This window comes from Podarcis cretensis, assembly GCF_951804945.1.
Source record: "Podarcis cretensis genome assembly, chromosome: 5".
NCBI classification, from domain to species: domain Eukaryota; kingdom Metazoa; phylum Chordata; class Lepidosauria; order Squamata; family Lacertidae; genus Podarcis; species Podarcis cretensis.
The window spans coordinates 71,420,308-71,544,527 of record NC_137174.1 but is presented as its reverse complement, the minus strand read 5'-3'; the positions used below and the strand labels follow the sequence as shown (position 1 = coordinate 71,544,527).

General features: G+C 43.5%; 4 protein-coding genes and 1 long non-coding RNA gene across 5 annotated transcripts; 3 read left to right on the top strand and 2 right to left on the bottom strand.

The window, feature by feature from the left end:
• The first annotated feature begins 5,891 nt into the window (after positions 1-5,891).
• Positions 5,892-34,073, top strand: FARSB (phenylalanyl-tRNA synthetase subunit beta). The gene is made up of 17 exons (XM_079975885.1): positions 5,892-6,042; positions 7,344-7,399; positions 8,054-8,208; positions 9,078-9,150; positions 9,690-9,805; positions 10,745-10,895; positions 12,280-12,388; positions 12,885-12,955; positions 13,459-13,520; positions 14,422-14,473; positions 15,045-15,106; positions 18,719-18,926; positions 19,326-19,406; positions 20,575-20,667; positions 21,479-21,596; positions 23,261-23,413; positions 33,302-34,073. The coding sequence occupies exons 1-17, from the start codon at positions 5,985-5,987 to the stop codon at positions 33,451-33,453; spliced, it is 1,770 nt and encodes a 589-aa protein (XP_079832011.1). The 5' UTR covers positions 5,892-5,984; the 3' UTR covers positions 33,454-34,073.
• Positions 25,910-33,295, bottom strand: LOC307216100. Its single transcript, XR_013838914.1, has 2 exons — positions 29,989-33,295; positions 25,910-26,406 (listed from the first exon to the last, which is right to left on the bottom strand). It is a non-coding gene; the product is annotated as an uncharacterized lncRNA (long non-coding RNA).
• A 6,492-nt stretch (positions 34,074-40,565) lies between the features above and the next one.
• On the bottom strand, positions 40,566-71,991 carry SGPP2 (sphingosine-1-phosphate phosphatase 2). The gene is made up of 5 exons (XM_079975911.1): positions 71,682-71,991; positions 62,361-62,519; positions 47,830-48,009; positions 46,667-46,756; positions 40,566-41,185 (listed from the first exon to the last, which is right to left on the bottom strand). The coding sequence occupies exons 1-5, from the start codon at positions 71,892-71,894 to the stop codon at positions 40,643-40,645; spliced, it is 1,185 nt and encodes a 394-aa protein (XP_079832037.1). The 5' UTR covers positions 71,895-71,991; the 3' UTR covers positions 40,566-40,642.
• Positions 71,992-88,718: 16,727 nt separating this feature from the next.
• Positions 88,719-94,548, top strand: LOC307217501 (uncharacterized protein). Its single transcript, XM_079978689.1, has 2 exons — positions 88,719-92,417; positions 92,451-94,548. The coding sequence occupies exon 1, from the start codon at positions 89,100-89,102 to the stop codon at positions 89,898-89,900; it is 801 nt and encodes a 266-aa protein (XP_079834815.1). The 5' UTR covers positions 88,719-89,099; the 3' UTR covers positions 89,901-92,417; positions 92,451-94,548.
• Positions 94,549-98,026: 3,478 nt separating this feature from the next.
• Positions 98,027-101,476, top strand: RNF228 (ring finger protein 228). Its single transcript, XM_079975928.1, has one exon. It carries the CDS (start codon positions 98,386-98,388, stop codon positions 99,331-99,333), a length of 948 nt encoding a protein of 315 aa, XP_079832054.1. The 5' UTR covers positions 98,027-98,385; the 3' UTR covers positions 99,334-101,476.
• Positions 101,477-124,220: the final 22,744 nt, after the last annotated feature.

Genomic DNA, 124,220 nt, shown 5'->3' with positions numbered 1-124,220 from the left:
TGCAGAGCGGAGCTTATTTAATAAATACTAAGAAAGAAAGAAAGAAAGAAAGAAAGAAAGAATAAATAACAACCCAGGTGGTTAAGAAAGCCCAACAGAGACTCCAACTCCTCAGAGTATTGTGAAAGAATGATGTCAATCAACATTTGATTATCTCCTTCTACTGGTCAACAAAAGAAAGTGCATCATACTGCATCATGGTGTGGTACGCTGGTTTGTCATCAACTGATAGGAACTGCCTACAGAGGGTGGTGTATACAGCACAAGATATTATGGGCTGTCCCGTGAATCTGCTGGATGAAATAGCAGAAGAACGTTGCCTCGGGAGAGTGAGGAAAATTCTCAGGGATGAGTCACATCCTGGCTGGCAATTTCTTGATCTCCTGCCCTCAGACATAAGTTATAGAGGCATGATTAGTCGCACCAACAGGGTAAAGAACAGCTTCTATCCATGGGCTGTTAGGCTGCTGAATGAAAAGATAACAACAGGGCAACTGACTTTCGGGTTTAGTGGGTGTGCGTCAGTAAACAAGGGAATTAAGACTAAGAGAGCTGAGGGGGTGTGTGCTTGTGTAATCTCACTGTATACAAGTTGTACAAGTGACAATAAAGTATTTCACTTTCAATTATTTGGCCTCCACCCAATATTTTATTCAAGTTGGCACCCATATACAGGCTCCTCTGCACTCATGCATGATCAGAATGCGCTCGACTGCTGACATGTGCCATTTGTGGCACCCAAAGGGGGCTGTTTGGAGGCAGACTAGATGGCACATACACTCATCCCACTGACGTGGGTGGTAGCCAGTAACGGAACCCTCACGTAAGTGGGTATTCCCCTGTACACAAACAGTTGAGGAGAATAAATCCATATATAAGTTCATGAAGGCTAGCCATAGTGTCTGCATAGCAACGGATTCCAGGTGATATTACAAGTTGGCTCAGTTTGCCTACTGATGGAATTCCCATTCTCCTGATTTAGTTATCTTGACTTCCCTCCCTTTGGGTTAATAGGAGATTAGGGAAGACATGAGGTTTTGCAAGTTAGTTGCATTTTCCTTTGTGAACATTCTAAAAAGAAATATACATACGTAGCATTGAAACTATGTATTTACACTTCCAAAATTGAAACAAAAAACTTCTTTATCTTGATCCTTGACTAATTTTATCAGTAGCAACTCAGTATACCTTAAACAATCTTCATCTGCACGATTCAGCTTACTTGCTTAAATGCTTTGCATGATGACCTACGTTGGGTTCTTCCTGCTTCCACTCATTGTCACTTACGCAAGGACTCATGCTCACACACTTCCCCTCTGCTACTGATCCACAAACTGTCCACAGCCAGGGTAGGGAATTACATTTGCTTCTTCCCCATTTTGACTCCTGACTTCTCCTCTGCACCTTCCCTTATGTGGGGTTAGTAGACGTGGAATCTGGGGGGAATCTAGTTTGTGCATTTTTTAAAAAACCCAATTCTTGTCTTGTTATGCTCTAAAAATGTCTTTTTGCATCAAGTGCCAGAATGTATGTGGGAATGCAAATTTATATGTGCATCAAATTGAAAGCAATAGAATGCAAATCAATAACAAAATATTGTGGCACCTTAAAGACTTAAGAAATTGATTATAGCAGACGTGTTCATGGACTGGAGTCCATCAGATGTAACTGATGGAGTGGACTGGAGTCCACAGAAGCTTATTATGACATAATAAATTGAGTTACAATGTCACCTGGTTGTGTTTGCTGCACCAGACGAACACCTCTGCCTCTACAGAAGTTTCTGCAATGTGGTAATGATATCCAGACTCAATATATTCATTATGTGTCCAGTTCCTACAGTAATCTGACATGTGCAGTCCAACGCAGATCTCTCTAGGTCGCTGGGGAACCTATGGTCTTCCAGATATAACTGGACTACATTTCTCTTACATGTTGGGAACTGAAATACAGTAACCCCCAACTTACATGCATTTAACTTGTGTGCATTCAGCTTAACACACTTGGCAAAAAATGTTTTGTTTTTTTTTAAAAGGGGGTGCAGAAACGGGGCAGGCATCCATTGGAAAAAAACACCTTGGCAATTCCACATGCCATTGAACCCAATGTGTTTTTACTTTTTTGTGATTATGGCTTTAGGCGTGACCCCTGGAGTGTAACCCCCACATAAATTGTGAGCTTATGGTGCAACAGAATTGGGGGGGACTGACCGCAATTTCACCATCGCTCCTTTAGGACTGGGGCAGATAACAGTGAAATCTAAAGCCAAAAAATGGCAATCCTACTTTATGTTTTCAGGGCACTCCTCAACAGGCTTACTCAGAAAACTGTTGCTGAGTTCAAGTAGATTCCCTAGTAAATGTGTTTAGAATTGCAGCAGTACTGCGGGGCAGGGGGGAGTAACAGGCTACAGTTCAGTGGTAGAGCACCTGCGTTGCATGCATGTGGTCATAGGCTCAGTCCCCAGCAACTTCCCGAAAGGCTGAAGTTCCCTGATTGAAATTGTAGAAATGTGCTGTCAGCATAGGCAATACTGAACCAGATGGAGCAATAGTATTACTTACTCCATGAAATCAATAGGGCTGTAGACTCAGCTGCAGAGCATCTGCTTTGTGTGCAGAAGGTTCCAGGTTCAATCTCTGGTGTCTTCAGGTAGAGCTGGGATTGTTATCTTTGGAACCCTGGGGAGCTATTGTCAGTGTTGACAGTACTGAGCTGGTTGGATCAATGTTCTGACTTGGTATATGGCAGATTCCCATGTTCCTTACAAACAAATCAAAATACTATCATGTTATAGCTTTGGGAATTCTGTTTCTTACAGTGATTCTGTTCCCCCAAATTAGAGAATTGGGGACCATCCTGCTCAATGTGGAAAAATCAGAACGAGAGTGTCCCCAACAGAGGGCTGTTCACTCTCTGCTTGAAGATCCCCAGTGAGGGAGTTAGTCCAATTTTTCTACAGAAAAGTTTTACATAGGAAAGAAAGAAAGATGTGTGTGTGTGTGTGTGTGTGTGTGTGTGTGTTGCAGCATGGTAAACCAGCACAGACATAACAATTAAGACTTGTTATTTGGGCTATGGATGAGATTTCTTGGTTATTTGACACTGTGGCTCTCATTGTTAGGAGATCAATCAAGGATGGAATAAGGAACAGAAAATGCTGAGACATGTTTCAGTCTTATGACTTTAATGCTACACTGATTGGTACCATTACAAACATATCCATCTCACAAAATAGTAGAAGCAAAGACCAAAGTTTGCACTCGTCCATCAAACTTGTTCTAATGCATTTTAAAGATTTGAATTTTCTGTGCCCAGCAGTTGTCTGACAAATGCTTCCTGCTGCAGGAGAGGAGAAATAAACTCTTCAGTGCTGTTGTCTCCATACATGGTGTGAAATGGGTGTAATGTGAAAGAGAGGCTGAGAGATATGCTGGTATTTTTTTGGGGGGGGGGCGGGGAGCAGCAAGCATGGTAAGAGAAGCAGACTGGCTTATGAGGGTTGTTATCTTGACATTGCAGGCTGGGCTGGAACTGAAGCTGAGTGGCATATGACGACCGTATAAAAGGTAAAGGTAAAGGTACCCCTGCCCGTAAGGGCCAGTCTTGACAGACTCTGGGGTTGTGCGCCCATCTCACTTAAGAGGCCAGGGGCCAGCGCTGTCCGGAGACACTTCCGGGTCACGTGGCCAGCGTGACATCGCTGCTCTGGCGAGCCAGAGCCGCACACGGAAACGCCGTTTACCTTCCCGCTGGTAAGCGGTCCCCATTTATCTACTTGCACCTGGAGGTGCTTTCGAACTGCTAGGTTGGCAGGCGCTGGGACCGAGCAGCGGGAGCGCACCCCGCCGCAGGGATTCGAACCGCCGACCTTTCGATCGGCAAGTCCTAGGCGCTGAGGCTTTAACCCACAGCGCCACCTGCGTCCCGTCATGACGACCGTATAATGCAAGGTAAATGCAATGTCACCTGCTGTTAATATCCTCATGTGGCAGGTTGGAAGAACATTTAAAACCACTTTCTATTAAAGAGCCAGGGCTAGCCCTACCTTTAAGAGGAGTAGCTGGTGATTTGGGGGTGGGTGAGAGAGTGGTGGCAAGTGGCTGGCCCTGTGCTTTCTAAGCTATCTTGCTGTCCTCAGGAGCCTGCTGCCCTGTCACCAATGCCGACATAAGCATCAAATGCCAGTTCAATCAGTTTCTATATGTAGAAATACGTCTGTGCGCAAGTGCACCTTCTCGTTCTTCACTTTGAACATCAAATTGTACAGTGGTAAAGGTAAAGGTAAAGGTACCCCTGCCCGTACGGGCCAGTCTTGACAGACTCTGGGGTTGTGCGCCCATCTCACTTAAGAGGCCAGGGGCCAGCGCTGTCCAGAGACACTTCCAGGTCACGTGGCCAGCGTGACATCGCTGCTCTGGCGAGCCAGAGCCACACACGGAAACGCCGTTTACCTTCCCGCTGGTAAGCGGTCCCTATTTATCTACTTGCACCCGGAGGTGCTTTCGAACTGCTAGGTTGGCAGGCGCTGGGACCGAGCAGCGGGAGCGCACCCCGCCGCAGGGATTCGAACCGCCGACCTTTCGATCGGCAAGTCCTAGGCGCTGAGGCTTTAACCCACAGCGCCACCTGCGTCACGAGGTACAGTGGTACCTCGGGTTAAGAACTTAATTCGTTCTGGAGGTCTGTTCTTAACCTGAAACTGTTCTTAACCTGAAGCAACACTTTAGCTAATGGGGCCTCCTGCTGCCGCTGCTGCACAATTTCTGCTCTAATCCTGAAGCAAAGTTCTTAACCTGAAGTAATATTTCTGGGATAGTGGAGTCTGTAACCTGAAGTGTATGTAACCCGAGGTACCACTGTATTGATTTGGCCCTGGGGCTGAGACTGAAGGTGGCTGACAGCAGCTGTCATATAAAAGTTTTTAAAACTGTTGCTGGTTGAAAGAGAACATTTCAGGTGCAGGATTCTGCTGCAAATTCCAGCAGGACATAGACACTAGAACAAAAAAATAAAAAGTTGTCTAGTAGCACCTTAGAGACCAACTAAGTTTGTTCTGGATAGAAGCTTTTGTGTGCATGCACACTTCTTCAGATACGAAAGCTTATACCCAGAACGAACTTAGTTGATCTCTAAAGTGCTACTGGACCATTTTTTAATTTATTTTGACTGCGTCAGACCAACAAGGCTACCTGCCTGAAATCAGAACAAATATAACAGGATATAGAGACGTTTCACTTGAATTCAGTTTGCTAACTGTATCCATATGCTCAGGCTGCACACCTGTGGCCACTTGCCTGGGAGTTAAGCCCCGCTGAACTCGATGGGGCTTCCTTCCTAACAGACATGCCTAGGACCGCACGCTGTCAGTCATCTGTACCCATCCCACAACCACGATGAAAACACACTGGGGTACAAAGGCAGTTAATGCATAAAGTTCAGCCAAAAGCAAAACACAGCAAAGTTAAATTAACAACTCCCTCGCAGCTCTCTGCTCCGCAGCCAGCACGCAGCTAAATGCAGATCCGGTTCGCTCTATACATTTGCACGCAGAGACAGACACGTTGCCTCACTTGCAGGCGGAGGAACTAAATGAGTCCGGAAGCCGAAGTGGGGGGGGGCTGCCAATTCACTTCCAACCCTACATAGGTCTATGGGCAGAGCGTGTCGCTGATGCAAACGTTATTTAGTTGTCTGCATCTTGCCTGATCAAAGGTCACCCAAACAGCAGGCGAATTCCCATCTGCTGATGGAGGTGTCGCGATAATGATCTAGCCCCTCGACTATCTTCATGACAGCCCATGTATGCGCTTGGATGAGCCGGGCGAGCTGGGAGGAATCGGAGCGCCGCGGAGCGGATCAGGCACTGATTTAGACAGCGCTCGTTAAAGAAGGCCCGACCCGGCGAAAGGGCTTTGCTTGCAGGGGCGCGCTTGGCGCACGCGCAGTGAGGTGCTCTTGCCCCGTCGTCTCTTCTGCCGACCATGCCGACTGTCAGCGTGAAGCGGGATTTGCTTTTCCAAGCGCTGGGCAGGAGCTACAGTAAGTGCGGAACGGCGGGGGCCGAGGGTGGCGGTGGTGGTTCTCGCGCCAGCGGGGTTTGGGCATCCCTCGATGCCGAGGGAATCTAGGGAGACGAGTTGGGGGAAATGTGTCCAGGATCAGGCCTTGAGAGGCTGCTGGGGGTCCCTGGCAGGGAAAGGGAAAGCAGGGAAAGGACAGACTCCTGCAGGTCTGTCGGTTGGTGTGGGGTCTGGAGAAGGGAGAGGCTGGGTCCTGGTGGGTGGGTGGTGCGTGTGCCCCAGTCAGCTGCCCAGAGTGGCTGGGGCAACCCAGCCAGATGGGTGGGGTGTAAATAATATATTTATTATTATTATTATTATTATTATTATTATTTATTTGTTAAGATGCCTTTAGCTTCGGGTCAGACTGAAATCGCAGGCGTGCCTCTACCTTTCGTAGAAGGAATGAAAGAGATTTGGTTCATTCATTCCACAGCCAAAGGAAGGAAGCATTGAATTCCTGGACTGGATCTGTTCCATAGCTGTCAACGTTTCCCTTTTTTTAAGGGAAATTCCCTTATTCCGAATAGGATTCCTCTCAAGAAAAGGGAAAAGTTGACAGCTATGATCTGTTCATGCAACTGTAGGAGTTGGGAAAAGCAAAAGGTGTCTTGCCCAGCCCTTGTTCTCGTAGAATCATAGAACTATAGAGTTGGAATGGTCCCTGAGGGTCATCCAGTCCAGCGCCTTGCATTGCAAGCAGGCTCAACACCAGGGGTACTTTCCCTATCTTCTTATTTTGAGGTACCAGTGGTTGAAAATCACAGCTGTACATACTTGGAAGTAGGTCGTAGCTTCATGTGCCTTTTGTTGTTGTTTTAGATTCAGATTTGTTTATGGTAGCTGTGGGCTTTCCCATTCTATAATAGAAACTGCACAGGTAGTAAATGTAATTAGCACAATGAAGAGGGAAAGAGGTATAATATAGAGTGTGAAAAGGGCTAGATGAGGAACACAAATGGGAGGTTATATGTAGCTGATAAGCATACTTGTCAACTGGCAATTAGTAACCATATGTTAAATTACTATGCTAGGAAGCACAAAGAGAGATACTATACCAAGTTGCAAAATGATATGTATGGATTACGTATAGATACCTTCGATGTTTTAAGGTAGGAGTGGGAAGTTAGATACTTTGCAGAACTGGAGTTATTAATATACTTTCTGGCCCCTTCTGCAACCGAGCAGGTGAAATCAGTTACCCTTTTCAAGGACTGAACCATTTTGACTTAGTGTAAATATTAGCACATGCCAGAATTAATGAAATAAATTCCTTTCCAGCGGATGAAGAATTTGATGAACTATGCTTTGAGTTTGGATTGGAACTTGATGAAATTGTAAGTAATTATTTTTATTAACATATCTACTTGCAAAGACATTAAATTTATGGCATTTGTTGTGTAATCTATCCTACAAAACTTTATTCCTGAATATTTAGGACCCTCTTCAATGAACAGCCTACTAGTATAGTGAAACTATACTTTTAGTACTTTTTATTCCATATAATATTTCCTAAGTTCAGGCTGTAGTTGAACTTGATTATAGTAAGTTAATGACTAAAGGTTCCTCCAAATGGTGAGGTCTGAAAAACCAGTCTGTACAGTATTATTCTTTTGCTGTCAAACTTAATAGTGTGTTAATGAGTAATGACTGCAATTAGTTGTCAGTAGAATTTATAGACTTCTTTTTTAAAAAACGTCTTTGGCTTCTCACTGTTATGTAGTTGCTTCACTATACAATTTTTGCTAAAAATATAGTTGTAACATATTTGGTATTCTGAGTAAAAGTAGTTAGGGTTGTGCTGTCAAACATTTGTATGTCTCTGGCTGGTATAGACAACCATTTCTTTTTAAAACTTCAATACAACTGTGTTTTATTAGTGATCTGCATGTTTGTATGAAAGTCACATTAACCAAACTCATTTTATTTTTCCATATATGTATTACTGATTTCAAAACAGTTTCCTGTGAAGTATGCTTGTTTCATTTCAGACTTCTGAGAAGGAAATAATAAGCAAAGAGAAAGGTGGTGAAAAGGCTGAGGGTGCATCAGAAATCATTCTCTATAAAATTGATGTTCCTGCTAACCGATATGACCTTCTTTGCTTGGAAGGTCTCGTCAGAGGACTTCAGGTGTTTAAAGAAAGGTACCTTAGTATTTGGAGATGTTGCAAACCTGTTTTATTGGTTTACTAATAAGGGCTGAGGTAAAACACTTCCATTTGTTCTATTCCTGAACAGCATTTGTGTAACTAGGCTGTAGATGCTGAAGTTTCTAAAGCAAGTAAAGCATATCTACAGAGCACTTCAAATGCACTGCAATGCGTTAGGAAGCAAGAGTATTGACTTGCACACATACTCTTAAGTCCAACTTACACTATTTTCTAATGCTTTCAAGGAAAAGTTGAGTATTATTAGAAACTTGGTGATTTTACTCTGTTCTATTTGTTTTATGTAACTTGTGTTTGCATTCATTAGATATCTGTTTATATTTGAGCAACATTTTCCTGCAAAATAATGTGTTGATAGTAGCACCCATTATATCTTACACACATTTCCTCAGCCACTTATCGAATCCAGTATGACTTACTCTCTAATCATAGAATGATAGAATTGTAGAGCTGGAAAAGACCCCAGGGGTCATCTAGTTCAATCCCCTGAAATGTAGGAATCTCAACTAAAGCATCCAAGATGGATGGGCACCCAACCTCTGCACTTTAATACTTTCTAGCAAAAAAAGGTACCAACTGTTTCCAGTTGTGTTTAGATGCTTTAAAATATTGAATAACGCTTAAAGTTTGGTTCTATTTATAATATTTAAGGCACAGACTGGTTCTTGTCCTATGCGCATGTGTATGCATAGCTGACTAGAAGGTGGCAGAAGGGAGTTCCGTATTTAGGAGTTGCATATGTTGTTTGGAGAACAACATGGATCCATGGTTCAGTGCTGTTACTTTTTTTTTGCATATGTGTAAAAATTGTTCTTGAATGTTAATCTCAATGCTTAATATTTTAGAATTAGGGCTCCAAGATACAAGAAGATCACACCACCTAATGGTGAAATTCAAAAGCTGACCATCACTGAAGAGGTAAATAAAACACAACTACATCTCAACATAACACTTCAATGAATATTTGTCGTAAGTGATGATGATGGGGCCTCTCTTTAGGAATTCTGAAGTCTATGCTTTATTGGATTTAAAGTAAAATTTGGTGTTAGCCGTACTAAGGCTTTTGGTCACCATGTGTGTCTTCAGGAATATATGCATGTGAGAGGACAAATTAATCTGGATTCATTTACTGTGAATATTGGCACAGTTTAAACCCCAAGCAAGGAGTCTGTACTGTCTCAGTGAAATGTTCCCTTGATAAAAAGCAAATGTAAAGCATCCTTGAGGGATCCCAGAACTCATTCCGTGGTTCTTTGGATTCTGGTCAATCTTTTCTTGCTCCTAGGTAGAGTTTCATGGTAGAATATGGTAATTTTTTCTTTGTGGAGTCCACCCCCCAAAGTGAAAATTAATTGCAAGATATTCTGTGTTTTGGGATTGCTTTCTAGTGGCACAATAGAACCCACCCCGCTTTGTCAAATTCCCTAATCTTCGTAATGCACCCTTACACATTGCAGACTACTCAAGTCCGTCCTTATGCTGTGGCTGCAGTGCTTCGTAATATAACTCTTGACAAGAACCGCTATGATAGCCTTATTGATCTGCAAGAAAAATTACATCAAAATATATGCAGGTTAGTTGGCAATAATGCATACAGTTGAACAAATTACATGGTTGTTGTTGTTTTAAATGGCAGCATTCACACATTTTGTAAAACCATATTTAAGCTTCACAAAAAGGTAAAGGAGGACACACAGCAATCTTGTGTACAGTGTGCAAATCACTGCTGCTTCACTCCTCCCTTGCCATGTTTCTGGGAGCTACATCATGGCTTGGTTTGACATTAACACCCAATCCTGACCTCACAATTTGTTTTCCTCAAGCAAGCCAGGAGCAGTAAGCCAAGAACAAATGGTTGCTACTGCTTATGGTTTGGTCAGAGAGAGAGAAAAAAGCCATGAGCCTGGGTTCAGATACAGTGCTGCCTCACAGCTGCAAGAGTGTGGGACGAGCAACTGAATCAATCTCTTTTCCAAGTTCTGATTGAAGAAGAAGGTGGTATTTTATGTTTTCATTATATTTTAAAGCAATTAGCTATTTTTTTAAAAAAATCAAGGCTAATTGGAGAAGCTTTTTGGATAAATCTTTTTTTTAATGGTCTCTTTTGATATGCATATTATTGTGTAACATTGAAGGCTGTTTAAGACAGCTGGACCACTGAGCAGAAGTGATTTAATATTTCTATAAAGATGATTTATTTATTTATTTATAACCCGCCCATCTGGCTGGGTTTCCCCAGCCACTCTGGGCGGTTCCCAACCGAATATTAAAAACACAATACAGCATTAAACATTAAAAACTTCTCCAAACAGGGCTGCCTTCAGATGTCTTTTAAAAGTCAGATAGTTGCTTATTTCCTTGACATATGCTGGGAGGGCATTCCAAAGGGCAGGTGCCACTACTGAGAAGGCCCTCTGCCTGGTTCCCCTCTGTGGTATCTGTATATTTTAATGAGCAATTTCAGGAGTGGGTGGAATCTTCATTGCTAATTTGTCTTGTTTTCATTTTATAGGAAAAGATCATTGGTAGCAATTGGTACCCATGATCTTGACACAATCTCTGGCCCATTTACATACACAGCTAAGCCACCATCTGAAATTAAATTCAAACCTTTGAATCAGGACAAGGAATACAATGCTTCTGAAATCATGGATCTGTACAGGGTAGGTGACTACAAATCTATAAGATGTATCTTTAGGAAAAATGCAGGTCTAGAGGCACATTGTTCACAGTCTAGAACAGGGTGGTCTGCGAGGCCTTTTTTGGCAGCACTCAGCGGCATTCAAGAAAAAAAATCTTAAAGCCTTTAAAATATATTTTTGTGTCATTCATGAAAGCACATTTATTTGTGTATTAAATTTGTTTAATAAATTAACTATATTGTTACATGTGCATGTGTGTACACACACACAATATTATTTATGTATATTAATATTACATATATTGTGAGCTTTTTCATTTATGATATGGAAATTTAATCCAGTGTGTGTTGAACTACTCTTGTGGCCCACTTGGTATGAAAATTTGGACTGCCCTAATTTGGAAGATCATGCAACTAGTTCTCTGTGTACAATGAGATTTCATCCCCCCCCCCCCAATTAGCTCCCCATACTACATAGGAAACCAGTTTTGGAACTGATAGGGAGTTTAAGAAAAATATGACTGAAGCAAAATACATGGAAGCACGTTACATTGGTGAACCAAACATCATAATGATGCTCAATTCACATTTTTTTTCTCTGGAGAAACTTAAGCAGATGTTTTTTTCTTTTTTTTTGTCCTAGGAATGAAACACATCTGTTAGAAGCAGCAGTGTTATGTTTTACGTTTGTTTAAATAATATCATGCTGCTACAACCGCAGGATGATACTGTGGGAATGTTCAGGGATGCAGGAGAGGATATATTGTTTGATTATATCCTTATCCAACTTGTGTTAACAAGTTCCACAATTTCAGCAGAATAACATTCCCCTCTTTTAAATTTGCAGCGGGTGCGTTTTGCTCAGGCTCGCTAAAGCCTCTATAATAACTGTTCTGGTATTTTCCCCTTATTCCCTCATAAAATATAAGACACGACAGTCTTCTATAAAAGTATAAAAAGAGTTTACTTCCATTCTGTTCACAATCAGATCCCAGAAGGCAGACTTAGCTTAGAAAAGTAACATACACTTGGAAACTATTCCATAAGAAGACAGTCCCTTTGTCCTCTCTTGGCTGGAAGCCAAAAGGGCATCTTTGGCTAAGCAGTTGTTGCTTCTTTGATGCATGTGGTGAAAGAGAGAGAGATGGCTGCCCTGCCCTGTGGTTTTGTCATTACCTGCACAGGTGAGGCCACACCCACCTCTAGTCACATGCAGAGGAAGTCTGTCCCAGCCCAGAAGGAAACAGGAAGTTTACCTGCTGGCTGGACAATCATTCCTCCCCATGCGCAAACATGTTCACTCTAGGAATATTGTACTTGACTGCTCCTGTGTTTCACATCCCACAGATACCTTGCAGTAACTGTTTAGGAAAGAAATGTAAATATTTCTGCTTTATTTGTTTTAGACGGATAGTCATCTGAGGCATTATCTACACATTATTGAAAATGAACCCCTTTACCCAGTTATCTATGATAGGAATGGTGTTGTGCTTTCAATGCCACCGATAATTAATGGTAAGATTGTGCTTTTCTTATTTTGTGTTTATTTAGTATTGTCTATCTGCTACCTCATGACTTTCTTCTTCTGTTAGGGTCTGGTGAAGTTCATTATTTTGCTTATACCAATACAGTTATGATATTACCTCTTTGCTGAAACCTGTGTTGCATAGTAACCTTTTCTGTTTTTGAGAGTGTTTTTAATCTATTCTCACGGTCTGATTCTCTCAAATCTATATTAAAAGAAGAATATTAGCTCTATTTTAAAAGTGTAGAAATCTGAGTAAATGAAATGTAGATTGTAAATGTAACAAAGTGTTGTTCAGAAATGTACATATTACCTCAGTATGCCTGTCAGGACCAAATTGTAACTCTAATTTCAGTGTTCAGTTGAGGTGAAGTCTTTGTTGTATGGGGGAAGAAATTGGCAAGGTCTAGAAGTCTGCCCATATTTTAAATAAAAGCACTCCTGCAGCATCAAACAACTTCAAATGTCTGTATCTGTCTTTTCCAGGGGACCATACAAAAATAAGTCTTAACACCAGAAATGTGTTCATTGAATGTACAGCCACAGATCTTACCAAGGTAAATAAGCTTGATAAAGCAGCAAGATGCTGAACAGTATAATTCTGCTGAAAGTATAATTCTGATTTGCAAAGTAAATTGGAAATGGTTCATCTTTGAAGCTGACCTAAGCTGCTAGCATACATTAATCTCTAGAAATATATATTCGGCAAAGTCCATATGAGAGTTTAGGATGGTGTTTTACAGAGTCACCAGATCCTACAATCTCATAGTTGTTGGGCTGATTGTTCCTCTGGACATTTAATTTTAGAGCGATAATCCACTTGATGCTCTCGTCTGCCAGCCACAGGCATCTACTCACTTCATCTTCAGGAAAATCTGTTGACTTCAACCAATGGGATTGGGTTGGGTAATTCTTTATTGCCTCACTTTTTGGGGTTGAGGGGAGCAGTTAGTTTTAAAAGGCGATACACTGCTTTAGTATCTTATTGTGAGCTAACATTGTAGTCTTGTATTTTAAATATGTACATGAAACTAAACTATATATATAATCTTTCTTAAAGGCGAAGATTGTCCTTGACATCCTTGTCACAATGTTCAGTGAATACTGTCAGAAGCCATTCACGTGAGTTAACCTTTTTTAATATATATATATATATATATAAAGTTTCTTTTCTCATAACAAATAACCAATAACATTATTAAACAAACATTTTCCAATTTTCTCCCTCCCTGTTGACTTCCCTCAACTACCATTTCTGGTTTGTTACATCAAGTGATACATTCTGCTGTTTGTATACTATAATATGTTTATTTAAATCCAGCCAACGAGACCATTTCTTCTTCTTGTTTTTGCAAATATATTGTAAAAGGTTCCCGTTCTTTTTCAAAGTCACTATTGTCCTTTTCACGCAATTTGTCTGTTAACTTGGCTAGTTCAGCATAGTTCATCAACTTTTCTTGCCATTGTGCTTTTGATGGTACTTCTCCAGTCTTCCAGTTTTGAGGTATTAAGATTCTTGCCGTTGTTGTCACGTACATAAATAGATTCCGTTTTTCTTTCAGCAATTCTTGTCCTAAAATACCTAAGAGAAAAGCTTCTGGTTTTTTAACAAATGTAATCTTAAACATTTTTAAAATTCATTATATATCATTTCCCAAAAGTTTTTAATGATTCTGCAATCCCACCAAATACGATAAAATGTACCTTCCCCTTCCTTACATCTCTGACAGTTTTTTTTGTTCTGTTCTATACATTTTTGTCAGTTTTACTGGTGTAATGTACCATCTATACACCAGTTTCATGTAATTCTCTTTCAACAATATACAATTCGTAAATTTCAAATTCACTTTCCAATGTCTTATCCAGTCTTCAGATTGTATATCATGACCTAAATCCTGTGCCCATTTAATCATTACTGATTTGACTTCACATGAGTTAACCTTAGCACTTAAAACCAAAACCGAAAATGTTCATGTCTTCTGTATCCCGCATGTTGAACATGGTTTGCTTTCCCCTCCTCCAGTGTTGAAGCAGCAGAAGTAACTTACCCTAATGGAAAAAGCTACAATTTTCCAGTGAGTATTGCAGAAGTGCTGTAACCGGAGCTCTGTTTTCATAAATGCAAACTAAGAAATACACATTGATGGACCCACTTTTTGAAAGGAGTCATAAGACAGGGCGTATTTTCTCTTTCCTGGCTTGCATGTCTGCTGCAGAGCACTTTGGGTATCAACCCTTGTTTGTTCCCTTGCACTTCATAGAGTTCTTTTACTGGGTAATGTTCCAACTATTTCCCCAAAACTGTCCCACTTACCATCTTCAAGTGCAGTGCCAGCCCAAGACGCTTTGCTACCTGAAGTGGAGCCTAAATATTTCCCTACAAGGGCCAGTACTTTAAAATGACCTGTTGCACCAGCCTGTGTATTCTGCCACTCCCACCCCTACCTTCATCCTGCCACCACAAGCAGCTTGCTTCACTCTGTCCAGGTAGGCTTTCTGGTCTTCCGCCAACATGCTCTGGATTGTTCTTCTGGGTGCTGAGTGGCACATAACTGCCCTGTAGGTTTTTAATTACGTATGTAGGAGAGTGATACACTTAGAGAGAAAATTGATTTCTATACTTAAAACTCCCTCTCTTCTTTGCAGGAGCTGGCTTATCGTCGGGAAAAGATAAAGCCTGAAATACTGAATAAGAAAATTGGAATTAGGTATGCTAAATCTCTTGGCTCTCTTTGAAGGGTGCACATAGTTCCATTGACAGCATTTGTGTCACATTTTTAATGCTTGTTAGGTTTATACATTTTCAGGATCTGGTGAGAATACAGAGAGGTGCTTAAACCCTAGAGATCCATATTTTATTATGATATATAACCCACTTTTTGGATATACAGTTTAATATCAAAATACTACAAAAAATCCAACTAAAATAAAATAGTAGCAGAATGAAAATTTGTTTGGTAGAGCCACGAATGCCGTAGATACCATTTTATTTAAACTTCAGGTCTGTTGTACATATTAATGAACTCAGTGTGTGATGCTACAGGCTAGAGAACTATCATGATGATGTTACAAAATACCACAGTGCCAACTAGTGCTCTGAATAAATGTTGCACCCACCATTCAGTAATCGTTCTCCTTGGATAGTTCTGAATGGATGTGTACTGTTGCTCCAAAGCTGTACCTTTTTATTTATTGTTGTTGCTGCTTTATTTACATATCACCCTTTGTTAAAACAAAGGAGTGGTTGAACAACATGCATAACCTTAAAATGAGAAACACAGTCTTGATGCATTACTGAAACACAACCATACCAAACCTATATGTTGTTGTTGTTGTTTAGTCGTTCAGTCGTGTTCGACTCTTCGTGACCCCATGGACCAGAGCACGCCAAGCACTCCTGTCTTCCACTGCCTCCCACAGTTTGGTCAGACTCATGTTTGTAGCTTCAAGATCACTGTCCAACCATCTCGTCCTCTGTCGTCCCCTTCTCCTTGTGCCCTCAATCTTTCCCAACATCAGGGTCTTTTCCAGGGAGTCTTCTCTTCTCATGAGGTGGCCAAAGTATTGGAGCCTCAGCTTCACGATCTGTCCTTCCAGTGAACACTCAGGGCTAATTTCCTTAAGAATGGATGCGTTTGATCTTCTTGCAGTCCATGGGACTCTCAAGAGTCTCCTCCAGCACCATAATTCAAAAGCATCAATTCTTCGGCGATCAGCCTTCTTTATGGTCCAGCTCTCACTTCCATACATCACTACCGGGAAAACCATGGCTTTAACTATACGGACTTTTGTTGGCAAGGTGATGTCTCTGCTTTTTAAGATGCTGTCTAAGTTTGCCATCACCTTTCTCCCAAGGAGCAGGCCCAAACCTATATAGCATCCCGTAAAAACATTCTAAGGTGCCATGTACCATATCATGATATTCCAAAGCACTTGCCATGTGTCATGTTAGTGGAACTCATTTGGGGACAGAAATGCAAGGTATAGTTTTCCTCATCAGGAGGAGCAAAGACAAACACTTGACAATGAAGTCAAGTATGGACCCATCCTGTTGGAATCGGGGTCAAAAGGCCAGCTGGCTCGGCCCCAGCTGGAGCATCTCCCCTCAGCCTTGCCGATGCGGAGATTCATTGACCTCTGCTCCGATGTACATCAGTGACTCAAGCTTGCAGACTTGAGCACACTTTACTCAGTGTGAACTGTGCAACAGAAGAGGCTTGAGGCTGTAGGCACATACTAAACTACACATTTATTATACATAAATCAGGACAAAGAAAACATGGTATTTCTCCTTGCTGTCTTCTCGGAGAGAGACTAAAAACAAAAGCAATACAGAGCGGAAGTTCCACTCACACAAGCAATCTGCGCTGGAATGTAAACAGACATGTGACAGGTAAAAAACCCATGTCTGCATCAATGGGTGGAATGGAATCCCAACACATCCAACATTCTCTACTTGTATTACTGTTCCACTGAAATACTTCTTTAGCTATAGCATTGCTACCAGGAAATCTGTCACTCAGTAGTGGCTCTATTTGTGGAAGGCTTTCCCCACCCTGGCACCTTCATTATACACCTTCAGGTGCCAGGCAAAAACGTTTCTCTTCAACCAGGCCTTTGGCTGATTAACATCCTATACCCTTTTAAATGTGTTTGTGGAAGGAGGTGAGGAAGCAGGGGTATTCTTTTTTGGGCTGGGTTTGTTCTTGTTTCTATTATGTATTTTGTATTTTTATATTGTATTTTTATGTTGTGAACTACCCTGAGATCTATGGATGAAGGGCAATATTCAAATTAAATAAACAAATTAAAGGCCAATCATCTCCCATATGTCAGTGCTTGGATTCAGGGGCACATGATCTCATCCAGCTATGCCGCACCTGAAATCTTAATCTGTACAACAGGAGCTGGGAATTGGATCTGGCTATTGGGCCATGTCCTTCCTTCCATTTCATTTGCAGGTCAAATTAGTCAACCACCTGGTGTCGCAAGGAGTCCGGCACGGCGCTTTGAAGTCCTGCTGATCAGCTGGTTGATAGTACTGAGCAGGGCTCTTGGCAGATCCCTTTAAAGACTGTCTATGGAGCTCCCCATGGGATTCCAGGGAGCTTGAAGTTGCCACCAGGATCTGCTTTCTTCTGGGATCAGCTGCACTGCTGTGTTCCCCTGACTGACAGTGAGAGCAAACCTCTCTTGTTAAAGCACAATCAGGAAAACACTTTAAGGCTCGTCGTTTGGATTGGCAGCTGGCATCAGATGTGGGTTTGGTTTGGGGGAAATGGCCTTATGGGCAAAATTGGGACCCATGCTAAGGTGTATGTCTCTGTTCTACTGAACTTCTAAAACCTTTTTGCTCCTGCGACGGCTCTCTTCCATTTTGATGACAGTGCGACGAAATTTTGAGCTGTTGGAAATACTTAGGTGTCCAGTTCTAAGGTACTTGGGAGATTGGAGATGTTATGTTGTTTTGTATCACAACATTGGTTTAGATATGGAGGGGACAACCGTGTTGCCATTTGAGCCTTTAGTCATCAGATGCCGTGTGCCTTTACTGCCCTTTATTCCTGGGGCTGATGGGAGCTGTTGTCCAAAATCAATGAGAAGACACCAGGATAGGGAATGCTCATTAATTGTATCCAAATATGTGCTGTCTGTCGCAAAGCAGCCTATTCCTATTTTAGGCTGGTTGACCATCTGTCAGGGACATTGAAGTTGCATAGTACCTTTCAACACTGAAAGTACCGTACAACACCATAATTATACACTGCTGCACTGCACCATACAACCCCTGATCTCTTGCCTTCAAGAAGTAAAAAGAAAATATATACCAGATAATGTAATTCTAGCAGGAGCTTCAGTCAGGAACAGGCACTAGTCATCTTTTACTTAGGCTTCACTTTATTGGATGAAACCAGTCTGTTTGAGATCTGGGACATTTTAATTACTTCACACTTTTGGGTGCAACTTTTCAAACTCCTATTTGTGTACTTCCTCTCATAAGTGTGAGAGGATAAGTGTTGGTGCAAGTTGAGGGGGTAACAATATTTGCTTGAAATGCCAATGCAGGTGTTTGAAAATTATAAGCCAGGTTTTTTTATTTTATTTTTTTAAAGAAAATTGAAAGGTCTTAAGGACTTGTTCAACACCAAGTATCATAAGGTTTGCTATTGTGCAGCAAAATACTACTATTTTATCTCCTGGATTGATTTGTGAGTCTTGGCATTTTTTTTAGCTTGATCACTGTGAAAATGAAAGGCAGTGGCTTCAGAATGAAACCATGTGATATTTTCCTTTAAAAATTACTCTTGCTTATGTTTTAGTGAGACTCCATCAAACCTTGCAAAGCTGCTCACCAGGATGTGTTTGAAGTCACACGTCATAGCGAATGGGAACAATATAGAGGTTGAAATCCCTCCTACCAGAGCTGACATTATCCATGCATGTGATATCATAGAAGACGCAGCAATAGCGTATGGCTATAATAACATTCAGATGACTATTCCGAAAACATACACCATAGCTAATCAAGTAAGATTGCACCCTTAAGTAAACAGTCTGTATTGTCAGTTTAAAGGCTAGAAGTATGCCAGAAGGGTTCTTAGAAGAAAACTGCGCCTAAGAATTAAAACAATATTCTGTCATGTCTTCTAGCAATGGGAGTTTACTGTAGCAGGGATACAAAACAGATGCCCAACTGATCTGAGAAACTCCAAAGACCTGCAGTGGATGAGCTTGGGGAGGGGGAGGGCAACGTTTAAACCTGGAGGCCATATTAAATCTGTAACTGGGAACTGCATTTCCTCAGTCAAGGCCAGATGTAGCTGTTTGGGATCACCTTTTTTGAAAAGCCGTTCTCGCAGTCATCTCCATGATTTTATGATATTCGTTGAGCTGAAAGATGAAAAAATTATTTTCTGTTCCCTCTAGCTTCCTCTCAATAAGCTCACAGAACTTCTGAGACAAGATTTGGCAGCGGCAGGCTTTACTGAAGTGCTCACTTTTTCTCTGGTGCGTGTTAAAGAACTATTTAAGACTGCTATAATCTCATTGAGGATTCAGGCAGCAGCAGTGGTATATGATCATTTTGTCAGGCTCCGATTTGCTAATGTTTCAGTGTAAACAAATTTCACAGCAGTGAAAAAGGAATAGTTGCTCTGGTTTTTTGAGTTCTAAGACCCTGCCTGACTTGCCTTAGCCTTCTTAGTCTGCCTCTCTTTCATATCTGCCTGGGCTTATCAGCAGAATGAAGAGAGAAAATGAAGAATAAAGAGCCTTCCTTTTTGGAAGGTTGTGGCCAGGAAGAGAGCAAGCTGGCTACGGCACAAGGATGTTAAGAGTGGTTCTGCAGAACTGAGGCCCTGTTGGAAACATCTTTTCTGGAGGGGCAGTAAGTTATGCTGGTCCTGTCCTTCTACATCAAAGAGAGTGGAGCTTGACTGATAGATCTGCTAATACCTGCTCCTCAGGCCCAGTCCAATAACGTCTGGAGGACCATGCGTTCCACACCCCAGTCTTACAGAGAACACCTTGCCAGCTCTTAAAACAGCTGCAATGTCCATTTTTAGGCACAGTTCACTGTTAAATATGTTAACTATTGAAACTGTAAGCAACTTGAGACCTGGCTTTCTGAAGGATCAGCCTTTGTCCTAAAAATCTGTCCAAAGCTATATATTCTTCATCAGAGGTTCTCCTTTGAGTTCTGCCACTATTTGAGGGGAGGTAGTTGGTGACCCAAGGGAGGACTTGGTGTGCTGCATTTGGCATGCTTTGTCAGTGAAGCTCACTGGACAAGAAGTTTGATGAATTTCTGGTTCCAGGCAAATGCTGCTTCTATTTTTCCAGTATCTTGAATAACTAGTTTCCATTGTTGTTTTATGGTTTGGCTGGATTATATTCAGATTACTTGTGTTTTTAAGATTGCACCGTCTCAGGAGCTTATGCCGGAAAATGGCTAACAAATGTTTTAAATTAATAGATAACATAACTAGTGTTTAAATTCAACACTACATGTTCAAATTTAAAAAGTTAAACACAGACCTGCTCAGTTAGATTTAGTGTTGCCAGCCTTCATATCCTGACCATTCCTAGATATTTATTTTTTGCTATTAGTAATTTTTGAAATTGAGTTATATTTAACTTGGCTGGGTTTAAGTTAATTTGTTTCTTTTCATATCAGTGTTCCCAAGAAGACATTGCTAATAAACTGGGAGTTGACATCTCTACAACGAAAGCTGTGCATATAGCAAATCCCAAAACAGCAGAATTTCAGGTGAGAATTATAAAGTGAGTTTTAGGCTAGAATACAAAACTGCTTGTTGCCTGTAACTCTAAATGAGTTATGGCCAATGAAAAACTTTGATTTACTGTGGCATATAAGTATGAAATATGTCAATCAGAAGCCGTTCAGAGGCCATGTTTTATAGCTTGCATTGTTTATGGTCAGTCCTGAGTATCTTTTGCAATATTTAATTTCAGTCTTGTATTCTCCAGTTTAATAGTATTGCTTTTTTTCACAGACACTTTGTTTTAGATAATTACTACATAGACAGTCCTGCAAATGTTGGTCTGTGTTGGCAGATTGTAAGCGGCTGGGAATTGCTGAAGTGTAGGGGAGAAATAAGGGAGAAATAAATATATTTCCTATTAATGCTGATACTTGACTCTTGTGTATGTTGCCACGTCTTGCTCTCAGTTGGAGATGTTCTTAGCCATGGGTAGGCAAACTAAGGTGCGGGGGCCAGATCCGGCCCAATCGCCTTCTCAATCCGGCCCTCAGACGGTCCAGGAATCAGTGTGTTTTTACATGAGTAGAATGTGTCCTTTTATTTAAAATGCATCTCTGGGTTACTTGTGGGGCCTGCCTGGTGTTTTTAACATGAGTAGAATGTGTGCTTTTATTTAAAATGCATCTCTGGGTTATTTGTGGGGCATAGGAATTCGTTCACCCCCCAAAAATATAGTCCGGCCCCCCACAAGGTCTGAGGGACAGTGGACCGGCCCCCTGCTGAAAAAGTTTGCTGACCCCTGTTCTTACCTATAGAGACATGTTTAATATATAAAGTTCCGTATGTGCCCTACAGGTGGCGCGCACTACTCTCTTGCCTGGTCTTCTGAAAACTATTGCCGCTAACAGGAAAATGCCTTTACCTCTGAAACTCTTTGAAATCTCTGACATTGTAGTGAAAGATTCCACCATAGGTAAGATAATCTCAGTAAATACTAATGTCTTCAGAAATCAAGGGCATGATAGAGTCCCATCCTGAGCGTACTGCCCACATGTGATAGATCTCCTGTTTTCCCTCTGCCATGGGTTCATACATGGGTGTGCTCAGCCAGTGCATCAGGGGGAATGAGATGTACCATATCCCTGTTCAGCCTTTCCCCTCCGCTTGCTACAGCATAGAGGTATGCATTGGAAGGCATGAATAGACTTGCCGTGGCCTGTTGCACTAGCTGAGTGCTCTCATGCATCCACATAGGTGCAGAAGGAGAAGCAGGGCTCTGTTGAATGTCAGGGAATCCCCTTGCAGGTGGCCACTGTGCTTTTGTGCTAGACTGGATCATACCTCAGTTTTGAAATGTTTTTAGCATATACTTACTCAGTGGGTAAAGTTGATGATTATACAGTAGCTCTCTGTTTTTATTGAAATGTCTCTCTTTTGAATTGATATTTTAAAACATGCGTCCTTTTACTTATTCTATCCGTCATGTTTCAGGAGCCCTATGTAGAGCTTTGCAATTAGATCATTCATGGGTCTTAACTAATCATTTGGAGACCTTGTATAATAACATGGTAAAAAAAAAAGATGTACATCACCCAAATGCAAGTGTCCTATGAAATTTTGTTGCTAGAGGGCAGCGTTTACCAATTTTATTTCTCATTGCGTTTTCTTGGCTCGCAAATTGTATTAAACAGGTTTTTCAGACAGTGCTTTGAAGTCACTACAATACATATGAAATTTATGTTAATATATTTGGCTGGTCCATTTTTTAAAACACAGCAGAATTGTTTTGTGGAATGACGCCATAGTTTTCGAGTTAGTTAGAATGAACTGAGAAAGCTTAGCTTAGATTTGGCAGCAAACACTCTATTTGGTCTGTAATGAATGAACTTCATAATCAAGTACAATATTTCAAATCTGGATGTCATGAGTGTGTGTGTGTGTGTGAGAGAGAGAGAGAGAGAGGGAGAGACATCTAGACATCTAGAGCTGTTAGTACTGCCTGGATATGACTCAGACTTTGGCCGAGTTCTCCCTGTGTTAATAAAGCTCTGCCTGGACTGTGTCATTTCAGACTGCAGGTGGAGGTTTAAATTTGTTGTTGTTACAGTATATGCTAGTTGTGTTTTTCATTTTATTGCATTTTATATGCTTCGTTCTTCCATTGATGAGGATGAGCCTGAGGCCCTTTGAGGCCTTGTTCAGATCACACAAAACTGTGTATAATTGTGGTGTTTATACACTATAGCAAAAATCAGCATGCCAAGGAGAAGGCTAGGCTAAAATGCTTTTTCTTGACATGCTAGATTTCTGTGAGTTGGAATGTTCTTTTTTTTAAAAAAAAAAAAGTCAAAGATTCAGTATTGACAACACTCGCAACTAGTCTGAAGTGGTACAATTCAAGCACAGTTTTGTACTGCAAAAGAACTAAGCCTCAGAAAAGACCTGTTATTTTTGCTTGTTCTTAATTATTTACTTTTATTTAATAAGTTACTACATTCTGTATTTTTCTTTTGATCTACAGATGGTCAGTGTGTAACTGTAAATAAACACTGATACAAAATTGGATTAAAGCAGACAAGAGCTATAAAATGCAGTCTGTGTAAAGCCAATAATTTTGGTTTCCTCTTTCTTCTCCAGATGTCGGTACAAAAAACCATAGGCATCTTTGTGCTGTCTATTATAACAAAAACCCTGGTTTCGAGATAATTCATGGATTGCTGGATAGAGTCATGCAGCTGCTGGATATCCCACCAAGTAAAGAGAAGGGATATTATATTAAAGCAACTGAAGGTAAGGGAAGCACAGAAAATGCCAGGGACCCTACCTGCATGTAGTTGCTGAACAGGTGGATCAGAGCCTTATATACTGCCTATCTAGTAAAGCAATTATTTGGAGGCAATGACTTGTCTTGTAGTGCAAGCAGAAGGAAGCAGCAATGAATTTCCCACCCCCTCTAGCCCCTTCACCTCCCAAAAGACTCTTCAGAAGTTTGGGGGAACTCTCCTGAACAGAGAGAGGTGGGGCCACATGGCCATTGAAGAGAGGTAAAATCCCAAAATTGGGGTAAGGAGGCAATGTTCCTTCTGGTCGCTCTGTAGTTCTTCAGTGCAGTGAAGTGATCTTTCTAACAATACAGATGGTAGGTATTTTATCACAAAGGTTGATACAGTGTCACACCACAGTTTTCCTTGTGGAACCTCAGGTGTTTGTGAAGTACAGTGGGGGTTTTTTACTTCATACCATGTGAATGAAACATCAGGAGTTGAATGTCCAATGGACAGTAGCATGAGGCTATCCTTTTTTATCCATAAGAATGAGAGTCCCTAATGCACTTTTTAAAATGAGCTGTAAATAGCTCTCTGAGGTGTGTTTATATTTAAACTGGGGGGGAGGGGATGACGAAGTGCCTGTGTATTTCAGAGTTATGTTGAGCTACAAATTTCTAGTAGCTTTTATAAAAGAGGGAGGGAGATGAAGCTTAGCTGTGTAGTTGTCAACCAGTCATTAAAATTGCACTATAAATTGCAATAAGGATGCTCTTTTGTTTAATTGTACTTCATTCAGTGTGTGTGTTGCAAGTATGTGACTTCAGTTAAAACTTTGTACATTTTTAATATAAAAGCCTTGCTAAGATCTGTGTAATGATCTGACTCATTTCATAATTTAGAAAAGGTGTCTGTTTACTGTATATGTTTGTTCTTGTTCCATATGTGCACATCACGGTTATTAGATCACCTTCTGTTCCCCTAATACCTAAATATCCATTAAGTTAATCTCAGGGTCACAACCTTTTTGCCCTTGCAGCAACACCTGTGCAACAATTACAGATGCTTGAAAATATGGGTGAAATTGTGATGTTCCCCAGGCCTTCACACTGATGTTTAGTGTAACTGGAGCCCTGCAGTATATTGGGAGAGAATTTTAGCCTTGAGTGATCAAGTTTTATTAAAGATGAAACCATACTCCTTTATGAAAGGACTCTGGGAAAATCCCAAATATTTACCATCTGACACTTATTAAGAATCATAAATACATCTCCGAAATTTAGCATCCCTTTCAAAAACTTAATTGCAATTTTCTAAATTAATTTTTAAAGCGATATGAAACAAGCTTTCCGTTGAAATTAGCAGACCGTTACTGTAAACTACATTTTGCGTAGCTTAGAGACTGTCACATGCTGTCTTTACATTCAGTGCTCCTTGATTGATCCATAAATAGATTAAATAGATGTTTACGGGCACACATGGACGAGAAGCTTTCCCTTCCCCGTACTTGCTTTTTCTGTCTAAAGGCCTGAATTGTTAAATTTTTAGAATATCAACCTTGAAATCTTAGTATTCAGGGTTCAAGTCCCTTTTCGGGCATGTACTTTCTTCTGCCAGGTATATGCATGAGGCTTGCCGCTTTAGAAATCCTAAGAACTGCCCAAAGGTCCATGATACAGCTCTAACACAGAATCAAAGCATGTCTGGTCCTGTAAGCTGCTTGGATAGAAAGCTGTCTGGGAACCATATCTAAGCATCATTGAACTCTTCAGAGGAAGAGCAGGGTTAGGTAGGGTTAAATGGAAGAAATACGTTTTAAAAATCCTCCCATGATTTTCAAAAAGAAGGGATCTTTGCTCAAAACAGAAGGTGCTCCCCCATCCTCTCCAGTTAAAAGGATCTCTCATAGCTAGAAAGAATCGCAGTATAAGGTTTAGAGACAGTTGCTGGCAGAGTAGATGATATCTACTCTTTTCATTGCACAAGCAGAGCTCCTTGGTTATGTAAGGTTCCTTCATCAGGTTTCATTTGATTCTGTCACAAGCAGTCATGTACGGCAGACCCTGCAGTTCAAGAGGGCCTCTTAGTGTTCTGGAGAGCATTTTGAGGGTTGCAGGTGGGCAGGAGAAAAATATCAGGCCTGCAGACTCTGCTATCTTGTAGGATCTGCTTTGCATGAACATCAGGTTCCATGTGTGGCCCTAATAATGTAGATACGCTTGGAAGCCTGGCAGCTGAGATGTAAATGCCTCATTTTAAAGTCTTGGACCTTCCTTCAGTGCTCATTGGGAAAGTTGTGCAATAATGCTGGTGATGCATCTCAACAGTGTTCCACTTCTTTCTATTTCTGGGCTCCATTTGTTTAATTGAAGGTGTGGCGCAGTGTGGAAAATGCTAATGACAGTAATTCACAATGACAGCTTTTCATTTAAGGTTTGGCTGGCAGTAAGACAGTTATTTACAATTTTTGAAATATGCGCTGCACATTTGTATTACCATAAAATGGAAAACAACTCTCATGACTACAATATGACCTTTGTTGTAATGTTCCAAGAATCTCAATGTCATTTTGAGACGTCCACCTGGCCAGACCCATTGATCATGCTGCACTTAGCACTTGATGAAAATGTTAAATAGTAGTCTCAGAAGCAACCAGTCTCAATGCTGCTTGAGACCTTTCACAATAGGATACATTCTCAGTTTACTCCATTGATTATTATACTGGGGGACAGTTGGTAATTTGAAAGGGATCCCCCACCCCTTCCTCTCGTGTTCCCAGAGCAGGGATTACACCTCAGTGGTTGTTTTTTCCATTTCTGAGCCTATGGCCATTTTCCGTATAATCTCCCACAGGTCATGCTGGGGCTCCAGGCAGTGGTGGCAGTTAAATTATTGCCAGGTCCACAACTAGTTCTTTGATTGGCCACAAGGCAGTTTGCTGGGGAATAATTTCTGCATCCTGCCATTTTTCCTTGGAGTCTTGGAGATTGGTAAGATGTGTCAGAAGTTAAGCTGCAACTTTTTTTTTAGGAAAAAAAATAAAAGCATGCTGTTAGTAATAAACTCCTAACAAAGAAACCAAAATATGAAACATTTGTATTTGATTTGTCACACTATAATCTATAGTTTGTAATGGTTTTTGCGTTACAAATGTGTTGCAGGCTGTTTTAGTCAGGCATTATGCAAACCTAATAAGCTAGTTTTCTGCCATATATATATATATATATATATATATATATATTTAAAGAACTGCAGCACAAATATCTTATATTTCTTAAAGCCTGAAAAATGAACTACTGAACCTTATAAATCCTACAGTAACTTGAGTTATAGGAGCAACTGCAAGCTGGTGAACCAGCTTAAATGTTTATGTAATGGCAAGTGTTTTAGGGTGATACAAAGGGAGAGAACCTCCCACCTACTGCTGCATATAATCTCTCCTATCCTGTTATGAATTGGTTCTAACTGGTCCCAGGACATTGTCAGAAGGCACAAGATGAGGCAACCTTGCTTAAACTAAACAGTTCTGAGACTGGATGTGAGGGTATCTAGAAAGTTTCTATATACTGTATTGAGTTCCATTATGGAAGAGATGCAGGACATAGTTCATTTATTATTATTAATTTTAAAAAATATTCATCTGTGGAAAGGGTAAATGTAGAGACTGTTAGAAAGAGGTAGGATTTCAAGTCCATGAAAAGACTGCTTCTAGGTTGTGTTTCTTCCTGAAATTGTATTGAGGTTCTGCAGTTTACTTAGTTCTCTCACTAGAGGTCATTTGAAATGTTTCACAGCTATAGGGGAAAGCTCTAGACACTCTGCCATGAGATCAAACACTTTATTGTGTTGAGATCAAAATCCGTCACTCTGTTCCCTTTATTGGGATCTGTGAGAGGGAGCATAATGTACTGTAATTCTCCCTACATAATGTGCAAGTTAGTGACCTCCCAGGACAGGGGTTTCCAAACTGTGGAGCGTGAACTGCCAGTGGTCCTTCACAAGCTTCATCCAGGTGGTCCGCAGAATGTCTGTAAACATATGGTTAAAATCTGTACCACATCTAACCTATTGCATTACAAGTGCTAGAACAGGCAAAAAAACCCACAGGACCTTCAGTAATTTTTCAAGTGGTCCATGGGGATAAAGTTTGGGGAACCACTGCCCATGGGGATTGGCGTTCTCATGGAAGATAAGTGGCTGCTGGCCAGTGTGAAAACAGGATGCTGGACTAGATGGGTCCAGAAGGGCTCTTCTTTTGTTTATTTATATCCTGCTTTTCTCCAAGGAGCTTAAGATGATGTACGTAGTTTTCCCTCTCCTCCCTGCCACCTCCAATATTAAGCTCCCAACAACCCTATGAGGTGGGTAAAGCTAAGAGCTAGGAGCGTCTCCACCCCCATCGTTCAGCCCGGACACTGAGGTCCAGCTCCGAGGGTCTTCTGGCAGTTCTCTCACTGCGAGAGGTGAGGTTGCAGGGAACCAGGCAGAGGGCCTTCTTGGTAGTGGCGCCTACCCTGTAGGAACACCCTCCCATCAGATGCCAAGGAATAAACAACTATCTGACTTTTAGAAGACATCTGAAGGCAGCCCTGTTTAGGGAAGTTTTTAATGTTTGATGTTTTATCATGTTTTTAATATTCTGTTGGGAGCTGCCCAGAGTGCCTGGGGAGGCCCGGCCAGACTGGCGGGGTATAAGTAATAAATTATTATTATTATAAGAGATGGTGACTGACCCAAAGCCACCCAGTGAGCTTCATGGTTGAGTGGGGATTTGAACCCTGGTCTCCCAGGTCCCGGCCCAACATGGCTCATGTTCATATCTTGATTTGATTTGTCATATTTTTGTCATTCTCAGACAGTCATACCTGTGAAGTGTGCTCACAAGAAATCAGTGGAAAGCTAGCACAGTGTTTGTGAGGCTTTGTCTGTCCCTGAAGCCACTGAAAAAAGACTAGCATAGTTCTTGCTAAATATGTTAGTGTGTCAAAATTCTGACCCTAAAATATAATCTCCATGCCAATCTAGGCAAGTCACACAGTGCTGAAGCCATCAGCAAAATCCATCAATACAGTGGTGCCTCGCAAGACGAAAAGAATCCGTTCCGCGATTCTCTTCGTCTAGTGGTTTTTCGTCTTGCGAAGCAAGCCCATTGACGGCTTAGCGGATTAGCACTATTAGCGGCTTAGCGGCTTTTAGCGGCTTATCAGCTTAGTGGATAAGCAGATAAGCGGCTTAGCGGCTTAGAAAAAGGGGGGGGGGAAGGAAAAAAAGTCGGAAAAACTCGCAAGACATTTCGTCTTGCGAAGCAAGCCCATAGGGAAATTCGTTTTGCGAAGCGCAACCAAAACGGAAAACCCTTTCGTCTAGCGGGTTTCCCGTCTTGCGAGGCATTCGTCTTGCGGGGCACCACTGTATACTGAGACATCTTCCCACACAAGCCCCAGTTGTGTTTTGAGAAGTTCCCATTAAAGTATCAGCATTACCTTGAAGATATTCCAGACAAATTCTACCCTAGCATTTGGATCTAATGGACCAGATGAACTTCCTTAGAATGAATAATTATTCCAGTATCACTTAGGGTCTACGCATGGGGTCATTTCTTGCTGAGGCTGACAGTATACTATTTGAGCAATTTTGACACCTCTGTTCAAATTGTTTGTAGATAGGCACCAAAATTTAGTGCTCTTCAGACAGTGATGGTGAAGCAGTTATCTTCACATGCTAATATGCCTGTAGTGGAGAACACTATCTTGTTCATTTCTTTCTAATCATATGAAAAGTCTTGTGCATTCAAAGTAACTAGGAAGTGTTTCTGCATCCATGGAGTACATCTTGTCTTAGGGATCACAAGGGTAGAGAACTTCAGACATACTTAAGTCTGTAGGAAGAACAAACCAACCTCTGAAATACTGTCTGTTTACTCTCCACAGAGAAGTAAGCCTGCCTATAATATAAGCACCCATTTGACACCCAGCAGCTCTGTGTATAAGGTATGATTTATGGGTGGAAATTGTGGGTGCGTTCTGTTGCCTCAGACCCCCTCCCACTCTTTCCACATGTTGGCTTTGTACAAAGTTTTCAGTCATCTGCCCAGAACTACAGTGATATGTTTTCCTTCAATAAGTTCATTGCAGTAAGTAAAGAAGTGTGTAGGATTCTGCATTTGAAGAACGCAACTCTAGTATTTTGCCTGGAAAAACCAAGTCTGTGGGCAGTTTATTTTTACTATCTCCGTAAACCATGGCGGCTTTTAGGTGTGTTTGATCGACTGTGTGATCTATTGTTGATAAGCTAAATTCTTTTACGTGGAGTTAACACTGGGAAAGTGCAGAAGGTAGTGAACTTCAGGTGTTGAGAAATAATGAAAACTTAGGCATGTGTTCAACAACAAACTTCCTTATAGATGTTACAGAACAGTTATTTATTATTATATATTGAACTTATATACCGCCCTATACCTGGAGGTCTCAGGGCAGTTCACAGAATACTTATTCAAAGAACTGCAGCACAAACCTCTTGCTTCTTGAAGACAGTTCAGGTCCCCAAACTCCAGAATGGACAGACTAGATAATTATTTCTTTTCACTTTGTATCTTCTTACCTGTTCAGGCTACCACACCTGTCCCACTGATTCAGATGTATAGTAAAATATTTTTCTTTTTGATGTTCCTTAAAGAGATGAAAAGAGATGAGAGGCTGCTCTTGAATTGAGGGATTAGGCTTGCATTTATTAAGAACTTTGGGGGCTATTAACTGTTTCACTTCCAGCATAAGCCATTTACTCAGATCAGATTTCCTGTTCTGCAAGCGGTAATTTTTTTTATTTCTCCTTTTTTATGACAGTGTGTAACTAATGCCAGTTTGGGAATATTTGAGTGCGCAGAGTATAGTGTTTTCTCTTGCAAAACCATATTTAATCATGGACAAGATTTATTTGCTGTATAGAATGACCAGTAAAAGTATTGCTTTTGTGCGGCAGAGAATACGTAACTTCTGTTTATGCATGGGCTCCTTTGGGAAGAAGGGCAGGATAAAAATCAAACAATAATTTACATAGTAAAATTTAGGAAAGCTTATGAAATGAAATGAGCAACAAATAAAGATTCCATTTTAATCCCTGATAGATTGAAGACATTTTATGTATTTAGTAACATATTTTTTTCTAATGTGAACTGACATTTCAAAGTTTTGACCGTCACATTTTGGTCAAAATATTTGGGTGTACAAAATATTTGTGTGTAAACTCTTCCAAATCTAAGCTTTATGGATGTAACTTGCATGGTTAGAGTTTGCTAAACTTCTGGAACAGGAGCAGCCATGGAGGATTTCTATAGGCTTTCCGGAGAACCACCAGAGAATAAGTTATTTGCTGGCATGACTATCGCTGTTTCTTTGTGTGCACCATATTTCAGTCATCTGGTTTGTTCCAGTTATGTTCAGGAAATAACCATTTATCCGAGGGAAAATGTGACCAGGACTTCAGTAGTCATGCTGAATAACATGTCTCCTGCCTCTCAGTTACTTAAGTGTTGACTTCTGATACTCTCCCCCATCCCCTGATAAGAATATAATAGTTATGATCGCTAAAGCTTTTCCCAACTCTGACCCAATATCATCCCTTTAATCTTCTTCTCCCAAACATGGGAAGAAGGGAAGGAATTGGGAAGAGAAGAAAAGCCATGCAAGGTGTTTGACCGGCAAGCACACAGAGAATTCAACAAGCCCTTTGAAGGTCAATTAGCCAGAAAATGTGCTAAAGACTAGGTACTTGATTGGATTAGTGGCCAAAGAATTATGCCCTGAATAATCAAAGCGGTCCTGCAGTCTAAACACACAGGCAATTATTGGTTCTTAGGGGCATAGTGTAAAAGCTTTAATAACAGATTCTTTGAACTTCAAAGCATTTTAGAAGCGACAATCTTACTATGAACTGTGATTTTTGTCTCTTGCTTGCATGTAGTGTTCCTACGACAAGGCTAGTTTTAGCATTTCTGTTCCCACAATGTGTGTGTGTGTGTGTGTGTGTGTGTGTGTGTGTATGTATCTGAAATAATTACAAACTACTTGGTGCCTTGCCCATTTTTAGTTACAGATCATAGAGATGGTATACCTTCATGCCTCAACCTTTGGGATGCCCTGGGACACTTTAAATATTCTCTGCCTGTGGCAATAAGAACTTGATTTTGTGGGCATCAAAGTAAAATGCAAACATCTGAATATTCTTACGATGGAAATTGGTCAAGGCCATAAAGAAACGAAGGGAAAGTGACTCGGCTGTGGTAAATTCAGAGCCTCACCTAACATTTCTCAGTTACTACATCAGCTGAAAGGCTGCTCTTGGGGGAAGCAGGGGGAATGGAGGACAGGAAGCAGTGGCGGTGCTAGGAGGGAGGGCCAGGTGGCAACATCCTCATAGGGGAGTCTCATTGCACAAAGTAACCACCAGCACTGTTGGCCGACTGGGGAGGGAGGGCCACAGGGCTGTAGTGACAGCCCACGGCAGTGTCCAGATTTTTCTGGTGAGGCGCCGAGAGGGGTGCACCCCGCCCCTCACCTGCGCCCTTAGCAGGGGCCAACCTACCCAACCCCTAGATACACCTCTGGCGATCTCTCATCTTCAGAGATTGTGAAGGTCGTGGTTTGGACACAGTGCCCATCCCCAAGTTTCTGCTCTCTTTAACACAGTAAAGTCTTTGATGGATGACTATTGATACAGTTTTTGTTTGACAATAGATTCCTGTGAAACATCCACCACAATTTTTTGGGGGGTGAGGAAAGATTTTGAAAAATGACCTCATCTAGCGTTCTTCCCATGTGGGGGCTGTGTTGCATGAACATTTCACTGCATTAGAATTACATGGTAAAGTTACTGTGTGACTTTACCGTGAGAAAAAGAATGCATGGATTGGTCATTTAGTTTTATTAGTTTCAGAGGATTTGAATGAGTTACAGGAGATTTTGATTACACATGGGGGTGCAGCAAGAGACAAAATCACTTCAACTGCAAGAGGGTAAGCCTTTATTGGTGCCATTTTGTCTGCTTATTTGGTGCCATTAGTAGTTCCATTTCACTAATCATCATTGGCACACAGAACGTTGCCCACGTATATGTGAATGACCCCTTTATCGCACCTACTTCCTTCCTTATTTTGTGGGAATTGGTGAATCAAGCCAGGAATCACAGTTAACTATAGCAGCCTGTTAACATGTGCATTTGGGAAACTACGGTTAATGGCTTCCAAACAAGCTGGGGTAATTCATGATATGAAGTTGTCTTCATATCCTTGTTTGCTTGGAAGCCATTAACCATAGTTTCCGTGCTTTGAATGTAACAGCCATTCAGCATTAAGTCTGGCTCCATGGCTTGTTTCTCCTCTTGCATGAAGAGAAGGTCAAGCAGCTGTGTACAGGGGCTCATTCATAAGTCTTATTTAATTGAATTATGATTTGTCCAAGCATTGACATATTTTGTTTCACGATACATGAAGCAGCTTTGGTGGATTCATCATTCTTACTCACTCTGTGCAAAAGCTTGTAACCTGTACACTGAATGTAGAATCGAAGAACTGTAGAGTTGGAAGGATCCCCTAGGCATCATCCAACCCCTTACACTTCGCCCTGGAAATGTGAAGCATGTCTACTTAAGGGTTCATCCCCCACCCCCAAAAAAATATTTCTTCTCTAGCATTAATAAAATTGGGCTATGATAAGAGAAGCAATCTTTCATTGTTTTAGCAAAAATTATTCTCGTGTAACACACCCTTCTGCTCTTGATGTTTACTTGAGGTTCAGTGCCCAGAATGGCTGGGGCAACCCAGCCAGATGGATGGGGTACAAATAATAAAATAATAGTTATTTATTAATATTATTATTATGAGAAACATTCATTTCTCTCCCCCCCCCTTTTCTTTCAGACCCTGCTTTTTTCCCTGGACGCTGTGCTGAGATCTTTGCAAAAGGGCAGATTATTGGGAAGCTAGGAGTACTCCACCCTGATGTCGTCACCCAATTTGAGCTCACCATGCCCTGCTCTGCCCTAGAAATCACAATTGAGCCTTTTGTGTGAAATCCTGACAACAGCATGCTTCTTCAGTCCACATAGTTCTGTTTCCTCCCCCCGTCCCCCCCAAAAGTCCACATAGTTCTGTTTCCAAGAGGGTCTGTTTCTACCATCGGGACCGTCCCTAATTTTAATAAATTAGGCAATGAAATAGACAAGTCTTATTTTGCTCTTTGCTAAATGTTCCTTCAGTGCAATAATACTGCCTTCAGGGTTTTTTTAGGGCTTTTTTTAACAGATTGAGCCATCAGTCAGATGTAAAAAATAAAAAAGTTCAATATATTACCATGAATATATATGGGCAAAGAACATGATCTGTTCTCCAGAATGTTCCAGAGGCTGAATCTCAAACTGTAACAGATTATAGCTGCATAACAGGAATCACATTCTTTTATTGCATGAAATAACATAATTGATTATAGCAAATGTTGAACAAATGTGAACAGAACTGAGGAATTAAGCTTTCTTTGTATAGGGTTGATATGAACTCTTCAGGGTTGAGAAATGTGCATTTCTTGTAAAGTACAGCAGTTTTAAAGCAAGATTTCTATAATAGATACTGTTGTATGTTAACCTGTTTTATTGTAAAGAAGGGATCAAAATAAAACTTGAAGGTTCTGTATTTATATACACCTAAGTTCCCTTGAGAAAGACTGGTGTGGTGAGCACTGCTTCTGTCATAGGGCTGAGATTGCTCAAACTAGACCTGTAGAACACCATCTTATCACCCTCCTGACTTCTCATGTGCTGGCAGAGAAACTGCCACTGGAATATGAAATGAGAAAGCCCCAGTGCATTTTTGGAAGCTATCACATCTATCTAAAGGAACTCTTTGGGTTGCCATGTTGAAAAGGAGGAGACCAAACAGGAGGGGAGGAGAAGTAGCATTATATGTAAACAATATGTATACTATAGACCTCCAAGCCAGACTGATGACTTGGATGATGCCTTCCTACGGCAGATTACCAAACATTCAAAAAAGAGAGAGAAGGCAGTAATGGGAGATTTCTTAAAAAAAACACCAATGTTTATTACTTTTAAACACTACAAAAAAAGAAAGAAAAAAGAAAAAAGACAAGAAAAAACACACAACACAATACAATATAAAAACATTACACAGCACTAACACCATAAACTAAACTAAACAAAACAAAAACACTTTAACACACATCATACAATTTCTTTGTCATATCTTTCATTTACTTGTTTCAACGACCTCCTCACACCTCCCTTTTTGTATTCCACTTCTGTTGATTGTTTCAGCAATTCCTTTCCATCTTCCTCTGTTTTCTATCCTATAATTATCTTAACATATTCTAACCTTATTTTTCCCTAATACTCTAATAATCTATTTATACTTAATTCCTTGTAACATTTCTACTAAAGCCATATAACTTCATTCCAACATTTCTCTAACATTCATTAATTTTACAATATTTCTATAAATAGTCTTTAAACTTTTTCCAGTCTTCTTCCACCGACTCTTCTCCCTGGTCTCGGATTCTGCCAGTCATTTCCGCCAGTTTCATATAGTCCATCAACCTGGTGATCTTCTGTCCGATGCTCTTAGCTCTTTTCCAAGTCCCTTCTGCAGATCTTCTTTGTATTTATACAAAAACTTTACTTTGTCGTCTACTGATCTTATTTTTATTTTCCTTCCTTTGAAGCTGAAGAGTAGACCTTGGGGAAACTCCCACCTGAAGATGATTTTATTCCTTCTCAGCAAGGCAGCCAAATCTCTGTAGTTGAACCTAAGATCCAAAAGGTATTTCGGGGCGTCTTTAAAAATTTCCACTCTTGGCTGTTGTACTTCTAGGTTCTTCAGGTAGTGCCAACAGTCTCTTATTCTGTTCTTCTCTTTTTTCCCTCCTCTTCCAAGTCTGAAGGCCCTCACAGTTTTAATCTCTTCTTGACCCAAGTCCAAGTCCCAAAAATCAGCAAATTCCTGTGTGAGGAAATCTATCATACTTTCCTTCTCCAATTCAGGCAGGGCTCTGATCCTCAAATTCGTTTGTTTTTCTTTGAGCTCAATCATAGCAAGCATCGACTTATGGTCATCCAGTTGCCTCTGTAAGGCTGGGACTCTCTCTCTCTCCAATTGTGTTACATTACGTTCAGCAGCAACAGCTTTCTCCCTAGCTTCCTCTGCAGTCTGCCATGTCAAAGTAGATTCCTGTATCAATTTCTGGATGGTTTCTGTATTGATATTCACCTTTTGTCCCAAATTATTTATACTTTCTGTATTTAAATTGATTTTAATAGTTGCAGCTTCCACTTTCGCATTTGTCACGTCTACTTTCTTGTTAAGCTGTTCCAGTGAATCATTTATCTTATTTAATGCAACCGCTAAGGCCTCTTCTATCAACATTCCTCTTGATTTTGAATATGCTGGTACAAAAGCAGTAGTAGAAGAAGCAGGGGGGCCTGATGTTGAGGCTCTCCTAGATTGCTGCCAAGTCCTCCCAAACCTTAATGTTTTTTCAAGAATTGACTGGTCAGTTTTTTCCTTTCCATTAACCATAACACTTAACCGATTCAAGGTCAGTCCCAAAGTCTCACAGTTTTTTATCTTGCAGCTGGAAATTCCCTCAGCCCAGCTCTTGTAACAGTTTCAAAGGCTTCCTCTAGAGGGAAACAGTTTCTATTTAAGTTAGTCCATAATGTCCTTTTTTTAAACACAGCTCAAGCAATGAAGTTTCAATTTTCAATTACTTTTACTCCTTTTTAAAAGCAGACGGAGACAGTGGAAACAATGTATTTCTCTTATTAGCTAGCTGTCAACGGACAATCGCTGTCAGTGAACGTTCCAAAAAACGTCATTCCTGCTAGCAGCCCGTTTCCAGGGTCTGAGCGGCGGTATTTTAACTCTCTTCGCTCTCTCCCGCAGGCTTATTCAGTTCACAACTCCCCCCCCCTCTTCTCCTGCCTCCAAGGGGGGGGGTTAATATTCTTTACCAATGGAAATTTAGTCCTTTACAATAGGCTTTCCAAGACTTCAGCTTGCAGCCTCATTGCTTCAGTCTATTTACAAAAGGGGAAGGCGGACTTCCTTTATTGAACCTCCCCGTTACGATACCAAATTAAACGTTTAGAAATCCAATTCTTCTGCTTCAGCTCTACTCACGGGTAGTTACTTTAGAATCAAATTGTCCACAGGAAAAAGTCAGCGCTCTCCAGCAACAGCTATGCGGCTTCGCTCCGTGGAAGAAGCAGGCAATTCAAAGCACCGCGCCGCTCACCCCACGTCGCTCTGGACCCCCGAAACTGGGTTTCCCCGCGAGTAGGGGAGGCGCAAAAGGTGCCTGCCAAATCCCATGTTCACAGGCTTCTCCTGCCTGCGATTTTTTACGGGTCTCCGCCTTCGCCATGGCGGCCAGACCCAGATTCCCACGGGGCAAATTCCTCCCGATCAGAGGAATTCCGCCATTACCGGAGGCGCCAACCCGGAAGTCCAGTAATGGGAGATTTCAACTACCCAAGTGTTTGTTGGAATTCAAACTCTGCCGAGAATGTAAGGGCCAGCAAATTCTGCAGTTGCCTCACTGACAAATTCCTTTCCCAGAAGGTAGAAGCAGCAACAAGGGGCTCATCTATCTTGGCCCTGGTCCTCACCAACAGGGAGGAACTGCGACAAAATGGAAGTACTGGGAACCTTGGGAAGAAGTAATGTGAGCAATTTAAAAAGGATGCTGCACATGGGTTTCTCAAAAACAAGTAATGCCAGACAAATCTCTCTTTTTGAAAGTTATAAACTTGGTGGATCAGGGGGTGCTGTGGATGTAGTGTATCTTGATTTCAGTGATTCTTTGACAAAGTCCCCTATGATACCTTTGCAAAGAAACTGGTAATTGTGGGCTGGACAGTTACTTGGATTTGTAGCTGGTTGGCTGACGGAACCCGAAGAGTACCCCCTAATGTTTCCTTGTTCTGTCCTGGGTCTGTTGCTGTTCAACGCCTTTATAAATGACTTGGATGAAGGAACTGAGTGATACTCATCAAATTTGCAGATGACACTCAGTTCCTTCATCCAAGTCATTTATAAAGGCGTTGAACTGGGAGGGGTAGTTAATGCTGCAGAAGACAGAATCAGGATTCAAGATGACCTTAACAGATTGCAGAACTGGCCCAAAGCTAACAAAATGAAATAAGGACTTAGGCAGGAATAACCAGCTCCAAAAATATAAGATGGGGGACATTTGGCTTGCCAGAAGGCAAGTAGTGGTCCTAGTAGACCACAAGCTTAACATGAAACAACAGTGTGATTGAAGTTGTAAAAAAAGCTAATGCTATTCTAGGATGCATCAACATAAGTTATGTGTCCAGATCAAGGGATGTCCTAGTACTGTTGTATTCTGCCTTAGACCACACTTGAAGTACTGTGTCTAGTTATGGGCACCACAATTTAAGAAGGATATTGACAAGCTGGAACTTGTGCAGAGGAGGGCAATAAAGATGACCAAGGGTCTGGAAACCAAGCCTTAGGAGGAATGGTTGAGGGAATTGGGTATGATAAGAGGAGACTGGGAGGAGATACAATAACCATCTTCAGATATCTGAAGGGTTGTCATATGGAGGATGGAGCAAGCTTGTTTTCTGCTGTGGCTGGTAGAACCTGAACCAGTGAATTCAAGTTTCCAACTAAGCATCTTTCTGACAGTAAGAGCAATTTAATACTGGAATGGTCTCCCTCTGGAAGTGGTGGACTCTACTTCCTTGAAGGTTTTTAAGCAGAGGCTGGATGACCGTCTGCCATGGATGCTTTAGTTGGGATTCCTAAATTGCAGGCAGTTGGAATAGAAGACCCCCTTCCAACTCTACAATTCTATTGTTCTATGAACAAAAAAATCTGCTGCATGAAAATAGTGGGTTGCCCTTCAATCTTCTGCCTGCTTCATAGTAGCCTCCTACTTTATATAATACACTTGCAATGTATGTGACAAAATAAGCTTTAATAAAAAATAGTTTCTGGAAACATTTTCAGTTTGAATAAAGTCAGAATTTTCAGAATACACTTTACAACTTACAGTAAAATACAAAAATAGAAATTGTGCAGGTTGTGGTTTATAAATTGCAGCATACATACGTGATCATAAAAGAATAAAATAGATGCATTTAAAAGAGCAGTTTTAGAGCTACAGCTAAATCTGAAGCCATTGCAAAGGTGGGGACACATAAATTTATTTGCATATATATATATATATATATATATATATATATATATATCCCTGTCCAGGGACACAACCACACATTTTTGTGCAAGCTTGCTGTTACACTGATATTTTGCTGAGATGATGAGAATGCAGTAGCTGGCAGATGGGAGGGACCCTTATATTCTCTTACAACCCATATTCTTGCCTATCAGCTCAACAGATTCACCTCCAATTTAGATGCAGATTGAGGGGTTTAGCAAGTGTACCATATATGCCAGAACTCCCTTGCAAGTGCATCTACTTTAGCATGATGAAGAGAACCCCACTTACATTGTAAAATTCTGCTCCAGGGAAATTCTGTATTGTCATTAGAATCCCCGTGGGGTTCAGGTCTTTGCCTTCATACAACCCCCACATTTTACAGAACATGTTATTTAAGGAATGAGCATGGCGGAAAAGATGAGAGCCTTGTATTTCTTATAGGACATGTTCAAATTCCAGGACTATATGTAGGAGTTATACCCTTAATGTAATACTGAAGCTTAAGGATATATGAACAGTCTTAATGGATCAGATGGAAGGATCTTCTAGTTCCAAGATTCTGTTTTTACAGCGGCTAACCAGATGCCGTTATAGGAAACCCATGGGTAAGACATCAGCAGAATAGCCCTCTCCCATCCTAAGCCATTCCTAGTTTGGGTTTTTTTTGTTTATATTAAAATTAGGTTAACATTTAGACTCCAGTTAATTATCAAATCTGCATGTCTAAGCAGCATTTCATTTAAAGGCTCTGATAAGTGTGCTAAATTGGCTTCCCTACAGCAGGAATCTATGCAAAGCAGCAGGCAGATAGCAATTTACCAACACTTGGAATGGCAGCGCCGAAGTCAGACCAATGCTAGTTTCATCCTGTCCTCAAGCTCCAAAAAGGGCAGGAGTTGTATCACAGTTCTTGCTGGAGCCTTCATTGCCAATAGGAAATACCACAAGAGCAATTAGTGGAAAGAAAGAGGACATGAAGATCTAACTTTGTTATTACTGCAGTTAAAAAAATAAATCTGCAATCACATTTGCACTTGCCATCAGTTACTTGGTCCTTGCAATTCATTTCTTGGTGGCCTACAAGTCACAGCAACAGTGTTTTCAACATTCTGGGCCAATGCCATAGCATACCAGAGCACAGCTTCAGACATGACACAGCTTAATAACATGGATGTGTTAAGAACACAACATAATTATACCCATACGTGTGAATTTGTATGACCGGGAGTCTGTTTTGCAATATATGACTTCAGTGTTTGTCATCCTGCTAGATGGGCAGCCAGATTCAGTGCCAACCCAGCTTCCCTGTTTACAGCATCTTATTTCTCCCTGAGGGTGCTTATCTTCTTCCCAAGTCTCAGACTGTTAAGCCTGTAAAGATAATTACAGTGGTACCTCGGGTTAAGAACTTAATTCATTCTGGAGGTCCGTTCTTAACCTGAAACTGTTCTTAACCTGAGGTACCACTTTAGCTAATGGGGCCTCCAGCTGCCGCTGCACGATTTCTGTTCTCATTCTGAAGCAAAGTTCTTAACCCGAGGTACTATTTCTGGGTTAGCGGCGTCTGTAACCTGAAGTGTCTGTAACCCAAGGTACCACTGTACTTGTAGTTTTGCTTTATTTTCTTTAAAAAGGAGGCTCTTCTCCAACCACCCTGATCTGGCAGCATCCCTTGAAGGGCTTGTTTTGAGGTTTGACAACCCTGAAGAAACTCTTCAAACCACTAGATCTAGGAGGAACAGATCTGTCTGTCTGTCATGGCAGGCTTCTAGTTGCACTAAATGTTTAGCTCAGACAGCCATAGTCGCTGAAGCAGCCACAGCGTGTTAAAAGATTGCAGCATACAAAAATTACTGGAAACTCAGTTTAGATCTCCACTATTATCTATGTTGTAGAGCTATGCAGGAAGGCACGACACTTTGCTGCTCAAGTTTTTGCTTCTGCGTGCATTTTTATTGCACCCTATAATCTGGACTGCTTCTTTAAAAAAAAGTGTGCAGCGTTCAGTTTAAGCTCAATAATTTATGCAGCAATGGCACAAGCACCGTAGCACTCAGGCCGATGGTAGAATAGGTTATAAATTTATAGGGCACTTCAATTTCTATTTGCTGCATAGCTTCAATGTCATTAATAGAAACCTTGTACCAAGAACACAGTGATTTAAGAGCCAGGCTTTTGATGATCTGCCGTATAATCAGCAGTACAGCAATTCCCACCAAAAACTGTGCAAGAACCAGCAAGAGCATTTCGCCAGTGACCGAAGGGATGCTGTGTGTCGCTTCTTCAGCCGAAACATTTGAAACGTAGTGGTTGTTTATCCAGAACCCTGTAATTGCTCCAGCTCCAGCTCCCAGAATAGTGGTTGTGTCTGCCCTAGTAGGGCTATAGTAATCCAGTTTGGGGTAGTTGTAGCATAAGATGAGGGGGACAACGATGCAGAACATGGGGCACCAGGGGCTGGTCAGCATCAGGTGATCAAGGAGGTCCCAAGTTGGATAAGCCAGAGCAGTTAATATGGCTGAGATCAGGCTGCCAACAATCACGTCCTAGAAAGACACAGAGGTGTTAGGCATACAGCGCATTCTCATTTCCTTCAAGCAGACCATCCTTCCCCTAAAGTAACTGTAAGAATAGGTATCTGATGAATTGCTAAAGATCACTGAGTTGTGGTGCTTGAGCATATTACGTATATTGAGCATGTAACTATGCTGAGCAGAAAACCTATGAACAACAGAGCCAAATTGTTTTGAAGTTAATGCATTTTGGAGCTTTGCAAGACCGCTGACAAATTAAATGGACCTTAAGGCTACCCAGGAAGCCTAAATACAGACAAATTAAGCAAATTAATTTAAGTTCAACGTATAACTTCATAACCAAAAAAGTTTCAAATGCTTGTCTCCTTTTGCAAACCAGTTAGGTGGGACAGAGGAAGTTGGGGCCACAGTTTACTTACGGGCATATAAAGGAAAACATGCATGGTTGTTCAAGAATGAAGTACAGGGGCTAAAGATGAACTTTAATCAAATGAAATAATAAAATGCTGAAAATTCAGGAAGGGCTCTAAAGCCTCATAGCAACCCCTGGCCTCTGAGGCTATGGCCCTGGAACTTGTGTCATCTTGCTTTATGTATTACCAGGTTAATGATTAACAGATGAATCACTTCCTTTAGAATGCATTTGGATAAGGACTTGAACAATTGCATGCCCGTTTAAAAGTGTGCATATAGGTGCATCTACCTGGCAGCACAAAAAATAAATTACCTTATTTAGTTCAAGTTGACAAACACGGGGGGGGGGGGGAATGGGAGAGATATCAACCCAGAAAACTTTTTTCCTTGCAGGTGATTTCCTTGCCTGGTAACATTCTGTGCATTCTGCACCAGTTCTTTGTTAAAGTTATTTTCCTACCATTTCATGTATTTGCAGCATCAACAGTAACACCTGCAACCATATTCCTATGCAGCAAAACTCAAAGGCTAAAACAATAAGAAGGAGGTCTTTTATCCTGAGTATTTATGTAGTACTTTCTCAATTTGTTCCAGAGAATCCAGATCACATTCTTCCCAAGCCTCTATGAATTTCTCTGTTTCCTCCATAGTCCTCCCATTGTTGTTATCATTATTATTTTAAAGCTATTGTGTTTATGGTCATATCTGAAACTTCTACTGCAGTACCAGCACAAAGGTGTTAGCTTTTTCTCCCTTGGAAAAGGGCATGCAGCTGAAGGAAGGAGGAAGCTGGAGGAAGAAGAAGAAGAAGAAGAAGAAGAAGAAGAAGAAGAAGAAGAAGAAGTAGAAGAAGAAGAAGAGGAGGAGGAGTTTGGATTTGATATCCCGCCTTTCACTCCCTTTAAGGAGTCTCAAAGCGGCTAACATTCTCCTTTCCCTTCCTCCCCCACAACAAACACTCTGTGAGGTGAGTGGGGCTGAGAGACTTCAAAGAAGTGTGACTGGCCCAAGGTCACCCAGCAGCTGCAGGTGGAGGAGCGGAGACACGAACCCGGTTCCCCAGATTACGAGACTGCCGCTCTTAACCACTACACCACACTGGTCTTCAGAGTCAAAAGAATCAGAGTCTTTTGCGTTTTCTGTCTCTTGGGTGCTTTTCAAGGCTCACATCAAGTCTACCAGATCTGACTTTAACCCAGAGCCCTTGTAAAAGCAAAGTGTGTGTTTGCTGACACACTCTTCCTGCTGTGTGTGGGGCAGGGATAGGGGGCAGAAGTGACCAGAGTGACGCTGACAGTGCTCTCTCAAAAATATCTAAGTGTGCCCAAATACTGGCACCTCTGGTGCACACCGTACACATGGAGAACCCTATAGATATTTTCATTCTTTTTGCTTGCCAAAGGACAATGTAACCATCAATATAACCCCCAAATAAAAACTGATGACAAATTCACTGAAGCAAATAGTTTCAGGAACGCATCTAAAGCAAGTTTAAACAACAGGTTTCTGTTCATGCCAAGCCCTTCCCCGCCCATAATCTGTTAAATCTCTTAATTTCAAAGGAGGATTATGTTTCCTTCATCCACTTTTGCACAAGGAGGAAGCTCTATTAATGAAAAGATTAAGGAGAAAACCATCACAAAAGTAGATGAATGCAGTTCAAAGGATTTAAGTTATGCCTCTCCGTAGATCAGCACAGGCATCTTCAGGCAAAAACATATGTTAACACTGAAGTCTGGATTGCTGCTGAGCAGCCTGAAACCAGCTTTGTCAGGTCAGAGTGGAATTTATTAAGAGAAGCAAAAAAGAAAGAAAGAAAGAAAGAAAGAAAGAAAGAAAGAAAGAAAGAAAGAAAGAGAACCATTTAGAGGACTTCAGCTACTGTCAATTACATGCGAGAAGACTAAAATGTTAAAATCATGTCAACACATCTGCAGTCCATGCTGAATGTAAAATGAAGAATATTGTTATCGGTATGCGGGGTGAGGAGGAGCTAAATCCTATAAATTTTGATTTTGATTATTTGGAGTATTGAAGGGAAGATTACAGGCCAGTGGATAAATACAGGCTAAGGCAGGTGGCGCTGTGGGTAAAAGCCTCAGCGCCTAGGGCTTGCCGATCGAAAGGTCGGCGGTTCGAATCCCTGCGGCGGGGTGCGCTCCCGTTGCTCGGTCCCAGCGCCTGCCAACCTAGCAGTTCGAAAGCACCCTCGGGTGCAAGTAGATAAATAGGGACCGCTTACTGTCGGGAAGGTAAACGGCGTTTCCGTGTGCTGCGCTGGCTCGCCAGATGCAGCTTTGTCACGCTGGCCACGTGACCCGGAAGTGTCTCCGGACAGCGCTGGCCCCCGGCCTCTTGAGTGAGATGGGCGCACAACCCCAGAGTCTGTCAAGACTGGCCCGTACGGGCAGGGGTACCTTTACCTTTACCTTTTAAGGTTCCTTTCCAAGCCAGGGGCTCACCTGGGATAGAGGCATTAACATGACAAAAGGTTACAGGTAGGTAGCCGACTATGACAAAAGGTGTTAATGGCCCTTCTTGGGCCTGGGCAGACAGAGGTTGCCAAGGTGATGGGGTGTGTGTGAGCGGTGACAGGAAAAGAGTACTTTTTAGTAAGATGTGCTGGGAAGAAGAAGAAGAGGGGGGTGGAAAGAGAAGACTGAGTTCCATCTTGAGACGGCTGGCTGAAGGCTGACTGGTTGTGATGCCTTTGACTCCAGAGCTGCACTGCTTTGGGAAACAAGCCCTGCTTGAGATGACCATGCTGTAAGCTCTCGACTCCCTCCATGCAGACTGAAGGTGTAAATAGGTGAATAAATCATATTTCTTAAAGCTAAGACCATCTCCACCACATCTTCAATTTTTCAAAGGAGCACAGACCCTGGGTGAGCACCTGGAACCCCCCTGAAATTTTGCTACGGCTCGGTAGAGAGTGGGGGGTGACACTCAACTTTTGTAATAATATGCCACTTCTTATTTAAACAAAATGTATATACCATTTGATGGTAAACAGAACCTCCAAGTGGTTCACCCTAGAGCTATGCACTAATGGCCTCTTGAAATTCTCCATATTTGGGTGCAGATGCAAATATATTGTGGACACTGTTGAATTTCTTAGGGCAAGAGCAAAGCAAGGAATCTCGGTGTAATGGTTAAGAGCAGTAGATCCGTAATCTGGGGAACCAAGTTCGCGTCTCCGCTCCTCCACATGCAGCTGCTGGGTGACCTTGGGCTAGTCACACTTCTTTGAAGTCTCTCAGCCCCACTCACCTCACTGAGTGTTTGTTGTGGGGGAGGAAGGGAAAGGAGATTGTTAGCCTCTTTGAGGCTCCTTAGGGTAGTGATAAAGCGGGATATCAAATCCAAACTCTTCTTCTTCTTCAAACTCTTCTTCCAAAAGTTTCTCAGGGATAGAATTCACCATTAGCACAGACTTCCAATTTTGCTATTATTTTTTAGTTTTGTTTTTTTCACTGTAGGTGATAGTAGCAGCAACTGTGTTGATGGTCAGACCACCATTTTACATCCTCCATGATGCTGGAATCTACAACATTCCAGGGTGATGTGAAAGAAGAGTGGAAGTTATTCTAGAATCAGGACAAGATTCAAGAAATCTTCTACATTAGATACAGATAACTAAGTTTATTCAAATAGATTTAAATTGCAGAACATTTTTTTGCTGCTACATTATTATTATTATTATTATTATTCTTTATTATGTCATATACTGCTAAATGCCAAAGTAGGCCTCTAAGTGATTTACAAAAAATATATAAACCAATTATGCAACCATATTAAAATCTTTTAAGGCTACAATTCAACAGTCACTTACCTGGGACTAAGTCTCATGGAATGGACCTTACTTCCTAATAGGCATGCCCAGGACTGCACTGTATTTCATTTTCTTCTGATAGCAAAAAAATCTCACAGAACTATAATTTAAATCTATTGAAAGGAGGGGACTCCCCTCCCCACCCAAATTAAAGTAGCTTTGTTCTTTCAAGTATGTCAACAAAGGCTTCTCTCTTCTTTACCACCAACCCCATCTGAATTTAGAAAAGTCTCTTCTTATCACTTATCAAGGGAAATATGCAGAGAATTTTTACTGACTGACTTTAGGTCATTAGTTAAATCTAGACTGGAGACATCCTCCCTTTCAAATTATTGGTTTGATCTACTGAGGTCAAGACCTTTACCAATGTGCCTGATGAGGATGGTAAACAAGCAAATGTCATGTGTGATCCAGGAGGCTCATGGTATAGAATCAGCTAGCGGCACTGTGAAAAATGATGCACACCTCTTCTCACTACAGAAGCTACATCAGGCCTAATTTTCAGTGAAAGAGGCTACATGTAGGAGTAGTCATATAACATACTATGAGTCAAGATGACGCATTCCAGCAAGCAAATCACCCAGCTTTGCAGCCCTTCCCAGTCACCAGATATACTTGTAGCCCTGGGAGAAGGAGGAGCAGAAAGTCCAGCTCACCACTAAGCCAGCAAGCTATTGTACTTAGTTCTACCAGTAAGGCTTTGCCCCACGGGGCACCTACAGTAAATACAAGAGATGCCTAAAGAATGGTGCTCAATCTATGAGCACAGTGAGAGAGGCTGATGATGTTCAAGCATAGGGTATTATTTATAAACCAGGGGCTGTGCCTCTGCTTCACTTGCCAACCCCACCCACTCCCTTTAGAGGTCACCAAAGCCACCCCTCCCTCTCTTTATACCCGCCTTCTTCTGTCTTCCTCATCCAATGGCCAACAGCTATCAGAAGTCTACCACCATGCTCTTATTTTCAGCAGCCACCTGTCAGCCACCAAGAGAACTGCAACATGACAACGGCCTTACTTGTTTATTATATGTTACATACATGAGCTTTGCATGGAAAAGATAGGTTGAAAAGAGAGAAAATGGATGCAGAATAGGTTGAGCTGCAAGTTTATGTGCTATTAAGAGGGCTTAACTAGGATTTAGGCAGTTTTTCTGTGTCATTTGCTTTTAACGTGTACTGGTTTATGTTCATGCTTCAGGATATAAATCCCTAATATATGGGCAATAAACTAAGGAGAGACCTTACCAAAACTGTGTGCATTCCAGTGTAAATTCTGCTGAGGCATACCAGAGTTGAAAATAAGAAGGCTCCCAGCAGTCCTAGTTCAAGTGGGTACTGTAAACATAAAAGGGGAGTGAAAGAAACATTAATAGTAGTTGCATATATCACAAAGAATCAAATAAGGCACCATCAGACTTTTATCAATGGCCAGGCCATTCTAATTCAGAACCAACTGCATTCTGGAATATCAGAAGTTTGATGAATTCAAGTAACGTTTCCAAACAACCTGGACTGAAATATCTAGCAGTGATGATTTGTAATGTCCTTATAATAAATTCATCACCTACAATTGTTGGAAAAGGATAAAGATTTCAACCTCCACAGGTGGTACTGAGCCCTAGGAATGGAAAATGCAAAAGCTGTGCTCTATTTAGACCAACACTGGATGAAGAAGACAACAGATAGTGAGGAAGACCTCACCACCGTATTTGGACCTGTGCCGTTAGACCTGTTCATAAATATATGGAATCAAGCAGTGGATGTAGCCACATTTGCAGATGGCAAAGTCAGTCGAGAATACAAAATTCAATTGTGAAGGGCTCCTAAATAAGGTCTCCAAACTGTATGGTTATGTAACAGAATAGAAGACAGGAGCCAAATGGAACAGAATATTCTAACTTCACATCAGCACAAACAAATAAATTGGCTATAAATCCTTAGGAATGATCTGAGTGAAAAGCTCACCTTGGAGAGATTCAGATCACTGGAAAAGGCACATAACAGAAACTATAAGGTAATGGCTAGAAAACCAAGTGGTCATGATGCCATTATACAGATTAACGTGTAGAATGTGTGGTCTGGCTGCAGAGTAAGTGGGGAAAGGCTCTTAGATCATGCTGGATTTAGCTAGAGCTGCCCCTGTGTGGCAAGATCAGTGGGGCAAGTTTGCCTGAGACGTCATGGGAGGGAGAGAAAGGGGACACACCAAACCTACACTTCTTATATTTAAGCCAGAGTTTTTGGAGAGGCTACACTTTCTGGGGCTGGAAAGGGGTTAGTTTAACCCCCAGTTTGCTAGTAAAACTGAATTACTGTGCCATGAAATGATGCATGCCTAAAGAGTGTGTCACCAACACGAAAAGTTTGGAAAGCTCTGCCTTATCCAGTACACCACACTGCATGCCTACCTTGTACTTGTTCACAGTTGTAACCACAAATGTAAAAGAAATGGCGGTTGCTGCCATTGCATGTGTGGATGGCATTCCATACTCTGCAGTGGTCCTTTTTTCTAGCTTGACAACAGGTGGAGAACAAGGGCGGGGCCACTTGAGCAGGTCCTTTGAGACTTGGCCAATGTACATAACCACCTGGAGACAGCACACAGATAACTGAGATGTGCTTATTTCATTTCATTTCATTTATACCCCACCTTTCACCCAAGTAGCCCCCCCCCCCAACCTCTCAAGTCTCAGACACATATTCAGTTACAGCAATTCACTCCTGTCATCTTGGCATGGTACTTTTGAGACCAGCATATAGGCATATCTCCAGCTCAGCCAGATGTATGCCGGCATAGCTCCTTGATCCCAGTTCAACTGGGGCTCAGCTAGCAAAGCCGACACTGAATTAAGTCCCCACAAAGGGATGTTCCAGGGGAATGGTGGGGGCAAGACATTGGAGGGGGAAAGTCATGTGACTAAGTAACCCAGAGAAAGTTATACTGGCCAAAAAGTTGTGTACGTCAAACTCTGTTTTAAGGGATTATTTCCCCTCTGCTAGGCTTGGGTTGGCTGAGCCCCTGCTCCTGTTTAGAGTTTGGAAAAGAGGTAAGTTACACCAGCATAGTTGCATAATTTACCTCTGGCTTTCTGTAGCTTATACTGATGTGAACGAAATAAAAACAGGAAATATTACTGGAGTGCATAGAAAGAAGCAGGTTAAAAATGCTAAACATTACAGCAGGGACCATCAAAATCAAAACAGCAAATTTCATCTTAAAAAGGGGGGGGGGAAGTGCTCCACTTTTTACGAACTTAGTTTCTTGTGCAAAGATATGCCTTGGGTAAAGATATGGCAAGCCATGAAGAGCTGGATTATTAAAGATCTGAAAAAATAACAATTGTTGCTAGCACATCTCACTGCAAGAGGAAAATCCTTCTCCCACATACTTTAAAAAGCCTGTTTTGAATAGGAGTTGTGTTCTCTGTAGTTCCTCGTGCAACCTGGCAATGGGAAAACCAACTTCCTTGATCCATGAGAGTTCCAGCAAACTTTGGGACACATACTAGTGCAATATATATATATGTTTTACACCACTTGCTTTTCAGAGTTGATCACTTTGTCATTCAGTTTCCTCCCCAACTACAGATCCCTCAAAACCATACTTCTTATCTCCGATAAAACAAATCAAGGAGATTGGAGCAAAATGCTCTAATTTTCACCCATGTGGCAACAATTTGCAAATTGCTAAAGAGCTGCTAAAACTTAGATACATGGCTGCTAAGGCATTGGAGGGGTGTATGCTACTGCAAAACTCTAAAGCCTACGTATTTCTACACCAGTCTTAATTTAGTACACATAAAGACTGCTTTGCATCTTCTAGCCAAGTCAATGCAGTCAAATAAGATCAATAATGTAACTGGAAAACTGCATGGCAATTCATTCCATTTAGGTTACTTGCTCAGAACCTGCTAAAACCATTCCTGTCATGTGAAGAATGAGGCAATATATAACGTCCAAGTTAACATTGGAAGAAGCTGATAAAAGCTGATGAAGCAACTTCTCTATGAGGAAAGCTTGCAGCATTTGGGACTTCTCAGTTTAGAGACAAGGTGAGTGGTGACACAATAGAAGTTGATAAAATTATGTCTGGCATAGAGGTTCTAAGTGGTTTGCTATACATGGGATTTGTGTTTTCTATCTCCCTGCTTCTTCCCTACCAAGCACCATATGAAATCTCTCTCTCTTTGGGACTCCCTATACATTCTCAGATATCCCCCTCCAGAATAAGTTTCATATAATTTTCCTGCTTTTACTTCCAAGACTCCTCCTGGCCTCCTTTGGTGCTTAATTCGCAATATTCCTTGATGAGCTAAAACCCCAAATATATTATACTGCCTTTAAGCAGCTCCTTTTAAGTTGATTAAATCTTGATTAAATATGTCTGTGAAGGTCTTAAAGAATAGAGACATGGTGCTAACAAGTCAATATTTGGCTGTCACATACAAGGCACTTTCCCAGAATGCTCTCACACATGCGGCAGTGAAGGTCACAGAACTATTGAAGAACACCCCATCCCCATCCCAAAATCAAGACTGAAGGCCCATGAACTGCAGCTTTTGCCTTCAATTCCTGCATGAATCACTCATTTCTGAAGTGTTACAATTCCTTTGATGACCATGGGACACATTTAGTAACGGACAGTGCCTGTAGTGACTTTTTCAACTGGGTCATGAGGTCAAGATCATAGCAAAAGGCTAACTAGGTCTTTTCTCATCAGGTCACATCAGCACATTTGGGGGGAATTTTAGCTTTTTGTGTGAATGCTCTTCTGTCATCATTTCATCCTCACTTTTACAAATGTGTTTTGCTAAACAAGAAGCAACTGTTCTGGTTCAGAACCACAACTGCAGAATGGTTGAAGACAAGACACTGGGATTCAAAACACTTAAAAAGTGAACAGTACTCTGGCTCACTACTGCTGTCACATACAATGTAGCCAGCGATGATATCAAAGTGAATCACTTCTTGTATTTTCTTGGTTGGCTGAGAATTCAAAAGCTGATGTCACAAGTTTAGTTAGCGGCAACATCGTTTAGCTGCCATTGGCTTTGTTGTGGTCGTTTAGTCGTGTCTGACTCTTCGTGACCCCATGGACCAGAGCACGCCAGGCACTCCTGTCTTCCATTGCCTCCTGGTCAAACTCATATTAGTAGCTTCCAGATCACTGTCCAACCATCTCGTCCTCTGTCATCCCCTTCTCCTTGTGCCCTCCATCTTTCCCAACACCAGGGTCTTTTCCAGGGAGTCTTCTCTTCTCATGAGGTGACCAAAGTATTGGAGCCTCAACTTCAGGATCTGTCCTTCCAGTGAGCACTCAGGGCTGATTTCCTTAAGAATGGATCAGTTTGATCTTCTTGCAGTCCATGGGACTCTCAAGAGTCTCCTCCAGCACCATAATTCGAAAGCATCAATTCTTCGGCAATCAGCCTTCTTTATGGTCCAGCTCTCACTTCCATACATCACTACTGGGAAAACCATTGGCTTTAGTCTTTGCTTTTTTTAAGGCCACTAATTTGTAGGATAGCTTTAAGATGCACTCACATCACACAACTGGGCTGCGCAGGTGATGTTGACCATGGCATGACAGGGCCATTTCAATGGCAGTTACCTGTTTGTGGAATGCCCTCCCTGATAAGGCTTGTCTGTCTGTCTTCCTGATTATAAATTTTCAGGAAGCGGGGGGGGGGGGGAAATTAAAAAGCTGTTCTGTTTGATGATTATTTGATGATTCCTGGCAACTGTGAAGACTGTTTTAAGGATGCATTTGAGTAGCTTCTATAATACATTCTTTCTTTCTTTAAATGCATTACTGTTGCTAGTAAGCTCAATTTTGGGGACAAATATTCATGCACCCAAAAAGCAGTGAAATGGGATGGAAGAAAACTATGGCCAAGTCACTCTGGCTCATGCCAAAGTAGACCTGAAATGCCACTCTTGAGGGCAGTTTTTCCCCCTTGGTGTGTGAGAGAAGTAGAATTACTAATAAGGCTTTATTCAGGATAAGATAAAGGTAAAGGTAAAGGTACCCCTGCCCGTACGGGCCAGTCTTGACAGACTCTGGGGTTGTGCGCCCATCTCACTTAAGAGGCCAGGGGCCAGCGCTGTCCGGAGACACTTCCGGGTCACGTGGCCAGCATGACATCGCTGCTCTGGCGAGCCAGAGCCGCACACGGAAACGCCGTTTACCTTCCCGCTGGTAAGCGGTCCCTATTTATCTACTTGCACCCGGAGGTGCTTTCGAACTGCTAGGTTGGCAGGCGCTGGGACCGAGCAGTGGGAGCGCACCCCGCCGCAGGGATTCGAACCGCCGACCTTTCGATCGGCAAGTCCTAGGCGCTGAGGCTTTAACCCACAGCGCCACCTGCATCCCTTCAGGATAAGATAATATCCATTTAATATCACAATTATTTCTATGTTTGCTGCTGTGGGCTCCGACAGGAGGAAGTGTGGGATATAAATTGAATTAATAGTAATACAGTGGTACCTCAGGTTAAGTACTTAATTTGTTTCAGAGGTCCGTTCTTAACCTGAAACTGTTCTTAACCTGAAGCACCACTTTAGCTAATGGGGCCTCCTGCTGCCGCCACGCCGCCAGAGCACGATTTCTGTTCTCATCCTGAAGCAAAGTTCTTAACCTGAGGTACTATTTCTGCATTAGCGGAGTCTGTAACCTGAAGCGTATGTAACCTGAAGCAGATGTAACCCGAGGTACCACTGTAATTGAAAGCATGAGCAATGAATGGTATGTGGAACCACAACCTACTATTGATGCACTTACTGTGTGTCCTGAAAGAGTGTGAAACTTCCATACAAGGAAAGAATCCTGGGCAGGAATTGTATGCCAGTTTGCACATGAAAGCCCATCCCTGGGGATGGTCGTGGAAAATTAGATGCTGGTGCCAGACAGGTTTGTTTTTAACCTTTTAATCCAACTGTTGCTCATTAAGTCACTCTACAAGTCAAAACCTGAAAACCATATTAGCAGGGCCGGGGAATCCTTTTCTGGCTAGTGGGACCTGATTTCTTTGGGGGGGGGGTAAGTTTCTGCGGACCACGTGCTCGTGGTGGGGATGGCGCCAAAGGCAAAAGAGGGCAGAGCAGCAAAATGTGAATTTTGCCTTTGGACTGTAGGCTGGCTTCTTCACACACACAAACAAAATGTGTCCTCAGGCAATCATTTTGCGAGTTCGAGGACGCATCCCAGCCAACGAAAAACTCACAAGGGGAGTGGAAAGTAGGGCTAGTGAGGGGAGTGTGTCTTTGGAAAGTGTGTGGCCTGGGGGAAAATCTTACGGGTCAGGTAAAGAGGCCTGGAGAGTCACCTTTGGCCCCCAGGTCTGAGGTTTCCTACCCCCTGTCTTCTCACTATAGAATGTTTTCTTGGGACAGAATTATCCATGATCCCATGATGGAGGTGATAGTGATTTTGCAAATATGAAGAGTCTTATGTTCTTTCTCAAAGCAATTTTTATTTACAGCTAGTGCTCCAGGTCTCTCTTTTCTTCTTTTTAAAGACTTTCTGTCAAAGGTTTTTGGGTTTTTTAAAGGAATGTCCGGCAGCTAGACTGGTGCCTGGGAGTGACCACTGAGACCATATAACACTAGTCCTGAGAGACCTGCATTGGCTCCCAGTATGTTTCTGAGCACAATTCAAAGTGTCGGTGCTGACCTTTAAGGCTCTAAACAGCCTCAGTCCACTATACCTGAAGGAGCGTCTCCACCCCCATCGTTCAGCCCAGACACTGAGGTCCAGCGCCGAGGGCCTTCTGGCGGTTCCCTCACTGTGAAAAGTGAGGTTACAGGGAACCAGGCAGGGCCTTCTCGGTGGTGGCGCCTTTCCTGTGGAATGCCCTCCCATCAGAAGTCAAGGAAATAAACAACTATCTGACTTTTAAAAGACATCTGAAGGCAGCCATGTTTAGGGAAGTTTTTAATGTTTAATGTTGTATTGTGTTTTTAACATTTGGTTGGGAGCCGCCCAGAGTGGCTGGGGAAACCCAGTCAGATGGGCGGGGTATGTATGTATGTATTTATTTATTTATGTATGTATGTATTTATGTATGTATGTATAAATATTATTATTATTATTATTATTATTATTATTATTATTACTATTATTTCATTACAGATCTTGACCAATACAGACCAACTACAGGGGGAATTTTTAAACAGCAACTAGAATTCAAATAGTATGCTTTTCATGCTTCTTTTTTTGCACTGGAAGAGAGTGAATTTAAAGCTCTTGGTCCCATTACCGCAGCAGCAAAATGGAAACATAATGGATAGTGCAAGATAGCAGGGGTGACAATTTCAAAGCAATGCATGGGGATTAAAATTTTGTGACTCACAAAAACTGAGGGGGGAAAGCATGACGAATTTTCTGCACAGCATTTAGAAAACTGAAGTAAAGCACAGAAACACCTCACAATGCTTTGCTTCCTCTTAGAGCTCAGATTTAACTCCTTCATTTCCAAGGAAAGCTACAGACCAAGATCTAAAAACAGGAAGTGTTGTACGTATGGAAGAGACTGGAAGCTTAGAGGAGGGGGAAGGTACAAAGTGGTGTGGTCAAAGTACAGATCTAGGAAACAGAAGGAGAAAGAGGCGCTACAGTAAACAAAGGGGGGGGGGGAGTATGGGAATACAATAGGCAACACATTTCTCTCCTCTTTCAGCAGAAATAGAGAGGAAAGCTCCTGAACTTCTGAAATATATATGACGATAGCCTAAATGTGATTGGACCATTTTGCTAGCCCAAGATTAGAAACAAATCTGGTATATAGTCCATAATTTAGAGTACCAGTAACAAAGTAAAAGAGCATGTCAAGTTAGACATGTGGCAGAACTTCCCTGTTCACTTATTTTAATTATTTTGGGTTTGGAGTGAGAGGGATTTCTTGCTCCCTCCCCCTCACTTTTGTGTTACTTTAGATATAAACGCTGCTTGCACCTTTGGTTTCAAGTTCTCTCACAACTCCTATATACTTAAATTTCTAATCCATACAAGGAATTACTTGGTCTCAGATTTCAAATCCAAGCAGTGGAAGCACACACCCGACCTCCTTCCTTGCCTACCCAAAACCGAATTATAGGCTCTTAACCAATTAGTCGGCGTTCAAATGCAACCTTCAACACAAAGGCTTTTTCCACTTGGAAGTGGGCCTAATTTTAGAGAGAGAAACATTTACTGTAACAGAAGACAGCTGCATTTAGATGTTTATGTGCTCCCCAAGATGGCTAATTAGAGTGCTGCTGAATCACCGGGATTCGTTTAATGAAGTCTCGAAAATAAATGTAAAATACTCCAAGATGCACCCCTTTTTCCAGATGTTGCTTCATTCTTGTGTAAATGTTTGGGTGGGTGGAAAGGTAGAGCAGATCTTCTGCTTTTCCTATTGCTGCAAGAATGGCTTGTTCTCCTGATTGCATTGCCATTAATTATATTAATGTTGCAGGAGTTGTTATTCCATTGTGTTTATGACCTTCTATTAAGCTGCCTTGATTCTACCAACGATGGCAGAAAAGTGGCACATCAACTTGAAAGATGCCTTTCCTATTCATGGTCTTCTCCCGATAGATTTTCCAGCACTTTTCAATCAACACATGTTCACTGCCTTGTTCACGCCACGGATAGCGCAATTCTTGTGGTGCCACACTCTACTCTTTTAGTGACACTTTTCCTTTCCCAATTCTTTGCCTTGGACCATATTTCCCCTTGGTCAACCCTCTGGGAAACTGCATGCCACAAGTAGCTGTGGCCACACCACACTCTTGCACATGTGTACACACATGGGGCATAAGTAGATCAGTCAAGGAGAGCCAGTCACCAACTCTTATTTTCTCAAATGACCTACCTGGTGGCCCAGAAAGGTGCAATTTGCATCTTTATCCAAGCTCAGAAAAGTTCAAACTTTTTGCCCCACCACAACATTGTGTCTTTATTATTTTTGTTTTGTTTTTCATCACCACCACCAAAACTGGTGGGATCTTGGGGTGCTGGAAAATTTTGCTTGAGGGTTGAGTTGGGTTCCTGGGCCAGGTGTTAGCTGCCCGTGCTCTATCCAATAATATTTTGGACCTTGGGCCAAGTGTTAGCTGCCCCGGCTCTATCCAATAATATTTTGGACCTTCATCCCTTCTCCAGCAGTCACGTGGCACTGGGATCCTTTCTCCAGAAATGCTGTCCCCTTCTCTGCATTAACTGTTTCCTGCTTGGCAGGGGGTTGGACTCGATGGCCCTTGTGGTCTCTTCCAACTCTATGATTCTATGATTCTATTCTATGATTCTAACTGTCTGGGCTTTGAAGCAGGGTGCATTTGTTGACTAGCAATTGGAGGCTGTGGGAATTCCTCTTGTGGCTGCGTGCAATTACACTGACCGCATGATGTCAGGTTTCCTCTAAAACCCCCAAGAAGTGACACACACCAGAGGCAAATGGAATTAAATATTCCAAGTACGATACAAAATTGGAAGACACAGTTGTAATTAGGGGACCTAATGCACAGGATTATTTGAGAACCCACAGTTATTAGCAAACTGCTGGTTCTTTTCTTCCTTGGGGAAACAATGTATTGTTGCTCTCAAGTTTGTGAAATGCTTTTCTATTAGAAAGCTCTTTTGAAATTTTGAGAGACTTCTTCTGGAAACTTATCATCTGACCTCATGATTAGGAGAGTTATTTAAAAAACCACAGAGCATGCCCACCTGAAGAGCTTGATGCCAGCACAGATCAATGGGAAGGATCACTAATGCAGTGGTTTTTGTATTTGTACGGATAGATGATGTTCAGTTGTAATTTAACTCCCAATGGGGATTTTGTAGAAATGAATTTAGTGGCCAGCACCCAATCAGCTTGGATTCCGTGGTCCTCGAGCTCTAATTCTTATTTTGAAGGAGTCCTATGAGCAAGGCTTTCAATATGGGGACACACACACATTTCAACAATCCTGCGTGCTAGAGTCTTTTATTTCACAAACATTTGTTCTAATTCTGTATCCTGCTTTTAAAAAAGAATGCTTAGTTCCATTACTGCCTCTGGCTTTTAAGTACTTTTTAAAAGTATTTTTTATTAAACAAATTTAACAAATCAAATTATGAATCAAATGTAACCAATTACATTTCCCCCTTCCCTCTCCTAGCCTCCAAATACTTCCCTCAGCTCCTCTCTCTGATTTGTTTATGCATATTATTCTCTGCATGTTGTAAAATGGTAAAATAGTACTTTTGAGACAAGCCTCATTTTAAAATTTGTGTCAAAATTACTCTTGACATAGTTGCAATGGTTGTATTTTACATCAAAAAGCAGGGCACACACTTTTCAAATCTAATGATTGAATACAATGAGGCACATTCATTGCTGATGAAATCTTTGAGGGGTCGGAACAGATGCTCTGAACAGCAAAATTGAGATCAATCATGAAAATGCTGGAAAAAGCCTCAGTACACACTTTGTAGAGACACTCTTGGTCTTCTGGGGTGGGGTAGGGTGGAATAAATCGTCCAACCACTAATATTTCTCCACCAGTTACTGCCAGGCATCTTGTTTTTCTGCAATCTATCAGTTTACATGAGACACTCCCCTGCCAAAGTCCACACTGCTCAGCCTTTCAATATATATGCAATACATATATATGCTGCTTGGGTCCCTGAGCTGGCAGCACATGCCGGTGTGCATTTGTAAATCTATAAAGCAGGGAGGCGTGTGGAATTTTTGCCAGCCTCAGGGCCACACTCCCTCCTGAAGAACTTTTCATACACAAAGGTCAGTGTGGTTTCTAGACCACCTCCCACAAACTTCTTAGTCCAGTCAGGTAAAAGCCCTCACAGTGTGTGCAGAACTGGGCATGTTGTGGAGAAGGGTGAAGCCTGGGCAGAACTCCGAAAGCCAAAGATCGAGAACTGGAGGTTTATTCCTGCTATGGAGCAATTCCTGTCCCCGCAGGTTCTGAACAATATGCAGAACCATTATAGTCAAATAGCTTAACAATCTGCTTACAAGGTGTACCTGAGGACCACTGAGATTAAGCAGGTGGAAAATCCTTCTCCCACATACTTTAAAAGCCTGTTTTGAATAGGAGTTTTGTTCTTTGTATTTCCTTGTGCAACCTGGCAATGGGAAAACCAACTTCCTTGATCCATGAGTGTTCCAGTAAACTAACTTTGGGACACATACTAATGTGTTATTTATATATATTACACCACCTGCTTTTCAGAGTTTATCAGTTTGTCATTCAGTTTCCTCCCCAACTACAGATCCCTCAAAACCAGATTTCTTGCCTCCAATAAAACAAATCAAGGAGATTGGAGCAAAGCGCTCTTATTTTCACCCAATTTGCAAATTGCTAAAGAACTGCTAAAACTTAGATACATGCCTGTTAAGGCATTGGAGGGGTGTGTGCTGCTGCAAATCTCTAAAGCCTACATATTTCTACACTAGTCTTAATTTAGTACAAATAAAGACTGCTTTGCATCTTCTAGCCAAGTCAATGCAGTCAAATAAGATCAACAATGTAACTGGAAAACTGCATGGCAATTCATTCCATTTAGGTTACTTGCTCAGAACCTCAGCTTCCGTTAAAAAACCTGCTGAAAACATTCCTGTCATGTGAAGAATGAGGCAATATATAAAGTCCAAGTTAACATTGGAAGAAGCTGATGAAAGCTGATGAAGCAACTTCCCTATGAGGAAAGCTTGCAGCATTTGGGACTTCTCAGTTTAGAGACAAGGTGAGTAGTGACACAATAGGAGTTGATAAAATGATGCACGGCATAGAGGAAGTTCACAGAGAAATGTCTCCCCCCTCCCATAACACTGGAACTTGTGAATGTTGGGAGATTTAAGACAGATAAAAGGAAGTACCGCATTTTTCGCTCTATAAGACGCACCAGACCACAAGACGTGCCTAGTTTTTGGAGGAGGAAAACAACAAGAAGAAAAATCTGAATCTCAGTGCAGTGAAAGCAGCAATCCCTCTTGCTGTTCTGGCTTCTATGATAGCTGTGCAGCCTGCATTCGCTCCATAAGACACACACACATTTCCCCTTACTTTTTAGGAGGGAAAAAGTGAGTCTTATAGAGCAAAAAGTACGGTACTTCTTCGCAAACAATGAAACTCACTCCCACAGGAAGGAAGCCGCAATGGCCACCAGCTTGGAGAGCTTTAAAGGGGGAGTAAACAAATTCATGGAGGAGAAGGCTATCAATGACTCTTAGCCATGGGAGGCAGTAATGCTTCTGAATTCCTTTTTGCTAGAAACTGCAGGAGGGGAGAGGGATCTGGGGCTCACACCTTGCTTGCATGATTCCCACAGGCATCTGGTTGGCTACCGTGAGTTCAGGATCCTGACTAGTTGGGCTGTTGGCCTGATCTATCAGGCTCTTCTCATGTCCTTATGAAATTGAGGTTTTCAAGACATTCCTGAAGCAGAGGATGTCAGGGCTGGTGTGAGAAAGCAGGTACATACCAAAATACTTTTTAGGTTTGTCTCCCCAAGTGGCAGACTTCATAGTTTTTTCTCTGGAATGTCAAATGGCATTATCTGAGGAGCATGCAGGAGTGCAGCAGCAACATCTCCCAATACCAGGAAGCGTGGAACATTGTTAAATACAAGTTACCTATACATTCACTTTGGGTGTGTGTTAATTCTAGCAGAAATATACAGTAATTTTCAGATGGAAGTGGCTACTGCATCATTCCCAGTACTTAAACGCTGTGATATACTAACAAGCCTAAAAATGCCCCCCCCCAATTAGAAACCTAGAAAGCTGCCATAAACCAAGTTAGACCATCAATTCTCCTAGCTTGGTATTGTCCACACAGCCTGGCAGCAGATCTCCAGGGTTTCACTCTGGATTCTCTCCCAATGCCATGTGGAGATGCAGGGAATTGAACCTGGAACTTTCTGAATGCAAAGGAGATTCTCTACCACTGAGCCACAACTCTACATGCTTTTTATCATGCAAATTAAGCAACTGGCTTGCCTGTGAGTTAACAAAAGAATGACCATTCTAATGCACCCAGCCTTGGGGAAAACTATTGAAGATATCTATATATTATCTCCAGAATGCAGAGAATGAAAACGATGTCTATTTCTAGCAGGGAGACACTCTCCTTTGGACCCAGAGATATTGCCTAAAGTAATGCATTTTACTCAAAAATAATAATAATAATAAAAAAAATGGAACGTATTGGTCTCTCCCCTTCATCTTTTCTGTTTGAGATTTTCCAAAAAGCACCTGAACTACAAGGGAGAGGGAGAACAGACTCCATGCATCAGTTTGGTCTTTCTTAGTAACACCCAGCAGGCTCCAGCAGAGGTCACTACTACACACAGCTGCATAAAGTTTTAAGTTTATGTCAAGAATTATATTATTAAGCAGCTTCAAAATAGGGGCATGAATGTGGATTTTGGAGAATGAATACAGAGTGTGGGGCAAAGCTCACTGTCTGTTTCGGTCACTGTTTCGGTCGGTTATCCCAAACTGTTCAGTGTCCAGTTCTGATAACATCAATGACAATAACATTTATTGATATCCCATCTCCCCCCCCCCCAGAGCAAGACTCAAGGCGGCTTACACAAATTGAAACAACACAGATAAAATACAAAAGGCTAAAAACATAAAAAGATAATAGCTGAAAAGTAATTAAAATCTAACAGAACTTAAACCTTTTAAAATATAGATACCAAAAACAGTACAGCACAGCAAAGCTATTTCCTTCCTTCCTTCCTTCCTTCCTTTCTTAAAAAACAGTTCCCAAAGGCCTTTTGGAATAAAATTGTCTTTGCTTCCCGCATCCCCACCAAGCTCGCCTATGAAGGTGGTGGGACTGAGAGAAGGGCCTCACCCAAAGATCTCAGAGGCCAGGCAGGTGTGTATGGGTGAATACAGTCCTCCAGAAAGCCTGGACCTAAAACTCCTGAAAAGCTAGCAAGTCTAAAATCATCGATGAGGGAGAGCCAGTGCAACCAACTGACATGAATACTTCAACTTAAAAAGCAAGGTTTGCCAGGTTCAGTTCAGCTACAGCATATGAAGGCCAGTTTACACTGTCTGTCACTGAGGTGGGTACAGCTGCATGGGAGGATCATATGATCTCCATTTTTACATGGTAAGGTGGGTTTGTTTATTTGTCTTTAGAACACGGAGTGTGGAGAGCATTTCAGAGATGTATAAATTTGCAACAAGCATTAACCCATGTGAAAACTGAAGCAATAAAATGGCTCGGGAGTTCTGTAACTGAGTGTTTTATTGCCCCGATTCAGTGAGGGAGGTCTGGGCCCAGAAACAGGAATCCTTGCCAAGTATTCCCTGCTGGCTTCAACACAGCACAAAAGAGGCTGCCAATGCACACAATTTATCTGCCCAGGTGTCTATCAGGTGTGTGTGCAAAGTTCAGTTGGTGACTAGGGCTGTCGCCTTCAGCAGCGCTCACCAACCAACCATCTCCTGCAGAGACATTGGACACACACTGTCGGGGGCTGAATATCAATGAAGGCAAGCTCTACCTTTTGTCAAAAGGCTATTCAGTGCTGGCGCAAGAATGCCTGTACAGATTCTTGCATCAACTTCACAATGGAATCTTTGGGTCGGGGTTGAAAGCTTTGGATTGGTTGGTGCCATGTTTCTTTTTTACGGCTTCAAAGCAATTTATTAAAATTATGGAATGGCCTGTCATATAGAGCTGATTAAAAAATCAGTGAAATAAGTGCCACTGGCTGATTTTGCACTAAAGGTAAAGGTAAAGGGGACCCCTGACCAGTCGGTCCAGTCGTGACCGACTCTGGGGTTGCGGCGCTCATCTCGCTTTATTGGCCGAGGGAGCCGGCGTACCAAAGCAGGTATTGTGGTATCTTAAAGACCAACCAGTTTTATTATGGTTTGAGGCATTTTCATTGACTAGAATCCATTCCCTTTAGATGCAAGATGAAGTAGAGTCTAGTCCAAGAAAGCTTTAAATCTGTTAGTCTTTAGGATGTCCCCAGATCTTTCGTCATGTGGCCAGCATGACTAAGCCACTTCTGGCAAACCAGAGCAGGGCACGGAAATGCCGTTTACCTTCCCACCGGAGCGGTACCTATTTATCTACTTGCACTTTGACATGCTTTCAAACTGCTAGGTTGGCAAGAGCTGGGACCGAGCAACGGGAGCTCACCCTGTTGCGGGGATTTGAACCGTCGACCTTCTGATCGGCAACCCACAGCACCACCCCCGTCCCTAATTTTGCACTTCTTGATACCAAACAATGTTGAACTTAAGGATTTCTGCCACAACTGTACAGCCCCCCCCAAACACACACACACACACACACACACACAGATTTTCAAATACTGCAAGAGCAGGCAGTTATGTTTGCTAAATTTTTATCCTGGTGTATCCCAAAACAGTATGAACACATGCTAGGAATCAACCACCAACTGGATGCAATACCAGTTGTGTAAAGTGTGACACTTGTACATTCCAAACTGGGGACAAGAACTTTGAACTTCAGGCGAAACTTTTTTAAAAATGAATTTAATACAAAAATTAAAATTTCATATTAATCAAGCTCAACCTATATAATAAGTACTGCTTTTTAAAGTTACCTTTTCAGGAGGCACACTTTCATCCTTTCTGTTTACAGAGTGGTGGACATGCTATTATGTTGCAGTCAAAACCAAAGCAGGTATTGTGGTATCTTAAAGACCAACCAGTTTTATTATGGTTTGAGGCATTTTCATTGACTAGAATCCATTCCCTTTAGATGCAAGATGAAGTAGAGTCTAGTCCAAGAAAGCTTTAAATCTGTTAGCCTTTAGGGTGTCCCCAGATCTTTCGTGGCTAGAAATGTCAAAAGTTATACAGCTTGATTGGGAACCAGAAAACTAGAGAAAAAACAGCTGATAATGTTACAACTTGCACATATATACAGTAGTAATAATCCGAGCAATACTTACAGACCACATAAGTATTAGCCTTCTGGCAACATAGGGGTTAATGCTCCAGTAACTGAATGGGAGGAATGTGATGTAGAAAACCTCTTGACCCATTGCAGCACAAATCCTGAACAGGTAGTAGTAGAAATAATTCTTTACAACGTATTCTTGTGAACAGTCCTAAGAAAAATTGTTTTGTGAAGGTTAATACATTTTGCTGAAGAGAAACCAATGTTACTTCACCACTCTAACAGCCCTCCAGAAACTAATTTGTTATTCAAATGTTCTCTTTGCAGGTGACATTTGGGTCCTCATGTTTTAACACATGGGTGCAATGCACTTCCTGCCTAACTGGCCTTTTTAAAAAATTTAATTTGTTAAAAGTGTCTTTTAACCCACATTAATCTATTACATCATGTAAAACAAACAAAGCTGGTAATACACAAAAAAATTTAAAAGCCTAACGTAGCTCAGAAAATTTAAAAGCCTAACGTAGCTCAAGAAGTAACAGCCTGCTTTTTATTTGCTCCTAAGCTAAAACCAACTAAATAATAAGCAAATAATGAATCAAATCCATGTTGTACAAGATACCATGATGATAAGGTATTGTTCTGAATACATAACAAGAGGAGAACCTAGACACCATAATTCAATCTGTCCCTGTGATCAGAACAAAAACCTATAGGGCTGATTATTTAAAACCTCAGTCTTCATTTCATTTTGTTTGCAATATTATCTAAATGTTACTATATCGCAGTGAATGGCACACAATGAAAATCTTCTTCCCTGGACAAGACACATGCAACCAGTATTTATCTTCTCAACAGAAAAGAGTTTTTCTAGTCTGAGAATACCATTAACACCCACAAATCAACGAAGTTCTTATGTGAGTGTTGATGTGTGCAGGCAGTGGGGGCAGAGGACAGGATACAGCATTTCCTTTAAGTTTTCCTTTGCTTCTCGTATTGGGGGGGGGGGGGGGGGGCGGGGGGGGCAGCTGTTGGTTAGAAAACAAAAGGAAAATCTCCACTTAGGCATATGCCTTCCCAAACAGCCAACTGCTCTCAAAAGACGAGGGACACCTTTCTAAGGTGGCATGGATAGTTGCAAAGGCAGATGCAGACATCTTACTCTCAGTGACTGAGACAGCAGACTGAGCATTTGCTCACTGACATCCTTGCTTCCCTAAGGCACTATAAAGAGGGGCAAAGTTGCCAGTACAAAAACTAGCATTACTTGCAAGTTTTGCAGGGCACATGGCCAGGCACTTTTGAAAACCGGAAAACGGATTAGATGGAATTCTGGCCCAAGACAGGAAGCCAGTTCTTGGGTTCTCAAGGCCAAGCTAGATGTGATGCTTTTCATTTTTCATTGTCACTAGATCTATTTGTCACCGGACAAAAGACTCCAGGATACAAGATTTTAAAATCAATATAAAAGGTAAAGGACCATTAGGTCCAGTCGTGGCCGACTCTGGGGTTGCGGCGCTCATCTCGCTTTATTGGCCAAGGAAGCCGGAGTACAGCTTCTGGGTCATGTGGCCAGCATGACTAAGCCGCTTCTGGCAAACCAGAGCAGCGCACGGAAACACTGTTTACCTTTCTACCAGAGTGGTTCCTATTTATCTACTTGCACTTTGACGTGCTTTCGAACTGCTAGGTTGGCAGGAGCAGGGACCGAGCAATGGGAGCTCACCCCGTCACGGGGATTCGAACCGCCGACCTTCTGATCGGCAAGTCCTAGGCTCTGTGGTTTAACCCACAGCGCCAGCCGCGTCCCAGCTTTCGAATATAGCCATCAACAATTAATGAAACACTTATCCTGCTGAGGATAATATAAAACAATAACAAACAAACAAACATAAACATTATATAGGCCAAGATAAGAATGACATCAGATAGGAACCACAAAATGGTGACTTCCCCATCAAGGAAGAAGGTGTGAGTGAAGATTTATGTCAGGAACATGGAAGGGGGGGAATAAAGATCTACACTGAGAGCAGAGGGCACTCAAATCAACCTTACCCAATGGTTGAAGTGGGAACCAAAGGCCATCGTGGGAAGGGGCCCACTCTGAATCACACCCAGGGGGTGCAGAGCCCAAGAGCCCCCACCATTTCCTCCCAAAGGGTGGGATGAGACCAGTAGAGCCTCCTATTCACCAAGAAGCCACCAGGTAAAGTCATCATTGTGGGAAGGTGTTGAAAGGGAGGAGACAGAGCTAGTCTCCAAGGAGCATGCCACAGCCATAGCTGCCACCACAAGAGTGGCAGCAAGAGATGCATTCCTTGAAGGCCATATTTGCTGCTCCTGTGAATCCTTCCACCTGAGGCAGTCACCTCTCCTTGCCTCATGGATGGGTTGCCTCAATTTTATTTAAGTAAACAAGCTATGCAAATCTGATGAAAATGGGGGGGGGGGGAGAGAAGCTGTCCAGCCAGAAACCAAACAAATTCATAGTTATGAAATGCATCGTGTGGGGAAGTTTGAACCACATAACTTAATTGGCGTTAATGATATTTTCTTCCTGCTTGATTTTCAGAGTAATTTCCTTCAAGGCAACTCCATTTTTAATACTTCCTTTTCATTCCAGGCAACAGCACCACTTCATCACAGTGTTCATTTACGCAACATAATATTTACACAACAAGTTATTTCAAACAACGAAATGGAATAAGCAAATAGACTGAAGACGCTTTTGGGGCACGACTTCACCAGTGGTAAATTCATCTGAACTGAACTCTGAGGTCAGACTGGGTAAGCAGCCTGAACAACAACAACAAAATGAGTAGCGACAGCAGCTTATTTCGTAAGGTCTCTCTTTCTGTACGATGGTCTGAAGCAGCGTCCGCTAACCATGTGTCTTCCAGAGATTTTGAAGCACAACTCCCATCAGTCTCAGCCACCATGACTGTATACTCCAATAACTCCAAGCACTGGAGGTAGGACTGGGATAGATCCCTGCCTGAAATCCTGGAGAGCCACTAGCAGTCAGTGTAGACAATACTGAGCTAGATGGACCAATGGTCTGATTCAGTATAAAGGCAGCTTTCCATGGAGGAAGGATGCAGGCAGGAAGTATAAAGTTAAATGGAAACAGGGCCCTGGGAGCAGCAAACTGCCAGCCAGTCTGGTTTGGTGGCTGTTCAAATCTCATTCAGCCACAAAGCTCAGTGCGTGACTTTAATGCACTCTTCTCTCAGCAAAGTCTACCACTAGGAATAGGTGAAACGGACAATTTTGATCTCTCTTAGTTTCTCTGTTTTCCATTCTTAAGTTCAGTTCTTTACATTTTCACATCAGTTTGTGATTTTTTAAAGCCTTCTTGAAAATTCATCAGCATTTAAGTGTGAATTTCTCAAAATAAACATTTTTTAATGCAGTTTAGCCTGATATGAACATTTTTGCAAGGCAATTTCCCCCAATACAATGCATTTTTGAATGTTGTTTTCATGCACACTTTAGCGTGGAATATGTATTTTTGAACACACTGCTTGATGGGAACACTGCACTGCAAAATTCAGAGTAGTGCAAATTTTGAAAGATGTCTGCGCTTTGGTTCATGCATTGCTTGCAAACAGTTGGTTCATGTATTGTTGGTGAAAATTGGGTTGGTTTGCCTTTAAAAGCAAAGTGAATTTCTCCCTCATCTCTCTACCTACCAGGGTAAGAACATTTTGAGGGCAAAATGTGGGAAATTATGTACAGTAGACCATCCTAGGTTGCTTGCAGAAAGGGCAGGATGAAATACTGCAATAAATAAAAAACGAAGTGTACATTTTTAAAAAATGCACACCACTTACTAGCATAAAACGCCTCTAAGCAGTTTACAAAGAACATTGGGCAGGAAGCTCAACAATGGTCAGAGACGACCTGGATACAGAAGTATGACATGATGAAAGGACAGATGGAAAATATGGGAGGATGAGAAGCGGTGCAAAAAAGGAGAGAGATGAAAAACAATAGGCTGTGGGGAAATCCCACAGAACCTAGGGACAAGAGGAGTTGTGTGTGGTTAAGATAAAGGTGAAGGGAAAACAGCTAAAGAGCAGGGCAGCTGTGTTGGCAACAAGTTTTTTAAGACTTCTGTGAATAGCCTCCAGATATAAGCACCTTGCCATCATTGGCAGCAATTAAGCCTTTCTGTTTTGTTACTCCAAGAAGCATGTTGGGAATGCTCTCCTATTGTGATGCACATGAGTTATCTTGTAACATTATCCTGGACCCGCTACAACAAGACTTTGAGAGAAGCTTAAATCTCTGATGGGCAAAGAGCCACACACTGTACCCAGGGCTGCATCTAGATACCTGCAACTTGCAAGCTTCCCTCCAGCTGTCACTGGATATTACAACAATTGTGAATCGATTGTCCTTCTTCCTAAGAGGCTGTGGCAGTGTAGATGGGACCGTTCCCTGGTATATTTCACAACCTGTTCCCTTGAAAAGTGATGTGAAAACAGGACTGTAGGCACTCTCAATGGCACAAGTCTCCCACAAGAATGAAAAATGTGTGCATTCAAGGCTCTGTTCAGGTTCTAGGCAGCAGACACGTCTAAACTCACCATCCCTATATTTTTCCAGAGATGCTATATGGATGTTTAAATCTAAATTCTTTGTGAGACTCCCATTGCAATCTAACAATGGTTATACTTTACTGAAGGATGCAAGTGTCTTAAATTATTAAATTTCCCTTATGAAGTATTAAACACATGATCTAGTTACAAACAGCATTCAGTTGAGCTCAGCTCCAGATGTGGGAGGGACAGTAATTTCAAGAATAATTTTCAAAAGACATGCTAGTTTTCAATGCACATGGACTATTTGTCACCACGGAGCATTCAAAAATGCCTCCCATTCAGGAAAGTCTGTGTGCCACAAAATTCTGCTGCATCAGTTTATCAGATCTGGCTCAGCCTTCATCTAAAGCAGAAGATTATAACGTGTGGTTGTAAACCAGATTTTTTCTTCATGAACACATGCATTTCTACACAAATACCCCTACCTGTTCTGCTTTCAGCAATAAACATACTGCCATAAAACTTCAAACCTGCTCTTCCTCCTTACCTTTCACCAGCATAAGAATTGCAATATTGTATTGAGTTTCTATAGTTTAATACCCAACTGAGGAACATGATTCGACAATACTAATCCTCAGCATTCATTTAGAGCTTTGTATCTTCAAAGGGTTGTACAACATTAATAAATTAAGCTCCACTACTCTAATGTAGCCATCACCCCTACTTTATGTAGAAAAATGAGTTGCCGAAGGCAAGTAAATAGGTGTTTTCAGATTTGGGATTAGAATTTGAGTGTTACTCATAATCAGACCCACACAATGCACAATAGCCAATCCTGACTCTACTTAGTCAGGCTTATTTTTTAAATTAACTATAATTTGTGTGCCAAATTAATATTGCTCTGTAAAATGCAGAAGGCAATGCAATCCAAAATTAAGAGTCTTTCAGATATTATGGCCTCCAGGATTTGAAATATATTAGCTCTGCTGTGCAGTTACCAAATGGTGCAGAGGTGAAGGCAAGTAGGATTTTAGCATACCTTGCAGATTTAATGATTTTGAAATCATGTAAAAGTGGCAGCTAGGGTCTTAAGACAACTACAAGGCAACGTCAGTTTCACATAACATAAGCAGACCCTATACAAGATCTTGCTAGATTTTAAGTGGAGAACTACCTTTATGGGGGCCAAACTAGATGCAGCAGTGGCAGACACCATCACTTTCATGCGTCTATCCATAATTGTATCTATCTAATTATAACCTCAAAAGGGAGAGAGTTGAATCATCATTCCTGAAGTCAATTGTCCAAACCCAAAGCACAGCACCAGAAATGAACCAGGCATGGAGAAGAAACAGAATTGGATTCTTCCAATCAGCTACTTGCCACACCAGAGGAAGGAAGGGTAGAATTATTCCCCACCTCCTTTTGACAGGGCCCAAACTTTCTCCATGAACCGCAGCATTCAGATGTGAGTGCCTGGCTTTCCTAAAAGAGAAATTAAGTGACTCCCCATCTTTTTCATGGGGAACCATTGGCCCTCCAGATGTACAGTTACCATCATCCCTGGCCACTGGCCATGCTTGCTGGGGCTGATGGGAGATGCAGCTCAACAACACCTGGAGGGCCAAAGGTTCTCCATACCTGTGTTAGAAATTTGCTCTTTGGAGCTGCTCTGCATAGATCTAAGCTAATGTGTTGATTGAGGGAAGGAGGGAGGGAAAGCATCTTGGAGAATGGGTGGGGGAGAAACAAAATCTGCACACCAGCATATAGTATGTGTGTTATATATTTAAAAAGCACATGTGAAGGACAGAGTAAGTGGAATGGTAGGAAAGAGCAAGGCAATGGAGATCTTTAAGGTGGAAAGAAGTTTTTTTATTGTTCCCATTATTCTGAATATGAAAAAGCTCATTTATCCCACTAGAGCGTGAATGAAGAACCTTTAACCCTCCCAGTGTTGTTGAATGCTAACTCTCCTAAGCCCCAGCTGACATGGTCAAGGATGAGAGTTGCAGACCACTGCCATCTGAAGGGCCATAGAGTCCCCATCCTGGCTGCAGACAAGGGTTTCCCAAACTTGGGTCTCCAGCTGTTTTGGGGCTACAGCTCCCATTGTCCTCAGCTAGCAGGAACAGTGGTCAGGGAAGATGGGAACTGTAGTCCAAAAAATAGCCAGAGGCAGGGAAACCCGGCTGTAGGTCATATAGCCAAAATCATTCATTAAACATATCAAGAAAATTCCAATCTAGGAACAGGGGGATAAATATTATGCAAGAATCTCATCAAAGCCTAACTTGAAAACTCATATTTCCTCCCTCAGAGTGAATATACATTTAAACAAACAAGTCACTTCCAATAACAGCTGAGTTGCTGTTACTACTGTGCTTTCCCCGTCCCGTCCCTGTTGTGCTCTCCCATAGTTAGTTTTTTGTGGCAAATCATAGTTTGCCATTATGTGTGAAATAGGAAAATACCATAGTTTGGCATTTTGCTAGGAGATGACCATTGGAGCCATTCATTAAAGCTAATTCAGCAGCGGGCACAGAGACATATTAATCTTCTTCAAACATCAGATAAGTAAAGCATTACAGTGCAACTAGATTACATTACTTCTTACATTCAAAAGGTATACAAAGAGAAATAGTATGACAGTTGCGACTATAACTATTGACGCAAGGGGTTTTCACATCAGAATAAAGACCGGCTTGCTTGGATTGGAGAGGATCTGAAAGGAAAAAATGGGAAAGCTATGGAACAAAAGAAGGGAGGGGGGGAGGAAAATGAACTCATTTCAGGAGGAAAGTAGTTGGTTGAGTAGTTGGTTTATTATAAATAAATAAATAAATAAATATATATATATATATATATCTAGATAGGGCTCAGAATGTTGCTCGCTAGGACACTGAAGAGCTGCACTTGGCATGAGACAAGTTCCTGTGTTCCTAAGAAGGAACAACAATAGCACAAGAAAGAAAAATTAAAGCTGCAGCCCTAGAAGCACTTTTCTGGGAATAAGTGCTTGGATCATAATAGGACTTGATTCCAAGGAAACATGTATGTAGGACTGCACTGTAAAGTGCAGAAGCAATAAGCTGGAAACAAATAAGATAATAAATTGAGCATGGGAGGACAGAATACAAAGGGAAGAGACTTTTGGAACATTTACGTGATAGATCCCTGCTCAGAGACCTCCAGCCTTTTGAGACAAGAGGATAAACAAATTGAACTGGTCAGATATTACTAGGTCCACCTGAATAGTGAAGTATTTCATAAAAGTCACACATACACCCTCTTTAGCAGTGCTACGCAGGTAACACACTTGAATCTTGGTGCATCAGTGCCCACACAATCAGAATTAATTAGTTTGTGTCTCTTTTCAACAGAGTTCAGTTTGGGCACATCATAATAGCTATTATCACAGAGTAGTATTGTTTCTGTTTGTGCACAATGGTCTCCATGGAATTCTATGACATAGTATTGTGAGGGGGGAAGATCTCTTAACACTTAAGCAGTCTTGCCGTGCTCAAGGGAAGCGTTACAGTTTCAAAGAGTAAGCCAACATTACCTTATCAAGTTCCTGCTTGTGTTAGTACAGAATCATTCCAGTCTGGTGGTACAAAGGAAATCAATGGCTAGGATACGAAGGTTACTTAAGGAACTGTACAATAGGAAAGTTTCCCATTCTTTACTCTTCCCTATAACCACCTGCGATCCCCCCAAAAACTATTGCTTTGGGATCCACAGAACCTTTAAACAATCTGGGGTAAGGGCTAAATTGGAGGAATTCCTTTTAAGTTAACATCTTTTGATCCAAGCCAATAGGTTTATGATGTCACAATATCTGAGGTTTATTATAATTTTCTTCTGACATCATAGAAGTTAATCAGTTCTGGGAGCAGGAAGCAATACAATGTTCACATTTTCAGTTTTATTGAAGGGTGGAGTCCAATTCTTCACCTAGTTTCTCACTGAAAATGACATCACCCTACCTATCTAAGGTCAAGTTCAATTCTGTCACACTAGACCATGATTTTGTACTTTATTTTAAATGAATGCACATCAGCAACTTTTTGGAAAGTGTCAACTCATTCACAAATTCTGAAGCAAGTATCTCATCACCCACTAGTCCTTTGGGGGGGGGCGGTTATCCTATAATCACCCAATTTGCTTTCATTTAAAATTAACCTGAAAAATAAAGCAGCCTAGGAAATTTGCTAGATGTTAAGTCAGGTAGGTATAACACTGCCAAATTCTTCTGCAACAATGTCGTTCCGTGATATTGCAGTCTGCCTTCCATACCTGTGCTCTGCCACGTCAACACGAGCTCAGCACAACCGAGGTCGAAGGCTGCAGTGCTCGGCTTGAAATGAAAAGCGTCCTGCACAATATCTTCTATCCTTGATGTCCTATACTTGCAACTCAATTATTGCTGAGCCAAGGAACGGGGGCTGCAGTTCTTTCCTCTTCCCCTCCTTTCCTCCTTCCTTTAACCTTCCGCACTTGAACAACAGGAAATCCATCTGCCTCCGCGAGAAAAAGAGGGGAGAAAGGAGCAAGATCGTGGGGCGAGAGACCCGGACAGGGGAAACCTGCGCAAGACTGAGACGAGTCCATTTCCTCGGGATAGCAAGCATTCCGCGCGCTCTCGCAACTCACCTGCATTCCAGGAGGTGCCATTTCCTCCGTCCAACGTGCCAAGCTCCTTATCTGTCTCTAGGACGCGCTTCTGGGTCAGAGGCTACAACTTGAGCCCCGCTACCTTTCCCTCTCCCCCTCCCCGCCGCTGTTTCAATTAACCCCTTCCTCTCCCTTTGTAACTTTCTTACCTTCCAGCCGTTGCTGGCGGCGCCGGGGGCCGGAGGATGGGCGCGCTGCTTGGCCGGACTGCTGCGCCCATTGGCGACGTCCCTCGCGGGCAGGTGGAGGGGGCTGCCGTTCCCCACCTTGCCGGCCTGCTCCGCCCCTCCCTCGGAGGCCGGGAAGAGCCCGCAGTAGCGCTGGAAGCGGGCCACGGGCTGCGAGTCCAGCAGGCAGGCCATCCTCCTTCCCGGCGGCTGGGGACTCGCTTCCCCCGCCCAGGCGCGGCGCGCAAACACAGCCCAGCCCGGCCGGCCGGCCACCGCGTTGCGGAGGAGCCAGGGAGAAAGGGCGGGGCTCCGGGCGCCCCGCGGACAGGTGCAGGCGGCGAGGCCCCGCCCACCCCTGGCCGCTGCCCACGACCGTCCTTGCCCCGCCCCGCCCCGCCTTGCATGACGAAGGCGGGAGAGGTGACAGGGTGATCTCTCAGTCGGACAGTAGCGCAAGATTGCTGCAGGAACCTGCTCTATGTGGAGCTGAAACCAATGCCATTCAAACCCAGCCAACGCCACACCTGCCTGCCTACCCTATCTTCCTTGGGAAATACTGCAAATGATCTTTCTTCTGGCTATATAGAGCATCTGCTCTGGTGGTGGTTAGATGTTGGGCTGAGACCCAGGTTCAAATCGCCACTCCGCCAGGGGAACTTGGACAAGGCACTGATTCTTAGCTGAACGTGCCTTCAAGGCTGTTACAGGGACAGAGGTGTACCTCAGCTCTTGTGCCCTTGGCAATGAGCTGTATCGGCACCCTACGGCATCACTTGCACCCATGGCAATGAGATGTATCGGAGACCAAGGACCAGATACCCTAAAAGTTTCCTTCTTGCTGCCTTTCGCACTCTGCCAGTCACTTCCATGCAGAGGTGGTTTTAGGGCAGTACAACTGGTTCAGCACCACTGGGCGCTACGCTGCAGGGGGCACTGTAACAATGCTGTAGAATGGAGCGTGAGAGACAGGGGCACCGAATTTTAGTACCACACAGGGCACCGCTGAAATTTGAGAGCCTAAAGTCCACAGCCGTCAATAATAATAATAATAATAATTTATTATTTGTACCCCGCCCATCTGGCTGGGTTTCCCCAGCCACTCTGGGCGGCTTCCAACAAAGATGAAAAATACACTAAAATGTCACATATTAAAAACTTCCCTGAACAGGGCTGCCTTCAGATGTCTTCTGAATGTCAGGTAGTTGTTTATCGCTTTGACACCTGGTGGGAGGGCGTTCCACAGGGGGGCGCCACTACCGAGAAGGCCCTCTGCCTGGTTCCCTGTAACTTGGCCTCTCGCAGTGAGGGAACCGCCAGAAGGCCCTCGGAGCTGGACCTCAGTGTCCGGGCAGAACGATGGGGGAGGAGACGCTCCTTCAGATATACTGGACCGAGGCCGTTTAGGGCTTTAAAGGTCAGCACCAACACTTTGAATTGTGCTCGGAAACATACTGGGAGCCAATGTAGATCTTTCAAGACCGGTGTTATATGGTCTCAGCGGCTGCTCCCAGTCACCAGTCTAGTTGTAGTTTCTGGGTCACCTTCAAAGGTAGCCCCACGTAGAGCTCATTGCAGTAGTCCAAGTGGGGGATAACCAGAGCATGCACCACTCTGGCGAGCCAGTCCGCAGGCAGATAGGGTCTCACCCTACGTACCAGATGGAGCTGGTAAACAGCTGCCCTGGATACAGATTTGACCTGTGCCTCCATGGACAGCTGTGAGTCCAAAATGACTCCCAGGCTGCGCACCTGGTCCTTCAGGGGCACAGTTACCCCATTCAGGACCAGGGAATCCTCCACACCTGCCCGCCTCTTGTCCCCAAAAATAGTACTTCTGTCTTGTCAGGATTCAACCTCAATCTGTTAGCCACCATCCATCCTCCAACCGCCTCCAGACACTCACACAGGACCTTCACTGCCTTCACTGGTTCTGATTTAAAAGAGAGGTAGAGCTGGGTATCATCCGCATACTGATGAACACCCAGCCCAAACCTCCTGATGATCTCTCCCAGTGGCTGCATGTAAATGTTGAAAAGCATGGGGGAGAGGACAGAACCCTGAGGCACCCCACAAGTGAGAGCCCAGGGGTCTGAACACTCATCCCCCACCACCACTTTCTGAACACAGCCCAGGAGGAAGGAGCGGAACCACTGTATGACAGTGCTCCCAGCTCCCAGCCCCTCAAGACGGTCCAGAAGGATGTTATGGTCGATGGTATCAAACGCCGCTGAGAGATCCAGCAGAACTAGGAAACAGCTCTCACCTTTGTCCCTAGCCCGCCGGAGATCATCAACCAGTGTGACCAAGGCAGTTTCAGTCCCATGATGAGGCCTGAATCCCAACTGGAAGGGATCCAAATGGTCCGCTCCTTCCAGGCGTGCCTGGAGTTGTTCAGCAACCACTCGCTCGACCACCTTGCCCAAGAATGGAAGATTTGAGACTGGGCGATAATTGGCCATCGTGGCCGCATCTAAAGATTTTTTTTAAGAAGCAGTTTAATAACCGCCTCTTTCAGCGGGTCTGGGAAGGCTCCCTCACGGAGGGAAGCATTCACCACCCCACGAAGCCCATCGCCCAGTCCCTCCCGGCTAGCTTTTATAAGCCAGGATGGGCAAGGATCCAGGAGACAGGTGGTTGGCTTCACTCGTCCAAGCAGCCTGTCCACATCCTCGGAGGTAACAGATTGGAATTGATCCCACTCAACTTGACTAGACAGGACTCTAGCACTCTCCCGCCCTGGCCCTGCTCCCACGGTGGAGTCTACTTCTTCCCGAATCTGAGCGATTTTATCTGCAAAAAACTTTGCAAAATCATTGCAGGAGATCATGAGGCCCGTACTAGGGCCCGATGTCGCAGGTGGTTCCGCTAAATTGTGAACCACCTGAAAAAGTCTCCTGCTGCTGTTTTCTGCAGATGCAATAGAGGCGGCGAAGAAGGTCTTCTTCGCTGTCGCTATTGCCACTTGGTAGGCTCGACATTGAGCTCTAACCTGTGTCTAGTCAGATTCGGAATGAGTTATCCGCCACCGGTGCTCTAGCCGTCTCAACGATTGTTTCATTGCCCTCAGATCCGTGGAAAACCATGGGGCTGTCCGGGCTCCATGCAATTGGAGAGGGCACTTCGGAGCCAAACAGTCAATAGCCCTGGTTAACTCCACATTCCAGTGGGCCACCAGGGAATCTGCTGAAAGGCCATCAACATGGGATAAAGCATCCCCTACCACTCTCTAGAAACCATTTGGATCCATTAAGTGGTGGGGGCGGACCATCCAAATCGGTCCCACCTCCCTGCAGAGGGGATGGGTCGCAGAGAAGTCCAGTTGCACCAGGAAGTGATCTGACCATGGCACTTCTTTCGTTTCGCTTTTACTTAGTGTCAGATCACCAACATCCATAGAGGTAAACACCAGGTCCAAGGCATGTCCGCGGCTATGGGTTGGGCCAGACTTATTCAGGGACAGCCCCATGGAGGCCATGCTTTCCACAAAGTCCTGAGCGGCCCCTTGTAAGGTCGTGTCGGCATGGATGTTAAAATCCCCTAGGACAACCAAGCTAGGTGTCTCCAGGAGAACATCTGCCACAACCTGAAGCAGCTCGGGCAGGGAATCCTTAGTACAGCAAGGAGGTCGGTACACCAAAAGGAATCCTGTACTGCCCCTATTGCCCAACTTCCAGAACATGCACTCGGAAAACTGGGTCTTCCCAATAGGACACCTGGTGCAAACTAATGACTTCCTAAAGATCACTGCAACTCCCCCTCCCCGCCCACATGACCTGGGTTGCTGTGTGTAAGAGAAACCTGGTGGACAAGCGGCGGCAAGGACAGGCCCATCTGCTTCATCCAACCAAGTCTCTGTTACACATGCCAGGTCAAGTCCTCCATCCATGATCAAGTCATGGATGGCAGTGGTCTTATGAATCATTGACCTGGCATTGCACAGCAGCACCTTCAGGTCATGTGGGTATCCCTTGCTGATTCTAGTATCCTTCCGGTCAGGACCACACCCGGAGGCAGGGATAGTCCTCAGACAACGACTAAACCTGCCTCCTCTGTAATGACATGGTCTGGTCTTAGTCAAGATTGGGTCTGCTCTGCTCTGCCTTTCCTCCTCCTCTATCAGTCTGTCTACCTGCCTCCCAGCCTTCCTCCTTCCTTCCACTCACTGCTTTCCATTCTTCCTCCTTCTGCCTTTCCTTTCCTTTCCTTTTCCTCCTCTGGCAACTCTTATTACTCTCTCCCTTTTTCTCCCCTCTGAGTCCACTCACACTTCTAGTAGCACTGTTGGCCAACTGAGAAGGAGGCCCCACAGAGCTGTTGCTATGGCCCATACCAGTGACTGGATTCCCCCACCGTGGCACATGGGGGAGTCTGAAAACCTTGTCCAGATGACCAGAGCAGCAGAAGGGCAGTCCAGGCAGTGTGTGGATGGGCAGGCTGGCTTCTAGCCACTCTAAGCCGAGTGGAGAGGTTCGTTTTTTGTGCCCTCCTTGGGCCTGGGCCTTTGGTGAGGGCCAACCAAACCAACCCCTAGGTGCAACCTCTTTGTGAGGACAAAGAGGAGGGATTCAGGGACATACTGTCCTAAGTAATCCTGTGCACTCAGAAGGAAATCATTTAACGGTTTGGTTACAGCATAGTGCTCATAACGCCAAGGTTGCAGGTTCGATCCTTGTATGGGACAGCTGCATATTTCTGCATTGCAGGGGGTTGGACTAGATCATGAGTAGACAAACTAAGGCCTGGGGGCTGGATGCGGCCCAATCTCCTTCTCAATCTGGCCCGCAGACGGTCCAGGAATCAGCATGTTTTTGCATGAGTAGAATATGTGCTTTTATTTAAAATGCATCTCTGGTTTATTTGTGGGGCATAGGAATTAATTCATTATTTCCCCCCCAAAATATAGTCTGGACTCCCACAAGTTCTGAGGGACAGTGGGCCAGCCCCCTGCTGAAAAGGTTTGCTGACCCCTGGACTAGATGATCCTCCAGGTCCCTTCCCACTCTACAATTCTATGAGTCTAAGTTTAGTGAGGCTTGCTGCTGTGTAAGTTGTATAGGGCCGTAGCCTTAGTTACTGAGCATAAGAAGGAAGTGCAATAGTAATGTAACCAACAAAATCAATGGGTGTGCTAGGGCCAAAGACAGCTATGGAATCCAGGTAAGAGACTTGCTAAATTTACAGCATGAGCCAAACTGTTTCTGCTCAGATTCCCCCTTGAATTCAAGGTAATTGGAGTTGGGACTGCAGCCTTAGTTAAAGTTCATTCACTAGCATGTATAAGTTACAGTGTCTCAGGCAGAATCGGGAGAAGTGCTGTCCAATAAGTCTGACACAGCTGCATTACATCTGCCACTTGGGACCAACATAAAGCAGTGCTTTGCATCGCTATGCTCATCTTGAAATAATAGGATCACCTTTCATTTGTCCTGGCTGATTAAGTAACATCGAAAGCTCATCAAGTGGTGCTTTGAGTCTATTGTTGACTTTCTAGAAGAAGTTGCTCTTTCCTTTTGCAGGTGCTACTTATCTGCCAGCCTACTTTGGGCTGTGCTGCTGCTTTAACTGGGGCTAAGCAAGACTGCAATGCAGATGCGACTGTTTACAGAATACTGCTCTCAGCACAGCCTGGTGCCCTCATTTTGATGCTGTTGTTTTTCCAAAGCTTTGTGCTGTGCAGTTCACTGTGGTCCCAGCATTCTGCTACACAGAATAGAGAGGGCCATTGCTCAAAGCGTAAGGAGAGACCCTAAGGTCCAACTCTATTTGCAGCCATACTACTGCCCCAAAGAAAGCTCATTCACCCAGCACCTTCCCACTGATTAAGGCTGCGATTCTATTCATGCTTTCCTGGGAATCCCATGAAATTCTGTGGGCTTACTTCTGAGTACGCTTGTATAGGATTGGACTGTAAAGGTGCATAACCCAGAGGACAATGTGCCACAGTTGAGGAAGCCAAATAAATATATAAAAACATCAATATGCCTGTAGAACAGACAGTGCCAATTAACACAAAAAAGTCTTGTGTTATATGCAATTCCTTTGAAATAAATTCAATATTTTGCTGACCTTGCTTTAGAAAACCAGAGTTAACCGAGTTTAACTTAAGCTTAATGTGAAATTATTTAGTATGGTATTGCAGCATAAATGCAATCAGGACACTTCCAAGAAGCATTAATTTAAAATCATGGAACATTAAGTATCTGATCCATCTTCTTTTATATACATTTTTGTGTGTGGAAACTTTGCAAAGACACATTACAGACATTTTCCTAGAAACCTCAGGAAACTTGATGCCCCTCTTTTTTAAATATAAAAACAACAACTTCAGCCCTTTCCCCAACAAATCTGTTTGTAAAAAGGAGTACCTACAGAATGGCCTGGAAGTAAACATCCTTCTACTGTTGAGTTAAGCAGGTTTAGCTCTGCAAATTGCCTGAAAAGAACCCCCTCCAACCATATACAACTCACTCTGCTCCCCTTAGAGCAACATTCCCCAACCTGTGCCCTCCAGATGTTTTGGACTACAACTCCCATCAGCTGCAGCCAGCATGGCACCAGGTTAGGGAATGCTGCCTTAGAGGGATCCAAGTTGTGAGTGGTGGTGATCACGACAGCAGAAAAACCTGAAAAGTCTGGTTTCTTCAATTCTTGGAAAACAAAGCCACCAGCATTTGTTATCTCAGAGGGCTACTTTCAGATCTCTCTCCCTGTATAAGAACCAGTTACGTAACTATAGTGGACAGAGAGGCAGACACAGACAGGATGGAATTTGCTACTTGGTCACATGTTTGCTGAATAACCATAGGAACAGGAAGCTACCATTGATCTATCCAGCTTAGTACTGCTGACTCCAATTGGAAGTGGCTCTTCAGGGGCTTAGAGAAGGGTCTGCACCATCACTTCCTACCTGATGCTTTTACATCACAGGTGAGAACCCTGCTTCTCAGGGGCCACAAGTTATTTAGGCCTCATTTTATTTAGCCCCAGTGTCTCCTGAAGCTGCCCCACTCTCACATCCTGTCAGAGTTCCTTCCTGTGCAATTGCTCCTTTCTATGTAATTCAGAACAACTGGAAAGGGCAGTACAGTGGTACCTCGGGTTACATACGCTTCAGGTTACAGACTCCGCTAACCCAAAAATAGTACCTTGGGTTAAGAACTTTGCTTCAGGATGAGAACAGAAATCGTGCTCTGGCGGCAGGGCAGCAGCAGGAGGCCCCATTAGCTAAAGTGGTGCTTCAGGTTAAGAACAGTTTCAGGTTAAGAACGGACCTCCTGAACGAATTAAGTACTTAACCCGAGGTATCACTGTATTTTATTGAATAGAAATAAATCAATGTTTGCTTTTTGAACTTTGTTTTCTTGGTTGCAAGACTTTGGGGGGAAAGAAATAGTGCCCCATCTATCTGAGAACAAGTTGGTAGGTGTCTCTGTGTGTAGCACATTAAAGTCAGAAAGGATTCCTCACCCCCACAGTAGCTGTATGGTCAGTTGTATTGGAGAAAAAAATCGTAATCCTCTGTATGCTTATTTTACTGTAACCTTTTCCAACCCTGTAGAGCTTATCTGCATAGACCTGAATAGGACTGGGAATTCTAATCTGAAGTAAATTTGAAGCAGGGCGATCTGTTATTTGGGATTAGTTCATCAAAAAAAGGTATGTCTTTGCCAATCAGCAGCTCAAACTCTGCCCACCAGCTGGCATGCAGCCCCTTACAAATTAACCCCTGAGGGGATGCAGCCCTCCACAAAAAGTAAAGTTCCCCACCCCTGCTTTAAATAGATATCAGGGATTAAACCTGCATAAAAAACAGTGTGCATTATCACTAAACTATGGTCCATCGCCTTGGCTACTCAGTCTCTCTCAGCCTCACCTTCCTTATAAGCTTGTTCTCTTTCCAAAAAATTTTTTATTGGTTTTCACACTATTATAAACAAACAAACAAACAAACAAACAAACACATAAGACAAAGAAACATAAATCATAGCCTTATTTAAAATTACACTTATTAGCATTGTTAAGTGACTTCCTTGCATCCCCTTGGTTGAATTTCATTGCATATCCTTTTAACGGTTTTCCAAATCACAATTCTTATAAAATTTAACTTGAACATTAACATCCTTAAATCTTCACATTATGAAATTAAACATATTAATTCATCACTTAACATAAATAAAGTCCTAAGCTAATTAAGTATCTGCAAGCTGTTTTCAGTTAATTTAACTTAACATATTTAACTAGGTAATCCTTAAATTTAATCCACTCTTCCTGATACTCCTCCTCTTTCTGGTCGTGGACTCTTCCAGTTGGGCTTATAAGCTTGTTCTCAAGATGAATGGGGAGGGGTATAATATATACTACCCTCAAGGATAAAAACAAATAAATATGAAATGTCACTCAGTATAGTTAGAGGACTAGGCACGGTTAGCAGATAAATGGGGCAGGTCCACACCACACATTTAAGCACCTGCAATACACATTTCAGGCATGTGATTCCCCACAAAGAATCATGGGGATGGTAGATTTTTCTTCACAGAACTACAATTCCTAGCACTCTTTACAAACTACAGTTCCCATGATTCTGTGGGGAAAGCCATGTGCTTTAAAATGAGTGTTGATTATGCTTTAAATGTATGGTGTGGGTCTGTCCATAGACCCCGTGTTCTAACCTCTGATGCTATATTTTCCAGGGGTCATGATAGAGGTGTATATGATGGTGCATGCTGTGTAGATAGTGGTCAGGGTTGTTGTTTCCCCTCCCACTCTCAGGACCATCCAATCGGATGGAATGTTGGAAGATTCAGGAGAGATAATGAAAACAAACTTCCTCAAGCAACACTTGGCTTAAACTGTGGAATTTGGCTTAACCCACAAAAGGTACTGATGACCACCAACTTGGGTGGCTTTAAATGAGGACTGGACAAATTCATGAAGGACAAAGGTATCAATGCTTACTAGCAATGTTGGCTATAGTACCTTTACATTCAGAGGTGGTTTGCCTCTGAATACCAGTTCCTGGTACCACAAGTGAAAAGACTGCTGTGCTCTCAGGTCCTACTAGAGAGGTTCTCCAAAGTATCTGGTTGGTGACTGTGAGAAAAGGATGCTGGAATAGGTGAGCCTTTGGTCTGACTAGCAGGCTTCGTCTTATGGGTTTTATCTGTTTCTTTTATGACTGTATCCAATGGGCAGAGGATTCCAAGTGCATGGACCTTACTCATGTCCATAATTTCAATGGGTCTACTCTTGAGCATGACTTTGTTAAATACAACCTGTTCACAAGGGGGAAATCTCTCTTGATTCTGAAATTAAATGATGACTCAGAACAGGAAATCAACCTACTGTATTTGCTGCAATAATTAGGATGCAGGTTTGAGGAGCTCTCAAAGGTTTAAATATTATTGCGCTTATACGCCACATTTCCTCTAGAGGTTCAAAGTGGCATACGTGTTTGCCCTGTCTCTCCATATTATCCTATAACAACCCTGTGACGTGGGTTAAGCTGAAAGGTAGTGACTGTCTCTGGTCTGGGTTACCCAGTGAACTTCATGAGTGAGTGGAGATTTGAACGCTGGTCTCCTAAGTCCAACACTCTAACCACTACACTACCCTGGCTTACTTCAGATAGCAGATGACCACAGCAGTATGAATTATACAGACTATTTTGTGCCCGCTTTTTATAGAGTAAGCCCCCCAAATTAAATCTGTTCTTTAAATAGTTTTATTCAGTTTTTGCTTTTTTTGATCTAATAGTTACTGGGATATTTTTAATTTTGCTCATTAGCATGCTTATTTTGCATTTGGCATCCACTTCTATTTCAAGGTACCATAAGAACAAAAGAAGTGAATTTTATTGTGAGGTAAACATATCCTGTGAAATAGTAAAAAGGGTGAGCAGTACAGCAGCTGCCTGCTGCATATTTATCTGCTTCAGATAGAAGCAATTAACTTTCCTGTTTATGTGGTAAGTAACCAGATAATACTATGTAATTATGTATGATTTGCATTGCACAAAATGGAATGGGTAATTTCCATTGAAGTTTTGCAGGCCATTTAAAATAATTAATCTCCTCCAAATTGTTTTAATGTGATGAGGAAGTATGGCTGGTTGAGTTTTAACACAATTCTGGAAAAAAAAGACTTTCCAAAGCAATTTTCCCCCAATGTGCTCAGTGATACGGTTGCAAAATAATAATTTTAAAAGGTAGGATGGAAGCAGTGGAAGTAGCAATTGTCTTAACCACAACAGCGAAAACATATTTTACAAATTCTTCCTACGCTATCCTGAGCAATGGTGAAATAATAGGATTCGTTACCTTTTTAAACCTCATCCTTCCTTCCAAAATCATCTTCAGTTTTTTAATCCAAGGAGAAGTGTTTCACGTGTTATGCAGAAGCAGCTGTGTGTTTGCTTCTGCATAACAGTTGCTCAATGGTAGAGCATCTTCATTGCATGCAAAAGGGCCCAGATTCAATCCCTGGCATCTCCAGGTAGCACTGTTAGAGCCCCATGTGAAACCCTGGAGAGTCATTGCCAGTCCGTGTAGAAAGTACTGAGCTAGACAGACCAATGGTTTCATTCTGTATAAAGCACCTTCCTTCCCACATTGCTATGTTCCTGTGATATTATTTGAAGAATGAAAGGACACTCACAGAGTCCCCTTGGCCGCCTCATAGGTAAGTGCATCAAAGATCCTACACCCTACTAGGGATGGGAGGAGAAATTTGAAATAGTTTACATTTAAAGCCAAGCCTCCCCACCACCACTCAAGCTGGAGCAGAATTCATGCAGAGGTCATCAAAGGCTCAGACTGAAATCAGAGGACAAAAAATGCCAAACCTGTTCTAAGTAGTTGATACAAGGATTCTCCTCCATTGGAGCTGGGATAACAAAGCATCTGGATGATTTAAAAAACAAAACAAAACCTTGACTGGTCCAGGGATGGTTGTGGCTTGAGGCTGTTCACCTCTCTTGTAGAACACTGGAGAAGAATGCAATGGCAAGTTGTGTTCTTCTTCTCTGCAATCCAGTCTCCATGACTGCTTCAGCAGCAAAGAGTGGTTGAACCAGGACCTGCTTACAGTTCATTGCCACCTGGAGAGAAGGACAAGATGGCACCCTAGCCAATTCCACATACAAATGAGTAGCTGAATCTTACTTCAGCACTGGTGATGGGACAGCGTCCTACCCCACACCTGAGAGTAACAGCTTATTTTAGGGAGTTCAGAGGGAGGCTGCTGAAAACCCCTTTCCTCCATAACTGCTACCTGAGACAGCTTCCTTACTCTGTCAATTGATAAGGCCGGCTGTTGGTTGATCAGACTTGGATCATCATCCTCTTTCTGAACAACCACAGATGGGCAAGACTCATTTGCAGATGAAGCTGTTTGAAATAAGTGCACAACAACTACAAATCTTAGCCCATGTTTAGGGGTGAGGAGTCTCTGTTCTGTTCTTCTCAACCAACAGCAGAAAGCTCCTACCCTGCTCAACCCCTCTATTTCTCAATTTCTGCATCCAGACACACGCAGATGTTTATTCAAATAATGCTATACAAAGATGTTCATACAAATAAGATTTCATTGTTCAAATTCATGGATGAGACTGGCTCTGAAACCATCATATGGTCCAAATACGTCCCGCCTCTCTGCAAAGCTAGAGTCCTCTGCCTTGAATTTTCTCAGCCTATTCATAACAATTTTTGGAGATTTTCTCTGGAACATATGGAGCCAACTGCTTTCTGAATTAAGAAGACAAAGTGTGGGAACTGAGAGCCCAAATGACAAATGTTTCCTTTGCATGTTTCTCCAGCAAAGGTTGCAATGATATGCACAGCCAAGAGAAAATGAATACTTGTTTGGATGAATGAGAAAATCTTATGGAAAACCCGAGGCCATCATGAATTGGAAAAGCAACTGAGCTATAAAAGGTTTTATTTTCAGGCTTTCAAAAATAGCTCAGTACTGAGCGTAAAGGGAGAGAAAGGAAAGTCAGGCTCAGCTGCCATTCAGTTTAAGCAGTGGAATGAATGAGACGGTACTGAATAATATATATGGAGGGCTTATGGGAATATTGACATATTCAATCCTTCTTCCTTTGCAGTCCCAGTTCTTTTCCTGCAATTTTAAATCCAGTTAGGAGTGTGCACACTTGTGTCCCAAATATGGGAAATGATGCTCAAAAGCACTTTTAACTATAAATTATTGAGGAATATGTATGTTTCTAGACAGAAGCAGAAGTTTATCATGTAGGTCATTGTGGGTGCTTAGGACTTGTAATATATGGGATGAAAATACAGAGGTAGCCATTATAATCATCACAAGGCAGTTACGCCCCTTTTCTCATTCTTGAAAATGTGAGTAAATATCATGAATAAAAGATAAGGCAGGTTCCCCTTCACCACGTAAACTCTAGCTGTGGTCAAGTCATGCAGTCAAGCAGCAAAAAGGCAGAATATAAATGAGTGGTTCCTTAATCCCAAAAATATCTTCCAAGAGTGTCTGATATCTTCCTTGGTTCACAGTAAAACACTGTGATGTAATGGTTAGAGTGTTGGATGATGACTTTGGAGATCAGGGTTTGGATTCCCACTCAGCCATGAAGCTCACTGGGTGACCATGAGCCCGTCACCATCTCTCAGCCTAGCTTACTTTTCAGGGTTGTTGTGAGGATTAAATGTGGAGAAGGAGAACCGTGTAAACTGTTAGAATTCCTGCTCCACGATTGCAGTCATGGGATTGTTGTCTATCACATGACGGTGTATGTTTTGACTCCACAGAGTGGGAAGTGACGGAGACAGGATGTTTGTGTTGCTGTGTTCCGTGAAGTGAGACTATTGTCCTTTGTTCTTTTTCTCTTTGCTGTCTGATGCTAGAGAGAGAGGGAGCCACGTTGCAGTGCTCTGTGTGTATTTATATGTAAATAAAGTAGATTAGCCAAAATGCTGAGTTGCTGAGGTCTGTTACGCAAGCTGCGAAGACTTTGTGGATCCCTAAGTGTGTCGGTGTCTGTTGGCATCGGTCGCTATGATGTTGAGGCTGAAGAAAGCTTATGAAGCTCCTGAACGAACGACCAGGAGAGAGAGAACATGCCAGTCGGGCATGTGTCTCTACCAGGGTCCTACTCGAGTGTAGGACGAGCTCCTGACATAAACAACCTTGATATCATTGTAAGATAAAGGTGGCATATGTGTGAAATAAATAAATTAGTACAAAATAAATCAAAAGCAGAGGTCTCTGTGGTTGATAAAAATTTATTTCTATCTGCCTGTATTATGTACAGAAGAGGTGAGATGGCAAGACTCTTCCACTGGCTCAGCTGGAACCAGCAAACCACATGACACATCCCTTTCCAGAAGTGTCTATGTGAACTGTGCACCTCAGAGAGAGACAGCAAGGCTCGCTGCATCAGCTTAGCTAGGCATGTGAATTTGCTTTATTTTAGCCTCCTGTCCGTACCTATTCAGTGGTAAGCTGCCTTGCCTAGCTCTGACCAGGGCCAGACACTGATGCCTCAGAGAATGAACCAGGCACCCTGTGGTTCAAAGATCTTGAGGAGAAGGAAGCCCCCTAAATCCAATGCTGAGCATCCCTTTCAGTGGTTTTCTGGGTTGATATCCAATGAAGAACCCCAGGAACTGTCAGAGGAGGAGGTGGAGCCATCCGCCAGTCCTTGAGCACCAGTGTAAAAAGCTTTGGTTCGGGTTGAAGAACAACAATGCAGCATACATCTTCAGGCCCAGAGTCATCAGCCTACTCATGAGTAAGAAGTCCCTGATGCTCCTTTGCTGCCAGCAGCTGTGGTTAGGGTGTGGTTGTTGAGGTGGGAATAGTAGCACATTCAATCCTTCTTCCTTTGCAATCTCAGTTCTTTCCCTGCAATTCTAAATCCAGTTAGGAGGATACTCCCTGGATCATGCAATAAGCCATTTAAAAACAAACAAACCATGTACAGTATTAAAGAAAATAAAATGACTGAAAGTGCGTGTTGTTCATTCCTGTTATGTGTAGTAATGCACTTCTCATTTCCCCAAGCAATGAAAAGCCCAGAGTTAGCATTACAGGATTTTATTTCTTTCTCACTTTGTGTCCCTGAATCTGCTCCAGAGGGTTGGAGAAACCCAATAGCATATTTAGGGTGTGTGTGAAGAAGTTACATTGCACAGCTAGAAGTGATTGTACAGGCATAACCATTAAGTTTAAAACCGCCCACTGTTTCCACATCAGATTCCCGGAACAGTAGGATTCCTGCAGCCTCCCAGGCTTTTTACAGTCCAGCTAAGAACATAAGAGGCGTTTGCTGGATCAGGCCAGTGGCCTATCTAGTCCAGCATCCTGTATTCATGATGGACAACCAGATGCCTGTGGGAAGTCCACAAACAGGACCCGAGCACAAGAGCCCTCTCCCCTCCTGCATTTCCCAGCAACTGGTTTTCAGAAGTATCAATGTGTCTGACTGTGGAGGTAGTGGCTAGTAGCAATAGTTGGCCTTGTCTTCCATGAATCTGTCTAATCCTCTTTGAAAGCCATCCAACTAAAAACCCAGCGGTTCAGATTCAAACTCCCATAAAACTGTTTCTCTGCACCTTCCATCTTCCAAACATACCAACCACGAAGCAGCATTAATATTCTCTCATGAAAGTCCACAACCAATGAAAAAGAGAGCAAAAGTAGCTGCATTAGGCTGAATTATGAAAAGAATTCCAAAATGCACAGCTAGGCAACATCTTTATTGGGAATGTCCCAAATATCCCTAAAATGTGACAAGCTTTCAAGTTCTCCAGATCTTGTAGTTAGGCAAGATGCTACACAAGAAGGGGGAGACGGGTGTAAAGCTGGTGTTGCATCCATGAAATCAGCTTGTAGATTTAGGCCCAGGAAGGAGACTGTAGGCTGAAAAAGTTCCTCCCAGGTGCTACAAATATTAGGTCACACCGTTGGATTCTGGGACAAAGAAGCAATGGCTGTTTGTCATCTTTGAGAAACTGAAGTCAATTTGTTTTTTCAATGATAGGCTCATTCTCCATAAACGGCACAGCCAAAATCATAATAGGTTGGGAACAGCATTCAACTTACTTCATCCTAAAATGACTATCCAGGCTATCCATCTGCCTGCCTGCCTGCCTATTTATCTATTTGTTTCTATTATAATCATGAAAACCTCTAACAGGTTCACTTAAAGTAAAAATCATTTTGTGACCATCTGTTGGACAGAGCATGCTAGCCTTTATTTAGGTTTCATCACAGAATTTGCCCCAACCTTGAGGAAGGACTATAGCCCAGTGGTAGAGCTCATGCTTTCCATGTAAAAGGTCCCAGGTCAAATCTCCAACATCCTGAGGCAGGGCTGGTCAGGAGCTTTCCAAGTGGGCCAGGGACAGCCTCTGGGTTGGAACCCAGGAGAGCTTCTTCAAGTTAGTGTAGACCAGCCTTTCTCAACCTTGGGTCTCCAGATGTTGTTGGACTATAACTCCCATCTTCCCTGATCACTGCTCCTGCTAGCTAGGGATGGCCAGCTGGTCTGTCCCAGGAAAGGCAACTTTCCTGTGCTCCTAATGCCTGTTTACAGAAGTCTTTCATTGACAAATTTTGGTCAGAACTCTTGAAACAATGTTTAAGCTAGTGCATCTTTTCTCTGAAATCAACACAAAAAGTTTCATTTCTCATATGAATCCCCTCCTCTCCATCACCAGGAGAAAGTGTATCTTTCAGGAGTAATGTGTGAAGAAGTCATAAGACTTAGTCAATCAAGCACAGGGACACAAAACAAAATGTCATAGTGTGGTTACGACATCTACCAGTGTTGCAGATGCAAACCAGGTTAGCTATTCGGGATCTGAATGCCACTTTCATCAAACAAGATGGGGCAGAGGATGCACAGGTACACTGGATTTGATTGAAGGTTTGGCTGCTTTAATAATATTGAAGGGGCAGCTCTTTGAACCACATGAGTAGTAAGGCAGAACTGAAAGAATGTGGATGGGAGCCAAAACGAACCACAACGCTCTTCCTACTGCGCACTCTCGGAGGGATGGAAATCTCTGGCCCTGTGGTGGTGGTGTACTTCAACTCTCGTCTTCCCTGGCCAGAGGAGAGTGAGTGGAGATATGGTAGCCATCTTCATACAGTGGTACCTTGGGTTAAGTACTTAATTCATTCCGGAGGTCCGTTCTTAACCTGAAACTGTTCTTAACCTGAAGCACCACTTTAGCTAATGGGGCCTCCCACTGCTGCCGTGCCACCGGAGCACGATTTCTGTTCTCATCCTGAAGCAAAGTTCTTAACCTGAGGTACTATTTCTGGGTTAGCGGAGTCTGTAACCTGAAGCATGTGTAACCTGAAGCATATGTAACTCAAGGTACCACTGTTTATTTAAAGGGCTACCATACGATAGATGGTGCAATATTGTTTTCTCCTGCTCTGGAGGTTGTGACCGGAACCAATGAATTCAAGTTACAAGAAAGGAGATACTGACTGAACACTGGGAAGAACTTTATGACGGTAAGAGCTGTTTGACAGTGGAACAGACTTCCATGTGTGGTTGTGGACTCTCCATCCATGGAGGTTTTTAAGCAGAGGTTGGATGTCCCTCTGTCATGTATGAGCTAGTTGAAATTCTTGCATTGCAGGGGGTTGGACTAGATGACCCTTAGGGTCCCATCCAATTCTATGATTCTATGATGATGTGAGTTGGACTCCAACAACATCTGGAGGGTGGTAGGTTCCCCAGTCCTGCCTTGAGCAGGTCAGCATCATATGTGGGTGGTTTTCTGTGCCTTCTTCCCACCTTCAGATTTTAGGAGGGGTTCCAGAAAATTAACACATATCGCACACTTTCACAGAACGTCCGGAGAGCCAGCCCTCCTTTATCGAAATTCAAATGTGTGCGTTTTGTTTTTTAAAAAACAACAACCAAAATCCCTGCCACATGCAGGCTTTCTATCCGCAGGGAAAGGAAGGAGGTGGAAGGGTTACATAGTGAATGATCGTTTCCGGGAATTGACGCTGGAATCACTGCTTGGCATGTCCGCAATCCATGCAGAACCCCCTCGAATGACATCATCGACTAGCTCATGATGGAGGGGGAGGGGGAGCATCCTGTGGCTACACTTGGAACGGACCGCTATACGATCCAAGAGACCCGGAAGCAGTGACGGGGCAGGGGAACCACGCAACCTGAAATGCATTGAGAGAGGGAGAGAGAGACGAACACCTGTTCTGGCTTCAGCGCCCCGCCGCCGCCAATACCCCCCCCCCCGCCCAGCATTTGCTTTTCCACCCACGGAGCTGTGGTTTTTCCCACCCACCCCCCTTTTCCCCTGGAGCCAAGCCAGCCGAGAGGAAGGCCGAGCAGGGCAGGGGGTTTCCTGAGAAGCGCCCCACCCCCTCGGATGAGACGATGGACGACACCGCAGACGATTGCGGCGACAACAGCTTGGAGGCAAAAGCAGGTCCGGATGGGGAGCCGGGAGGTCCCCAAGGGGAGCCGGCGGGGGTGTCCGCCCCTCCCAGGACGGAGGAATGCCGAATCTGCTACGGCCCTTTCGACGCGGAGTGCCGCCCGCCCCGACAGCTCGAGTGCCTCCACACTTTCTGCCTGGATTGCCTGAGCCAGGTACACCAAGCCGAGCGCTGCAGGCGCGGCCTCCGCCACAGTAATCCCGGCGCGGCCACCATCACTTGCCCGCTCTGCAGGCACCGGACAGCCCTGCCAGACGGCCGCGTGTCCAACCTGCCCGTCGACCGCGCACTGGTCGCCCCAAGCTGCCCGCTGCCTCCAAAGCCCTTGCAGCCTGTTCGGCCTTCGCAAGCGGCGGCCCAGCCTGCCCAGCAGCGCCCCCTGCCGGACCAGGGCGGCGGCAGGAGCAGCAGCGACGGGACGGCGCCCCAGCCGCTTCCTTCTGCAGTTCCCGACGGAGAAGCGGAGCCGGGCTCGGGATGCCACAGTTGCCACGGGAGCCCCCAGCGGCTCGTGGAGAAAATTCCTTGGGTGTGGGTCGCCTTCTGCCTCCTCTTCGGGGCGTTCTTCTCCATAGCGTTCATTAGCGCTCTGCTGTGGAACTGGAGCCCGTGGGTCCTATTCCTGGGAGCCTCCCTCTGCTGCATCCTGCCCTGTTGCCTCATCCTCTGCTACACAGAGATTAGGAGATACCAGAGGGAATCCCCTCCTTGCCCACCCTGCCTGGTCCTTCCCTTTTAGGTTCTTGCATCTGAAGACCTGCTGGTGGACTTCTGGCCCATAAAGGGCTTAATGGGGACCGGTCCTACCGTTAGGCAAAGAGCGTAAGAAGAGACCTGTTAGATCAGGTCAATGGCCCATGGCAGACCAGCATTCTATTCTCACGGTGGCCAGCCGAATGGGAAGCCTTTCCATTCCACGCACAGAAACCAACCAGGCTAGCAGCAGCGTCGTACTTCAGCACTGGTGAAGGGACAGCAGACTAGCTTAAAGGATGTTGGCCAGGGCAGGACGGGGCTGGATGGCATGCACAGCTCTGCCCTTCAGCACCATCCCGCTGCTCCCTGCCCACACCTCACTCTGCCTAATAGGCTGGCCCTATTAGGGGAGCCATGTACACTCAGCAACGATTGTTATGTTTTTTTATTGCTAGGGAGGGGGAAAGGAGGTCCATGCTGGTGTTTTTGCCTAAGCTGCCAAAATCACTTGACTGTGCACCCTGAATTTGGAGAGGGGCACTTTATGCTCCGTCTAAGGCAGCAGATGATTTATAATAAATATGTTAATCTTGAAAATGCCACAAGACTTTGGGTGGTTCCCATTTTCTGACTCTCATTGTAATGTGAACCCCACCCCTCCAGTACAAGTGGGAGATAAAAGTAGAAATCAGTGGAACAGATTTTAATGTCTTTCCATCCCCAGATAAATAATAAAAAGAGAGGCATTTAAGCCATTTCTTTATCATCAGCATCATCCTTTGAAAAATTGCCCTGCCATTGCAAATACCAATGCAAAAGCATCCATTCCCGTGTTGGAAGGGGTTGTGGCTGAGAGACAATGGTTTACAACAGCCCTGTCAATTCTGAAATTATATTGCAGTTAGGAGTTGAATTCATTGTGTACAACAACCCTCCCATGTTGCCCAGTTACATCATATTGCCTGTTACAAGTTGGGAGTCAGCCTAGGTTACAGTACAACTGTGTGAGGTAGTCTGCTCTATTATTCCCCTGTTGAAGGCTGGGGAGCTGCTCTGAGAGACACTAGTATGAGATGGCTTTGCACTGTATTCTACTGTTAATATTGCTGGTAAGAAGTGGGGTTGAGGCTCACTTATTCACAGCCAAAAAACAGCTCATGCAAAGTGTAACCCAGTTCTTCCAAGTCAGTTCCAGTGCTCCACTGCCTTGCCTGCAGAAAAGGCACACTTTTAAATATTCCACAACTAAATTAAAAAAATCAAATGGTTCACATAAATTAAATGTGAACTTTTATTTTTGCTTGTACCTTTTTGTTTTGGGGTGAACAGGCTGGAGCCTGATCACAGATTCAGTGAAATATTTGATTTCTCCATTGATTTCTCTGGCCAGTTCTCACTTCTGCCCTGTGAGAGAAGAAAATGAACTTTTAAAAGACTGTTGAAATCAGAAATTAAAGGGATTTGTCTCCATATAGAGAATTATCAGTGTTGTTGTTGTTGTTAATAGGTTTATTACTCACTTGTTACCAAGATCTCAAAGCGGTTTATACTTAAAAACATAAACACCATTAAACATTCATATAAATCATTAACATTTTCATGCAAAAATCCACAAGGCATATAGATGCATCTACAAAAATAGCATCTTATAGCATGAGTTACATTGTAGAAAATGTATATAAATGTGTATGTATGACATCTTGCAGTGTGGCAATGCTCCTCTTCAGGGTTCCAGCCACTCCTTTCTCTTCTTCTCACCAGCAGTCAGACAGTATTCTGTGTGTACAGTCTCCATTGGACGTTTTGTTTTTTTGGTGGGGAAGACATTTGCCCCATAGTTTTTCTCCCTAAATATTTTTTGTACTTCTCCTAAATGTGTTGATATCCCCTTCTTGTTTCTTGGTAATGACACTTTGGCTGCATAAGAACCAACACCCGAAGAACTGATTTTGCTATTAATATCTACAAGGGGAACCTGCAACAAAAAGTTGCAGCATGAAGTGCTTCTGCTCATGGCTGGCTAGCTGCAGCCCTGTCTTCTTCCAGGACAATCCAGCCCATTTCTACTCCTCCCCTGGTTTTCCTTCACTCTTGGCAACATCCAGTCAGCATTCCACTGCCAATGAGTATACTCTGTCCTCCCTGTGATGTTCTTTCTATACTTCTGCAAGCCTTGGGCTTCCCCTAAACCTGCTCAAAGCTCCCTCTTCTGCATGGACGGTGCCTTTTTGGGTACATACAGTACTACATAAGGACTAGCACTCAAAGAACTGAGATTGCTAAATATATGCAAGTGGGGACTTGCAACCAAAGGAAGCCCCTCACCAAAGCAAATAACTGATTTTCCTCAGGACTGCAGCAGAGGAAGAAAGAGGGTTGTCATAGCCTCAATTCATGTGTGGCCTGATCCCATTATCACTCCCACAACAGATGCAATTTGCATTTTTTCCCTAAAAAAAATCGAATTTTCTAACTTTGGAGCTGTGTATCCACTGGAATTTAAATGGATCATTGTGTTGATCAAAAGTAGGGATGGGGAAACAGGGACCCTCCAGTTGTTGTGGGACTGCAGCTCCCATCAGCTCCTACCCAGAATAATAAAAGTCAGGGATGATGGAAGTTGTAGTATGTATCTGTAGATGTGTGGGCTGCTGGTTAACAACCCTTTACCTCAAACTCATAACCTACCAAGTTGCAGGGATAAAATTTAATAAATTGAACATGGACTATTGTGTTTCTGTACAACATTTTGAGCATGCAGTAGGTATCTCACTGAGGTTAGAGTCTCCCGGTCTTGCTAGAACTTTGAACAACAATGAGTGCCTAAAGCAAATGTAAACCCCATTCCTGTTTCTGAAGAAGCAGCTACACCAAATGAGGTCTGGGACTCAGAGTGCCTTGTGGGCAAAGTTCCAGTTGCGATTCTCCCAGCTTATTTCCAAGAGGGAAGGGGGAAATGCCTTAGATCCACCTAATTTCCTAAGGAAAACTATGACAATGGCCCAGTATGTCTTGAAGCTCCTATAGTTTCCAAGCTGCTGTGTCAGAGTGTGCTGTACATTTGCTGACCCCTTTGAGTGAGTCAGTATATTGGACTAGGACCTGGGTTCATGGCTCCATTCATGAAGCTCAATGGATGGTCTGAGTAAGGGGGCGAACTATGTATTTTACTGCCTTGAGTTCCTTAAAGGGAAGGTAGGATATAAATGTAATACTAAACTAAATAAATAAAGATAAATAAGGTAAAGATAAAGGATAAATGCTAAGTAAAGGAGCTCTGTAAACTGAACGTGTATACTCAGATGATATGTACCTGTATATTTTGCATTGTAACTGTTCCGAAGATATCTACCTTAGGTTTACACGTAATGCCTTTTGAAAGTAAAACTCCAAATGCTGCTTAATCTGAAGTCCTGCTTGCTGTGCTTTGAGATTTAAAACTATAAATGCTCTAAAATATTCCTGTCTGAATCTGAGATTTCATATGCATGATTTGAACTTTGGAAAACTGTGTAACATTTGCAGCCTGTTAGCCATGTGACTATGGCTAGGGTTTGCTTGTACACAACTTGTAAAATAAAAGGCTGTACATGGGAGCTTGAATTCAAGGGTCCTTTTAAACATTCATTTTAGATTATGCAGAAGGAGGGAACACCCCATGCTTAGAATGCATGCTTCAGTGTGCTGTTTTTTCTCTGTAATATTTATGGTATTTAAATATGTTTGATTGTGACTGTCATAACTGCAGTCCTTTTGTACACAGCATAAGCACCCTCTGATGTCATTCAGTTTTTTGGGTGGGGGGAAGGGGTGTGTCATGGAGAGTTAAGAAGTGAGAGGTTAAATTGTTGAAATGCTTATAAATAACCTTACCAATGTGTTACCTTCAGAGCCCAATGGGGCCAGTTTGCTTACAGGAACACATTAGCCTCTCAACATTTAAGTCTGTGGAACTGGCACTTTTATAAGTGCCACATAATGTCCATTGTTTCATTGCAATGAATCGATCCTTTGTGTGGCCGTGCTTTTTCTCTGGAACTCCTTGTCTAGTAATACTAGGGACCATTAGTATACCGCACATCTAGCAAAATGTATTTAAAGCATGTGGTTTCATACTAGTTTTCAAAGAATGCATGTGTGGTGGAGAGGCCCTTGGACAGCCTCTGGTGATGGAGCCACCATCGAGAGCTGATGAAACCACCAGCCAATCAGGAGTGAGAGAGAGGGACTTTCTGTCACTGTGGGCAGATGTTGTCTCTGACTGAGAGGGTTCAGATAGGGACTATCTGTTATTGAGGATAGAAGGGACTTTCCATCAGTGTGGGCATTGGGGGGTTCTGACTATCTCCGTGGGCTCAGACATGGATTACCTGTCAGTGGGTATAGATAGGGACTAAATGTTACTGTGGGGAGCTGGGAGTTTGGACTATTTAAGTGGGGTGAGCCAGGTAGTGCAACTCAGTTTGGATTCCCTGAGAGGAAGCTAAATCTTGGAAGGGGCTACGTGGGTGTTGCTAGTTAGGACACTGATAGCTATTCCAGGTGGAAAAAGTCTTCCTGAGACTTGGTTTCAAAACTAGTGCTGCTTTGAAATTCTCTGTTATGAATGTGTGTCTTAAAAGAAGCTTTGTCCTCACTTGTGAAGCTATCACACTTTAAACCCTCATAGAGTGTAAATAAATAAACAATTCAGTTTTGTTGCAGAAGTGATTTCTCATACTTTCACCCACTGGATGGGGGGAAGAGTGGTTATCAGACAGCCTTCACAGAAGCACAATACCTTACTGTTGTTTAATAATAATAATAAAAACACTACCAGAAATAGTTAATCATAGACCTCTCCTGAGGTTACAAAAGGGAGGGTTTTTTAAATCTATGAACACACCCACAAATCAGTCTCGTTACCCAGCACCCACCTTCAGTGAGGGTGTCTGTCACAGCATGTCACAGCCTGTTTCATATTTGTTTTCACCATCTTTGGATAGGTCACAATGGGTTTTTATTATTCATTTTGCCTCAAGGCAAACAAGAGAATTAAAATTCTTATTTTTTGTATCACATTAGCAAAAGCTGTGATGGAGTGTGATTCGGTTCCATTAAAATAAATGAACCCCTTGCAGTTAGGATGTGGGTTGCATCTTTGCGTAAAGGGAGCACTTTAGAACGGGATCTGCCAAGGAAATGGAGTGTGCAATTGAAGGGCAACAGTGAGTGAGCCATTGCAAGTTTTCCAAATAAGGCGGAAAGATCTCTCATGTAACATTTTATGTTGCTACTATTTGATATTCTGCTAAGCTGTTTTGTGCCCCATTTGTGGAATGGGTGGTTCTGGGCCTGGACTTAACCTTGGGTGTCTAGGTGATGGCTGTGGCCAGATGCATCTTTGCCCAGCTTAGGCTTCTCCACCAGGTGTGTCAGTTCCTGGAACTTGAAGATAACACACGCTTTCAAATGTGGACCACTGCAGCACACTCTATGAGGCTGCCTCCTGTGTCCAGGAGCTTTAATAGGTCCACATAGCAGTGAATAACAGAGCAATGCAATCCTCCCCTTGTGCTGGACTAGGGATGGTGGGTTTGGTAGGTGTCCTTCTGCCCAACTACCCTGACTCAGCCAGCCTCCCACTAGTTGCAAGATGGGGAAGTGCCATGCTGGCAGATTCCCTGCAGGCGGGAACCAGCGGAAACCCTCCAAATGGGGTGTTTGGAGGGTGGGGACGGGACAGATCCTGAGCTGTTTCCTTAGCTGCCATGTGAAGACATCAGCCCTGATCTTTCACTTTCCACCATGGCTGCTGTGATAGCTCAGTTGGTTAGAGTATGGTGCTGATAAGTCAAGCTTGCAGGTTTCTTCCCTGTATGGAATAGCTGCATATTCCTGCATTGCAGGGGGCTGGACTAGATGATCCTCAGGGTCCCTAACTCTACAATTCTACGATTCTATGATCAGTAGGGCTGAGGATGTGGTAGTAGCCCAGCCATTATGCCAAGCACTGTCAATGGGGGCAGGTTAGGATTGTTAGCCTGAAATTGTTCACAGCAGGCTGCCTGTTGGGAACATAGAACACCAAGTTATTGATGATAGCTTCCAGTTGGTTTCAAATCAAAATACTGAGGATTACTTTATGTATGGCATGGGTTGGTAATCTGTGGTCATCCAGATGTTGGCTGAGGCTGATGGAAGATGGAGTCTAACAACACCTATGGAAGCCGCCCAGAGTGGCTGGGGAGGCCCAGCCAGATGGGCGGGGTATAAATAATAAATTATTATTATTATTATTATTATTATTATTATTACCTGGAAGGCCACAAGTTCTCCATCCCTGCTTGATGGTTTGGGCTCAGGATATCTGAAGGATCCTTTCTTCTGTAACTCTGTAACTCTTTCTGAAGGGAAGCCTGCTTTGATCTCTTGCTAATGCCCCTGAAGCATTTTTAGGAAGGCTTTTGGGCACTAAGTGTTTTAAGTCTGATTGGAAAATTGTTCTAATGTTGCTGGAAATTGGTCTTAATGGATGTTGTTATTTGTTGTCTGTGGCTTTGGATTATTGTGGGTTTTGTTTGTGTTTCTTTGCTTTGTATTAGAATTTTGTTCCAGTCTTTTCTTATTAAGATCTGCCTTGAACACAGCTAGAAGAAAGATGGGGCAAAATGTTTTATATGCTTTAAAAATGAAAACCAACCAGTCACAATGCTACTCAGTGGAGCCAGAAAAAGGTGCACAAGAAGGTACCTTTGGTCCATACAGTCTAGTGCTGGTTGTTCTATGGCAGGCAACAGCATCACTGCAGGGTCAGGGATACAGATGTGCAGTTGGTAATTTTAGGCTCTGGGCTTACTGCTCTGCCCTCTTCAAATGGCAATGTGTATGAAACGGAGGTAGTTGTGTAAGCACCCCTGCCTTAGAACATCTACCCTCAGCTCAAGGTAATAAAAAAAACCACATGCCAAAATTGTATGTGCTATTAATAACAAAAATAATGTTGTCCCCCCTTTAGGTGGTGGTTGTGGGTTAAACCACAGAGCCTAAGGCTTGCCAATCAGAAGGTCAGCGGTTCGAAACCCCTCCACAGGGTGAGCTCCTGTTGCTCAGTCCCTGCTCCTGCCAACCTAGCAGTTCGAAAGCACGTCAAAGTGCAAGTAGATAAATAGGTACCGCTCTGGCTGGAAGGTAAACGGCGTTTCCATGCACTGCTCTGGTTCACCAGAAGTGGCTTAGTCATGCTGGCCACATGACCCGGAAGCTGTACACCGGCTCCCTTGGCCAATAAAGCGAGATGAGCGCCGCAACCCCAGAGTCGGCCACGACTGGACCTAATGGTCAGGGGGCCCCTTTACCTTTCCGCCTCTTCACTCTTTTTTGACAATACTGAATTTTATAAATCGTAATGAAAAGTTTGTTTTACCCCCTTATGTGCATGGCATGATTTGCAGCCACTTATTAAGTGCAGCCATTATTTAAACATCCATACAGCGGAACCCAAACTTTTACCAAGCGTGGCTAATAATACAAACATGGGGCTTAGTGGATAAATTAACAGCAAGATACCTAATGGTAGAGAAACAACAACAAAAGCAGGCAGCTTTCACAAAAAACGTGCTTCAGACTCATTTATATATAGCTCAGTTGGTAGAGCCTGAGACTCTTCATCTCAGGGTTGTGGGTTCAAGCCCCACATTGGGCAAAAGATTCCTGCATTGAACTAGATGTCCCAATTCTAGATGATTTCCAATTCTATGATTCTCGCTCTCTCCATAACACTTCTAAAAGAATAGTGCTGTTAAATAAGCTTTATTTCACACACGGTTCCAAAGGAGCATGGGAACCTCCTGGCACTCGCGGGCGGCTATGGACGGACACCTTTATTTGAATGCGTTTTGAATTAGTGAATTTAATGTATTGTGCAACTAATCTGGCGGGGGGGGGGAAGGGTCTCTTGCCTCTTTACCTTTCTCTGTTATACCTATATATAATTATGCACACGCATTTGAAAGCACTTGCGCGCACACAGACGGGATGGGGGTGGAACGCCTTGTCCGCATAGCAGCACTTCGGTGCGGGTCTCGCTCCCCGCCGTCTCCCCTTCCTCCGCTCGTGCCGGCGCTCCCCCCAAACCCGCCCCCTTAAGCCAGGCGGCAGCTTCCGGCTTCCCTCTCCGAGGAAATGAGCTCACGCTCAGGCAGGCCGACCGCTTCGGAGAGGGAGTGGCGGGGCCGCCGCCGCCGCCGCCGCCGCCGCCGCCGGAGAGAGCCTCTGCCCGCTCGGGCCACGGGAGGGGGGGCTACCCGCGTGACGTCACCGGGCTGGGGAGACGCAGCCTTAAGAGGGGCACCGGAGGCGGGGGAGGGGAGGGGAGTCGTGCTGAGATCCAAGCCATCCCGAGGGGGTGCCAAGCCTCCTTCGCCAGGCAAAGGAGAGAGGAAGGAAGGAAGGGGGAGCATCACGCGCAACTGCGGCCAGCTGAGGATGTGAAGAGCCCGCGGAATCCCGGGGAGGGGGAAAGTGAGCATCTCCCGCCCGGCCCCCTGATGCGCGGAGGAAAGGAGGACAGCATGGACCAGCAGGCAGAGCAGGAAGCCTGCAACCCCGGCGAGCTCGAGGGAGGGGCTCGGCAGGATGGCGAGGAGGGGGAGGCGCTGAAAGGGACCGAGGCGCAGCCTGTTCCTGCTGCTGCTGCTGCTGCAGAAGCTGCCATCCGGGCGCCTTCCGCGCCGCCGCAGCCCGAGGCGCTGCTCAGCTCGGGCGAGTACGAGTGCCGCATCTGCTACAACTTCTTTGACCTGGAGCGCCACGCGCCCAAGCTGCTGGAGTGCCTGCACACCTTCTGCCAGGACTGCCTGGTGCAGCTGCACCTGCGCGGCGGCGAGCACTCTCCGCGCGGCCGGGGCGCTCCCCCCGACTCCCACCTCACGTGCCCGGTGTGCCGGCACCGCACGTCCCTGCCCGACGGCCGCGTGCACAGCCTGCCCGTCAACACCAAGCTGGTGGAGGGCATCTTGCAGCAGCTGCGCGGCTGGGCGCCTCTGCTGCGCGACCTGCGCGCCCAGCGCCTGCTGCTGCTGCAGGTGCCCCGGCCCCCCGCCCGGCAGCCCTCACCGTCGTCGGACCGCAGCAGCGGCGCGGCCACCATCACCGTGGGCAGCCCTGACGCCTCTTGCTCGGAGGACCCCGGCGACGGCCACTGCTGCGCCTCCTGCCGGCGGAAGGCGGGGTGCGTCTGCCTGGTGTTCACCTTCCTGGCCATGGTGCTGCTGGGCTTCGCGTGGATGGAGTGGCTGACGGGCTCCATCTTCCTCGGCGTCGCCCTCGTGCTCCTCTTCGCCTCCACCGTGCCTTTCATGTACAGCTACAAATCCAGGAGCGAGCCCAGGACTATCTTCTTCGCCAGAGCGACGGCCGGCGGCTCCAGGGAGGTGGCGTCGGGGCGCAGCACTCCCGCAGGCCGCGTGGCTGCCGAGAGCAGGAGCCGCTGCTAGACTGGCGGGGTTGGGGCGGCCTCCCCGCTTTTAATTTATTTATTCCTTCCTTTATTTCCGGTGCATGATAAGCTGCATGATGTTTAAGCAGGTGGGGTCTTCCCCGCCACATTTGCACAGCCGGGCGGGAAAAGCTTTCTCTTCCGAATGTCTCTCACGTCGGGCGACTATTAAAGGCATAGGAGCCTGGTTAGAACAAGAGATGTGGCAACCCGGACGCTTGCGATTCCTACCCTTGGCAGGGTTGCCACCTTTTCCCCTGGCAAGGTTTCTGATTTGCATGCTAGGTAGGAAGCTTTTTTTGGGGGGGAGGGAGGGGTCCATAGCTCTCCTTTGCATGCAGATCACAATCTCAGCACTATTTCAAGGGACCTTGAGTAGGTAGGCAGGGAAAACTCCAAAATCCACGTTAGGGCGATGTATTTATTGGGCCAACCCATATGACACAAAATAGTGTGTGAGATTTTGAGCTCTTCCATGTGGTTAGATGGGTGAAGAGTTCTGGAGAACTTGGAAGTTTCCACACTGCTCTGGTCTAATAAAAGCATTGCCTTAATGTGGTTTTTGATTCTTCTTCTTATGGGCTACCCTTTGCTCTGTGTAGGGCTGGGAAAGACTGCGTAGAAGTGAAGTGGTCAATACTTGTCCAATGGCAGTTTCCCACATTCTTGTGGGAAGGCCATGAGGAAGAAATCTCCAGCTTGCCACACAAGTTGGGAGGGTCACAGAGGTTGGAGAAATAAAAGAATGAAACTTTCATCCTCCTGAAGGAATGATGGGCTGGAAAAGTCTTAGGCCAAGGACCTCTCCTGCAGAGCTCCTTTTTGCATCTGGACTGGACTTAGCCCTGCCATCTATTTGTTGTGCCAAAGTTAAAACTCCAGGAATGTTCAAAGCAGAGTGAGTTTCTGTAGAGTGCCTTTTCTCACTTCTTCCAAGGACAATCCTCATGCACACCCTAGATTAGTCGGTGCACCTTCCAAGGCAGACAAATGCTTTCCTCTCTCAGAAATTATGCACTGCTTCCCCAAGACATACTGAAGAAATGTGGTATTTGTTTTGTGGCACCCCATGCAGTTGATCATGATGTAGAATCAAATGCGTTGCTATATTTTTATGGTTAAAGCTGGAGCAAAGCTGGGGTATGGGATAGGCCATTCAAATAGGCAGCTCTTTCACGTCACATTCCTTTATTCTTGTTCTTTGAAAATGAAAGAAGTGGTTAGAAAGTGATTGCAACTGTATGTCTTTCTGATGTGTAAGGTGTGGCAAAACCAGACCCACTTATTGTTCCTTGGGATTTCTTTACCATTCATATTTCCACAGAGATGAGAAAAGAACTGGAGCTAGCATTATGAAATGCAAATAAGAAATGTGTAAAACTGCCATTTCTTATGTTACCATTTCTTTAGCAGATGCGGCGCTGGGGTGCAAATACCTGCCTAGTGCCCCCAAATTACTACAGATAGTGGGGGAGTGGCGAAGCTGCAAACTGCCAGCCATTGGGTGGGGTGCAACTCTCCCCCATGCTGCTGCAGGAGAGCAATTCCCGTATAGGCTTGGGAGGGAAGCTGTTTGCCTGCCAGCCATATGGTTGACGGGGCACAGCCAGCGGGCATGCAGGGAAAGGGGAGGCCACTGGCAAAGCCACACAGCTCCCCCACTCACTGGGGCACCCCTGAGAGGCCAGCGCCCTGGTGCGACGCACCACTAAGCCCAATGGGAAAGACGGCTCTGCACACATACAGTATTTGAATGAGACTATTCCCAAATAAGAAAAACCTGGATAAGGCTGAGGAAGTGGCTTGGTGTTAGGGGTTGTATGAGTTCAGAGGAAATGCCCTGCCACTGCACCTGTAAGACAAGGAAGAGGACAGTTCACTTCCTGCTCCAACTACACAATCAAATAGATAAAACAGAGCTAGAGCTGTTGCTGTCATCATCACATGGGGGTTCCACTGGTCTCACTCTTCTTGTCAACGCCACTTACTCTTTACACCTTCCCAAAATTTTCCCCAGCTCCTTCCACTACTCACTGAGCTCATTCCACCCCCATGCTGTCCAATTGTCAATCCCTGATGTCATAGTGAGGTCAGGACTTCAAAGTGAAGCACAGAGCTTTCAGATTTCAGTGAAGGTCTGAAGGAGAAGGTCTGAAGGTCTGATTTCAGTGAAGTGGGAGTGGCTGGATGTGAGCTCCCATCTGCCCATCAGATTGTCAGCCCCACCCAACTCAAGGTTTAACAGAGCTCACTAAACTGCTCTGTGAAATGCCTCTCCTCCCTACAGGTGTGTTTAATGGGGACATGAGGTGCTTTGCCCAGTGAGCTGCTAAACTGCTGGGTTAAGGGCTCCTCAGCTCTCCATTAAACCTTGCTGTGGGTACATTTAACCAGTGCTCTATTAAACACTGTGCCTGGGCTGGCCTGTTGTTTCTCATGCTGCACTTGGCATGGCCGCCAACATGTTACGTTCTTATGTATATAGGGAGATACTACTCTGCTAGCATCTTTTGAGTTTCTGACCAATTGTTTGACACCTTATTCATTTTTTTAAAAAAGCAGTGTTTAAAGTTCCTTAAGACTATTTATCATAATCAGCAAGTATTTATATATTTGTTTAAAGAATGTTTGCCCTACTCTTCAGCCAAAAATAAATAAATAAAGGCTTGCAGAGGAGGCATCTGAAGGCAGCCCTGTTTAGGAAAGTTTTTAATGTCTGTTGTTTTATTGTATTTTTAATATTTTGTTGGAAGCTGCCCAGAGTGGCTGGGGAAACCCAGCCAGATGGGCGGGGTATAAACAAATTATTATTATTATTATTATTATTATTATTAGTAGTAGTAGTAGTAGTACTCCAGATCAATAAAAGCAAAACAGTGCCTTCCCTCAACTTACAATCTAGAACAGCGGTTCTCAACCTGTGGATCCCCAGATGTTGTTGGGCTACAACTCCCATTATCCCTGAGCTCTGGCCTTGCTAGCTAGGGATGATGGGAGTTGTAGTCCAACAACATCTGGGGACCCACAGGTTGAGAATTGCTGATCCAGAAGACAGGACAAAAAAAGAAGAGGCAGACAAGTAGATAAGGCTCCCCTATGCAGACAGAAAGCCCTCAGTTTATGGAGTGCAGTGGGGATGGACAACGTGGAGGTGGAGACCACGAGCTCATCCCTGTTCCCTCCCATGTCACATAAGGAACATAATGCCTGAAGAAGGCTCTGCTATTTGTTAGAATTGGAACTAAGATAGATGCTATGTTGGGTGTTATCCAGGTCCATACAAATCAACGAGACACATTTGTCAATAGCTTTATCAGGATGTGGACCACACCTGTTGAGGAGAGGAAGCACTTTAGAATAACAAGTGCTATAGAATAATACGATCTGAAGAGAAGCCAGAGTATAGAGATCAGTAGTTGTTTTTTAAGTACATCCAGGGAAAAATACTAAAAGTGTGCTACTGATTTGCTTTTGTTTTTTTTGTTATTTTTGCACCAAATGCACTTTTTGGGTTGGGTGGGTCAGACATCCAGGTACCAGCCTTTCATTGTATTGATTCATCATATATTTGGGGGCTCTCTGAAGAATGCATGCCTTTTCCCCACTGAAAATACTGTGTGTGTTTTCACAGTAGATAATACTAAAGTTCTGTCTGTGGCAATTAATATGTGATTGCTAATTCACATGTGCAAGCCATTGCTTGATGCTAAAGTTAAAAGGGCTACTGCCACCAAAAAGTCACATAGGCCTTGTTCAAATGTGCATGCTCATGGCTGCAGTGTTGTGGTGACTTTCGTATGTAAACAAGCCATTACAGATGTAGAATCATCAGTAGAATCTTCAGAACAGTGATCTCACCTCAGACATTCTGTTGTCAGTACTCAAATTAGGTTTGTGTGCACAGCTACAGAAATAGTGATGAACACACAAATGTGAATTTCCTCTGAACATGCATGTGACATAGATTTTTGTCTGCATGTCTCTCAAACATGGTAAAATTGCTCCTGGACTGTACCACTTCAGGCTGATGTGAGACTCAAGTGATAAAATACCCTCCCATTAATTCATTTATAAAATCTCCCTTCACAAAGAAAATTTGATGTCAGGGAATCTCTACAGTTATCAATGTGAAGGGGACTTCCTTTTTTTTTGTCCCACCTCCCAATTGAAATTTGAAATGTCCAGGAACTGCATTACCATATGATTGGCTTTTTTTGTGTTGAGAAGCCCTAAAGTGTGTGTGATTATGATAGATTATTTAATCTTTATCAGGTTTTGTTTTTGTTTGCTGCTGACTGAATAATTGGCTGTGAATAGTTGGCTTATTCTTAAATATAGGCCCATAGACCTATATTAAAGGTGAGTTAGCTCAAATGGATTCTGTCATTACACTATGCCTGCTTCTTATACACTTTCAACGTATGTGGTTTTAGCTATTCTCAGGCAAGGTGGGGATGCTATAACAAGACCTTGCAAAAAGTCAGATTGTTTCACAAGGTCTCATGAGAGCATCATTAGCACTCCCAGATATGGCCCACTGAATGAGATTTGCACAGAAGCCAAGAGCTTATAAACTTTTTCCATGTTGGGTCTGCATGGGACTACTAGAGATACTTTCTCTTCCCCTTACCAGCTGCCTTGTAGAAGGCAGGCTGGCTAGCTGTGAGGCAGTTAGGTGGATTTCTATGGATTATAGGGGTGTACACAAGTCCCAGATTTGTCTGTTCATTATAACAGACACATGGAGTCTATGCAACTGAAGCTTACCATGCAACTGAAGCTACCATTCAATGTTACAAGTAGACCACTGGCAACCCATACAATCCACATAGAATTGGAAAGGTTTGGATGGAAGTATTTACCATTTTTGTACCATTGTGATATGTGGGCAGATTCTAGTTTTTCTTGCTACTACACAGAAGTAAAATAAAGCACTCCCCTTCTTCCAGGTTCCATTAGTGGTGAAGGCTGCTAATCATAGACGGTCATCGCTTAACATGGGTGATCACTCCTTCTGTAGCAAAGTATTCACTGATAGGGAGTTTTTAAAAAACGTATTTTATACTCTACAAGTAATTGTGTGTTGCTTGCTGCCTTGAGAACCAGCACTTAAATCACAACTGAATGGACATGTGAGTGAGGATAGCCTGTTTACACTGTGTTGCTTTGAATGAGATATGTATTCTAATGTGCACTGGCATCTTATTTGTGTGGTAGACCTGAATCATAATAAGTGAACTAGAAAAGCATTCTTTGCACATCAAGGGAGCAATCCTATAGCAAGATCTGGCGGGATGAACATGGTCAGGAACCAGTGGATCTCTAGCTGAGCTAGGAGATTCCTGGTGCAGTCGGGCTGTGCTGGTGTAGCTCCCTATCCTCAGCTCAGACAGAGATATTCTGTCTTCCTCATTCCAGCTCAGCCAGGACAAAGCCAGCTAAGTGGAGCCTAGCAGGTCTTAAGCCAGTGTCAAGCCCTGGGAAAGGGGCATTCTGGGGGTGGGACCATAGAGCAGGGATTTGGGCTTGATTTTAAGCCCATTCAACTTGGTCATGTGACCTGGGACCCTGACATCAATTAAACTGGCAAAAAGAGTGGTGTAACTATGGTTTGTTTCCCCTCTGTCAGTCTTAGGCTGCCTCAGTCAGCAGTAGCCCTGCTCCAGAATGAAGCTTGGATCCGCCATACTTAACCCTGACTGAGCTTAACATTACACCAGCATCCTGTGCATAGGATAGCCCCTTTATAATGTGCTTAGGGTGGTTTCTCCTTCGTGACATGCTTAAATGCTATAATACAGATTTATACCTAAGCTACTTTTTGTACCCTTCAGATTTGGATTTTTACTTAACTGCTCTCTTTCATATGCGATTATTGTACATTTAAAAATGCCACCAGTGATTGTGCAACCTGCTAATTAGCACTTGATATGCAAGTATTTTTGTGCATTGCAGGGTATGTCTTTCAGTGCCCAGTTTATGTTTTAACCTCATTAGCTTGTTAATTTATTATTAGGAATGAATAAGTATTTAATGGCAACAATACATGAAAGTTGAGTCAGATACATTTCTCTGTGTGTGGTTATACCTCTGGACTGTGAGTGATTCCTTGGTTTTGCTCCCTGTTCTGTTCAATGCATAGATGAGGCCATTGAGTGAGACCGTATGAACACATGGTGTTCAGGAGCTATCAGTACTATGGTGACACTCATCAGCACCTCTCCTTTTCATCTGATCCAGAGCCGAGTGCTTTCCCAGTGTCTGGCCCTGGTTAGAGACTGGCTGCATAGAAAACATTGGAAGTTAGATCAAGCAGGGGCAGATTAAGGTAATCTTTCATAATATGACACCCTGTGTGAGGCCAGCATTCGGTGCCCCCAAATGGATCTTCTCAATTATGGATCTTCTCAATTTTGTTGTTGTTTTTTCATTTTTTGTTATTGATTTTCCAAATTTATAACAAACATAAACAAAGAACCAGACACAAATCCTAATTATAATAGTTCTGCTTTTGCTAACATTTTTAGATGACTTCCTCGAATCCCCCTGGCTGAGTTTCAATGTATACAATTGTAACAGTTTTCCAAAACTAATTTCTCATAAACGTTACTTGGTCAATTAACATCTTTCTTTCTTTTCATATTAACTTTAAACATATTATTCTATAACATCACATATTTAAATCCTAAGCCAATCTGGTACTTGCAAGTATTTCTATTTAAGTTATCTTAGCATATTTAGCTAAATAGTCTTTAAATTTCACCCAATCCTCCTGGTGCTCCTCCTCCTTCTGGTCGCGGACTCTTCCGGTCAGATCGGCTAGCTACCAAAAGTCCATTATCTTCATCTGCCACCTCTCCACTGTTGGCACTTCTTGTGTTTTCCAATTTTTGGCCAACAAAATCCTAGCAGCAGTTGTGGCACACAAAAACAATCTAGCATCTTTCTTGGACAATTCCAGACCTATTATTCCAAGAAGAAAGGCTTCTGCTTTCTTAATAACATTTTTTCCAATTCATTATAAATCTTCTCCCAGAAGTCTTTCACCTTGGGGCAGGTCCACCACATATGATAAAAGGTACCTTCTTTTTCTTTACATTTCCAACATAGATTATCACTATTGTGATAAATCTTTGCTACTTTTACAGGGGTTAAGTACCATCTATACATCATTTTCATAATATTTTCCTTTAACACCATACATGCAGTGAACGTGACCCATGAATCTTCTCAATTTTGTGCCCGCTTGGCTCAGCATCCTGGGTGGGGGAACCACCCACAACTCCCTAAATCAGGTGCTGAGATCAATATTTCCTTGTAAAAAGATACTGGAACGTCCGTAATTGATGGATTCACCCTTCTCTGGAGACTGAGGCATGGTGTCATAAGATGTTCCTTGTTTTACTTGTCTACACACCTAGATGGTGGCATTGGCCAGAGGTACCTTCCACCTACTACCATGACCCACCTATTTTGAAGGGGATCTCCATAATTAGGAAATCCATGCAACCCCATTCTTCATGTCCAACCCTAAAGAGAGCATTCTGCACTCCAGCCAGCCATTGTCTTTCAGTAGGACACCACACATTAAAATACATGTACAAGATTGGGACGCTACCTTATGAACCCTAGTGATCCAAAAGGTGGCTAATAATTGTGGGAATGTTCAGGGAGGCAGGAGAGGGTATATGGTTTAATAATATCCTTCCTAACTTGTGTTAGCAAGTCCCTTTACTTAGCAGAGTGCATTCCCCTTTTTAATACACAGTGGTTAGCTTGTTGCAGGCTAGTTTTAGTCTCCCAATAAGAATGATGGTAAGATCCCTTCTTGTCCCTCTTAAAAAGAATAGACACAACAATCTTATTTAAAGTCAGTAAAAGAAAGTTTACTCACAGTATCATCAGTTCACAATTGGATCCCTGGAGGCAGACTTAGGTTACAAAAGTATATACACACGTGGAACTATCCCTTTGTCCCTTGTTGGCTGAAAGCCAACAGGGCATCTCTAGCTGAAGAGAAGTTGCTTTTTCTAAGACTGGAGTCAGAGAGAGAGAGAGAGAGAGAGAGAGAGAGAGAGAGGGCTGTGTCCCAGGTGCTTTTGCCACCTGGGCAGGTATGGTCATGCCCATCTCTAGTCACATGCAGAGAAGTTTGACCCAGCCTAGGAGGAAACAGAAAGTTTACATACGGGCTGCTGCAAACATTCCTCCTTATGTCCACTCTAGGAATGTTGTACTTAACTGCTATGTGTTTCACATCCCACAATAACAAGATAGAGACTGCAAGGCAATTTTGTTTTCAGAAGATTTAGTATAGAGCTGAGTACATGTCAGAATCCAAGTTCCCAGAAGTAGAATAACTGAAGCAGTTAGCACAAATGTTGCTGATTATTTCACATCATGATGGCTCCTGAGGAATCAGTCCACGTTCTAATACACTTTGAGCAAATCAAAGTGTATTTGATTGGTGCCCTATTGGCACCTGTGAAACCAAGTTTCTCCCGCAGCCCGTGTTGCAGGGTGGCTGCTGCTGTTTAGGGTTCCAGCCTCATTAATGACTTGTGCCCCCCACCCCTTATATGTTTCCCAGAGGGTAGCTGAAATGGAGCAAGTGGATATATGCCCCAAGAGAAAATATTTGGCACAGAAGAGAGAAAGAGGCTTGGAGATGTATAGCCATGGAAAAGGCTGGTGTAGACAGTATGGCAGGACTGGGGAGTTACTGGGGACCAGAGAAGGTTCTCCGTGGTTGGGAATTATTATAAAATAATAAAAATAATAAAAATAATGCAGACACAGGTGTTAGAAAATATTGGGTACTAAATCAGGAATCCCACTGTGCGGGAGGGCATTAGCAGCGGAGGAGGCACTTCCAAACGCACAATTTCAGAGATATGCGATCACAGGGGCGCTCATATTCGGGGAAGGGGCGCGACCATAGGTGCCATAGGTGCTAAGTCCCATGAAGGGGCAGGGCACCCACAAATTTCGGTGCCAGGGCCATGCACGCTGCATGGCACCCACGGCCCCGGGGCAGCTACAGTCGCGAGGCCAAACTGGCACTCCTGGGAGCTACTGTGTGCTGGGTAACACCGTCGGTAAAGCTTGACGGTGGGACGTGGAGCCGCCAGAGAAATCTGAAGGAGAGGGGGGGGGGGTGTGAGAGGAGCCAATAGCAGCAACAGCCAAAGAAGCACGCCCGTTTACAGCCAGCTGCCCGCACAGCATCATGGGACGGGGAGAACCGCGTCGCTTCCAGATCTGGCCCTTTTGCACCAGCATCCACGTCGGGGAAACGAAGCCTTCCGATGAAACGAAGTTCTGACGGCAGAACAGGCGGAGCAAACGGACCAGGAGAGCAACAGCCGCCAGCATGAGGAGGAGGAAGCGATCCAAGAACCCCAGCAGCGAGGGCGGCCGCCTCCTTCCTCCCCTTTCCGAGAGCGCGAGCGCCGCATCTGCAGCAAGCCTTTCGACGGGGAGGCTGCGCGCCCAGGCTGTTCGCGCGCCTGCACTGCAGCGCGAAGCAGAGGCAGCAAGAAGACCAGCGCGGAGGATCTCGGCGGCGACCGCGTCACGTCCTTGGCGGGCAGGCACAGGCCACCCCTGTGGGATGGCGGAGAGCGCAGCTCCTCGACGCCAAGCTGGCCCGCCCTCGCCTTCTGCGCCGCTACACCATCCGTGGACGCCACCTGTCCCCTGTCCTAACGTCCAGCGCCCCCTGCCGGAGGAGAGCGGCGACTTGTTCGGCGGTAGCTGTCTCTGCAGCCAGCAGAGATTTCTTGCCGCGGCCTTTTCTGCGACCAGGGCATACATAGAAATCATAGAATTGGAAGGGACCACGCAGGTCATCTAATCCAGTTTCCCCAAGCTAGCCAGAACATTCCGACTGTGCCTCCTGCGCCTTCAACTACGAAGTTTACATGCAGCTCTTCCTGGCCTCTCCGACGCTGTCGTCCTGGCCTTTCTCTCCAACGTGCCTGCCCCACTACACAGTCAGCTAGTGGCCCGGGAAGCGCTGCTGCTGGCCCGGGAGGGAGCAAGCAGCAAGACCACTCAGAGCAATCCTATGCAGAAGAAGCTGGCATAAATCAAGCCAGTGTCAATTAAGATGGGGTTCTGCGTCAGCCTGGGAAAACAAGCCTTTAAAACAGTGTTCTGCATTAGTTTGTCAGCCCACATGACTGAGCTGAATGGGATCAGGACCCAGTCCAAGAAGTCCCCCCTCTCTGCTTCTGCCCCCACCATGTCCCCAGAACACTCCTTGGGGGAGACTTTCATCAGCCTTGGTTTAGCAGGCTTTGACTGAGCTGGGTTGGGTTAGGGACTAGGGGTCACCAACCTTTTCCAGCTGTGGGCCGGTCTACTGTCCCCCAGACCACGTGGGGGGCTGGACTATATTTTGAATAAGAAAAAAAATGAACGAATTCCTATGCCCCACAAATAACCCAGAGATGCATTTTAAATAAAAGGACACTTTCTACTCATGTAAAAACATGCTGATTCCCAGACCATCCGTGGGCCGGATTGAGAAGGCGAATGGGCTGCATCCGGACTAGCTGAACTCAGCTGAACTGGAGAGGCACTGCATCTTGTCATACGGTTGCTCCCTTAAAACATGTACTTGAACAGATTTTATTAAGCCTGGATGGCATTGAGTACCAGCATAAGGTAAAGGTAAAGGTACCCCTGCCCGTACGGGCCAGTCTTGACAGACTCTGCGGTTGTGCGCCCATCTCACTTAAGAGGCCAGGGGCCAGCGCTGTCCGGAGACACTTCCGGGTCACGTGGCCAGCGTGACATCGCTGCTCTGGCCAGAGCCAGAGCCAGAGCCGCACACGGAAACGCCGTTTACCTTCCCGCTGGTAAGCGGTCCCTATTTATCTACTTGCACCTGGAGGTGCTTTCGAACTGCTAGGTTGGCAGGCGCTGGGACCGAGCAGCGGGAGCGCACCCCGCCGCAGGGATTCGAACCGCCGACCATTCGATCGGCAAGCCCTAGGTGCTGAGGCTTTAACCCACAGCGCCACCTGCGTCCCTTGAGTACCAGCATAATAACGCTTTATATTGAGCTTCCTGAACTGGTAAATTCAGAGCATTTTGTGCTCAGAAATGCTGTGTCCTAAGTCTCTTTCCCACCATATACTTATGACTGAGATTATCTTACTGAAATCAACTAATATTTTTATGATTTTTTGCCATCAAGCCTTTTGCCACAGAATCATTGAGTTGCAAGGGACCCTGAGGATCAACTAGTCCAACCCCCAGCAGTGCAGGAATATGCAGCTGTCCCTTACAGGGATCGAACCTGCAACCTTGGTGTTATTAGCACCATGCTGTAACCATTGGGAGGTTTGCAGTATTTCTGTGGTATTTGGACAACAAGGCTCTCATTTTCATGCTGTACTTAATAGAAGCAAAACAATACCCTTGAGTCAGTTTTTGTGTTTGTTTGGGGGGGGGAGGGAGAGAGACAGAGACAGAGACAGAGACAGAGACAGAGACAGAGACAGAGACAGAGACAGAGACAGAGAGTCTTTCCTGAACTCCCAAGTGATCAGGAGAGATTGCTTGACTCTGTCCCTTTTTGTCAGTGTATATATGAGGCCACTGGATGAGATCATCTTGAGAAATGGTGTTCAGTGGCCTCTATACTCAGATGACATCTAGCATTCTCTCTGGGGTGAGTTACCAGCTTTCTGGAAACATAATATCTCAGTGCTCCTTTCATTAGCTGCCTCTTTCTTTCCAGCCGGTATTCAAAGTGCTGGTGATAACATTTGAAACCCTAAGTGGTCAATATATTAAATAAACTGTCTCCACCTCTACCTTTAGCATTGATTACTATTACAATTTGTTAAGGTTATCAGTGTGCCAAGTCAAGACTGGGAGGGCTCGTAGCATACACATTTAGCAATTCAGAAGTACTGCTATGTGCTATGAGCACAGCAGGGTGTTTGGAACTGCAGAATAGCACAGAATTTAGCTGCATACACACTTCGTGAATTCCATTGGGAGGCAGCTGCATAGTTTTATGTTCCAGACTAAATGTTCATACAGGTGGGAGTTCTTTACATGGTAATATGTATTACTTTATGTACTTTAAAATGTGAGGGAGTGGGTGGTGCTGTGGTCTAAACCACTGAGCCTCTTGGGCTTGCTGATTGGAAGGTCTGTGGTTCAAATCTGCACAAGGGGAGGGAGGGATGAGCTCCTGTTGCTCTATCCCAGCCTCTGCCAACCTAGCAGTTCAAAAAGCACACCAGTAGATAAATAGGTACCACTGTGGCAGGAAGGTAAACAGCGTTTCCATGCACTCTGGTTTCTGTCACGGTCCTCTGTGCTCCAGTAGCAGTTTAGTCATGCTGGCCACATGACCTGGAAAGCTGTTTGTAGACAAATGCTGAACAAACACACAAAAATATCGTATTTCAACATATTTTAACAAATAAGAATAACATAGAACATGCATAACATGAAGTCCAGAAGGGCAAAACAAGGCATTATTCCGGAAATCCTTGTCAAGATTCTGTGGAACTGTAGTAAGCTCCCATTTGGATTTTATGAACATACAAAGACATACGTGGAACAGAAACTAGCAGACATTTGGACTCTATGAATGAACTGATCTATTGGGACTTCCATTTATATTGTTGTACTTTATGTGTTGATTATGTGCAAGAGAAATATTTGATACTGTGATAAAAATACAGAAGAGAATTGTTTATGTGAATGCGCAGCCGGTTACGTTTTATGTGTGTTTGTTGAATGTATTTTACATAACGCTAGGTTTGATGTTGTTTTGCACGTAGACAAACACTGGCTCCCTGGGCCTGAAAAGCGAGATGAGTGCTGCACCCCATAGTCACCTTTTGACTAGACTTAACCATCCAGGGGTTATTTCTCTTTTTAGTTTAAAATGTGGCAGATGGCCAGTTCTACTGTGTTTGGGGATCCCCCTTTACATTCTGCTGAGTGCAGTCCTGGACATCTCTCCCCACCCCCAAGTCCTGCCCTGTTGTAATTACATCCTGATTGACTATGTAATTGCAATTTTAATTGTGGCACAACTGGTGCCACAAACTGATGCTCATTGGGACCAGCAGGGCAGAAGGCAGGGAGCTCAAGAGTAGGTGGAGCCAGAGCCAATGGCAGGGAGATCCATTAGCTGATTGGTTGTTGTAAATAAGAAGACAGGCAAGTTGGGGCAGGCTGAGCTTGCTGGGGCAATGCCCCATTTTCCCTAGCTGGGCACAACCACTTAGTTACCGTAATTGTCTTCACACTTTGCTTCCTAAAATATGCCAAAACTCCAAAGACCTACATGGGTATTTACTATGTAGTTTTGGAAATGTCTCAGGGCTTTCAACTACCTGAACACACCTACCCTGGATTTTGCTGTAAGGCACTAGATTCTTACTTTCTGGAAACTGGAACAAAGCAGAAAGTGAAGTGTCACTGTAATACTAGAGGGAAGGTGCAGCACATGGCAGATTGATTCATTCATCCCACTGCTTGCCACCTCTCACAATGCTTCAGTGGCAGAGACATCATCTACCCTACATATAGATAGTGTTATGGATTGACTGAATGCAGAGGAGTGTTGGGAGGCACCATCTGGGGAACCCCAAGGGAACCCCGAAAGGAAGAAGGCTCAGAGCCAGGGGATTGGTGTGTGGGATGATGATTAGTTTCTTTTAAAAAAAATTAAATTACTTTTCCAAAAATTTAAATAAACAAAAAAAGACATCATAACAGTACTTAATCCAATCCTAATAACATTGTTAAGTGACTTCCTCAAATTCCCTTGACTGGATTTCAATATATATCATTGTAACGGTTTTCCAAAACAAAATCTCATAAAATTTACTTAATCCTCTTAACATTGTTGTTTCTTTTCACCTTTGCTTTAAACATTCTATAACTTCACATATTTAAATCCTTAGCCTATCTATTTTTTGCAAGTATTTCTAATTAATTTATCTTAACATATTTAAGTAAATAATCTTTGAAGTTCTTCCATTCTTCCTGGTGCTCCTCCTCCTTCTGGTCACGGACTCTTCCAGTCAGGTTGGCTAGCTCCAAAAAGTCCATCAGGGATGATGATTAGTGGTCAGAGGGAGAAGGGGGGGCAGACTGGGAGGAGGAGGAAGCTGAAGAGGCAACAGGCATTAGTGAGCAGGAAGAGGCTGGGGCAGAGAGCAGTCCAGAATCAGAGGCAGGAGAGAAGGGGGTCCAAGAGACAGAGATGAGACAGGCTGCTGAAGAAGCTAGGTAGTCTCCGTGCCCCTACCCATGCTATGACCAGCTCCCCTTCCCACTGGTCTCCCAGAACATGTAGAGGAATGAAGAGGGAGGAGCAATAAGAGAGTAAGGAGTCTGAGATTCCTTACAAAGGGGAGGATGAGTCTTAGGGAGCAATGGAAAGACAGGGACCTTCAGTCCTCACAACGGCCTCATTGGGGCAAGACCTACTGGGAAGAGTTGCTGTGGTCACCAGGCCTGCACTGTTTTGGTTTTTCTGAATAACGAGTTAACTTCACTGACACTGGGTGTTTTATTACTGACCTACTCCTGATTCCACCTCCTGACAGATAGCAAATCAAGATAGCATATCAAGGAGATATAGATAGATAGATACAGATATAGATATAGAATTTTACAGTCACACACACACTTCTGAAGTGGCACAGTCTGGGAGATGTATGACTGTTCCATTCTGCTGATGGTGTAGATTTCACCTTCCAATTAGGAGAAGGGCAGAATAAACGGCAAGGTGGTTATTAAAATGAACACTTAATAAGACAAAAAGTCTTCAGGCCTGCAATGTTCTCATGCTCTCTCTTCCACTTTGAGGATGTAGAATCAGCACCTACAGCTACACTATTGGGGATGGGATTCAGTCACATCCCAGCGGATGCAGGCTGCACAATTAAAGCTGATTTGAAACGCCGTGCTTCAAAATCAGCTTCCCTAAAAGGTCATACTTTTCCTTATACAGAAAGATACACATAAAAATGTGCGATAGCACTTACTTCTTGCAACTTTGTTTAATCTCCCCACAAGCAAATCAGGTTGAATGCTTATGAAACAGGTCATCTGGAAGTGACCTCAGAAGTTCAAATGGCACTGTTGCTGAAGGCTGCCCTCTGTCGGCCATTACGTAGCAGATTTTTTTGTTTATAGAACAGAACATCCTTTTCTTCAATAATACCATGCCATCCATTCTATATGAATCATACTGCTTCCATTGTTAACCAAAATATTTCACGATTAGGTTAGGTTAGGTTAGGTTAGCATATTTTATTAAGCCAGAACAAGTTTTCTGTATCCAGAAATTTGGGTTACAGTGTTAAAGTATATTTACTGATAAGTAATTGGCACTGAAGGGACGCGGGTGGTGCTGTGGGTTAAACCACAGAGCCTAGAGCTTGCCGATCAGAAGGTTGGTGGTTCGAATCCCCGCGACGGGGTGAGCTCCCATTGTTCCGTCCCAGCTCCTGCCCACCTAGCAGTTCAAAAGCACGGCAGTGCAAGTAGATAAATAGGTACTGCTCTGGTGGGAAGGTAAACAGTGTTTCCATGCACTGCACTGGTTCGCCAGAAGCGGCTTAGTCATGTTGGCCACATGACCTGGAAGCTGTACGCCGGCTCCCTCGGCCAATAAAGCGAGATGAGCGTCGCAACCCCAGAGTCGGTCACGACTGGACCTAATGGTCAGGGGTCCCTTTACCTTTACTTAATTGGCACTGTGTTTGATGGTATATATTCTCTGGTAAGTGTATTTGGAACAGCAACTTTTTAAAATGTTATAGTGCAATCCCATAGACATCTACCAAGAAACACATCCTCAGTGGGGCTTACTTCTGAGTAGATATGCATAGGATTATGCTATCCATAAGCAAGAACAACACCCTAAAGGTGTCCTTGATTAATTAGGCAGTAGACACACACACACACACACACACACAATGGGGATACAAAAAGAAGATTGCAAGCACCATATTTAAAAGAAGCATTGTCTTTTTTTTTCTAAGATAGGAATTCCTCTTCCACACAGGCGCGCATCATTTACAAAGTACAGTAAGTATTCTCCTTGATTCAGAACTATTGGGTTTGCCATTATACAAAAGGTATGCCATGGACAAATAAACCCAGGTCCATTTACTATGAAACTCCAAATTTCATCCCACCCACCCCCAAAATGCTCATGTTTTGTGGTTTAACCCTGAACAGCACAAAATGCACCCCAAACTCTGGCACAGGTTTGGAGAAGATCTGACCATTTTGGGAGGTATTAACTGCAAACTCCAACTGGATATGTCAATGCACACTTGTGGGAGGCAGCAGAAAACTAATACAAAACTTTAGCATAGGTCTTTAGAGAAGGCATTTACAGGTATCTTAAATTTATCTTTAAAACTCATATGATTAGTATTTTAATTTTTTATGTTTTAAAAATTGTGTGACAACACTATTGGAAACCAGTGTGTAAAACAGGCAGTCCATCTGTTGTCTTGCCAGCCTGCCAGCCACATCATTGCTTAACATAGTAGATGGATTGTATCACATTTATTACACCTGTGCACTGCCAGCTAATGCTGATGACCATAGTCCAGTGCTCTACAATGGAGATCATAGACGACATGATGGTTGATAGTACAATATTGCTTCTATCTAGATCTGGTAAATAGTCTGTGGGTCTGAAAATATAGAGGTATTAAGATGATCTTCTGACAGAAGGAACAGTATTCCTGAAACTCAAACAGAATGCTTGCTTTCACCAAACAAAAGACTTCTGAGCTAGGAACTCCCTTTCTGCAGTAAACTGAGAGGTGATTGTCTTCTACTGGGATTTAAAAATCACAAATGGGAGCCAAGCTGATGGAATCAGCTCAAGAAGCAGAAAGTCCGGCAGCCGTGTAGATTACACAGTTAATCCTCTAAAAATATGCTCTGTCCTTTTAAAGACAGAAGGGGCAGAGGGGGGGGTGAAATTGTGACCCCTCTTGAGGTCAAAGGGAATTTGTGATTGACTTGGATGGGGCCAAGATTTCACGCTTTTTCTCCAGCAGAAAATTCATATAGTTCTCCCAACAAAGTACTGTTATTGTAGTACTACTGCCCTACTAGTAGTTTCCCTACCAGAAGTAACCTAAATATTTTATTTTCTCATATGGTAGGATTAAACTCAGTTTTTTAAAATGTAGTTTCCATAACGATTCATGAGGCTTTCTTCTCAGTAGTGGAATGCCAAGCATCTATTTTCCTCTTGTGATGAAGCATTACAATGTATACAGAAAAACTTTGCTGCTCCAAAGCACATGACGTCACTCCAAAACAAACCCAAGGGAGGATACTGTGCTTAAAAGTGAATGCGAGAAGAACGTGCAGTTCCACGCCAGTCAAAGTATTACTTGGTACTGAGTGATAATGTGATACCCATGATAAATTGAACAGTAAAATAACCAACCCACCAAGTAGATTGGAGGGGATCCAAATGACCCACTGTTGTAATTTCTGGCTTCTACTTTCTTACGTTTCTAATTGCAAGAGGCAACATCAAAATTTTGTTGCTTTTCTTCAGCACACATTAAAAAAAAAATTGTTTATTCTAATACTATGTGAAATTAGATGTTAATTTGCTGGATTAAAAAAGTAACTGATTAGTTGTGGTGCAATGGGTCCGTGCATCTGGCTGTTAATCAGAAATGCTTAGTCCCCATTTTACTTAAGGGGAGAGTTATTGGGTCAAAGCCCATTAACAACCCGAATCCCACATGGTCTTGGAAGCCAGTCTGCTGATCTCAATAGAGCCCAATTTCCAAATTGTGCTTAGAATGTGCACTAGCTCAAGAACACCAGGATCTCACTTGGAAACAATCCAAATGGAATCAATGGAGCCTCAAAGTCAGTGGATGCTCAAGTCAGTCCTGGGGATCTTTAGTTAACTTTTTTGTCTGCTACGTCACATAAAAAAAAAAAAAATCTCTTAAGTGGGTTACAAAGTCCTAAAAATACGTTATTTATTATTGCATCTCACCTTTTCCTCCAAGGAGCACGAGGTGGTATGCATGGCTCTGTATTTGCCTGTGGGTTAAACCACAGAGCCTAGGACTTGCCAAGCAGAAGGTTGGTGGTTCGAATCCCCGCAACGGGGTGAGCTTCCATTGCTCGGTCCCTGCTCCTGCCAACCTAGCAGTTTGAAAGCACGTCAAAGTGCAAGTAGCTAAATAGGTACCACTCCGGCGGGAAGGTAAACGGCGTTTCCATGTGCTGCTCTGGTTCTCCAGAAGCGCCTTAGTCATGCTGGCCACATGACCTGGAAGCTGTACGCCGGCTCCCTCAGCCAATAAAGTGAGATGAGCGCCACAACCCCAGAGTCGGTCATGACTGCACCTAATGGTCAGGGGTCCCTTTACCTTTACTTAACCCTGTGAAGTAGATTAGGCTGACCCAAGAGCTGAACTTCATGGTTGAGTGGGGACTTGAACCCTGTTCTGCTTCGTCCTAGCCCAAACCCCAACCACTACACCTCAAATAAACATCACAAGTAAAAATCAACTTTTAAAAGAGAACAATTTTTAAAAGAGATGCACATATCCTCTTAAACATGAAACAAAAATGATAATAATAATATACTATTATACAAGTGTGATTGGAAAGTTCGGTGAATGGTCACAGAAATTGGATAGCGATAAATATTTGAACATACAATCAGCATCGAAAACCCACGAAATGCTCACAATTGCGTACGGAGATGAAGTTGTAACTCGAAAGTCATGTGTGGTTTAAGCGTTTCCGTGAAGGGTGGCAAACCATCAAAGATAGCCCTCGAGCAAATGTTGACGGCAAATGTTGACAGAGTCCGTGAGTTATTGATCGGCATTTGACCGTCTGAATGATGGCAGAAGAATTGCATATTCTGCGTGAAATCGTTACTGAGGTTACTGAGTTGTCCCACCCTTCATATTCTCCCAATCTGACCCCACTGGATTTATTTCTTTTTCCAAAACTGAAATCTTTCTTGAAATGTCACAGATTTTCTAACATTTTACATGTCCAAGCTGCTGTGATGAGGGAACTGAACGCAGTCCAAAAAGAGGACTTTTCCAGAAGTTTCCAACAGTTCTACCAACGTTGTCAACAGTGCATTGTATCAGAGGGGGCCTACTTTGAAGGTCTGTAAGGTATGTAAGTTCGAATATTTCTCACTGTCCGGTTTCTGTGACCATTCACCAAACTTTCAGGTAACACCTTGTATAATCACTATAATAACTACTAGCAGATCCAAAATACTGTGGGGTGTGAAACATAGAGCAGTCAAATAAAACATTCCTAGAGTGGACATAAAAGGGGGTGTCTGGACCAGCCAGTCAGAACTTCCTGTTTCCTCCTGGGCTCGAAGAGACATCCTCTACATGTAACTATGGTTGGGTGTGACCTCACCAGTGCAGATAACAAAATAGCACAGAGGAGGCAGCCATCTCTCTCTCTGACTCCATTCCTTGAAGAAGCAACATCTCCTTAGCCTGAGATGCTCTCAGCCAAGAGAGGACAAAGGAACTGCAGCCATACCTCGGGTTAAATATGCTTCAGGTTGAGCGTTTTCAAGTTACGCTCCCTGGCGACCCGGAAGTAATGGAGCACGTTACTTCTGGGTTTCGCTGCTCGCGCATGCACAGACGCTCAAAATGACGTCACGCGCATGCGCAGAAGTGGCAAAACGCGACCCGTGCAGTTGCGTGTTATGTTCTACTCAGGGTGCGAACGGGGCTCCGGAACGGATCCTGTTCGCATCCAGAGGTACCACTGTACCTGCTTATGGGATAGATTCCACATTTATATATTTGGTAACCTAAGTCTGCCTTCTGGGATCCTTCTGTGAACAGAATGTGAGTAAACTATTTTATATACTTTTATACAAGACTTTGTTGTGTCTATTCTTTTAAGAGGGAATAAAGGGGAATTACCAGGAAACTTATTTTAGAGGCTTATGCAAGCCTGGCAATGACGTTATCCGCTTTGCAATTTTAAAAAAGGGGAATGTTACTCTGCAAAATTATAAAACTTGTTATCACAAGTTGGGAAGGTTATAATCAAACAATATATCCTCTCCTGCCTCCCTGAATTTTCCCACAAATATAACAGACACAACCAGCTCTACCCACCAAGTATACAAGCATGTATTTATGTAGAGCACCTCACTTCTGTTGCTATCCATTCCTAAATTAAGCTCCCACCAAAAGGTGAGGTCAAATGACATCACCACCCTTCTGGAGCTCTCTTCTTTTCCCAGGCAGCACCCAGAATCTTCCCACCCCCAACCCCTCACCCATAAAGGCAACACACCAAGTAAGGGATGTGCAGCCCTTGCAGTGTAGCCAAAAAGGATAAGTTTGTAAATGGGAAGTGTTCCAAGCAAACCTCTCTCTCTCTTTTTACCCAGCAGTAAATCCCACCCAATTCAGTGAACTTTAAGAAAGAAAGAAAACTCCCCATGGAAATAAAATGAGCTGATTCCACATTAGACAGGCCATGGAAGTTCAGAGACTTCCTTTTAAGTATTTTGCATGAGAAGGAAGGCAGCCCTCAGATGTTTACGTGAGGAAGTGTGACACCTTGTGCAATTTTAAGATCCTGTGCACACGACAGCTACCAGCTCCCATTCTGCACACTTACCACGGAACCCTTGAATCCCGACTTGGGAGGAAGGCTGGATGTAAATATATTAAATAAATGTCAAAGAATCATGGAGTTGGAAGGCAGCACAAGGGTATTCTAGTCCAGCCTGCTACAATGCAGGAATCTTTTGCTTATTGTGGGGCTCAAACCCATGGCCCTGAGATTAAAGAGTCTCATGCTCTACTGACTGAATAATAATAATAATAATAATAATAGGGCTTCCTTCTGAGTAGAAATTATAGGACTACTTTGCTACTTCTACTTAGGAAGAAACCATTATAAACCAGTATAAATAGTATAAATATTCCCAGTGGTTTCTCTGAGAATAAAGTTAGGATTCTTGCTCATATATGGGATCTCTCTCTCTCTCTCTCTCTCATTTCTTGCTGAAAGAATGGGCAAAAGAGGTTTAAGAACAAGATGGTCCTATTGATTTGGAAGCAAGGCATCCTCAGAAAAAAGGGGGGAAGGAGGGGGTGCATTTTGAGGAGGCTTTCTTCCAATGTATCCATTTGTGTTTTTTATTATTTTGTGTTTTTTCGTTGTGTAGCATTTATTTGAATAGCCCCCCCCTACCCCCCAACAGGAGGAGGAAGAGAAGGGCAATTTTAGGGATCCTCGTCAGGTTTCACGTCACCACCGTCTTATTCTGCCCCAGTCGGAATGATATTTGTAGAGACCCCCACAATTTCATCTCTGCGCTGTAATTTAATATTAAGACACTGTTAGGAACTAAAAAACAAAAACTTTCAAACATTATAGCCAGCCAGGCCACGTTTGCCTATGATTTCGTTAGCCGTTCCTTAGAGCTTCCTTGACGGTGAGCTGTTGTTTGATGCGGCCAGACTGCATGCTCTTCAGCAATCCCTTCATGCCGTCAGTAGCCTTAGGAATTTCAGCAGGAGTTGGGGGAGCCAATTCAACTTTAGCATAGTACCAAAAGTGGCTAGGCGAGGCTTTGAATAAGTGATAGCAGCAGAGACAAGCTTGGACCCTTTGGTGGTGATGGCCGTCACCAGCTTCTGCGCCATCCCAAAAGCAAGCGGAGGACGGAGGAGGACCGGAGAGGAGGAGGAACCCAATGTATCCATTTGTGGTGTGACCAAATACAGTTTGTTTTTCTTCTGGTCGGCCCGTTGTGTTCCTTTTGTGATTTATTCTTTATTTTGGTTGCCCGCTGCGGTCTCGCTGCCTTTCTGCGAGAGACTAGAATAAACATTTTGAATTGGTTTGTGATTTCAGGTCGTGACCCCACTCCGAGATTCCACTTCCATGCAGCTAGTCGGCGCTCCGCCCAGCAAACCAAACACCCATTCATAAACAGACCAGGTTCTTCAGCCCTGAGACAACGCCGGAGATAAGCTACATCGGCAGCGGCTACTGTTCTTGGGCTGGCCTCGCTTCTCGCACGGATCTCACTGCACCGAGGCTGCTCGAAGAAGGGCAGGAGGCGTATCTGGTCCCTCGCAGCGGCAGCGAGGACATCACAGGCAGTAGCTGATTTAGTTCCGCGGACTGAAACAAACAAACAAACAGGCAGACACAAAACCCAAAGGAAGAGCCTTTGGCTGGACTAGGGTGGATGTCAGCTTTGGCGTTACACAGAGCTCTTCTTCAGGAGGAGAGGAGTTCAAAGCAAAGCACATTAGAGGTGGATGAGGATAGGCAACATTTTGCTAACACCCTGCCTCCTAAGAGGGTTAACTGGGAAGTAAATTCAGTCAGCCTATTTCGCAGTTAAATAGCGCAGGGTCACTGACGCAGAGGAAAACATTGCGCGGCATTAATGCAAAGCAAATCGAAGAGATATGCTTTAAAACACATCCACTTTAAAAGTATTCAGAAAACTTCGACGCAGTACTGACTCACGCTGCCTTTGTGTACCTTTGCTAGCTTAACTTTTGGTGGCTTACCACAGACCGTCCTAGTCACGCGGACGGTAAGGTATGACTGCAACATCAAGTGATGTCTTGCAGGTGTGGCAGATTCGTTTTCCTCCTAGAATTCCTTTTCCATCTAGAATAGTGCTCCAAATCCACTGATTGTCATCTGACTTTCGGACCTTAGGTCTTTAGCAGCCTTTGGTTTTGTGCATTTCGACTTCAAGTTCGCCTGTTTCCTAACCACTCCTTAAGGCATCCAAGCAGAAGTTTGCTTAATGGCCCTGTTAATGTGGAATTTGTTGAAATATTTATATTGCTTACAAAGTTATTCGCAGTTTTTAATGGGAGTGTAAGAGTGCCAACCTTTTCTTTGCAGGACTCTGCTTCATAAGTTATAAAAAATGTATTCTTAAAACATATGGTTACACAAGCAGTGCCTTATATGAGCCCTTTGTGGCCAATTGCCCTCTGATCTGCCTGCCAGAGAGTGGTTCGCAAGTGTTAAAATGTGAGACTCAAACCTTTCCAACTCCAGTTAAAAGTGTCAACATGGCATTATAATATGTCAATGAAACAAAAAGTTGTAAGGGGTATTACCACACCAGTTAAGGATTAAAAGCAGCCATTATTTTGGATGTGCTTCTAAAGCCCATAATCCACTTGCACAGGCTTTGTGACCACAGGCTTGGAAATACAGATCTAGAACACCACAGACAGAGGTTTCCCTAGATATTGGGAATCATAGGTGGGGAGAGCCCTGTTTCACTCATGGGCTTCCTGTGGGAACCTTCAGGGAGGCAGGAGAGGATATATTATTTAATTATATCCTTCCCAACTTGTGTTAACAAGTTCTACAATTTAGCAGAGTAACATTCCTCTTTTTAAACTTGTACAGCGGATAACGTCTTTGCCAGGCTTGTATAAGCCTCTAAAATAAGTTTCCTGATAATTCCCCTTTATTCCCTCATAAAACTATTAGACACTTGCATAAAAGTATAAAAGAGTTTACTCACACACATTCTGTTCACAGATGGATCCCAGAAGGCAGACTTAAGTTACAAAATACATACACCTGGAATCTATCCCGTAAGTCTAGTAGACCCAATCTGAGTCTCACAAGTTGCTTAGTTTTTTGTTGTTGTATGAATTTCAAGAATCCCAAAGCTTGAGAGTCAATAAAACACCGGTGTTATAGAGTTGAATTGTTGTGCTAAATTGGCTCTTCTGCTGTGGCAAATGTAATCCCCCCTTTTTTTGACAGAGTTCAAGACCTGAGAAGAATAACAATGAGTTCACGAAAGTACTTCAGTGGATAACAAAAAATGCAAACACACGGGGGAAATGTGGCAATCTGCCGTGGAACAACCCCCTTGAAGACAACAACAGCAGTTAATCTGACCTTGTTGCTGGTTGCGAAGGGGCCCCCATAACAGTTCAAGCTTCAGGGTCCCCAAAATGTAGGTCCATCAGTGCACAAGCATCTGGCTGGGCATTGTGAGAACAGGATGGTGGACCAGATGGATCTTTGACCTGATCCAGAAAGAGACTTCTTACTCTATAATGTAACAGGGCAGGGAAGATCAAACTTATGCACACATATATATACTTACCCCACAGGCACTTTCATTCTACTTCCCTCATTATTCACACACTTGCACACTCATCAGCACACAAAAATACACACATGCAGCGCACATGTACAGCACAGTCTCTGGCTTATTTATTTATTGTGTTTATATCCCACCTTTGTTCCAAGAAGCTCAAGATGGAGTCCATTGTTCATCACATCCTTATTTATTTCCCACAACAACCCTGTAAAAAAAAAAAAAAAGTCCAGTAGCATCTTAGAGACTAACTAAGTTTGTTCTGCGTAGAAGCTGTGAGGTAGGTTAGGCTGAGAGGCAGTGACTGGCCCAAGGTTGCCCAGGGAGCTTCATGGCTGAGAGGGGATTCCGACAACCCTGGTCTCCCAGATCCTAGGAGATCTACTTACCCCTAGATGGACATTATGCTGCTCACCAGCGCCAGGTGAAGAACCTGCTGGATCATACCAATGGCCCAGCTAGCTCAACCTGTGGGAAACTTGCAAGCAGAATCTGAGCAGAACAGCACTCTCCCCTTCTTCGGTTACCAGGAAGTGATATTCAGAAGTATTACAGTGGTACCTCGGGTTACAGACGCTTCAGGTTACATACACTTCAGGTTACAAACTCTGCTAACCCAGAAATAGTACCTTGGGTTAAGAAATTTGCTTCAGGATGAGAACAGAAATCGTGCAGCAGTGGCACTGCAGCAGCTTGCAGGTGTTCTGGGATCC

What these genes read in the sequence shown, in the direction of transcription:
- FARSB (XM_079975885.1), top strand. Translation starts at nt 5,985, where the DNA reads ATGCCGACTGTCAGCGTGAAGCGGGATTTGCTTTTCCAAGCGCTGGGC. An exon ending in CAGCCACAGATCTTACCAAG is followed by an intron (nt 12,956 to 13,458) that starts GTAAATAAGCTT and finishes TCTTTCTTAAAG; the next exon opens with GCGAAGATTGTCCTTGACAT. An exon ending in AATAAGAAAATTGGAATTAG is followed by an intron (nt 15,107 to 18,718) that starts GTATGCTAAATC and finishes CTTATGTTTTAG; the next exon opens with TGAGACTCCATCAAACCTTG.
- LOC307217501 (XM_079978689.1), top strand. Translation starts at nt 89,100, where the DNA reads ATGGACGACACCGCAGACGATTGCGGCGACAACAGCTTGGAGGCAAAA.
- SGPP2 (XM_079975911.1), bottom strand. Translation starts at nt 71,894, where the DNA reads ATGGCCTGCCTGCTGGACTCGCAGCCCGTGGCCCGCTTCCAGCGCTAC. An exon ending in GGCTAATACTTATGTGGTCT is followed by an intron (nt 48,010 to 62,360) that starts GTAAGTATTGCT and finishes TGCTGTCTCCAG; the next exon opens with GTGGTTATGTACATTGGCCA. An exon ending in CAACTGTGAACAAGTACAAG is followed by an intron (nt 46,757 to 47,829) that starts GTAGGCATGCAG and finishes TTATGTTTACAG; the next exon opens with TACCCACTTGAACTAGGACT.
- RNF228 (XM_079975928.1), top strand. Translation starts at nt 98,386, where the DNA reads ATGCGCGGAGGAAAGGAGGACAGCATGGACCAGCAGGCAGAGCAGGAA.